The sequence below is a fragment of the Cuculus canorus genome, chromosome Z, assembly GCF_017976375.1.
Source record: "Cuculus canorus isolate bCucCan1 chromosome Z, bCucCan1.pri, whole genome shotgun sequence".
Taxonomy (NCBI): domain Eukaryota; kingdom Metazoa; phylum Chordata; class Aves; order Cuculiformes; family Cuculidae; genus Cuculus; species Cuculus canorus.
Window position 1 is genome coordinate 49,551,521 of NC_071441.1, and position 109,584 is coordinate 49,661,104.

The 109,584-nt window shown below is 37.9% G+C and overlaps 4 protein-coding genes across 6 annotated transcripts; 1 reads left to right on the top strand and 3 right to left on the bottom strand.

The window, feature by feature from the left end:
• Window positions 1–18,206: 18,206 nt before the first annotated feature.
• CAAP1 (caspase activity and apoptosis inhibitor 1) lies at window positions 18,207–38,215 on the bottom strand. Its single transcript, XM_054054079.1, has 6 exons — window positions 37,918–38,215; window positions 36,880–37,080; window positions 35,372–35,456; window positions 34,334–34,409; window positions 24,422–24,495; window positions 18,207–19,292 (listed from the first exon to the last, which is right to left on the bottom strand). Exons 1-6 carry the CDS (start codon window positions 38,047–38,049, stop codon window positions 18,949–18,951), a joined length of 912 nt encoding a protein of 303 aa, XP_053910054.1. The 5' UTR covers window positions 38,050–38,215; the 3' UTR covers window positions 18,207–18,948.
• Window positions 38,216–43,497: 5,282 nt separating this feature from the next.
• Window positions 43,498–61,023, bottom strand: PLAA (phospholipase A2 activating protein). Its single transcript, XM_054054464.1, has 14 exons — window positions 60,812–61,023; window positions 58,784–58,977; window positions 57,035–57,135; window positions 56,832–56,952; window positions 56,361–56,528; window positions 55,194–55,329; window positions 54,526–54,695; window positions 53,482–53,639; window positions 52,341–52,560; window positions 51,243–51,311; window positions 49,599–49,670; window positions 48,670–48,771; window positions 45,634–45,798; window positions 43,498–44,217 (listed from the first exon to the last, which is right to left on the bottom strand). Exons 1-14 carry the CDS (start codon window positions 60,958–60,960, stop codon window positions 43,652–43,654), a joined length of 2,391 nt encoding a protein of 796 aa, XP_053910439.1. The 5' UTR covers window positions 60,961–61,023; the 3' UTR covers window positions 43,498–43,651.
• A 136-nt stretch (window positions 61,024–61,159) lies between these two features.
• On the top strand, window positions 61,160–102,251 carry IFT74 (intraflagellar transport 74). Of its 2 annotated transcripts, XM_054054224.1 has the most exons (20): window positions 61,160–61,295; window positions 62,304–62,444; window positions 62,893–63,028; window positions 63,544–63,592; window positions 64,422–64,520; window positions 64,688–64,748; window positions 65,203–65,262; window positions 66,316–66,377; window positions 77,073–77,211; window positions 78,207–78,269; window positions 79,190–79,333; window positions 79,947–79,987; window positions 81,182–81,261; window positions 86,343–86,396; window positions 91,265–91,362; window positions 92,306–92,432; window positions 96,212–96,375; window positions 97,024–97,149; window positions 99,535–99,595; window positions 101,371–102,251. In XM_054054224.1, exons 2-20 carry the CDS (start codon window positions 62,328–62,330, stop codon window positions 101,484–101,486), a joined length of 1,797 nt encoding a protein of 598 aa, XP_053910199.1. In that variant the 5' UTR covers window positions 61,160–61,295; window positions 62,304–62,327; the 3' UTR covers window positions 101,487–102,251. The 2 variants fall into 2 exon arrangements, with proteins under 2 accessions (XP_053910199.1, XP_053910200.1); XM_054054225.1 differs by lacking the exon at window positions 86,343–86,396.
• LRRC19 (leucine rich repeat containing 19) lies at window positions 66,384–74,851 on the bottom strand. 2 transcript variants are annotated; one of them, XM_009561347.2, is made up of 5 exons: window positions 74,722–74,851; window positions 72,169–72,261; window positions 69,999–70,509; window positions 69,592–69,801; window positions 66,384–68,330 (listed from the first exon to the last, which is right to left on the bottom strand). In XM_009561347.2, exons 1-5 carry the CDS (start codon window positions 74,746–74,748, stop codon window positions 68,005–68,007), a joined length of 1,167 nt encoding a protein of 388 aa, XP_009559642.1. In that variant the 5' UTR covers window positions 74,749–74,851; the 3' UTR covers window positions 66,384–68,004. The 2 variants fall into 2 exon arrangements, with proteins under 2 accessions (XP_009559642.1, XP_053910202.1); XM_054054227.1 differs by lacking the exon at window positions 72,169–72,261 and having other exon boundaries at window positions 74,722–74,839.
• Window positions 102,252–109,584: the final 7,333 nt, after the last annotated feature.

Here is a 109,584-nt window from a genome sequence, read left to right on the forward strand (position 1 = left end):
GTTCAATTAAAAAAAAAGAAAAAAGAAAACTTGCATAATATTTAGTTCAAGTGCAAGCATGTAGCTCCCAATATACTCTGGAGACATCATATTTCAATTTGCAGTATGTAAAGTCCAATCACAAGCTCAGTAATCAGGAGCAAATTAACTCCCTGTGCCCAAAATGTGAGGCAAGGAATATGCTTTCTACGAGTAGCATCACCTGGGACACAAAATCAGAAAGAAGAAATTAGAGCAGCTCTTCACCATCAAAGCTTGTGTTAAATCAACCTGTACAAGAGAGAGCTTGCAGCTATATTTTTTGCACATAATCATCAGTTCTGACAGGATCACAAGTGTGTGCACAGATGAAAGGAGAATAAACCATAAAAAGGTCAGGGAGGAGGCAAGAGAAAAGGAAGGAGAAAGGAACATGTCCTTAACATTATTTTTGGGTGCTACTCCAGCATCTGCATTAGCAACTAAGACTTGCTATTGATAAAGATATGGAAATAACTAGAGGACAAGTAATGTCCCACCTCCATAGAGCACTATATTTACTGTAAAGTTGTTTAATTCTTATTATTCACATTACTGTAAATGCAGTATGCCCCAAAGGAGACTAGAGTCCTGCTGAGAGCAGTGGAATTCACAAATAAAGTATTCCACATGCCTCTCAACCAGCGGTTGTCAGAAATAAGAAAGCCCTTTCAGTTTCCACTAATTCTCCAGTAACCAGGACAGATCCCAAAGACCTGGCAGCAGCTGCAGAGACAGAGGACACAGACTGATGTCCAGCTGTACACACACTGCAAAAAAGCTGCTTGGCTCAGCTTACTGTAACCATTGAGGAGATCTGGGCTCCTTCCTCCACTATATACTTTGTTGTTGATTTTTTGCTCTGGGAGTAAAAGGCAAAAGGCTAGTATTTTTCCACTTAAGGATACACAGCACAGGAAGAGTTAAAATAAGAAAGCCTGAATGTTTAATCTGCCAGAAACATATGAGAAGAGCAATCAAATCTGGGATAAGTAGCTCTGAATGAGGTATGCCTGATTGCTTTAGGCCATGCTGTTTGTCAGTCTTTTAAAATTCAAGTCATTACCAGATGCTGATCTGCTATAATATTGTGATATTTTATCTGATTACACTTATCTGATTGTGCCATATCTGCTATTTGCCTTCCCATTTTTCCATGTATATTAAATGCAGGTGGTTTTATTATTCAGAGAGCTAGAAAGTGTTGACTGCTCTGAATATAAATGGGGATATTATATCATTACCTTGCTCTGAAAGCAGAGTCACTCAGTGTGTAAATCATATGCAAGGTGCCTAGTGGAGACACAATAAACCATAATGTCTTGAGAGAGAAAGCAATGAGGAAGGGATAAGGAGATAAAAATTTAAGGCATTGTTAAAGAAGGATAATCTTCATAATCCTATTTAGTTCTTTCAAACCACTATTTGTTGATAATATAACCTTTATATTCAAAACTTTTTTTAAGTTCATTAAGTATCTCTTGGTGAAGTTATTGCCACATGGAACATTATCAATAAGAGGACTGAATAAAAACCAAGATCACCAAACAACCAGGCATTTTAGCTGCTTTCAAAAGGATGCAGAAGGGACTCGGGCATTTCTGCAAAAGCTCTGTAGACCCTTCCTTTCCTCTCCTCAAGGCTTACATGGGTATAGGGCTTCAGGATTATCTGGATAAATATTCCAGAATCCCTTGCAGTACATCTGCAAGTACTGTAGATCAGGGTAGAAAGACAAAGGGACTTCATCTGAGATCAATAAGCAGATATATTCTGGGAAACTGGTTTTGCTTACAAGCAAAATTCTTTGATGATTTCATTGTGATAAATAGAAAGCATCATAAATACCACTGTGAAGATGCTTAGAAATTTTACTATATCACAGAAAGGCTGAGAGTGGAGACACCTCTGAAAATCACCTATCCCAGCTCCCTTGCTCATCTAGAGCAGATTGCTTGGGACAGTGTGCATCTACCTTTTGGATATCTCCAGGGATGGAGACCCCACAATCCCTCTGGGAACCTGTTCTTGTACACTAAAAGACATAGAGTTTAAAAAGTGTTTTCTTGTGTTTAAATGGACTTTCCTGTCTCCAGTTTGTGTTCATTGCCTTTCGTCCTCTCACTAGGCACTTCTGAGCAGAGTCTGGCTCCATCTTCTTTACATTCTTCATGAGGTATTTATACATATCAAAAAGGCCACCACTGTGCCCTCTCTTCTCCAGGCTAAATAGTCCCAGCTCTCTCAGGCTGTCCTCAGAGGAGGGTTGCTCCAGTCCTTTCCCTGTCTGTGGCTGCTCTCAGCCTCCCTCCAGTAGGTCTGTGCCTCTCCTTTACTAGGGAGCCCAGGACTGCACTCCAGATACGGTCACCTCTAGACGTTATTCCTGTCCTTTGGCTGTTTTAGTGTAACTTCTTGTGATCCTGCTCAACCTCCAAAGCCACTGATTTGACAGCAGCAGGTAAATGCTCAACAAACAACTAAAAGCATAAAGTAGCTAACGCCTCCCCATCTCTGCCCCCATCAATTCTGCTTGCAACAGCCAGAAGGACACCAGGCACATCCAGTCCCCTAGACAGGCTACAGCATACAGCAACCCTTCCACATCTATTTATATGAATTATTTCAGATAGCATGACTAGAAGTCCAGAGGGAGATTAATATGTCAAGTGGACAATAATTCTAAGTAAAGCAAGAAAACCTTATGTCACTGGTAGGAGGTGGAGGGGAGCATGGTGTGCAGAAGGCACCTGGGGGAAACTTCTATAATTAAAACAGAGCAGACACTAACTTCTCTAAAAAAGAAGAATGTTTAAATAAAAAAAAAAAGGAGAGGAAGAAGCAGTCAACACAAAACCAAAATGAACCTAGGACAAACAGCCACAACTATTGAAAGTTAGTTTAATCTTGCTGGGGGAAGCGTGAGGGCAATGAAACAAAAAAAAAGATTAGCGTGATGTGACAGAATTAAGAGTAGAGATGGGTTGAAATCAGAAGTGAGGAAAAGGTACATTATTTTCCTGGAACCGGAGCATACATAGTCAAATTCTCAAGCGTATCATCTGTACAAGTATACAAGTAGTCCAACTAATCCAGAGGTAAACGTGGCAGAAAGGCTTTCTGCCTGTAAAATGTGCCTTTAGATAGCAGAAATGAAAAAAACTGTAAGAAGGTAAAAAAAGACAGACTTAACCCTCAAGGAAGTGGTGAGAGCCAGATGGACAAACTGCTACCTTTAATGCCTCTCCTGAATTTTCACTTATTTTATCTGCCCAGATGATCTTCAGCACAGGGTAACAGCCTAATGACATCGATATACAAGTCTGGGCACTAAGGGAATTAACTGCCAAGCTTGCTGGATTATTTGTGATTTTATCATGAATCTCACAAAATGTGTTGTTCATAAAGCCTTTGTTCCCAGAGCCATGTAACTCAGGGAAATACTTGTGTCATGTTCATATTTCGAAAGCAAGTTTTCGTCTGCCCTTACGCTGAGAAGAGATTGAAGGTGTCAGCACAAGGTTAAAAGAGCAGAAAGCAAACAAAACGAACTTAATATTTAAAAGACATATTTTTTAACATTTTAAAGAATGTAATTTTTAATATTTTGAAAATCTTGATTCATTATGCTTGATGAGTTTCTCTTCTTTTTCAAACCTCCCAGAGAGAAAAGTTAACAAGCGCCATACTGCTTTTCCAGAATAAAACATCATCTTGCCAATCACTACCTCATATGTATAAATCCGATCAGAGTAGGAATGATGGAGAAAAAAAAAAAATATGCAGAAGTTTCCCTAACTTCGAGAATGGCTGGTTAAAAATCAAGGTCTCAGTTCACAATATAGAAGCTTCTGTGTGGAAAACACTTGGCAGTAGCACTGAACTAAGGTATATCTAGAACTTTTTATTTACCTGTATTAGCAGTTCTTCAGAGAAAGAATACTGGGTTTGTTCCGCTTTCAGAAGGACACTGGTTATTACACTGATAAAGCAGTTCAGTGTGTCCTTGGTTCTAGCACCAGAGAAAGGTTTTGAAGATCAACTGTGATAAAACTCAACTGTGTTTTCCTGCTATTCAGCTTCTAAGATTAGGGAATAAAGGAGACAGGAGGCTAGATGAACTCTATTTGGAGGCTGGTACAGCTTTCAGCATTTTTATGAAAACTTACCTCAAAACTGACTCTAATTTGTCTGAATGAAAGACAAACTTCTACAGAGACAAAAGAGGAAGATAGTGGTTTAAATTTACAAAGGCACATAAATATTCAGGGAAAAGGAACTGTGTCAGGCTTGGCTTTATTTAAAGTCTTGTTTGTATATTTTTTTAAAGGAATAAACATTACATTTGTGAAAGCTGCAAATTGTACTCAATGTAGAGGAGCTGCAAACACTAACTGAAGCAGAATAAAATCAAGTCTCTGAGATATTAGAAAGATAGATTCATTAAAATAATCAAATGAACTCATTTCTTCAGTGGAGAAATTCATCTTTTCAGAAAGGCTTCAGCACTGTTTTAATCTTTCAGTAGCTCTTAAAAAGTTAGGCATGAATTCCTGTGGCATAATACTACTTTATTACTAAGGAAATACATCCAGCTTTGCCCATGTCCTGCCTTTAAAGGCACATAAGCAAAATCCATTCCTCTTCTTACTTAGAATATTTCTACTTAAAAATGGAGAAATTAAAATGTCCTTCAAGTCCTTCATAATGCCTTGTCTATTCTTCCCTCTCTGCTACAGCTATACCAACACTTCATTAAGCAGTGAGGGAAGAAAAACAGAATTTGGCATGGAATCTAGAATGTCCATGAGCTCCCTGACCAAAATGCAGGAATTCAGAAGACGATCCTGTTTCCTAAAAAGCATTTAGTTCAGGCACATTTGCTAAATGAGGGCATTCAGCCATTGTGTACACTGGCAGTGTTTTTTCATGCAATGGAAACATGTAATTGAGGAAAATGTTGACAGCTACTGATTTCATCAATATTTGCCATGATTTATCTGTAAGTTTTCTTCCAAGATCTGTGCAGAGACCTCATCCATCCAGTCTCCCATATTTCTTTTTTATTCATTTCCCAAGTTTGGCCTTTGTCACCTTCATCTGCTGGTAGAAAAAGAAAGAAAGCGAGGTTTCTTATTTATGTACATATATACACATATACTGCACATATATGCACACAGAGTAGTACCAGAATGCTTTAACTTCTTTTTATTCACATGGAAACACCTGATCAGACATGGTAAAACTTTCATAGCCCAAGAGTTTTGCTGCTCAATTAAATTTTGCAGTATGACTAGCATACTAATTTAGGCAGACTAATAAACTATTTAAAGAAATGTGCCTCATTCTTTGCAGATGGCCTCTGCAAATCATATCCAGATATGACAGCAGTGCATTCATTAGCACAGTTAGCAAAATAAATATTTCAATAACAAAAATACATCAGATGAAAAGGAAATATTGAGTTAGAGCATCATATGGTATAAAAAGGCACAACATTGTTTGAGCAATTCTTTTATTTTAATTTATTTATCAATAAATACATGATACATGAACAGGAAGGAGAATGATAGGCTAGTTATTTGAAAATATTTGGTCTCACATAAGAGACTATGCTACAGTCGTGTGAGACAATAAAATACTCTAATATGGAGCATGCATATGTTCTTCAAAAGGAAGTGTGTTGAGCTGCTGAAAACACTCTCCTTCATTTTCCATTCTTTACTAGTAGTAACTTAGGCCCTTCAATGAGGAAGAGATTGATAGTGTTATTCATCACTTATGCACTTCATGATCAACTTTTCTGTTAGATTGGAACTTTGCACCATCTGGGTACTGAGACATTTTTTGTCAGGTATCTACTGGAGAAAAAAGTTATATTCTCAATTTTGAGAAAAGTTCTGTTGCCGTAAGAACTGATGAAAGTGTTTTTCCAAAGATAAATGCACATTGGATTTTGTCCATTTTGTTATAAGGACAACGTTACATTGAAAGATCAAGAAATCAGATTACCGAATTCATTGGACTTAATAACTAAACCAAACGAATTCTCTTTATAAAATAATATATCCTCCCTCTTTTGTTTCATAATATACATATAAAGCACCTGTTCAGTGCTTTTTTCTCCACAGACCAAAGAGTATGTTAACAATATCTAGTTGCTGTCAATAAAACACTTGTTGGCTGTGAACAGCACAAATCCTTTCTGTTCTCATTAGCTGAGGGAAAGATTTATCTCATTAAAACTAGGCTGTGCTTTACAAGCAAAGAAGGAAGAGAGAAAGTATATGAAAGGGACAGGGTCAGGAAAAGTGTCTGGCAGGTAAGGATGCTATTGGTAATTGTTTTCCTCCGTATAAGCCTCAGGATTACCCCAAGAACTCACTGTACTTTTAAGGAGAAAACAGAAAATTCTAGTTATCTGTGAAGGCATATAAGGTGGTCTAAGAGAGCAAAACACTGCAAAAACAGAGTCTTTCACAGAGAGACTGAGCCACAATCCAAAATCAGAGAGATAGCAGCAAGGGGGTATAATAAACCGGTGCAGTAAAAGTAAAAACCAGAAAAACTAATTTGAACAAGAGTGCAGAGACAACAACACTGAAGATGCATGAATTCTATCTTTATGAAAACCCCATCAGTACTTACTGCAGCTGCACAACAGCTCTATTCTTGGAGGTAAGCCTGCAAAACCAAAACTGATGCGCTGAACCAAGAAATTTTATAGATTATCAGTTTTCCATAAGAGAGCATCAGTTTTCTCCCATACCCATGAAAGAGGTATCACTACTAAATGCCAGACTCAGAGCAGGGCAGGAGATCTTGCAAGGAACAGTGAAGAGGGTGCCTGATGTCCATTTTGAGGGGAAAATAAAGAGTAAGATGGGAACCTTAAGCCTAACTCAGAGCAGCAGCTTGTCACTCTAATAGTCAGCATAACAATGCCTGAGTAGCTTTGGAGACTGAACTTCAAAGCTCTATACTTCAGTTGTTCATGTCAATAAAGAAGAACATAGGACTACCCTGCTCCACAAAGCGGTTAATTAAGATTCTCCTTTATTCTAACTAAAAGGGTGAAAATAGGAAGAGTGAGTTTTCTTTACCATGATCACCCAAAAGTAAGATCAAAGAGCTGATAAAATATGTCAGGAACCCCACATCCCGGACAGCTTACCTCAGAACATGGGACACTGCTGCAGGAAGAAGTGCCTGACTAGTAAAGCCAGGAAATTATCAAGGAGTGGAGAAAGGAGATCTGCTGTTTAGTTCGCATGAGTGCTAATGATAATAAAATAACCTTTCTAGTCCTGATAGTCCTTCCAGAAGAACCAAGATCAATGGGAGGAAGGGTCCACCTGGACCCCCATGCACTAGGAGCAGGAACACTGTGCATCTCTGTTTTGGGCATGCAAAGTCTCAGAAGTAATGCCATTGGGGCTAGGGACAGCTGTGGGGAGAGGGTTCTGGGTTGTGATGGGCAGTCAGCTGAGCAAGGCTAAAGAGGAGGGAGATTAAGGGAAGCATCTTACCCATGAGGACAGCCGGGCAACATGGCAGGGGCTCAGGGCTGAGCATGCTCTGGGCAAGAACTTAGAATGGAGACAACGCAAGGTCCCTGCTGGCCTGAATTATCTTAAGAAGATCCAATGTTCTCAGTTCAAGGAGGATGACAGGATTTCTAGAAGACCTGATTAAGGATGAATTAAGTAATTGGAAAAGGTGCAGTGCACTGGCAGAGTTTAAGGATCTCAATCTTTTTACCTCATTAGAAGCAGGTTAGTGGATACATTGATCATAGCCCTTAAGTACCACTTAGGAAGCACAAACCTGATAACAGAGGACTCTTCAGTCTGCGAGGAGAAGCTATAACAGGATCCAATGACTGAGACAAAGAAAGACTCAAAAAGAGAAAACATGGACATTTTTTAGAGTGAACATAGTCAAATATTTAATTTGTGGAAATCCTCTAGTCTCAGGAGAGTATAAGTAGGCTCAGTTATAGCTGGCATTTGAATCTTTTATTCTGATAACTTTGAGTGTTGAGTAACATTTCTTTTTCAAAAAGAATCAACACAGGACAGACCAGAAAAATGGAAGATGCATATCATCCATGAACTGAGAAGATGTGATAATAAACTGTAGGAGAGGGGCTGTGGAGGGAAAGAAACCTAACTCCAAAGGAAACAAAACAATGGAGTTGCATAGGTGACAACTCTAAGCTGGCATTATATGGAAGATTGAAGAGACGCTTGCACGAATTCAATTCTTCCTGGCTTTCTTGTGATAGCTCTGCAGGGTTAACAAAAACACAGATCATCAACAAATCAGGCCTTAGGTCTACAGCTGTGCAATGCATAGCAAAAAGGGAATTTATGTGGGGCAGGAACCATCTTTTCTGTGTAAGGCCACATTTTTTGTATGTTACTTTTATGCCACTTGTATTGTTACTGGCCAGTACCATTCGCAGAGTACAGTTTACTGTTGTTGTCACAGTACAACAGCAGCATACCTGACTCAGGATTCACACATTGAGTATTTCTTTATTTTTTCCCGAGCTGAAACCAATGCTGTGCAGGGCAGAACTGTGCTTTACAGCTCCATGACAACTAGATAGAAAGGTGAATCAGACAGACAGATAACGGCCTGTACATAGTTAACATTTATTTCTGAGTAGTACAAACACAGCAGAAGAGAGTAATAATCGTTCAATGTGATCAAGAATGTGCTTTATGGTCAAATCAAACTCTTTTAGGAGATATAGAAAATATTGCCAAATGTTTCTCTTTTTATTCTAGATTATGCTGGACATTGCTTTAGTTACATTAAGGGTTGTTAGTTTGCTAAGTGAGGGGAGAGACGAGCCCAGACAGGGGAAACTGTAGAGCTGATTCAAAAAAATTAATTCCTCATAGGTGTGGTTTCTGATGTGAAAAAGTTTGAGGATGCCTTCCAGACACTGAAACTGCCTTTCATAACACTTAAGCAGCCAAGTGGCAAGATCCATTATATCTAAAAAGCCTAGTATCATTCCCTCCTTTTCATTAATATTCCCTGTTCCCCAGGTGCTGCACGGATACCTAGTGGACCAGAGGTTGAGCTGTTGTGAATGCCATGAAGTAACACATCAGCCACATACTATGCCATGTAGAAGGTCAGGATAAGGCTCCTAAAAAAGAGCCATGCAACAATGAGCCTACAACATAAGCAACTCTTGGAACTGCAACAATCTCGTCTATACGCATATTCTCACAGCTGCCCTAATTATCTTTGATGGAAAATGGTCTTTAGCTAGACTCTTCAGACTGAAATTCCTGTAAAGTGCACTGAATCACTGCAAGATGCTTTCTTGATAACCAGTTCTGCAGGGGTTTTTTTAATAAGTCAATGAGCAGCCCAAGCTTTGTTTATTTGCTGAGTAATTTTTTTTTTTATTAATTTAATGCATTTTAAAGGCTGCAGTGGCTGGAATGGAAAGGAGATTGTTAGACTATCAAATATTTCTCCCATAGGCAGACAAAAAGAAGCTGTCTTTTACCTTGATAGCAGTGAAAGACAGCAAATGAATCATTGCTTGAGGAAACCAATTTATTTAGTCACTCTGTGTCACTGTTATTTATTACTTGTCAGCACATGCTGTTAGTCTAATTAAATACAAAAACCTTAAGTTATCTTCCAGCCTTCCCCCCACCCCAATTTTTAAAAATACACAACAACCAAGAAAAAATACATGCATCTGAAGTGCTAAAGCACAACCCTTTGGGTTTATTATGTTTTCTTGCTTTATTATGTTTTCTTGCTTTAATTAAGCTTTGTTTATTAAACTTCTGCAGCTAAGGTATGGGGATTATTAATCTTCTTCGGTAGCTAAGGATAAAAGTTAGCAGAGAGACAGGACATTATAAAAGTACAGATTAGAGTTCCCCACTGAGATACATGTAAAAAGAATGAAATTAAGTAGTGAGACAAAGTGTCAACTACAACATTTTATCAATAAAATACAGGGAGCTGCAAACAACAAGCATTTTCTCCCTTTTGCATGCAAAGCAATAAGGAATAAAAACTCCTACTTTTTATACATGGGCATGTATATCATTTGCAATGTTGGTAGTAAATACACATGCTTTCTCACAACATAATCACAAATATACAAAAAATATCACATGCATTTCAATACCACCTTTCTACCTGCAGCTCTGTCCTTTGTTTAAGACATGATGAGGGTAAATGACAGATTTTTTGTTCCTTATGAAAGGATTCATTGTTTTTTGCTTAGCTGTACAATAATATAGAAAGAATTCCTTAGAAATATAAATATAAAACACAGAATAAATTACATGAATGTATAATCTGCTGGTCCATGAAAAATTTGGCATTTGGAGATTTGCTTAATATGTGTGATTGCTAAAGTAACAATAAAATAAAACTACTCTGTCCAAGACCCTTTTCCAACATTAAAAGGATATTCCTGGTAACAATTCTAACAAGGTTTATGTGTTGGCCATGCCAGGTACTGCTCACTGATTCCTGACCTTGATTCCAATTTTAAACAATAGGTGTGTATTATACCCCAGCAGCTTCAGGGGCTGCCATTCTTCTGACCACAGCTTTCACTCCAGTTTAGTTCATTCCCTTTGGCCTATTGATATTTAATGAACAATACAGGAAACATGACCTTTTTCTGCAGCAAATGGAGGTATAATTAGGGTCCCAGTGGTTCTCCGGCATCCCCCCCCTGTTGTTTATGGCTTGGCTTCCCAGTACAAACTTCAGTGTTAGATTATGGCTGCAGCAGACAAGTAACGTATTTTGAAAAATCATTCCACCAAAAAACATTTTACTCATTCGCATCTCTGACATGTCATATTGTTCATGAGATAATTAAAATATTAGTAGACTCCATTTTTCAGTTCTCAGAAGGTTAATGTTTTTATTTAAACATCTCAACATAACAAAACCGATATGAACATGACTCACCAGACTGGAAGAACTGTAGACTGCAAATAGGCATAGATGCCTGCAGAGCCTCTTTGCTTGCTTCAGGACCAAGATTTACCAACTGGTGATTTAGTAAAATCATGATCTACCAATTCCTGTATCAGTTTACTTCACTAGATGAGCATTTTACTGATGATGAGAATCGTCATGCCAAGATGTGTATAGAGGCATACACTTCAAACAGTGAAAGCACAGAAATAGTAACAATGTGCTGTCTTGCAAAGCAGATACAACTATTGTTTTTTGAAAAGAACGTGCAGATTAGTTAGTGAAACAACTGGTGAAGTTCTAGGACTATGTGACCTGTCACAAATATTTATCAATTGGAAACATGTTTGAATGGCCTAAACTCAACCTAAATCCTAATACCTAGCTTCCTATTACTGGGTTCTAGCTCTTCAGGTGTGCATGCACAATATGAAAGAATAGGCTCAAGAATTCAAAGGGAACTTAGATTACTTAAAAAGGCCCCTAATACGGTGGATGCTACCTATTTTAACTTCCTGGGAACAATATCAATAGGTCTATGGCATTTCAGTGAAAAGATGAATTCCATAAGAAATTTATTGCTTTAAAATATCTTTGTACACAGTTAAATAAGAAGGCAACCCATTACTAGATCCGCTGAGTATATTAGAGCTTGCAAAAACTGGAGTTCAAAAAGGCATTACTTGCCTTTACAACACCAGGAAGCCCCTCCAGCTAATTTTACAATACTGCATCTATACCAACTTCAGTATGCCTCAATGTCAATGTCCTGATGAGGCCTAGAAATCAAGTTAGAGAAGATATTAAACAATTGTAATTTTGCTTGTGCTACAGAGCAGACAGCTTCCTAAAAAAGTAGTTTTAGAAGTGCCTGTATTTGTTATAAAGCAATCCTACAAGCTGTAGTGATACAGGAACTAGTGCAGTCAAAGAAATAGGACACTAAACAGAAGCACTGTGATATGCACTGCAGAAATTCCCCTTTGCAGAGGAGAAAATGATACGGCTGCTAAATCTTGATGAAGAACAACCTATCTGCCCCCAATTCCAGCAAAATGAGTTACGCATCCTCAGTCTGAAGCACCACATTAGGACTTAAATAACCAGGGTGCTGGTTACTGGCCTTTCTGCTGATCTCAAGACAATGATAGCATTGCTTCATCCTTAAGCTTCAACATTTCATCTAAGTGTACATACAACAAAATTTCCTTGCTCCCTACATAATATTTGTCTAAATTGCAAGTCATTCCTTTTTATTATTCTGCTCCTATCCTCTTTTTTATCTTGGGAAAATTAATGCTTACAACTTGTTTATAAAGTTTGGGTTCTGCTCCAAGTATATAGCTCTTCAAAAAGGACATTGGTAAAGCAACACAGCCCCCTAGTGTGGATGCAATTCAAAAGTTTAATTTCCATGCAGTGGTGAGACACTTACTTTAGCCAGACTACACATGGTAACAATTGCAATGACTTTCCTTAGGAAAAAAAAGAACAATGTACATAGACAGTCAAATTTAATAGAGAAATCACGTAAATTTGGAGCAGTTCAGCCTCCAATTTTCAGTGAAGATCTGTATCACTTCAATAAGATGGAATTAAATCATGGACCTTAATTCTGACAGCTCATCTCTCATGAACTGGAAGAACTTGGGGTATCACTTGGACAAGTTAGTCCAGCATCTTTTTCAGTAGTCAGATTTTCACTACTTATTCTGTTGTACCAACACAGCAAATTGGATCAGGATGCTCATCCAGATAGGGAGAAGGAAATTAACGGGATTCCTGCTCAAACGAGGTTTTTGAAGTGATTCTTTATATACCCACGCAAACATTAGACGTGTTGATTGGGTTTACACGGCAAGGTTTTGGTAGCAGGAAAGCTACAGGAATGGCTTCACTGAGAAGCTGCTAGAAGCTTCCCCCATGTCCAACAGAGCAAATGCTGGCTGGCTCCAGGATAGCTGAACCCATTAGTGGTGGTGAAATAACACATTTAATAAGGGAAGAAAAGTTGCTGCACAAAGCCAAAGGGAGGAGCGAGAATGTGTGAGAGAAACAGTTCTGCAGACTCCAAGGTCAGTGACAAAGGAGAGAGAGGAAATGCTCCTGGTACTGGAACAGAGATTCCTCTGCTCCCATGATGAAGATCATGGTTATGGTTATGCACACCGGTTATGCCCTGCAGCCCATGGAGGTCCACAGCGAAGCAGGTATCCACCTGCAGCCCATGGAGGACCCCACACCAGAGCAAAGGAGGCTGTGACCCAATGGGAAGCCGATGCTGGAGCAGGCTGCTGGCATAACCTGTGTACCAACAGAGAGAGGAGTAAGTCTGGGAAGAAGTAACCTAACCAAAATGTATTCATAGTTCCCCACCAGTATTCATGTTCAGCTTAAATGTTTTTTCCAGTATTCTATTTCTGCCTGTCTTTACAGGCAAGCTTCAACATGTTTAGACTAGTCAAGCATGTCTTACGTTCTCTGTTCCACTGGTTACCTCAGAAATATTTGTTTGCATTTCTTATACTCCCAATAGATACATCTTCCATACAGACATACAGAACTGCACACAAAATTCCAGGACAGTAAAGCCAGCATTTTATAAGTAAAGTAAGATTGATTGGAGTAAGAAAATGGAAGATGGGATGCAACATCATAGATTCGGCAATTCATGCTGTAAGATATTCATCTCAGCTTTGCAGAACCATTAGATACAAAAGATGAAAATTTAGTTTTGAGTCTGACAATAATCAAGACAGATTCCTGAAAAAATACATTTTCCCATATACTTATAAAGCTGTGGTGCACTGAATGAATATGCTTCCCTTTTTTTTTTTTAATAGAGATGGTTTCTTTTTCACTACAATTTAATAAACACGCGATATTTACATTCATGCTTTTGAGGTTGTTCCCTGTCTGAATACAGACTCAGTTTGATTAACTGGTATGTGGCTAAATCTTTTCACAAGCTGTAGGTTTTTCTTCACCTTTTATGAATTCTGCTTACATACTTTAATATTAATACCAAGAAAGGCCCACAAAACACAAGACTTGACCCCCTAAAAAAAACCAATCTAGTATTTTAACATTTAAATTTGATCATTAACAAGGTAAACAAACTTTTTTTTTTATTCTCTCAACATATTGCAGATTGACTTAGCAATAAACATGAAGGACTAAATTGTAGGACTTCATAATCAGTTTTTAATTTGGTATCTATGTTACTAAAGTTACGCTGTTGTTCTTCAGGTTTCTGCATAAATTAACCACCTCATCTCTCTTCCTCACTAAAGAACCTATTTCACAATTAATCTTCAATTATCTTCTGTGAAAAGGGCACGTTTATCAGCATCAGTGATCTCATAAAGCTAAATCAGCACTCGTAATTTTAAGACAGGCATGTAAAATGCCATGCAACTTACTATGTGTTCACAAGCGCAAAGCCCTTCTTCAGTTGCTGCTTTTTAGAAAGCCCTTAACATGCTTTATGAAAACAAAGTAATTTTAATTAAGACAAGCACATCTGTAGATAAGCATTTTAAAAATAATAGTAATAACCAAACAATCATTTACAATTTTTGAAGCTCTCTCTGTGTAAGGAATCAGCTGGTAAAGAGACATTTTGTCCCATGATTGGGTTTCCCCATGGTTTCTGCTGTTCGTGAAATCATGCTCTCTCAAATACAGACAGCGCCACAGGTGAGTGCCACCCAGCTGTCTTGCTTGGCGAGATTCACAATGCAATGCTGTACTGCTCATGTTCAATGTGACATTTCATCAGTATCCTGTTAGAACAGCAGCATCCTAAATTATCTACGTGCTACATTAGTGTTTACTTAGAAGCAACCTGAAGTCAGTAATCAAAATTTCTGTTCACTGTGATTAATAATGTCGTGGTTTAGCCCCACCTCAGCCAATTTTGGCAGCTAAAACCAAGCAGTTTTTCTCCCAGGTCCTGTCGCTCCCACCGCCACAGAATTGGGAAAGGGAAATGAGAGGAAGAAGACTTGTGGGTTGGAAACTAAAACTATATCTTTAATGAAATTATAGTAATAATAATAAAATAGTAAAATATATACAAATATATGAAATCGTGCCTCCACACCTCAAGGACTACACATCACCACAAATGCTACAGATGAGACACAACAGAAAGGATCTGAGAGTAGGAGGGAACTGGGCTCAGGAACTGGATTTGGGAACACACAGATCTGGGATAAGGGTAAAGAGACAGACAAGGTCCTCACTGGACGTCAGCCATCGAAGAGGAGAGTGAGACGCTCGTGATCTCTCAGCTTTATACCAAGTATGACATATATGGGATGGAACAGTCTGTTGGTCACTTTGGGGTCACCTGTCCTGTCCACTCCTCCCTGCAGGTGTGACCTTTTTCGCCTCTTTGACTTAACGGCACTCCACCAGCTCGAGGATGGCCTTGGTTTCTATAGGAATAAGTATAAGCATTGTCCTTTCTGCATGCCAATGCCCAGTGCTATCACTTCTAGAGAGTTACATTGTCTGAAAAATATGCAGTTAACTTTCAGAAAATGAAGTTACTTAGGCAAGATTTAGCTGAAGTCAGAAAACTGATTCAGCTTTAGGTCAAACCACAACAAATTACAATGATTTTAAACAGCAAAGAACATATTTTATAACATAGCTAAAAAAAAAAAGGTTATACAGGGTACTAAGTCCTGTAATGAAAAGTGTTACAAACAGAATTAATTCTTTTCTGAGGAAATGCCTGTGATTTCATCTCTCAAAAGTGGCATTTTGAAGTCTAATTATTATTCTCTATGAAACCACCATAAAAATAACATCAAAGCCTCTAAACAGGAACAATAGATACTTCAGGCTCTCTGGGGAGTCATGTCTTTTTGTTTACCTAATACAACCAACCCTCCTCCTCAAAAAAACTCTCTGCTTCATCTATAAGGACTCATTAGAAAATACTTCTGTTGCAGTCTAGAATATAATCAGGAACTTTTTCCTCAAGCTGACCAATACCCAGTATGTAATATTTTTTTCCCCAACAAAGTGGTTCATCATAAACTGGCAAAACTATTTTAAGGTGCCATAAATAATTCATGATGGATTTTACATACGAATTCCCTCTTCCTACAAGTTAAATATTAAAATTATTTTTCAAGGAAAAAAATCAGAGATATTTAAAAGTAACGAAAAGAACTGTTGTATAACATATTTTATACACACTGAATTTCTTTAACTGTGCAGGGATATAAACTCATATAACTTTGCTGACCTGTTTTTAACATAAGCAGCAATAGCATAGTATCCTAATAGTGAATTAGCACTTCTGTAAGCAATCACGTGAAATCTCTCTTCTGATATATGTATATTTTATTTTGTGTAAACAGCTTAATGTAATGTTTGTGGAACCCTCCTCTTTTCATTTCAAATTTAAATGGCTGTAATTACAAACCTTCTGCTATATGCATAGTAAACCTGTTTCTTCTTTGTCACAATACATATCAAATTTAGCATTTGCAACTTCTTCATATAGACCTCAAAATAATCCTTGAAACCCCAACACACTGCAAAATTGACTTCTAAAGGTGACCTGGAAAACCATCAAGAAAATGAAATTCAGGTCAGAAATCAATATCATATACCTCCAGTAAACAATCAGCAGAAGACAACCATGTTGTAGGTCATTATTACTTCTTAGCAGTGTTTCCTTGCAGCCAAACAATTGCAAATGTATTGTTATGTAGCATCACCGAATGGACTCTGCACCTGTGACTCTATCAGTCTCTCTGGTGACACAGAAAACATATTACTAATCTGATACACACTCTGCTTTCCTAAGTTATGCCTCATCAAGGCGTGGCTTCTGCATGAAGCGATCTGCTCTTCAGTGGCTGGCAGAAATGCATGGGAGCCATGCAGGAGTTTGCAGGTGATTAAACCACAGGTGTTGAGTGTATCAATAAAAAAAGGAAGGTATAAGTCTAGAAACATTTCTCTTATTAACCAGATATTACTGCATTGTACATTCTTCTCCAATATTAAGAACTAATTGGGATTTTTTTTCATACTGCTGGGGACCTCACAAGCCTCATCAGTAGTATGGCAGACTGTAACACTGTCAAATGAACCTTGACACAAAAGAAGAGGCGAACAGTAAGGAATAAGTAATCCTATAAGCTGAGATATGCAGGGTTGCACAGTAGGACTGGGAAGCAAATGTCCCTGCAGGTGAGCTGTCGCATTTCCAGCAGGCAAAGTGAGGTATTCAGTGCCTCAAGGATCTGCATACAGCAGCAGTAAAACTTAATTTTAGTCTTCCAGAGTTCCAATAGACTATGACTTTACAAAGAACAAGACAGCACGTAGAGATTTTTGCCAAGTCATTTTCTCATTACCTGCTTTTGTTTCTCTGTACTCAAATAAATCAGAAGTTCACCGAAGAGCCAAATGAAATTAACTGAAGATAACACACACATATTCTGAGGCAGTAATCTTTTGGATCAGATAAATATACATTCTAACTCACACCCTCAATTTGCTAAAAAATGACAGAAAAATGTTGTTGCCGCATTTAAGTTATTACAGTCAGGTGAAATTTACTCGGGTCACTGTCATCATTTAGTAAGCACACACTATTATTTTCTCAGCTGTACTTAGTGAAGGTTTTAGTTTATCATCAAATTTACCTGCACTACTTTGCTACCATTTTACTTACAGTATTGTTGATTGTAGAGGAAATCAATCAAACTTTTAGAAATGTGTAAGAAGCTTGCTACTAAAGACAGTGCACTCTGCTACCAATAAAGAAAGGGAAAAGGGTAGTAAAGAGGTTAAAAGGGGGGAAAAAAAGATTAAAATAGAAAGGGGAAAAGAATAAAGAGATAAAGGAAAAGGAAAATAAAAAGGATCAGACAAGACAATTATAAACCTTGCAAAAATAAAACAAGGTCTGCAGTGGCATTACAAAACAGCATCTGGAAATTATCTATGCTACTGCTGCAAAATATCTAATTTGGTTTCTAACCCTTTGTTTTTTAAAGGGAATGCATTCATAAACTTCATGCCTTAAAAAAAAATTGATGTGTGTGCATGTAAACAAACACAGATAAATATTTTTTAAATTATTTGGTGCATTGCTTTAAATATTATGCCAATATTTGGTGCATTGCTTTGAATATTTTGCCAAATAATTGGGAAAAAAAACTTCACAGTCATGAAAAAACTCTGTTTTCTTTATTTCAGTTATGACACAGAAGATAAAGCAGCAGAGTAACAAAATTAAATGACCAACAGTATAAAAACTCTGGTATTTGTCACTTTCAGGCACTTCCATAACTCTGAAAACATTTATTTGAAAGGAAAAAAAATCCCTCCCTTCAGGAATTCAACTTCCTAAAAAATAAGTATGTTTTTAAGTGAATCATCATTCATTTTAACTAGACTAGCTTCATTATGATGAGCTGGGCCCCAAGGAGAAAAAAGCAATCTCAAATCCCATCACAGAATGCTGAAGGCAGTCACATGACAAAAGACTTCTTCAAAATGGTATTTTTAATGAAGTAATATAAATCAAGTTCCTCAAGTAGTTTAACAGGTTGCTAGTAAATAAAGTAGCTGGTGATCTCCAACCATGGATTTATAAAGAAAGTGATTCTCCTAACCTTTCTGGAAGGCACCAAGTTCATGGCATAGCTCTGTACATTGTGTGACTCCTTAAGGAGATAACCCAGCACAAAGAGACCCGATCTCAATGAAGCAGCAGACCATGCTGTGCATGTCACAGAAGCAGCACACTAAAGACAATGAAACCAGCTACTAATGGTTTAAAACACAAGTTGGGATACACAATGGGATTTGAATGAGGAATGTCATACCCAACTCAAACACACTTCAGCACTGAAGAGAACAGACACTACAACCTTCAAAAGAAATTCTGAAAATTAAATCTAAACAATCTCAGAGCTGTTTTTTTACATCACCAGCTTTCATTAGAGCCTTAATAGCTCTGGCCCTCATCTCAAGTTCCAGAAGTTCCAGCTGCTGTGCTGATGGCTGAACATCTTCTGATGGAGGAACAGCTAAGGTTGCTGCTTTGGGCTCCTTCGGGCTGGACTCTGCCAGCCCCAGTATCTCATTCACACTTTTCTCAATGTCCTTCTGAAGGTCATCTATCTGACCAGCTCCACTTCTGACAGTGTTTTCTTGCACATCTGGGCCATCCTCTTCATTGCATGGGCCTTCTATGTCACTATCATAGGCATCTGCGTTTATGCTGAGGACATCACTATCTTCACCTTTGCCTGTAACGCAAATGTAACAATCATATAGTTGCCTAACAGAACTACTTCTCTTTCAACTTACAAAATTGCTTCTGCTTAAATTGTTCCTCTATAGATTAAGAGTGGCAAAAAGATCTATGAATTTAAGACAAGTAACTCCTCTTCTTTTTCTCCTCCAATTTCTAAGGCTGATCTAATTTAGAGAAGTGTTAAGGCATTTTTATGCCAATTTAGAAGAACATGCAGTATAGCCAAGTAGCAGTACAAGGAAAATTCATCCCATCCTATGGAGTTAATGATCTATTTTTCAAATTAAAATGTCATAAGTTTTTATATCACAGGGAAGCCTCTGCAGTGCGAAAGTGATTATCTTTAAAGTAAACATAGTTTTCAAAACGCAATTTAAAAATGACATTTTAAAACTATTTTATGTCTTTTAAAGGCAGTGGAACACTATAGTCGAACACAGTACTATAAATTAATAGAAATTCCACTTACAGTGCAACTATTCATAACCTATCACAATCATTTCAGACATATTTAAGTCAGTAAAAAAAAAACAGGGAAAGTTATAGCATTGGCTTTTAATACTGATTAGAAGTTTGACTTTATTAACTAAAAAAATAATTAGAAGAGGCAGTGCAAAAATTAAAGCAAAACTCTAACAGAGCCTGAGTAACTGCTCTCACAATTTGGCTACAGAAAGGCTACTGCTTTTGACATATTTGCCTCAGAAATTTTGGCAGTACCACTACCCAACAGTACGTCTATGTTCCCTGGTAATTAACAATGAATGTTTAGAGCTAAAGCTCTGTGGGTTTGAAATATATTTAATTTCTTATGAACACTCCATGAAAGTTTACATTCCTATGTAAGCTCCTTTAGCTTGTAATGATTCTATATATCAAAAAGATTCTTAATTTAATATACATCCAGATGGTACTGCAAACCTGTTCTACTTTTTTTTTTTTTAAATTGTCTTTAATTCTCCTGTAAAATGTGAGACAGTATGAAGACATGGGAGACAAATACTTTGCAGTACTGCACACTGCAAGGGATTAGGGACAACAGGCAAAAAATAAAACACATGAAATTCCATCTGAACACACATAAAAATTTTTTACTGTGACAGTGGTCAAACACTGCAGCAGGCTCCCAAGAAAAGCTGTGGAGTCTCCATCCTTGCACATATTCAAAACTTCACAGCATGCAGTCGTGAGCAACCTGATTGAGCTGACCTCCTTGAGTGGGTGAATTTGGTTCGATGATCTCAAAACAGCCTTTCTAATCTAAACAATTATGTGACTTTCTGGTTCTTAAAATTAGGATGTTGACATACAGCTTTAAAAGATTCTCTTTCACCAAACTGTTAATTTTTGGGGTGAACTGCTAGTTTGATCCACCCGTAACCCTGGTTCCTAAATCTGCAGACCTAAAAGTACGAATTTTCAAGGGCTGTTCATCAACAACAAAACAACAAACACACTGGAAACACAAGCAAGTATTTCCAAAGTAGTACAGAGCAGTACAAAGCAGTCAAACACAGCAGGGATCTATGATTTTAATACCTTTAACTAATTATCATCCCATCATTGGCTTTTTTTCTCAAGATGCTCACACTTAATGTCTTACTGTTGGAAAATTTCTGGAAATATTTTTTCAGTAATTATTCTCAATAAGACTGCTCCTTTGACATGTGTTTCAAATTCAATGCAAGCAATTCTCTACTCTTTCAAAAAAGAGCAAAGCATCATTCAAAGAACATTTTTAGAAGTCTTTGTTTTAGGCTATTAATGTTCCACTGTCTTTTATTACACAGGAAATGTTTAAAAATGCAACAAAAAGGATGTGAGACTTTTCTTGAAAACAAAAATGTGAAGTGTAAAATGCAGTGATTTGTATTTTCTTCTTGAGTTTCTGTGCAAACTCCTTACATTAAGTGGAAGTTCTGTAAAAGGATTAGCAGTAGCACACAGATAACTAAAATAAGACTGCTCTCTGTACAAAATCAGTTTAATTGACCAACACTTTTAATTTTTAAGGAAAAACAAATAAGGCTTTGGAAAAATATCACTCTCTTAAAATGTCTTAAAACACCTTTTAGTATGTGCATACATCTGTTTTTAATTCATGAGCCTTGCAGAAACAACTTAGGAAAGACCTGTTTTTCTGGAGGTTCACAACATGCCTGCTATCCCGAAGGTGTGAAAAAAAAAATCAATACTGACTACCAAGAAAGCTATAAATGTACTTTCTCTGCTTAAAAACAGCAATAAAACAAAGAAAGAAAGAGAATAATAATGTTTTTTCTGGTAAAAAAAAAATCTCAAATTGGTTTTATAAACAATAGTAACATTGTAAGACATAACTCCAAGGGTTTTATTGATTCAGGATTCGAGATATTTTTAGTACATGCATTTAAAAATATATTAAGATATTCACTCCTGATCACAAGCTAATTTCTCCCAGCATTTAAGTCCCAATTTAGGAATACTGCATTTTACCCTGACCAAAAATGCACAGCTGATTTAAGATACTACATAGTTGCCAGTTCAATACCTTGTAACACTGTTTTATCAGATTGCAATAACTGGACTTCATGCTAGCAAACAGAATATATAAGGAACATCCAGAGCTAAAGTAAGTGGCACCTCCAACATTCTAATCAAAGCTGACTGTGTATTGGGTCTGGCTGGAATCAAGTCATTTTTTTTCACAGCAGCCTGCAGGGCACTGTGTTTGGGATTTGTTTCATAAACAGCAATGATAACACACCAGTGTTTCTGCTAGTGCTGAACAGTGCTTGCGAAACCTCAGGGCTTTCTCTGTTTCTCACCCTGACCTCACAGCAAGTAGGCTGGATAGGGGCAAGAAGTTAGGAGGGGGACACAGTAAGAACCAAAGGAATATTCTGAACCACATGACATTGTGCTCAGCAATACAGATTCAAGGAAAGGAGGAGGAAAGAGGGATGTTCACAATTACGGCATTTGTCTTCCCAGGTAATTGTTATGCATGCTGAGGCTCTGCTTTTCAGGAAGTTAAAAGACTGGCTGCCAAGGGCAAGTAGTAATAAATCCCTTGTTTTGCTTCATTGCAGTGCACAGCTTTTGCTTCACTTACTACACTGTCTTTATCTTATCCCGTAAGTCTTTTCTCACTTTTGCTCTTCTGTTTGTCTCCCCTATTCCACCGAAAGAAGAGTAACTAAGCAGGTGGCCGGTGCCTGCTGCTGTCTGTTCAACCCACCATTTTGGTATTAGTTGTTCTTTTCTGTCCCAAAATGAGTATGGACAAGGAAACCGAGCAAAGCCACCTTGAGTTCCATTTAGATTTTGGGGCATCCAAAACTGTGTAATGGTGTTCATACAGGCTTATTGACCTACAGATGTCTAATTAGCTGATGGGCTTCAATTCCCTCTTTTACAACTGTAATTTCACCCAGTAATAAAGATCATGGTCGGCTTATCTCATTGTCTTTTCCTCTTCAAGAACTTCTACTTTTTACTTCAGCTACAGCTGTGAAATACATTTTAGCATACTTAATCCTGGTTTTTAATTTTATTTTATCCATTTTTGCTTATCATCTCTTTCTCTTTTTTCATTTTTTCCCCACAGGCTGTAGCTCAGTGGAATGATCAGTTATACTTTTAAATTTACGTTGATATTCTCGAAAGCTATTTAAAGCTAACATCTTGAGTGGAGCCACTGTTATAGCTAAAAGCCATCATGATATTCTGATTGATTAAGTCATAAAAAAACACCAATGAAGCAATCACCTGCAACAGTCACCAAATCCCCTTGATAATACAAAGTGGAAGACATCAGCTGGAAATCTGTCAGTTCTAAGGTCACTACATAGAGTACAACAAGCAGCATTTAAAGCACTCCTCACAAAACCACAGCAAACTGCTCCTAAAAGTTTTGATGCTTTCATTAATACCCTGCTTTTCCATTTAATTACTGTCACTAATTACTTCAGAACAAAACATGCTTCACAAAGTTATTCAAAGAGATATTTTTCAGACAACTTACTGAATTGTGAACTAGGAGCTGCAGGAAGCAAATAATGATTAACTTCACAGAAGAGAAATACAGCTTATAAGAATTTGTAATATTCTTCGATTGGAAAGGCTATTTCTGATGCTACTGCATACAGCTAGTCCAAATAAAAACAAATAGACTGAAACACCTACAATTCTAGCGCTTTATGTACAAAATAATATTGGCAGTTGTTATATGGTGCTGATTTAATGACTTGAGTAAAACAAATACTGCTGCAGATTAAGAAAACTGTTTCCTCCTGCAGCCAGTTCTCAAATGTGTACAACTAATTTACATGTTTCTCCATTATCTGTTCTGCCAATCACTGTAGTACCTGCATGTCACAACCATTATCTTTTTACTTTTAAAAATAAAAATGATACAAGGCAAAATGTTCGCCTTCAGAGATGCGAAGATCAGAATGTTTACTTTCACTGGCACTGTCTTCAAGTAACATATACCAGTTATCAGGACGGGTGAGTGTTAAGTACTATTCTGTCAGATCTCAGCTCTGCACAATCAATCAAAGCAAGGTAACATATATATATCTCAAGACTGAACAAAACTATTGAACTAGAAGCAGCCCTTTAGAAAACAATTATTATAATGTATTTCTATTAAAGTCAAAACAAAGTACTGTAGACTTTCATGACCATCTCAACAGAAAGTAAAACTGACACTCAAAGAATTCAGCAAATAGTAATAGCTGTATTAGCAATCACCTATACATCAAGAAATTGAAATGACTGGAGTTCCTTTTCAGTTGAAAAACTAGGTATAAAGAGTCAAATGAGACTTTCAAGATCTTCAGTCATGTTGTAGAGGCAAAACTAGCAAACTTTGAAGAGCTGCAATTTGCTTCTAGACACAAAAACCTATCCAGTCTCACTGAATTAAGACGACAAAGTTCCTACATCTTCTTCAGTGTTCCCCTCTTCCTATCTGGAATGGAGCCCAAGGCGGGGTTTGAACCCTACACCAGCTAATTTCTAAGAAGATGATTCTCTGCGATTGCAGCTGCTGTTCAAAAGAGAGCCAACAGCTAACTGGAACTAGTCTCTCTCCAATACTGAGAAAACAAAATTTCAGCTTTCTCCACCACATACCTTGTTTTGATTCCTGACCTTCCAGCTTGTTGTCTTCTCTCAGAGAAGATGTAGAGTCTATACTGTTATCCTGTCTGGAAACAAAGATGACAACATTTTAATCTATTTCTTTTACAATTTAAGAGAACTCTTCAAAGAAACATTTACTTTAACTAAAGAAATTCTGTGTGATAGGCCAACAGACCAGCTACCATATGAATAAACACAAAAGGAACAGAGTGCTAGTCTAAGTATTTGACAATGAGAGGTTTTTTCCTTTGCCTAGTGATACACAAGGATAAAGCAAATACTTCCATTACACTGTATCCTTTGAGAGTAACTCCTAGCCTTTCCCAAATATCAATTTTCCTTTAAAACGCAGAATAGTCACCCAGATAGATGATTTGAAAAAAGCTATAGTTGCAGTTGCATTCAAATACTATTTAGTGTTTTCTTTTGAAATTAAGAATCTATTTTCACGAAGTTACCATCACCCCACCCCCACTACATCACAATCTCACAAAGGGCCATCTGATTAAGTCATTTAAGAAGAGTGTAACAAAGGACCACTTTTAAAACGTAAAGCAACTCAACTGTTAAACTGTATTCAGTATCTGCATTTCTCTATTTCTTCTGGTTTAAGATTTCTACCTTTAATCTGTAAGGTTGCAACTGCTTTGCAGAAGGGATAAGGAAGAAACACTTCTGTGAAATGTTCATGTCCTTCAGGCACTTCATGTGTACTAGTTATATAACTTGTGAAAATGAAATAAACTGGAAGAAGGCAGAAGGACCCAGAAGCACAGGAAGATTCAACTGCCATGTTGAGTATTTTGACATTAGAACTGCTGATTTCCTACCCCAAGTGTTGGCCTGGCATTGGTTACACACATACTAATACGGAATCAATGCAACTATCCTGCCTGTGGGCTATAAAAAGGATAGCAGTATTCCAGTATCGATTGAAATATTATGACTCTAACAACTTGGTTTTCAGTAATGGCATGCAGGCTTTTCCTAAAATCGAATACATATCTATCTTCTCTTGATCTCAAAGATGTATTTATTTCAGGTGTCCAATGGCTATGTCAGGAGGAAGAACACTTTAATACTTCCAGTCAACTCAAGTTGAGAAACAGAATTATTTTGATAGCTTTTTCCTTTCCCGTAGTAGCAAAGGCTGCAAATCAAAAGACTCTTCTGTTTCTTCCACTTTTTGTTCCCATTACAATATAAATGTGTGTGGTAGTATGCAACAATTTATTAAAGAGAATGAGTAGCTATTTCCATATGCACATGGCACCTGAAAAAATATTTTTAAATGTTCTGCATCCAAAGTATGCAAACCCCAGAAGAAATATACTGCCCAAGACACTGTAATAAACTTGGAGTAAACTATTTACTCTGATACATTTTACTCAGAACTCAGTGGCATCTATCCTTTCAGTCTGCTTTCCTACTTGGTCAACTCAATAAGGATTCTACCAATTTTAATTTCTGTTGGACTTTACCATCCCAGGCACAACTGACAGAGAAAGAATGGATACAAACTAGATATTGAAATAGCTACGCTGAGCAGAAGTTCTGTATATATGGATAATCCCTTCAGAAAAATATTTAAATTCCAACTCTCCAAAGAGAGTTTGCTCCTTTGTTTTCTATTCCAGTCATCAGTCTTGTACTACAAAGGCCAGAGGTGTTGCAAGATGGATTAGAGCCATCACGTGGTATATGTAAAATAAGCCCAGGAATTAAACAAATAAAACTAGGGCTGCTCTATGTGATGGTTTAGACATGTTAACTAGAACTTCAGTCTTCCTGCTGTCATGGGGGAAAAGGAATACCACCAACACGACATTACCAACTTTAATTTAAGTGGATAATACAGAAGACAGGCTGTGAGAAAAAGTTGTGCACTCGTACACACACCTGTAAGGTAAGAGTTAACTAAGACCCATCCCAACTATCAACCAGTGAGTCTGCACAACTAAGGCCAGGAGAAACACTCTTTTAGAATTCTCAGTGCCAGGCTCCAGGCCACAGCTTTGGAGCAAAGCCTAACTGGTCCTCTGCTTTGAGACAGCATCAGACTCCCGGAGAGCAACATTTTTCCTACTCACTTCCATCACTGCACAGGGTAATGACAGATGCCAGCACAGACCACCGGATAAATCTGTCCTTGATGCTATCACAGCTCACCTTCACAGGAATTTAAGGTTCTCCTTCCATCACTTGCCAAGGCTATCATACTCAATCCTCTGTTGCCTGTCCATTAGCTTATGTATTTAAGGGTGTCACCATATGCACAAAAGCCTATGGAGGAACGGAAAAAAACCGGCAAGCAGAGGAACCCTAGCAGCTTCGTCAGTGCAGGGGATCACCCTGCTTGAGTTCCTCTTAGGGTTATGAAAGGAGAGCAACCAGTCTATATCCTGGACATGAAACCGAGTAAGAGCAGTCAGCTAGAGAAACCACCTTATAGGCTGAAGGGTGTTACTGTCACATGAGCACTGGGGTTTCTAAAGGATGCTGGGGAAAAGCATTTCAGGAGTGCACAAAACGTACTGGCGGATGTTTTTAAGGCCAGTGTAGGAAAGTGTAAGGCAATATCAGATGTTTAGAGGAAGAAGAAAAGGTGAGAAAAAAGAGAGACCAAGGCAGGCTGATAAAGAATAAGCATGGGAAAAAAGAGGAAAAAGCAGCTGAAAGGCCATTAGAGCATAAACAGGTTGCTGGTCAGTACACTTGCCTAGCAAAGCCCAGGACCTGATCACCACAGTCTGTCCTGCCTTCTTTTTGACTTTATTTCTATACTACCTATTTTTCCAAATGAGAGGATGCTATTCTCTGTATATATGTGTGTGTTCAAGTGTCAGCTGTTGAAAAGGGGACCACAGGTCATAGGGGCCTGCAGGACTGTGCTGCCAGAAACTAGACAGAATGAAAAATGTGCACACTTCCTCAGGGAATTTCAATGGCATTACAAGTAGATGCTTGTAATTCACAGGAAACCTCAAGGCAGTCCAGCCAACAAGTAGTATGAGAGGTCTGGCAGTCAGATACCAGACAGACTGTTAAGATCAGAGGACAAATTCCTGAAAGAAACCAAGGTCTGCAAGAAGGCAAATTGAGAGACCACAGCTTGGCTATGCATCCAAGAGATTAACAGTCTAATTGTCAGCTACTAGTGATGATCACAGAATTGCATCAGTACTCAGAGAGTCTGTGTGTGCAAGAAGGTCTGAGCAGCAACTGCAGCAGGGATGCAAACTTTGTGGGCTTGAATGTCCAAGTGTCAGCAACTAGAAAAAGCAGTGAATTTGGAACCAGTTGGTGGTGAACAGATCTGGAAGGATTTGCTTTTCTTTTTCTTTCACAAACAATTCCTAATGATTTGTTATACTTAGCCACTTAAATCTTGATTAAAATAAGGTTGTGATATACTCTCCTCATCACTAAGAGCAAAAGCTGCTTAGGCTGCCCCTACCCCATCTTCTCCCACACACAGGCTGCATTATTTCAGACTGAGTACTCATCTCTGCACTGGACAGCTATGTGTCACTTGGGAAAGACTGATCTTGCACAAATAGTATCCAGGCAAGAAACTTCACATCTCTGGTAACACCCTGACCTCCAGTACCAAATTTCACTGAGGAATTATAATCACTCCTTTCACGGAAAACTCAAGAGTGACTGCTATGGTTCAAACACTGGCTGTGAAATTACCTACACCTGTTGCAGCAGCTATGTCAAAGGCAATTAACAATTCATAAATCACACATTAAAACTAGTTGTTAAGTTTCCTTCTGTTGCCTTGACACTATCACTGGTTACAGCAAAAATGCGTTCCTTTAAAGACTACCTACTGTCAGCAAAAGAATTTTTAGAACATCAAAGTACTTTTACAGCACATTTTGCTCTTTCAGAATTCACCGGATTGAATGCCTGGTGGACCTCAATTAGTTCATTTAATAGGTGGTTATTCTGCGCCATCTTGTGGCCATCAAATGCATTTCATTTCACAGTTAAATTTTGCTCTCAAGGTCTTAACCTTCTTTTGACAGTAAGAAATACTTTTTCCCCCTTTATTATTACCTATACTGCACTATAGATTCAAGGGTGGCACAACATCATGTCTCCAAACAACAGGAGCAGAAGACACGCTAACCTAAAATTAAGTCACAGTATACAAATTTAATGCCCTCTTCTTTCATGCCATGCTAGCAAGTGACCACAGGAATTTAAAGCTCCCTCTTTTTAATCAGAATTTTAAGATTCTTCTCCCTCAGGATGACATTAAGTCCAAAATCACTGTTCTAAGTCATAAACTCAGCAATACATATTTTTAATAGAGCAACATTTGCACAATATGTTCTTTCCAGCATAAAGAGGCTAACTTTTGCAGTTTGTTGCTGACTGTTGTGGTTTAACCTAAAGCAGAATGAGTTTTATGCCTTCAGCTAAGTCTTGTCTAAGTAACTTAATTTTCTGAAAGTTAATATACTTATTCCTATTGTAAATAAGGCCATCCTCAAGCTGGTGGAGTGTCGTTAGTCAAAGAGGCAAAAAAGGTCATGCCTGCAGGGAGGAGTGGACAGGACAGGTGACCCTAAAGTGACCAACAGACTGTTCCATCCCACGTACGTCATACTCAGTATAAAACTGCGAGATCACAAGGGTGTCGCTTTCTTCTTCGATGGCTGACGTCCAGTGAGGACCTGCCCCTGATCCCAGATCCATTTACTCCTGAATCCAGTCTGTGAGCCCAGTCTCCCCCTTGCCTTAGACCCTTTCCCTCATGTCTCTTCTGTAGCACTTGTGGTGATGTACAGTCATTGAGGGGTGGCATGGGGGCATGATTTCACATATTTGTATACATTTTATTATTTTCTTGATTTTTCTTTACTGTTATAATGACATTAAAGCTGTAGTTTCAGTTTTCCAACCTGCAAGTCTTTCCCTCTCATTTCCCTTTACGTGGGGGTGGGAGCGACAGGAACTGAGAGCCCAACTGCTCAGTTTTAGCTGCCAAAATTGACCAGGCCAGGGCTAAACTATGACAGTGACAAACACTGTAAATTTAAATTTGCCCTATGCCAGCTTTTCACATTTGGCACACTCCATGCTAGTGCAATGCTCGTTTGGGCTCACACACACGGATTCTGTACAAAATCTATTACTTTCAAGAATCTGCATAACTGAAGAAATCTGAGTCTAAGGTTGACTCTGCATTGCAATTCTCATAGATTATGCACACTTATGTAAGACAGCAGCTCAGGTTAGGAAAACTGGTACTTGTCAGAGGAGCAGACAGCTAAGGACTAAGCTGATAACACTGCCATACTGGTGACTAGGATTCCAACTATCAGCACCAACTAGGGTTGGAGACCAGCAGGAAAAGTTTCGTGACAACAAAAAATACCTTAAACAGCTGAACTTAAAAGACAGACATCTGACAACATCAGATGCAACTGTACTGCTACTTTCCTTATATGGCTTTTAACTGTCATTAAGAAACAGTCACTTAAATATCTGGAGTGAAGTTTCGGTACCCCTGCTTCTGCAAAATAATATGCCTTCCTAAATTAAAATTTGCCACTGCAGTTCTAAGTCTAAAATATATTTGTAGAAGTCACAAGTCCTTGCAAGCTTCCTGCAAATTTTTGTTCCAAGGGCAGTTTTCTGTGACAAATGAGAACTAAAATATTTAACAAACAATGTTAAAAAAAATAAAGCAAAAAATCCTTCTGAAGTAGTGTTCCTCCACAAAGGTATCCCAGAGATTAACGACAGAGGTTAATCAAATAGTTCGATGTGCTATGAAATATCCATCAGTGCACTTACAGATGAAGTTTGAGAGCACTGTGAGAACAGAAGACTGTGAACAGATGTCAAGTTCTAATTTAACCATTCAGTGACTCATATAGCCTATTCTTTCATTGATTCCAAATGGTGAAGATAATCAAATTGTCCTAGAAGGGTAAATATCAGACAGCAATCGCAGGCCTGCAAGCAGCCCAGTACCCAGGAGCAAAACATGTTAAAACAAAGTGAGCTTCTGAAGTGCTAACCTTTCTAAAACAAAAGAAGCAAAACATGCACTCTTGACTACGAAGCAGTGAGTGACCTATAAATTCTTAAGAAAGCAGATATTAAACTGCAAATTTTCACGCAGTGAAAACAATAAGCACATTAGAATTTTCAAAGCAAAAGATCAGTGACTCACATTACACACGTGAACGTATGATCACTACAGTGACATCTGCATGCTTGTTCTTTCAATAAATTTTTTATTTCTATAGCAAAATCATTTACCTTATCTACCTGTTGGTAGATATTTGAAGGGCCAATTCAGGGAACAGAAAACAAATAGCTCAAAAACACACCAATACCTTGTGAATGAGATGGAAAGAATGACTTCTCCAGCTTGCAGGACATTAATTGGCTAACTCCTTTCAATTAAATATCTGTCATTTGGCTGGAAGCTTGGCATATAGCTATTCTTTTGGTTTAATGGTATTCCATTGTAGACAGTAACACAGAAACAACGATATTAGAACTGCATAGTTAAAAACTCCCCAAAGAGCTGACAAGTAATAATGAATATCTGTGGTAACAGCAATTTCCAGTTACTGGCAAACACAGGCCCTGCTTCTTCAGTTCTTCTGCATGCTTAGTCCAAGATTTCTAGCGTTTACCTCAGAAGAAGCTGGTGATAAAATAATAAAGGAAGTATTTTACATGCTAATCGAAGCATCTGAAGATTTTACAAAGCTGATATTTAGCCTCAGGACTTCCAGTTCTGGTGGCAGAATGAGGATATCGGCATCAGAAAAAGGAAGGTTCAATTTACAATTGGAGAAGTGATACTACCCAAAAGCTTCAGAAAAAAATCTGCTTTTTGTAATCTTCCCCAGATCTGGAGAAACTTCTCTAAATCCCTGTTACCTTTAGAACATAAAGACAGGAAGCACCTTTTTAGAGATAGGTAAGTATTTGCACATTATGGGGAAAAAGAAGCCACAATACAAACTATACCCTTCTAAGAAAGCCTGTATGTTTTGATACACTTTTAACCTCTTCCAACATAATTTAAGCTTTCTGGATTTCTACTGATATTATGGACATTGCTGAAGGTACAAGCTTGATGCCTTTTTTTTTTTTTTAAGGGACAAGGATGAAAGGAAAATTTATGTTATCAATCAGTTAACTAATAAATTTGACTAGAGTAAGACTTGCTATTTGCATTCTTCCTTACCACGTTTACATGTCCATGAAAACAATTACGACACATCAGGTATAAACCAAAAAAGCTTTAATGTTGTATCACTAATAGAATGAAGAAAAAGCAGTCATTTGCAAGCAAACAATGAGGAATGAAGACAAACTATGAAAAAGAACCAACAGTGAGAACATAAACACAGAAACTGTCTTTTTCACTCTGAGCAGTATTTCTTTTCTCAGCACAAATACGTCCACCCATTTAAACTCAGATGATAATTAAAAACATATTAATGATTATGAACAACCCAAGTTTAGCTCAGCAATGCAGTTTTCATTGTTGCTTCACTGTTGCATCTTTAGCCTTCCTGCCTACTGACTCACTTACTGCTGTTCTGGCTGAAACACAGTTTTCCGAAGTTTTGCAAACTTGCAGTTAAATTTATTTACACGCAGGCTGCAAAAAAGGTTAACTTAAAATGCCAAACATTAGACCTAGTTAGTAGAAAGGGCTTGAGACATTTTACAGTTGTAAAAGCAAAATATTGTTATACTTACTGAACACTGGGCTTAATTAACATAAAACCTCAGTTCTCCTTGCTTGACCTGTTTCTTCCTATCCTTGTATTTCTCAGTCATACAAACAGCTTTCCCTTTTCATTTTTTGTTAAAGCTAGCTTGCAGTTGAACTTATGAGTCAAGGTTCTAAGATAGCACCTTTGTGTGGAGTACACTATTTTTTAACCCACCTCATTAAAATGAGAAAAAAAGCCACAATTCTCACACCTTATGTGTGAAAGCAGACAAGGGGGGCTGGGAGCGTTTGTTAGAGCTTGGCGTTGTTCGCCTTGAAGACCTTGGAAGTTGATAACGAAGGAGCCAGCTAGCAGCAGTTTACTGGTAAGTAGGCATTGGAATGCAGAAAGCTGGCTGCATTTGGTTCAGGAGTTTCAAAACAGCCAGAGGAGACTGAGTCTGTGTAAAGTTCAAAAAGAAATATATTCATCCCGAGGAAGACTTCCTACTTCACCCTAAGACCCCAGCCAACGACCATCAGGAGACACTACGCAGCTGCAAGATTGGAGCGAACTTTCCAGATCTAATTATAATACAAAGCGGGGATAGGGTATGAATATGTAGTAGGTGCTCATACCTATGCATCTCTTTACACTATAAGTAGCTGCTTGTTAAGCTTTACCGTGTGCAAGCTAGGAGAAACCCCTTGCACCCCAGCGCTGGAAATAAAACATACCTGCTTTATAAATCATTTTGGGTTATAGGGTTTGATTCCGGAAAACAACACCAACGTTCTTGCCTGGACAGTTTGGAGGGGTCTGAAATACTAAATTATCAGGACAGAGATACAAAAAACAGCAGCACCTGAACCATCGTGTTGGTCAAAGGCAGCAATGTGATCCATAGCTTTGATCAACACCTCTTAGTTTCTTTTAATCACAATTTTCTCTTGATTTTGCTGTCAATTACTGCTCATATCTTTCTCATCAGCAACATGAAGTGACCTAGCTTTGTCAAGTTTTGCTAACTGCAGCAATAGTTAAAGAACTTGGTCAGTTTTAATTCTGCTGTATTTGAACTCAACTGTGGTTTAGTTACTGCTCATGCCTGGAATACTATTTGTACTGCGTAAAAACAGCAGACTACTAAACTGCAATAGAGATCCCACACGTTGTTTTCCTGAAACCTTCCTGTTTGCCATGGGCATATGGTTTAAGTATCTTCAGATACTTGCTAGTTAACAAATGGCAAATAGTGCCTGCTTGCCTTATTTTATTAATTGACAAGAACAATTTTCCCTTTTTAGGTTTTTTACCAGCTCAAATCATAACTATATTTGCGTATAACCAAGACTTTGCTCAATCTGCTGTAACTAAGAATCATAAATATATGTATTAACATAGCTTTGAAACACCTTGCAGCCATGGAACTACCTTCCTTAAATCTAGAGCTTGTGTATTAGGCCTTAAAAATTCATATGTTTTTTCCAGGCCCCCAGTTTCCTTATTCAACAAGTTTGTCTTCTCATTCCATTTAAAACTTCACTGGCAAAACACCAATCATGTAAAAGAGACTCCCTTATAAACGCCTGATACTTAGTGTATTTTCTAAGTTTTAAATTTTTTATTTTACTTTTTCAAACAGCCAGAGGACGATGTCCAAAGTAAGAAAATTAGTCCATTTACACAGGTTTACTGACACAATTCACAGATTATCTAGGCAGGAAAAAGGAGGAGATACAAATGCTGCTCAGCTCCAAATAAAATTGTAAAAGATATGGCAATACAGTTTTCATACCCTCTGACACATGAGAAGACCTGAAACATCCCTTAACACTCCATTTTTTAATATCAGTTGTATGAAGTATGATGAGATGACATGTGATTAAAGAAAATTACATCATTCAGTAAGTTCATAAGTTGCTTTGAATCAAAGACAGGATCAGAAACCACATCTCTGTTAAATTAAAAATTTTATTACTATCACTGCCTTTCTCACCCATTTGTTCCTACTTACAAAGTTTAGATGAATTAATCAAACCAGCAACTAAGAGGTACTTTAATCTGCCCAGATCCGGTGTACTGTCTTGTATTCTCTCAGACACTTGTTAATTAGGATTATTTCTCCTGGAAAAAAAATCTCTGTATTGCTCAATATTCTTAAATTAAGTTTTCAAGCGTTTTGTCTTTTACTCACTGACTGACTGATTCACCTCCAGTCTTGTCTCCTCCATCTGCCTCCTCATCAGTATCAGAATCAGCTCCGATCCTGCCTAGATATACACAGTTTCAAACATGAAAATTTAGGCAGGCAATATAATTAATGCTACATAGTTAGACTTAGCCTTAATGATTAAGTCTATTGCAATAAACAGCAGAAAAGGTTTTTTTCACAGTTAAAACAGATGTTCTAAAATTACACTCACTTGAAAAAAAACCCCAACTTTATTTCGATTACATTGTATTACCAAAAAAACATATAGCTATTGCTAATACCATTGTATAGGCATTAAAAGTAAAGCACAAGGCACAGAATCAACAGAAGGAACTCCATCAATGTTCAGAGAGTTCCACTGAACTGAGAAGCATGATGTCTAAAAATAAATTCTACAGCCTTAAATATCAAGCAAAAGTTCAAGAAGATATTGAAAAGACAGAATGTCACATCCTTATTTGAAGTACCTGAACTGGGTGTCTCAGTAGAACAGAGCAATTCACCAAGAACCCTTTAACTACAACAAATACTCCACTGCAATTCCTAATACAATTGAACCACTACTGTAGTATGGCAGATTTCCCCTGCAGAGAACAGCAGGCAACTTAGTAGTCAGTTTACCTAAAATAATGGATTTTAAAAAGTACTTCTACACTCCTCGCTTTGTTTGTTCCATGAAGCCAAATGCTTTGTTCTTAGTCTGGGCACATAACAAAAGAAGCTTATACTACTGTTTTCTGAATGTGTCCTTAATAGGTTCTAAATCAATGGATGACTTCATCCAAGCTTGAAAGATCAAACTAGCATATATACACACACACACATACACGCACACATATACACACACTATTAGCATGAGTATATATGCAATACTAATATATATACACAACTTAATAGCTTACTAGTGCATGTGTATATATGTGTGTATATATATATTAGTAGTTAAAAACAGAGTGATAATCCAGTTTAGAGGCAGGCTACTCTCTGGCACACAGTGATACTTAAAAATTTCATTCATACCTTCAAGTATCTTCAAGAGTTTTTTTTCAGACAACAGTTCCAACTGCTCCAGGCAAAGCCTTTTGATTTCATCCATGGAACAGTCCTATGAAGACAGATAAGACATATGATATGGTACTAAAAATTTCTGAGGACAGAGTAATTGTGAACAATAAGTAGTACCGCAACTATAATGAAGAACTAACTCAGATGGCAAGTCTCTTCTCTATTCTGACTTGCATTACTGCAGCTCCTGAAGAATGCCAGGCAGAAGATGTTTCTGTTTTGACAACTACCAGAAACAGTGTGTGTGGTTTTTTTCTGAAATAATAAGCAACACAGACTACCAGTTACTTGACCTATGGCTTGGATTTTTCACTGCACCTGCACCACTGAGCAGCAGAAATACCTGGCTGTGTGAAGCATGGAAGAACAAATAATTGTAGGCCTGATTACTCCTAATTCTACCTCCCTCAGAATCAGGTAGATTACATAACTAAGCCTGCAAAGACCAGAGCCCACTGTTGAATCCAAGCTCATGAACTAAAGCAAACACTGCTATTGACAACACATCAACAGGTATTTCAGTTACTTTGGCATCTTTCATACTACCTGGTGTCCTTTTGGTGAAATAAAGTGATAATTTCACACTTTCAAACAAACTATGATACCATGTCCAAATACTAAAACTAGAAAGTGCTTATCATATTGTAACATCCATGACTCTACCATTGGATTGGGTTTACACCACGAGGTGACTTCCTTTCAAACGCAGCAATGACTTTATCTCCAGCTACACCAGACCTCTTCTCCCAGAGATGAGAAATGGATGACACTGCATACAATTCACTATGTGCTTAAAATGAAATCCTGTCTCACTTATTAATACAAACTAAAGACAAAAATTTTAAAACTATTAACAAACATTGGCATTTCACCTGCAGTTTCTTCTTCTGTACAAGCTGCTAGCCTAACTTATTTTTTACCAAGTCCTACAGTTCAGAAGACACAAAAAACATGTGTTCTTACCAAGTCCTACAGTTCAGAAGACACAAAAAGCATGTGTTCTAAGCCAGTAAAACTCTAGCTATATTACCACTAGAGTCCACACAAGTTACAACCTCCTAAGTCATTTATCCAGAAGTGGTTTTACTGCCTTTTCTCAGACATTAATTTAATACCATACAGAGAAATTTAGCTGACACAAACAGAAATCAAACTTCTATTAACATATCAGCACATTTATTACTGAGCCACACTACTGAATTTACTTCATGCAATTATAAAACTTCTCTTGCATTCAAGTAACCATTACAGACAGACCATGTGAAAATAAGCAGCCTGCATTAAGTAATGGCTGAGTAGTGGAAAAAGGAGTAAGCAGAAATAACTATATCAGATGTCAAAAAAAGACACGGAGACATATACACAGATATGCAGGCTGCCATTAGACTTGAGAAATAAATGTGCTTAGTTACATAAGCATTCAAGCCTCTAAAAAGTATATAGAGGTAAGGGTATTTCAGTACCTTTAAAATATCAGGCAGCATTTTCTGTAGTTTCTTCTCCCCTATGACACAGAAACACTGTTGAAGCATTTCTTTTTTGTCCGCAATGTAGAAACTGACTGGTTTGAGTGACACACTGAGATCTAATCCTCCTTCTTCTATATCACTGGGTTGTTCAACTTCTTCCACTTTTTCTCCAGATGGCACACTGCACTTTTCTTCCTAAAATGAAGGACAGCAAGTAATATTTTCAGATTTTCTAGTGAACTAGAGAAGAAGAAAACACAGCTTCCTCTGTGCTTATAACTGTTTTCCTTTCATAAATGCAAGGTATATCTTAACATGAACTTCTAAACTCCCAAGTAATATTTTGGTTTGCAAGGTGACTGCATACAGAAGCTACATTTTTGGTTACCGAAACCATTCTTATGCTAGAGGAAAATCTCAAAAAGTTTCCTGTGTAAAAAACAACTTTCAAATATTAACTGGAAAATATATTATCCACAAGTACCTAGTTGCTGCTAGGCAGAAGAAATCCATTTGCTCTGCAATGAAATCACTCATCTCATAATTTATAGCTAACCTGCGAAGAACGAAATCAGTATACTATTCCCTGTGTGGCACAGTCCTCTGAGAACAAAATTAGGCTTTGTACCAGATAAAAAATAACTTTTGTACATCAGCAGAAGACCTCTAGAGCTGAAAAAAAAGCAGCCAGAAATATCCTTTGACAGCTCCCGGTTTATTCGGCCGCGTGTCACGCCAACCTGCGTACTCGCACACCTCCTAGAGTAGACTCACAACCCCGCGTGTACCCGGCTTCCTCGGCAAAGCCGAGGCCATCCGTGAGCCGATGGAACGCCGCCAGGTGAAAGAGGCCACAGACACCACCCCCCAGGGGGGTCGGCAGGGCAGCCGGCCCCACACTGACCCCAACAGGACGTTCCACCCCAAGCAAGAAGGGCAGCGGTCATCCCCGTCGCTCCCCGCCCCTCACCGGGCGGCTCCGAACGCGGCCCTGCCCGGCCGGGCCTCGACCCTTTCTCCTTCCCGCCCTACCTCCGGGGTGCCGCGGCTGGACTCGGTGCTCCGCCTCTTCCTTTCGTCGGCAGCCGCCCCCGAAGCTCCCTCCGGGCAGCAGGAGCGCGAGCGGCGCCTCTTCTTCTCCTTCGACGACCTGCGGCCTGGCATAGCCCCGCCGGGCCCGCCCCGCGCCCAGGGCGAGGCCGCTTCCGGCGCCGCCGCCGCTTCCGGGATGCGGGGGGCGGTGAGGGAGAAGCGCCCGGAAGGGGGAGCGAAGCGTGGTAGAGGCGCAGGCTCATAGGGTCGTGTAAAGAAGGAATCGTAGCGTGGTGGAATCAGAAATTCATTGAATCACAGAATCATAGAGCCACGGAGTCGTATAATCACAGAACCATAGACTTCTGGAATCACAGCATCTTGCAGTCTTTGCATTGTGAGAGACTGTAAAGATCATCTTAATACCAGCCACCCTGCCATGGGCAGTGCACACGTCCCACCAGACCGGGCTGCCTGAGGCCCCGTCCAACCTGGCCTTGAACACCTCCAGGGATGGGGCAGCTGCAGCTTCCCTGGACAACTTGTACCAGTATCTCACTGCCTCCAGTGTGAAGAATTTCTTCCTAATGTCTAGTCTAAATCTGTCCCTCTCCAATGTAAAGCCATTCCTCTAATCACTCCATGCTCAGTCCCTCCGCAAATTTGTTGTAGGCCCCCTTCAGGTACTATAAGCTCTCCCTGGAGCCATCTCCAGGCAGAACAATCCCAACTCTCAGCTTGTCCTCATAGCAGAGGGGCTCCAGCCTTCCAGTCACCTTTGTAGCCCTTCTCTGGACCGGTTCCAACAGTTCAGTATCCTTCTGATGCTGGGGATTCCAGAACTGGACACATTATTTCAGGTGGGGTCTCACGAGAGTGGAGTAAAGGGGCAGAATCACTTCCCTCACCCTGTTGGCCATGCTTGTTTTGATGCAGCCCCGGATACGGTGGGTTAATCGTCTTTCTTGTCATGGCCAGCTGTGGTACTTGTTTTGGATTAAGCTGTCATGCTCATGCAGGACAGCATTTTAAAGCACGACATTCACTCTACTGATGCCTGCAAATGGTTTTGCTTTTGGTTGTGGTTTAAGCGAAAGCAGATTCAATTTTCAAACTTCTTAGCTCAGGCTCATCTGAGTAACTTCATTTTCTACAAGTTAACTGTATGCTTTCCACACAGAGTTTCTCTCTAGAAGTGATAACACATGGCATCAGTATGCAGAAAGTCCGTTGCTTATATTTAATTCCTATGGAAACCAAAGCCATCCTTGAGCTGATGGAATGCTGTTAAGTGAAGGGGGCGAAAAATGATCATACCTGCAAGGGGGAGTGGACAGGACAGATGGCTTCAAACTGACCAACATGGTATTCTATTCCATTTCATCATACTTGGTGTAAAACTGAGGGTTCATGAGGGTCAAGCCTTCTTCTTTGATGACCAACATCCAGTAAGAACTCCCCCAGCTTCGGTTTGGGGATGTGTTCTGGTGCTTCACATCAGTCTGGCTATTTCATGGAATGCCACTGGTTGATATTGCTAGCAGTGGCCGGCAAATGGAATCATCCACTACAAATTCTGAATCCTGGCAAAACTATCACAGCAGAAAAGTATTGCCAGAAAATTGACCAAATGCACCAAGAAGTCCAACATTTATGTCTAACATTGATCAATCACAAAGGACCAATTCTTCTCCATGTCAACACTCGAGTGCATGTGGCACAAATTATTCTGCAGAAGCTGTATGAGTTAGGCTACAAAACTCTACCGCACCCAACCTTCTCACCAGGCCTCTCACACACAGATGACTACATTTTCAAGCATCTCAAGAACTTCCTGCAAGAGAAAGTTTCCCACAGCCAAGCAGTAGCTCAAAATTCCTTCTGAGAATTCGTAAGTTCCAGGACTCCAAAATTCTATGCCAGCAGAATAAATAGACTTGTTTCTTGTTGGCAAAAATGCCCAACAACCCCTATTTATCATTGGATGCAACCAAGTAGGACTCGCAGAGAGAAGCCCATGAAGAGAAGATGACCACTTTGTGCAGATCAGTGAGACACTGATCAGTCCTCAGCCACCAACACCAAGAGCTGTAGAGAAAGATGCCAATTAAAGAAGTTGTTTAGCCAAAAACTAAAGATAAGGTGAATTTAACACAGAATGCAGAAGCAACCAAAAAAGCCACAGATAAAATGAAAATTATAAATCGGTTTTCATTACCTCCCAATCTGGGACAACTCTGAGAAGGCACCTGGGCGGAGCAAATAGAAACACAGGCAATGAGAAGCTCAGTGTTTGCTAGGAAGTGTGAATACCTAACCTGCTGCTTTGCCTATATTTTATCAGGGAAAGACGAAGTAGTTTTATACTATGCTTTGATCTTTCTCACAGCAGGGCAGGAATCTCAGGCCTGTCTTTTAGGATGGCCCTAAGTTTATCACAGGCCTGTGGTACCTAAACACAAAAGGTTCTACTTGTTAAGCACATAAGACTAGGCAGTGACTAGCATAATTTATGTGGTTTTCTACATCCCGCTGCAAGATCACTTGAGCGTGTTTTACAATTCCTCATTGCAAATCTTGCATTATAGTTCCACACCAGGGTAGACAAATGTTCATCATTACAGTGGAAGAATTTGTACTAAGAACCTCCTTTTCTCTGCACAGACATGCTACACTTTTCTTTTTTTATTCACCACACCATTCATCTTTCATGTTTGTTTTTTTTTTCCCCAGATTTAAAACAATTGCTTTCCAGTTTGATATATTCCATCTTACTTAGGATCTTCAAATAGGACTGGTGGTACTACTCCATTTATGTAGAGGTCCACTGAGCACAAGCTGTACAAAGATAGTGGCGATCAGAAGTGTTGTTGCTGTATCATAACAAGGAATAAAGCAGTATAGGTAAATGCAGTGGTTGACGTGTTTCAGAATATAGTAATGGATCAAATTTCACTAAGACAGCTTAACTAAATATTTTTAAACAAAAAATGTCATACAATTGGAACCAGCAGTTTGTAACATTTCCTAATGCATTTACAGTCTGCAGACTGAAGTTAGTCTATTTCTGTCTGCTTGAGATTAGGCCTAGATGACAGCAAGGTTCGTCATAACGATAATCATCACAGCAATCTTGTGATTCCTGTTTCCCAGATTATGCGACTAGTCTCCTTTTATCTTGGCAAGGACAGCAACTGGTGCTGACCTGTCAGTTTTGATTCCTCATTCGGTTCCCCAGTAAGGCATTTTATATTGTAAATTGTATATTGCTGAGTTCTGGTCCAAGTACTTCCACTTCATAAACACCAAGCAGGCCTAACAACAGAAGTTTAATGTGAAGTGCTTCTTCATGCTGTTTGCTGTTTTTTAAGAGCTTCAATTAAAACTTAGAAAAGGATGTCAGCAGAATTATATCATCTACTGAGAAGCTTTGAATTCTTAAGACACAATTTCTGCTCAAGGGACTCTTGAAGTCACTCAACTTTTACTATTCCCTTGATGAATCAAGTCAGGAACACTGAGCACACAGATCAGCTTATTTTTTCTTTTTCCGCATTACTTCTTTTATATGTTACCTCCATTGCCTCTGCTGCCATACATTTCTCTGTGGAGATAGGCCCTCCAGGACAATTCATGTGGGGATAGAATTCTCTGTTCCCTCAGACAATGCTAAATCACGAATAGTCAGGTATCTCAGTCTCCGTAGCAGCAACTGGCATTCTATCCAAATAGTTCTGGTCCACTTTGTGTATCTTGTCTAACATGTAGTATGGCCGTTCTCAAATGAAGGATTCTTAGCCATGCCCCATGATTTCCCTGCAAATTTAAGTGGATTTTGTAATGCCTTTTAATATACCATTTCTTGGAGTTGCCAGAGTATGTTTATTAATATAAACATTAATTTTTGGTCTGGGAAATTTATGACAATTTTCACGTAAAGAGGTAATCCGTAACAGAAATCCCACAACAACAAAACCAGAACGTTAGAGTATAGATTTCTTAAAATAGCACATGTACAATCACACTTAGAAAGCACAACATTAAAAAGCTAAAATTTCAATAACAATTGTATAGTAGGCAACCAAAATTCAACAGACCAGCACAATACTTCACAGATATATTTACTCAAGTAAACTTCTTAGTTGTCTTCCCAGAAAAGGGTTGATCAATGTTAAACACTGTAAATCCTGAATAATCTCTTGGACTGCCTTATGCATCAAATGAGAAAACCTGTCACTAAGGTATGATCAAGACTGTGAGGGTATGTATCTGGAATATGTATCTGGATATGTATCTGGAAATCCATCAGACATATAATAGCGCAAGTGTGCAACTAAGGATCTAAAAAACAAGGTTTGCTGGAAGTGATGTAGTAATTCAGACAGATCAGTGAGATGGAGCAAAAAAAGTTAAGAGTTCTTGGTAGCAAAACCCATCACATATGGCACAGATAAGGCAGGCAGATACTGTGATGAAGAGTTCATGTGCTAGAAAAGCTTGCCTTTTTTTCATGTTCTATTAGTCTAATGAAAAATTTAACTTGAACTTTGGCCATCTTGACTTCACCTTAATTCTAAAATGAAGTGTAGTATTTGCAGGAGTAGTAGGAAATAACACTCTCCATTGGAGCTAAACACATTAGATTTGCTGGAACAGCTATAAATCAAATTTTCTCTTTTCATAGTTACCAGTTATGTTGAAGCTACCTCACAAGACTTGATTTTACATTTGTATAGTTTAGAATAGAGTATTTCAGGTGGAAGGGGCCTACAATGATCATCCAGTCAGTTGCCTAACCACCCCAGAGCTGACCTAAAGTTAAATCATGTTATTAAGGGCATTATCCAAATGCCTCTTAAACACTGACATGCATGGGGCATTGACAGCCTTGCTAGGAAGACCGTTTCTGCTGCTTAGTCTGTTCCATGCACCTAAACTTCTCTCCCACTCCTCAAGAGGACCTTTTTTTAAAATCATCTAGTATTTCACAACATACTTCAGACACTTGCTATCAACTGGTGGAATGTTCCTGTCATTAGAAGTCATGTAAAAGCTTTGTAGAAGTTCAAGCCATTTTACAAGCTACAAGATACTTAACTTTATCGGTGAAGCAAAACATCTATTTGGCAATTAAAGATTATGCCCCTCAAAAAGTCACCAAGGTTCAAAACAGTAAGAGTCATGAACCAGGCAGGTTTCTAAAAGGAAGTGCAAAAAAAGCTGATGGAAAATTAGATAAATGCAGTTTCCTTAGCAGCATATGAGACCAAAGTTAATATTAATCAATGTTAACTAATAAGCTTGTGAAAAGCCCCATTGAACTTAACAGTTCTCAGGGTCACTTCTCTGCTGACAAAAAGCAGAGTCAATAAACAGCCTCATTGTGCCAAAAAGCAGAAATGTGGTTGGGATGTGTGTTGGAGTTGACAGTCACTGAATCAACTATTTCCTACATTTCCATCTAGGTGACCTATAAGACGGTTGGACTTCTTGGTGGTGTATTTTGATCTAAGCTACATCAGAAAGACTTCTTGCAAAGACCCTTTGCATTGCAGATTTTAGAAAACCAGTCAAATGACAAACAGTGTAAAAAGTTTTATTTGCTCTATCTTAAAAGAAATCAAGTTTAATTCATCCCCAGTATTTTCTCAGTTATAGTATGTCACAAAATGTGAAATAAAAGCATGGGTTTTTTTCTGCATATGCTGTGTCGCCCAAGTCCTAGTAAAAAGAATTATAGCAGATCAAGAACAAACCTACAGCATTCCTTTACTTTAGCTGGTTCTGATACAGAGGCATACTTTTTTATTTGAGAGTCAATTCCAAGAGATTTAGCTAACTGCACAGCATTTGTATCATCACTGATTAGCGTCCCAAGAGCCACAAGCAATCTAAAAACAGCTTCCAGATCTTGAACAACTTCCATAACTGTGCTGATTACTGATAAGCATTGAGCTTTGCCCTCAATGTTGTTGACTTTATGTAAACATACAGCATAGTTCAACGTCAGTGTGGCAAGCGCTATGTGGATGTTTTTATTATTGCCCGATTTCATTTCTATTGCTTGTGTCATTATTTCACCTCTCTGCTCCATAACAAGCTTCTGGCCTGCTGGGTTGACAAAACAATTGCAAAGAGTTCGAAGTGCCAACAGCTGGTTTGCTTGCTTTCCTTCAGGGTTCAGAAATTTAAGGAGAAGGATGATAAACTGCACGTGATCCTTTTCACTGCAGAAATTCTCATTCACAGTAGGATGCCTGATAGACAATCTAAGAATGTCTAGAGCTGGAAAAACAATATCTAAGAAACAAAATAAAAGAATAGTTTAATGTTAATATGCCATTATGTGCAAATGTGGTGGTGAGTTTCTATCAGATACAGACATTCTTAAATCCCTCGCTTTGGGAATGGACAATTAAGTTTCATGCAGGAAGAGATCCAGTTAAAGCACAAGTTGTTTGAAATTCATAAAGACAAGTATTGGCAAAATCATTCTATTAACACTCCAATTAAAAAAAAAACAAAGCTCCTTAATTTAGTGCTTTGCAAAAAATCTTTCCCAAAAGCTCTGATAATGCTAGAGGCAAGCACAAAATATGATAACTAATCAAAAAATGTCTCAAAGCTTCCCAGTGACGCAAGCAGCATTTCCCTTTGCCTTTGTCCCATACACCTTAGTGGAGTATAGCTACAAAGCTGCTTACTCAAAGAAAAATGAGAAATTTAGACTACCTTCAACTCTTGGACATAATTTGCAAAGAATAAAAAAAGATGCTCTCAATCTATGAGCTAGAAATCATTGTAAGGAAAGTGAACTTAAGGATTTGTTCAGTAGTTCTCCCCATTTTACCAAATTTCAAATATTGCTGGCTCCTAGAGTCTCCTATCAGTATCCCATGCTTATAACCACATCAAAGCTGAACCTGCTTATCTATTTATTGAGCAGTTTTTGCTGCAGATAGGCAGAATCTTCAGAATTAAGGCTTTCTACACTACAATGAGTCTGAATAGTACGAAAACATTAGCCATGATCAGCACCCAGTTGTACAAAAACCAGTTTGATTGGAGGATATAATATAATGACATGAATTTTTAATATTATATTCCTCCCATTAATAAATATTTACATGCAATTTCATGAAAGTTCATTTTAATTGCATATTCAGATATCTGTATATGCAATGTATTCATTTTTTCCAGAATGTGTAGTAAAAACCAAAATACTCTTCATAATCCATCAACACTAATGAAGGTAAATTATTGAATGAAATCACATCGCCTCAACTTGCATTCATTAGCGAAGTCATTCCTCTAATGCAGTTCTGATCATAAAACCTCGCTTCAGTAACTTCTCATTAAACAGGAGCTACCTGGAGCTCACACTTCCTTCCTCTTTTCCATACAAGCCTCACACCTCTTTCTTGAGGATGTTCCTGCTAATGAAATAACCATGACTGATGCTTATATCAGGCTTCTCTTTTATGTCTACTGTTGTGCCAACACCAACACCTGACAATCAATTCCTAATTTTGCAATTCGTGGTACTGCCCAAGCTAGTAATCAGTGCTATTAACATCAGTTTATCATTTTCTGGTTTCTGTGTGGGTTATAAACTCTGTGGGACAGGCTCTATGCAAGAGCCAACATAATGCGACCATCTGTTCACAGTTAAGTCTTGATGAGGCAATGGTACAAAAAATAATTGCAAATGTCTACCTTCGGGCCAGTTAACAGCTCTCCATAAAGTCTGAATTTGGTTTGCTGTAGGTGTTTCTGCAGAGGTGTTGCAAGTTGCCAACAGTAACTTTTCTAGGATTATCAAATCATCTTCAGTAAGCTTATGTTCTTCAGTTGCATTGCCATTAAGTTCCTTTAATTTGCCTGTAGGACGAAGAGAAGAGGCACAGCTTTCCAACGCTGGAACTTCACAAATCTAGACCTTTAATGAAATGCTACGAAAGTACTTTACAAACAAGTTCTAACCTTCCCCAAACGATTACAACAGTTGTATTTTCAAAAATTACTTTTCCCAGTTTCATCATCTTTCTAATTTTAGGTTTTTAATCATCACAGTTATTGCTGCTATTAAGTCCTCTCCAATACTGCCACACAGATTCAGAATGTGCATCTTAGCCTACATGCAAGTGAAAATATAGCAGAGAATCACAAGACCACTAATTTTTCTGTTATTAGGTAGTAAAAACATAAATTGTATATTCTTAGTGTGACCACAGCTTTTGTGGTTTTATTATTTAGATGCCATAAGTAAACTTATGATATTCAAATTTCAATATAACTTAAAAATCATAGTATTGGAAGAATTATTTTAATGTACAGCATTTTGCTTAAAATACATCTACAGTTGAGCACCTACCAATCATGGCTCTTCCAGAGTTAAGGGCCACATTAATAAGCACACAGTGAGAGAGCATTACATTAGTACACCCTTATGGATTTTATGTTATACACAAAAATCAACTGTAGGCCTTATGAAGAAATCCATACAGATACCAAATCTGTCCCAGTCTAGCCAAAATATTTACAAGTGTACCTGACCATGAACTGTTACAAAACTGCAGGAAACTCAGTAAACCTAGTTTTCAGAATGTAAGCTTCAAAAAAACAAACCACCTTTTAAGCCTGTGGCTAGTACAGTTATTCTTCAAGAATACTGGGAAAAAAAATAAACTGATGCAGCGTGTTTCAAAGACTAAATAAAAGCCTCTGCTTTGCTATAACATAGCAGAATGAAAATCAGTCTTGCCATTCTCCCTCTTAGTACGTTCTGGACAAAATTTTACCATAAATTCTGTGCAAAACTAAAAGGAGGCTAAATCTATTTATTAGCAATCATCTCCAGAAGGAAAAACATAAATGTGAGTTTGTGAATCCCTTATCTTCTCACTGAAATACCGGAGCGCGAGAAAATTCAGGGAAACAGGATTGTAAAGCAATGAAGCTGACTAAGGATTGTGACTGATGTATCTAAACAGAAAATGACATCTGCATAATACGTAGAAGAGCAATATTGCAGAAGGAAGCCCCCAGAGAGTTCCAGAGAGACTTTTGAGAGGCTTGGGGAGTGGGTCCATGGAAAATTCATGACGTTCAAAAAGACCAAGTGCAATGTCCTGCAACAGTGTCAAGGCAATCCTCCATATCAGTACAGGCTAGGCAATGAATCACTGAGACCAGTGATCTCCTGCAGAGAAGGAGCTGGGGATACTGGTGGATTAAAAACTGGATGTGAGCCAGCAACATGCATTTGCAACCCAGAAAGCTGACTGTATCCTGGGCTGCATAAAAAGAAGTGTAACCAGCAGGCTGAGTGAGACGATTCTGGGATTCCACTCCCACAAGACCGTACCTAAATGTGCTGCATGCAGTTCTGGGGGCTTCAGATTAACAAAGACTAAGACCTGCTAGAGACAGTCCAGAGGAGGGCCACAAAAATGATCTGAGGGATAGAACACCTCCTCCTATAAGGAAAGGCTGAGAGAGTAGGGTTGTTCAGCCTGGAGAAGAGAAGGCTCCAGGGAGACCCTGTTGCAGCCTTTCAGTCCTCATAAGGGCCTCATAAAAAGATGGAGGGAGACTTTTTACCAGGGCCTGTAGTAATACGACAAGGAGTGATAGTTTTAAACTTAAAGAAACACTGGAAAAGGTTGCCCAGAAAAGCTGTTGACACTCCATCTCCAGAAGTGTTTGAGGTCAAACTGGATGGGGCTTTCAGCAAGCTGACGTAGTGGAAGGTATCCCTGCTCATGGCAGGGGGCTTGGACTAGATCTTCCAACACAAACCACTCTTGATTCCATGACTGTAAGGCCAGGAGCTTGTCCTCTTCAAGAAGCTGGATAAGGATGAAGGTACACTTTTTCTAAAAAACAGAATCACTTGTTTGAAGTTTCCTTGTCAGACCATCTACCCAACAACATTTTCAACCTCTTTATATAAAAGAGAGGGAAGGAAGCAAGAGAATTTTAATTTGGAGATCTTCAAGGCAGGCACATTGTAAATAGAAACTAGTTTTACAAAACCCATAGATTTACTACGGCATTTCACGGAAACACACTGAAATAAACTGGTGACGAATAGGGTAGAGATTCTGTTGAACATTTACAGAAAATATAGAAGCAATAGTAGAACAGCAATTAAATAGGGGAAAAGAGAGAGAAAATCAAGCCACTAATAATTTAGCAAAAATGGGGATAATTACTCAACATTGTACAGTTTTCTTCTTCTGTTATGCAGTGTTCTGCTTAAATACAAAAGTGGCGATTACAACCTGTGAAACTGCAGAATGCTTTACTTTGAAACTTCATAAAGCCCACTGAATAGCTAACTGGTGAACTGTAACTTACATGAATAAAATCAGAAAGGGGTGGGACTAGATGACCGTTAAGGTCCCTTACAAGCCAAACAATTCTATGATTCTATACCCAGCAGCTAGGTCAAAACAAGACCAGTATTCAAATGTACCAGCCTGATAAAAAAAGACACTGAACAGCAGATAAGCCGAGGGGAAAACAACTGGAAATGCTGTATTAGGTAAGAGTTCCTCTGAAACTTACTCATACTTCTAAGCCTTCAAATGCATGCACTGTTAAAGTGATGAATGCAATCTTAAAAGGTCAAAACCAAGAAACAGTAGGAAAGCTGCTGGAGATCACTTAGCATCTTGAAAAGATAAAAAAGTGACGTTACTTCAGACAGGTGAAAATTAAAACTATTCTTGAAATTAAAATACCAACCCAATATCTGTGTAGGATTGGCCTGGTCAAACGTGACAGCATCCTTCTTTGGAAAATAAAAATTTTCAACTTTTGTTGCAGCTGATTGGTAGGCACCCATTCCTACATAAAGGAAACACAAAAAGTTCACCAATGTACCAAAGTGTCTGATGTAGAACAATATCCTACCAATAGGTCTCTCCTTCTGGACATTATTCAGAAAATATATCTAAAAAAATGAATTAATTATGCAAATAGCCATCATTCCTTACATTATTTTTAAATTCAAGGGTTGAAGCTTAAAGCAATACTTTCACAGTTTTCCCCCCCGACATAAAAAAATTACTATACAAGTGTACATTATTAACATGATTTCTGAATTACATGAACTGAACACATTCTCATTCATAGGAATGTGTTGTTAAGACATAAGAATGGCAAGGGTAATTTTACAACAAAGATCTCCACTGCCCCTGAAAGCTTTTGATTATTTTCATAACAAACAGGTGAAGTTTTTGCATATTGGAAGATGTGCAGATATGACCAAGTTATGTCACATGCATCAGTAGCCAAAAATCTCTTTATAAAAAGAGAAATGAAAAGTTTTAATCTATGGCCTATAATGATTTCCTAGAATCACAGGTGAATTAGGGGTTGATACCATGTAATTGCTGTTAAGAACATGTATCTTTAATGAACAACATGACCAGCTGACAACCAAAAATCCTTTCAAACACAGATTAATATCATATTTTAAAGCTCCTGTGCAGGATTCCTATTTGCAAGGAATGCTTTGTTAGCCCTATTTTCTGAATAATTTCCGGAATATAAGAAGCTTCATTCAGGTCATTATTTTTAATTATAACATTTTATCAATATAGAATCCACGTAGGAGGAAAACAGAAATAACATATCGGGAACAGTTTTCATTGGCATGCATCACCTCCTACCTGTATATGGATCAACCCCACTCCCTGGAGTTAATGCATTTGTTACTGAACCAGGAACGTAGCGACCAGCACCTAAACAGAGACAGAGGCTTTCTAAACACCACCACTGGCAAAGACATCACACATATACCTGTATTTATTTACTAGTTTGAAAAAATCACTAAAAAAGGTGTTGTTTTGCACTACAGGAATTAAGAAGTAGTCCTGAACACCTCCTGAAATTTAAGGATTAAATCTGTGTACGTGTGAGAGTGTGGTGCTGATGGTGACCCATCAAGCTAAGTGACCCATAGCTGGGAGACATTCTGGCATGATCTCTGGCACCTACTGGTGCAAGGGCCCTCAGCGCAGCAGAAGCCTTGTCCAGAACAAGCTTAAGGAAGAGGGCAGAGCAGCACAGGCCTTGCCACTCTGTGTGCCTGAGGCCAGTAGTGGCCTCTCCTGTGGGACGTGGACTCCATTTATGGTACCGAGACCTCAGATGAAGCAACTGCAGGGTCTCTGCATCTGCAAAGACCACAGTCTGAGCCACAAAAAGCAAGGGAGGAGACACAGCTAGAAACCACAGTAGAATAGGAACAGAGAAAGACAGTCAAACAAGGGAAGCCTGAAGTCTGTGCCTTTTGGCAACAGTGGGAAAGCTGCTGTAGATGTGCAACAGCAGAACAGGGAGTGTCCCAAAACTGCTGAGGTGAAACACCCAACAGGGGGTACATCAAAGCCAGCTGAGATTGCACCTCACATCTGCTAAAGGGGAAAGGCAAGCAGCAGTGATGGGAGGCTTCCTCCTGCAGGGGTTGGAAGCATCCATCTACTGACCCGATACCTTGGGAGGTTTGTGCCTGCTGGGGACCAGGATGCTGCAGAGAGACAACCAAGGCTTGCCTAGCCTTCAGACTATATCCCTGCTACTCTTCCACATGGGCAAAAATGATACTGCCAAGAAGTCCTGCAGAGTATTAAGAATGATTAGAGACCTCTATGGGCAAGGATGAAGTGCCCAGGTAGTTATCTCTTCGCGGGTAGCAAAGCAAATTGTTTGAGTAGGAAAGAGCTCATCACATGATTTGTCAGCTCGCTGCATGACTGGTTCTGCAGGCAGGACTTTGGCACTGGTGACTACAGGACCCTCTGACAAGTAAGGGCTACTGGTCAGGTATGGAATAAGTCTGGCAAAGCAGGGTGGGAACGACTTTGCAAACAGTCTAAACAGTGAGGTCTTTAAACTAGTGATGCTAGGGAAGGTAAGAACCTAAAATTTAGGGTGGAAGGTACCAATAAAGGTCATGTGATAAGAAGAAGGGAATAATATTGTAGAAGAGAAAACTACTTCTATGAATATACCCATTCTTGTGATGGCCATATGTATGAGAATTCAACAAAACATAAGGTTTAAGACCTTACTCCTCTGCTGTAGAGGACTGTTACGTGAGGCAGATGAACAGCAGAGGGCTCTCCTCTACTAAACGAATCTGCACATGCTTTGACAGTGGTGGGAGCCCACCTCTTCAGTCTGTCCCTCACTACTGCCCTGAATGGAGATCTGCAAGGAACAGTGCTCTGGAGCCGAACACTGAATGCAGCTGAACATGCTAAAATGCACATCTTAAATGCTAGCAAGACAGACGATGAAGTTTACATCACCTGTAAATGGATCTGCTGCAGGTATTGTACTTGATCCAGACGAAGAGCCTGGAACATAACGTCCAGCACCTAGTGAAACAGTTAAGACAAGCAATGACTACTATGCACAGCTTGAGGTTATTGAAATGTCAATGCTTTTCAGTCAGCAGCAACTGAAAAATAATGCCAAATATCAACTACATCTTAATGTTTACTGTGGTGTTAGAAGAAATCTGATCATATCCACACAAAAGTCACCTGATGCTAAACAAATTATTCCTAACAACCTGAGGGTCAGAAATTTCTTTTCTGAGGCACAAACATTAAAAGTTTGGATGCAGTCAAATCAGAAGTATAAGTTCAGATGACTGCATCTCTGAGTTATATCTGAATTTGATTAGCCTGTACACTTACTTCTAGTTTGTTACAAGAAAAGATTTAATTATTTTAATGACACTTTATTTCTAACTTCATCTTTGTGAAACCTGAGAAGTGAAATGAGAGTGGTTTACTTTGATAAGGAGACTATAATTAACATGATTCAGCTTATGAGTAGTCAACTTCTTGTAGCACCATTTCCTGCCTGAAAAATGGTCATTTATGTATTTCACCCGGTTTCACTTCATTCTCCAGCTAAATTTTTCTTAAATAGGATGAAAACTCAAGTTTTCTTCCACTGGAAAAAGACCAGACTGAAAAATACAACTGGCTTAAAACTTTGTTGAAGATTTGTTCCAACAAACACATCCCAATTTTGTCAAGTCTTCATACTTCTGTGGTTAGATCGGTCTTTGCTTTTGCCCTCAATCATTTAAAGACTCAAGAGTCCTGTACAAGAAGTGCAGGAGCTACGACACTGAAATCTGCCTGAGCAGACGGTGAGGTGGATTGAAAACTGACTGATCAGCCAGGCCCAGAGGGTGGTGACAAGTGGCACAACATCTAGTTGGAGGCCAGTCACTGTTGGTATACCCCAAGAGTCAGTACTGGGTCCAGTCCTGTTCAACATCTTCATTAATGATCTGGAGGATGGGTCAGAATGCACCTGCAGTGAGGTTGCTGGTGACACAAATCTGGGAAGAATGACTGTTGTCATCATCTAAGTTTAATTTTTTTTACCTGTAAACGGATCTGAAAATTGAGTGCTCGTACTCAACAATGTTTGCCCCTTAGTGTTGTCTATAATAAACTTGGCCACCTGATCCAGAAACATAGGATTTAGATCATTCTTTTGCAGGAAGTTGTATGCAGTCAGCCATGGATCATCAGTGATGTTATATGGCAGTTTGTAGGAAGGCCCACTTTCGTTTACATCAATAGTGAAAACATAGTCATACTCCTTTAAGCAGAATAGAAATAAAAACAAATTAGAAGTTTATCAGCATCTTTTACATAAGGATGTATCAAATGCAGGCTACTGATGGTCGAGAGCTAAGCCTAAAAACTTTAGTAGTGCTACTTGCAGATTTTTGATTAGTACTGTCCTACACAGGCTGCAAGTAAAAAATACTTAAACTATACCCTGTGTTTTCCAGAATGCCATCCCTCAGCAAGAGCAGTCTAAAACATATCATGATAACGTGTGGGCAGATATATTGCAAAATAATACATGCACCTGATAAGTCTCATGGACAGCTCTGGCTACATGCAAAGCTATAATGCCTCAAAAAAACTTCAGTCTTAAAATTAAGCACACTTCTAGTACTATAAAACAACAAAATCCTAAGATATCTTTAAACTATGTGAGAGAGAAAACTAGTATCTCAAAGCATTCCTTCTGCGGTGGCACCAGCCCAAGACTTTCCTGCATATATTTCATAAAGGAAACATTTTGCAGCTTATCAGCCTTTAAATTCAAAAGTTACTATATAAAAGGGGTACAGAAAAATCTGGTACCTAATATTTGATGTACAACTCATATTATAAATTGTACCGTTTTCCTTAGGAAAGGAAGTTAAAAATAACTTTTCAAGGTATTAGCAATAAATACTAGAAATATTTCCCTACTAATAGTTTACCTTTCTCCAAAGCAATTTGTCTGCATTGGCTTGCTCATTTCGCAAAATGTTCTTCAAAAGTAATAAAGCAAGCACCACTCATTTATGCTTCTACTCTGAGTTTTAATAGATCAAAGAAAACAACCAATACAGTTTTCTAAACTCTATTTTATCTAAGTAAAGGCTGGAATGAACTTTTTACAGGAAATTAAGTATTTTACTTGAGAAAGAATAATTGAAGACCAGTTGAAGTCTGCGTATACCTTTCCTTCAAATAAAACCTTTCCAGATGTTTGTTGTGTGGCTCCAGAAGAACCAACGACATCTCCAATCTTTATCCACCTTCCTTCACCAACACTCCACTGATATGCTTCTACTTTGCCATTATCTTTAATAAGCCGCGTCTGTCCATCTCTTGTTCCTGTAGACAGTAATTAAAAAGTTGAACAAATTCAAGAATATGATTTACTTTAGGAGAGAAAATGTCTTCAAATAGTTTAAAGATAAAACGATAGCTCACCAACATTTAAAGTCAAGGCACAGTAGGTAACTAGATACTACATGTTGCCACAAGAATAGCAGAAATCTTAACAGCATTTTACAATTACAGTAACTGCCAACAGACTAAGTTGCAAAAGCAATCCATCAAGCACATATTTCAAGTTTCCCATTTTCCCAGGGAGATGATAATCAAGAAAGGTGACATTCTTCCATGGTCTAACAAGAAGAGAAGCTTCAGACAACTGTAAGAATTATGCCACTTGCTGATCAGAGTCAAGGGCTGAGGACACCGCATATTTTGCCCTGGGGAAAAAAAGTATTTGTCTATCTAAGAGTAATCTTAACTTCCACTGTATTCTCAGTAATCTCCCAAGTACCTGGACAGTGCAAACCTAAAGCTAAAGTGGAAAATTTGCATCTATTCCTCTTTTAGGAAAAAAATTCCCCATTCAGTAGTCCTTTGGCAAATTACTTAACTGTTTCATATACTATTGGCACAGCAAGCTTAACAGATCCAGACTGTCTCGAGCATGCTGCAGCATCCTGAATTCCACCTTCTTCTAAATTATCTCATAAGAGAAACATTTTTTCTCACTTTAGTCTACAAAAAAAAAATACATATTTAAAGTAGAGCCTTGCCTCCAAAAAAAAATCAATGAAAGGATAGTAGAGCAAAATTAAGCCATTTCCTTCAGCCACTCTACTGAAAGTGATCAAAGCCTTCATTCTGTAAACCATGAAAGTTGCAATATCTCAGAAACAAGATTTGGAGGCATCTCTAACATGTCAAAAGTACAATAACTTACCAGGGTCCTTAAGATGTTCTCTTCCAGGAAGGTCATCAACATTAATATCTCCTAGGTCACCAGTTTTAGGATCAATGGATGCTTGGGAGAGCTCATTTTCAAAAGCCTGAATCTCTTCAGCACTTGCTGTACGTTCCAAAGACTCTGTAAATACTCTTATAATTCCATCACTGAATGGAGGGAAAACATTCAAACAGAAATGTTATTTAAAATATCAAAATGAATACATGCATTCTAATGGTGACTTCTATGTCATGAGAAGTCACCACAACTTCTAACAAAATTCCCAATTATTTTCTCAAAGGAATTCATATTCATGCTAAAAACACCCAGAGACGGACTCAAGCAGTTAGCCTTATCTGTAGTATAAATTTAAAATCAAGGTAGGCTATGCAAATCAAAAGAGTTATTTATACAGTACCTGTAAGTCCATTCTTAGCCTATTCGTGCTTTATCACTTTCACAAAGAACTCGCTCTACCTATGCAATTCACATAACAGTAGAATGGCTTTTGGATAAAGTAATTTTGGATAAATGTAAACATAGCATATTTTGACAGTTGTATTTTTAAATATAAGTGAAACTGATCTAAAAAGTGATGCTTGCAATTTCATCAGGGGTTCACAGATTTATATCTAAAAATACACTGAAGAGTAAAGCCTGGATACCTTGCACCAACTACGATGTCACCATTGTCTAACAGACAGCAGCACCAAACAGACTGAGCTGGGAGTCTGATTGTTTGAGCACATTCCCCTTGTTTCCAGATTCGAAGAGATCTATCCTCTCCAGTGGTTACAAAATCTGAAAAGAAAAAACACACCAAAATTTTGAGGTATATTTTCAGTGTACTGTGATACTAAATGTCATTCTGTAACTGAGTATCTGAAAACAGTAACAGTAAAAGAACCTTTCTACAGTTTAGTACTTCTCTCAATTGCAAGAAGAGAGCTAAAAGAAAGCTGCCACATAGTTGTCTTACCAAGAAAAATAAAGTGCATAAATTGTACACTAAACAGCCAGACAGGGAATGAAATCATGATTAAGACAAACAAAAGATTCCTTTCTCCTTTCAGGAGTTCAAACAAAGAACTTTGAATGATTTATTAACTATTGCTCTTTTACCTTCCACTGTACTTGCATAGCTTCATATTTATTTTCAATTCAAATTTTCTGCATGGTTTAGCTTGCTTTTCCAGGAAGCAACATAAAGCATTCTCAAAAGTCTCTAAGTTCCTCAATGAGGGATTTTAAGGCATAAGAGATTTGCAGCATATGCACCCACTAGCATACATGCACTTTACCTCTTACATGTGAGTGTCCCATACACCACACAAAGGCCAATGACTTCGAATTTCTTCTGCAACCGTCTGTAACATTAGTTCTGAACCTCTAAACTTTTATCACTGAGAACATAGTTACACCCCACACACAGAATTCTTAATCTAATCTATTTATAATGTGCTTTGAAAACTTTCTGTGGAAGTATCTAAATTTATATTATCTAAACCGGTAAATTACCATTTTCATACTCTGTAACAGTGCTGGAATACAGGACGCAACCTAGGTGATAGTCTTGCCTGATGCTTTGTCAAAGTTTCACTGTTTCACTGAAGCCTTCCAATTAGGTCTTTCACCTCATCTATTGCCAGAACAATTCTCCTGGAGATATGATTTGGAGTCCAACACAATTTTTGTTTAATTATTTATGCTACAGAAAGAAGTCAATGAAATACAACCATAGTTCTTTGTGACACCTCTACAGTACTCTAAAATTCTACCTTGTAATTTCATTTTGGAAGCATGTTGGTCAACAGTCACAAAAATAATCTTACCTTTAGAGTGAGGGAAGACGGAGATGCTGTATATATAATTTGTGTGTCCATAATACACCTGCAGACACTCGCCAGAGATTTGCCATCTTCGAACACTAGCATCATTAGCACAGGAAAGGAATTCCATTTCACTGAGAATAGCTAAACCTCTCACACAATCTTCGTGTCCTTCATAAAAGAAAGGAAAACTTTCAATGCAGCTTTTCTTCCCATTAGCAGCAGTGAACCATTTTTATTTAGCTCTCATCTAAATCCTGGAAGACAAGCTTTATTATGGGAGCAGTCTGAAAAAGCAGATCATTGCTCATTATTCTCTGGGGAAAAAAATCTAATTCTTTTAAAAGTTATGTGACTTCTGGGCATACAACTTGAAAGACTTCAGACACCTTACCTATTTGTTCCATTTATCTACAGTTTTGTGGGTGTTCAATTTTTTCTATTTTTAAAAGAACACAAACTTGATGAAATTACCAGTAAATGTTCTTTCACATCTGCCTGCCTTCCACAGTTTGATAGTTTTATCAGCTGAACCAGTCAACATTAATCCCTGTTCAGGCAGTATTTTCACTGCCCATATTGCAGCTGTGTGACCCTGCAAAAAAAACAACACTGTTAGACTTGCCAGAATAAAGTTCAAAAGACCTATTTCATATTTATACAGAGAAACTTCATACCTGTAATGTCATCATACATCTATCATTCAACCAGACCTTGGCTGTTGTGTCCCATGATCCACTTAATAGTGTGCCAAATTTTCCAGATGAGAGGCTACAAACTGGAATGAACATACAATTCAGCAATTAGAAGTTTCCCGATTTGCCACCAATCTCATGCCAGCAATTTAAAGAGACATATTTAACTAGATTAACCTTGTATCAGTAGCATACTTAGTATTGAGGAGTTTGGGGAAGAATTAAATAGAACTGTTGTAGCACTGCAACCTAGAAATGAGCTGCTTAAAAATCTCACTTTCAACTACAAAATTTCATAACTTTTTTCCATTCACATTTTAAAGTTTCTCTTAGTACCATATCTCTTCTTAGACTACAATACGTTGACAAACAGGTTAAATAACTAATCAAGACACAGAACCTATGCAAAGATTTAGTTTTAAGACTACAGAGAAAGCCAAGATTTATCAACATGTATTAATTTATATTCTCAAGAAACAACACTAAATTAAAAAAAAAAAATTACTTCGCTCATCTTCCTGGAAGGCAAAATTCTGCTACAAAAAAATGGTGGTGACATTTAAAGATTTAGCAAAAAGATAATCTCCAAATGCTGCAGTAATACACAGGTATAAAACTGAACAAAAAAGCTGCTAATAAGTTTACAAAAAGAGCTAACTAATAAACAAAGCATACCTGTCCATATAATCATTCTAAAAGGTAAGTACAACCTTAGCTTTATTGCTTCTACAACTTCACAGTGTGAACTGGACAGTATCCTACCCCTGTCACTTGTCATGTCTTGCTTTTTTTTCACTTTAAAACACATTTTATCAGCAATGTAATTTTACATTTTTAAATGTTTTACATTACTGTAAAAATTGATACAAATACTTTTTTGTAGGGGAATCTACAACTTGCCTAGAACACATAAACCCTGTTTACACCTCTGGAGGGAGTATGTCACATGTTTTAATTACTAGTCAATCCCAAGGTTCTCCCAGGGTTCTAATAAAGTGCACAGGTTGTTCCATTCTTCCTTACACAGTGAGATTATTTTCCTTCTTTCTCAGAGAAAGCCAAAAGGCTTATAATAATAAAAGAAAAAAATGGTGTCACTTAGCAGTCCAGGGTATTTTCAAATGAGTTTCCACAACCATTCTTTAACAGTTTAACAGTTAAAGCCCTGAAACCTCCAAGACTTGACTGTTCAAAGGTCTATTAAATAGACCTAGATCAGCTCACGCAAAGAAACTTAGTATACTAATACGAAAATAGCTGAATATTTTATTGTATACCTCAAGAAAAACAATACAAAGCTGCTTTAATATGTCACATGTTGCAGTGATCTGACTAAAGAGAGGTAAAATTTCTGCAGGGACCCTTTAGTCTTCACTATGTATTTAAAGCATCAATTAATACTAGATCCCCATCTAGGTAACAAAATGGGCAGTGAAAGTTTATTTAGGGAGCTTGCTTTTTATACTTTTGTCAACTAAGACATAAAAATTAAGCTTAATACATGGAGAACTAAACAAAAAGCTCAAGAACTCTGTGTAAACTGGGAAGTCCTTGCAATGAAGACATTGCATGAACTGAGATTATTAAACCCTATTTGCAGAGCACAGAATTAAAAGTTTGCTATGTTAAATGCCCAAGAAATAAGAGTTTAATAATTTCTACCTAACTTCCTCTCGAATAAATCCCATTAACTTTTATGCAACAAACTCCAAAAAAGAAGGGACTACATACCTGTGTTCTTATGACCCTTAAGGACGTAAAGAGGAGCTGTGTTGTCAACTGTGAAAATGCAAATATTATGATCATTGCCACCAGTTGCAATCAGCCCACGAGGATAGAGGTCACTTGGAGGTATGATGCACACACAAGATACAAAATTTGAGTGGCCACTCATACAGTGCATTTCAGTAAAACCCCTGTTAAGACTAAACATACGTGATAATCAGTTTGAAGTCATGACAGAAACAATACTTATCTCAGGCACTGAATGACAACACGTTTTAGGCTCTAGTCTTGAATTAATAACCATGCTTCCATTGTGCTGAATAAATACTATGGATGATGCAGAAAGAATGAAAAATTTCAGAGAAAAATTATATCACAGCATTCCCAGTAAGCAATACTTAGAGGCTGCTGCTTATTTTTCAGTAATGATAGGCCTAGGAGAGCTTAGCTTTGGTTTCCTTACTCATTGGCAAACACTACACCCAATTTGATCAGAAGGAGTTGCAGTTTCCCTTTGAGAAAACTTTTGCTAGCTGAAAATTCAACTATGTACCCCAATACACCCTGCAGTAACAAAGCATGGAAGTTAAGCAAGTTTACTGCCTCCCAAATCTACTCATAGACTCTCAGTTAGTAGCACTGTATAGGTTTGACAGTTAAATAGATTATAATTGATTCAAGCAGCACGCTTTATTTCTTCATCACGATCCAGCCTCAACAGCTATAGCACAAACCGGAAAAAGCTACTTAATCCCGCACAATAAATGTGTGGGTTGTGGTGATGTGTGTCTGATTAGGTTTCTTCTCAATTTCTGAGTTTGTTTCCCCTCCAAAAAAACCCCATAACGTATCATATCATATTGTCATCCTTTAAACTGAACAGGTAGGGAAATCAAGACAGTCTTCTAATTTCTAAAACATCTTCTTTGCTGAAAGGTACAAAGCACAAATGAAGGCAACATATCTTCTGCAAAATTTAAATAACAAAAATAATGCAAAGCAGTTTGCTTACCCACAGAACCCTGCCTACTGTAATCCCAGGGTCTTCAAAACAGAGACAAAATGATTCTTACCAGAACTACGACTCTGCAGTAGTTACTCCTATCTTCCTTACACAGGTCTCCAAGCCTATGGGTTACAATAAGTTCCTTTCCTACAACAAATTTCTAAGCAATTTCACATGTTCCTCGCCTTCTGATAAGAGATCTAACAAGACACGCTTAATGAGATTAACCCTCCTGCCCCTCAACTGCAGAGCCAGAGAGATCAACTCAAACACACGTTAAACGTTCCCGCAAATTTGCCTATTATCGGTTTCACTGGAAGGCAGTGTAAAGAGCACCCATGCCAAGCAACTTCAGAGTAGCACCCTACATCTCCACTACCATTCACATCGCCTAGTGCTACCTCTTCTGATCACGATATGCTGAAATATTTGCTGAGTGAATTCAACAAGGAAAAAAACAATAAGAGACAACCCTGTAGAACATGAATAGCAGGAATAAAATGTTAGGTCGCCCCCCTCCCGCTTTGTTTTTCAGTCTTCCGTGTAGTTTTTGGTTTATATTCCATTCTATGTCTCCACCACAAGGGCGAGAAAATATTTTCTTTTTTTAAAAAAAGTCAAAACACACTTCCTTACTACCAAAACCGCAGCATTGTTACATAGCTGGATCGCTTTGGTACTGAGCAGCAAGAGGTAGAGACAACATGAACAACACCAGGGCAAACGATGCTCAGGTTTACAGGCAGCGTTAGCGTCTTCCGAGCACTCTGAAGACACCCAACACGCTGAGCGAACACCGGTTTCGCCAATGCGCGCCTCAGACATTGGGAACTCGCCCGAGCGCTTCTAGAGAGCGGATTCCCGCCGCCACGCACCAACTCGTCACCATCCCAGGTCCCGCGGGAAGAAAAGGACGCGGGCGATGGCCACGAGCAGGGTCCCGGCGGCGGCACCTCCGCGCCCACCCTTCCGCCCCGGCCCGCCCAATGAAGACGGCCCCGCCGATAGGGCCGCGGCCCAGCGCTCACCTATCAGGAGCCCAGAGACGCGCAGTCCGGTCCCGGGAGACGGAGATGAAACCGCCCTCGGGGAAGAGGCCTCGGGTCAGACCCCGCACATCCTGCCCGTGCCCCAGCAGCGAGCAGCGAAGCCGGTATGCGCCGCCCTCGCCCGCCATGGCGGGAGCACGCCTCCGCGCCCTGACACAGCAGCCGCCCCGCGCCGGAAACCGCCGCGGGCCACGCCGGAAGAGGCGTCACTGTGCGACCTGGCGTGGGGAGAAGGGGGAGCGGGATGAGATGACGGGACTACATCTCCCGGCAAGCATCGCGCCCGATGGCCCTGGCGGTGTCCTGCGCTTCCGTCGCGAGGCACTCTGGGAGGAGTAGTCTTCACTGGCCGCAGCCTTAGGCGGGAGCCGCAATGAGATTTCCGGGTGTCGCGATACCCTGGAGGTTGCTGCGATACACTGTGTGTTCTCTGGCAGGTCGTTCATGGCTGCGCGGGAGCGCGGTGAGCGGAGGGGACTGCCGCCACCCAGGGAGTGCGGCCCGCGGCCCCGTTCCGTTGTAGAGACCGGGAGCGCTGTGGCTTCCAACACGGCCCCAGCCTGTCCGGCGCAAGTTCCCCCGCCCCGGCGCAGCAGGGAGCCTGTTTGGGCCATGGCCGGTAGCACCATCGTCTCACGGGTCCCTCCGAGCTGTTGCCCCCCCGAAGGGGGCCTGCATGAAAGCTGGGGAGGGACTGTTTGCAAAGGCTTGTAGTGATAGGACGAGGGGCAACGGGTATGAACTGGAGAGGGACAGATTTAGACTGGACATAAGGAACAATTGCTTCACCATGAGGGTTGTGACAACTGGCACAGGTTGCCCAGGGAAGCTGTGGCTGCCCCATCCCTGGAGGTGTTCAAGGTCAGGTTGGATGGGGCCTTAGGCAGCCTGATCTAGTGGGAGGTGACCCTGCCCATGGCAGGGGGTGGGACTGGATGATCTTTACAGTCCCTTCCAACCCTAACTAGTCTATGATTCTATGATTCAGTGATGGGAAACCATTTTGTGGGTGCTGCAGCCGAGGCTGGTGGGGACTGTTGAGCTATATCTAGCTTTCCTGAGCAATGATGGTGCCTGAAGGACGGGGCCATCTCCAGGTAACCCAGATGGGTATTTACAACAGCTGCTTGCTTCCACGTTGTTTAATGAGAGGCTTGAATTCTGTGGGTGTATGCTGAAACAATAAAAGCTGCAAGAATTAGAAGGAGTTGTCTATTTAAACAACATAAACTGCAGACTGGCTGGGCGTTGAAGAGGGCCAGCGGTCCCACCTTACTGATGGACCTCCCCTTGTCCTTTCTGGGCTGCATCTGTCTCATGCTGTGCTCTCCAGTAAGGAACCGCTTTGGAGTTTTCTGGAGAAAACTGAACTGCTTTCAATAGGGCGAAGAATTAAGTTTTGAAAAGTTGATCTCTAGTAGTTTTAAAGAACTCGTGCAAATTAAAGGGCTATTTCTATCCTTCTTTACAGGGAGAACTTTAAAAGGGAACAAATATGGCCAGTAGTCACAGACCTCCAATAGCTCGTCCTTCTTCAAGGGCAGGGATAGGACTGTCCACAAGGCCTCCCTCTTCATCAAGGACTCCATCAACAACCAGAATAGGAACAGGGGTATGTTAACAAAATAGAACATTAACTTTGGTGTTTAGATTTGTATCCACTTTTTTGTACTTTTTTTTTTTTTTTTTTTTAGTACCATGACTGGAATGGTAATTTCTCAGGAAGAATTTTAAGATTTTAATTTTGTAGACAGTTGCGTTTCCTAATTTTGTCTGAAAGGGGTCAAGGAAGTCTTGCATCAAGGGTTCACCCAGGAGACCTTGATAGCATTAATTTTGCTGATAGAGGGAACAATGAACAGTTACTCAAAAGTAAACTTCTGTATTTCTGCAGCAGGCATTTGACTGAAAGTTTGTTTACCTGAAGAGATGTAAGTGCTAAAAGATTCTTATACAAACAGTATAAAGACTAACTTAAGGTTTTAATTGCTTTGGCAATTGAACAAGGATAATAAATTCATAACTCAAAGTTTTGTGTTTGGGTTGTTTGTTTTTTGTAGATGCCTCCTAGCACATCAAGACCGGGTTCTCGTGGTGGCTCTTCAGCTACTGGAGGAGTTTTATCATCTCAGATTAAAGTTACAGACCGTCCAGTGACTCAACAGGGATTAAGTGGAATGAAAACTGCAATGAAAGGTATTTTTCACTGAAAGTAGCCTTCAAGGTGCCTTCAAACATTTTTAAGAAATATTCAGGTTTCTAAAGGAAAACTTTTAAATGCATATCTATGTTTAACAGGAGTAGAAGAAAAGGAAGGAAGATTAGGAAGAGAAGGAAAGGAAGATTAAAGTGTCCCTTTTTTTTCTTTTATTCCTAGCAGTCGGAGAAGACAAAGGCTTTTCTCAGCCTGAAGCATATTTAAAAATCATTCAAAAGAATAGACAGGATAAATTGTGTCTTCTTCCATCACTGCAGAATAATTAAAATACTTTGTTTTATGGTGACTATTCCTACAGAAAAAAAATTAATGTTTATCTTCATAGCAGTATAAAATAAATTTCTGGCTTTGTTTCAATCAGGTAAAATATATTTAAGAACACCAAGAATATAGCAGTTCTGTGCCTGCAAATTCTGCAGGTCATTTTCATAATTCCCAGTTCATCAAAATTAGTTGTTTTCTAACAAAACACCGTCTTAATTTCTTTTGCCAGGCCCTCAGAGACAGATAATGGATAAAACATATTACCTTGGGCTGTTGAGGTACGTTTTAAGAACACATTTAAACTGCTTAAGGTTTGATTCTCTGTTCCCTTTCTGATATGAATTTTGTTGTACCTAACAATGGCATGGGATAAGTGGTGTTCACTTATAATGAAATCTGTGCTGCTATAAGAGTTAAGGAAATTTTGCATATAGTTTGTAGGAGGAAAGGACCTTTATGCTATGGCCAAGTATAGGCACATTTCTTTCACATATTGTTATTAGGCTTGCCTACATGGAATGCAGTCCCACAGTGTTAGTAAAATGAGGGCTTGTGTTTCCAGCTTCCGCTTGTAATGTTTGATATGTCTGTTAGCTCCTTACTATGCAAGAAGTAGCATCACAAACTAAGCACTTCTTGGTGGACATTTCAAGTGGTCTACTAGGATTATACATTGAGCTAATACTGGCAAAGGCAAGGCCTTGTGGAAGCTTTGAGCATATTGCTGTATTGAATAATCAGTCCTAAAAAAAGTTATTTTAAATATGGATGATATCCACATTCCATGAAACAATACTCTGAGGGGTTTTTTTCTCTTCTCCATTTGAGAATGATTAATATCTGTTTCACCAGCAGGGACAAAAAGCTAATTAAAACATTTTAATTCATATCCAGATTTTCTAGTAACTACTCATGCTTTTATCTGATAGAACCACTCTTCTTTTTCCCTCACTTATACAGCTCTTCTTTGAAATACTGATCTTAAACAGAGTGCAGTGTGAGAGAGAAATATTGATTGTATATCTCATAAAATATAATTTTAGTTTTATCTTTTCTTTACTTGTACATTCCAATGTTAATGATTCATTTTTGTTTCTTTTTTTGCAGAAGCAAAACAAATGAACTCACAACAGAAATTAACAAGCTGCAGGAAGAAGTAGAAATGTACAAGCAAGAGAAATCTGTCTATTTGTCATATGAAAAAAGGTGAGATGTATTGCAGCTACTGCAGTGCTAACTTTCTCAGTCACAAGACTGTTCCCATGTATTGTGGAGGCTTCAAGGAACCATTAAATAATTCCTTCTTTTCAATATTTTATTTTTGCATGTACAAGTCTTCCCATCTTACGTTTGGCTTTTTGTTTTGCGTTTAGGGCAGAGGCTTTAGCTGGTGAGATCAAGGAATTTCAAGGTCAGCTAGCAGACTACAACATGGTATGCCGTGGTCAGCTTTTGATGTTGAATGTTCTCACTTCTCTCATTTACTTCGTACTGCTTTTGCTTTACTTCAGCATATTTTTATTGACATTTTCGGAAAAAAAATGTACTGGTTAATACTACCTTTTATTCAGTTGTTGGAAGGGAAAAAGGTGGAAAGAGAGGAGACGGAAAGAAAAAATGTGTACTGTACATTAGCAGAACTAGCTGCATATGTATTTACCTCCGAAGTATTTGAGGGTTTTGTAGAGCTATATATAATGATGATTTTTTCTGAAAACTTCATGTAATCTGTTAGGATTCCCATATCATGTTTTTTCCATTGGCAGTAACAGAAAATTGATATGTTTTCATGAAAGCTTTTTAAGTTTCTACTTGTTTGTCTGATTTTTTGTGTGCAGTTAAAAAAAAAAGGAGAGCAATAACAGGTTGGAATTCTGTCGTCTTTCAGGTTGTGGATATACTTAACACCAATACAGACATATCAGAAGTTATTCGAGATTACAATATGGTAAGAGTTGGGATACTTGCTATGTCTGAACAATGAAATGGTGTGTGTTACATTCTTGGTGCTTTGAATGTATGACATAGTAAAAAACCAGCACTTTTAAAACTTACCCATTTTAACAGTTAAATTCACTCTAAAATTGGCAATATGTCTGTACTAAGACATTGTCTGAAGTATTGCATTAGCAGCCACATGATGGTTTTCTGTGTTTTAGATTTGAGAAGACTGTCATCGCAATCCAAATTATGAGTGTTAAAATATATTCTTTATTTGACTTGGAAGCATAGAACATTAGTCTTACAAAAGGCAAATTCACTAGACTGCACTGCCTTGTAAAGCTGCCTGATCTTCTGGAAGTTTAGTTCTCTTGTCTTCCGTCTTTCAAATTACTACAGTGTAGTAAATATTAAATAGCTCTCTGACATGATCAACCACAGAACTATTTAGCTTTGGCCTTCTTTTACTTTCTTCTGTTTTCTAACACAGTTGGAGTCTTCCCCTACGTATTAAGGCCTGAGTGGCATTAGCCACATTCTGTTTCTTACGACACTTTGCCCATAAGTAAAAGAAACTAGTTTTAGAAAAAGGTTATTTTGGCAGCATGGAAAACCATCAGAGAATTTCTTGGTCAAAGCAATAGGGTTTTTTCCCCTGCATTTAACTGAAAAATAAAATTGCAATGTCTGTGTCATAGAAGAATGCTTTACAAGTGTTACATTTTCATTTTGTTCGTGGACTTAAACAGTATTTTACTAAGTGATACAGGAGTAGATTCCATGGTAGTAGTAAGTGAATTGGTTTGTTACAAACTTGATTGTATTTCTTTTTCAAACATAGATACCTTCTTAATTCCTTTCGTTTCCAGTGGAAGAGTGCATTTTCAGAAGGTCTTTCTTCAGTATCAACTGCAAAAAACCTCTGGAGCAGGCAGTCTCTGCTGCTCCTTCTTCTACTGCATTCTGAGCAGCTTCTTCCTCATTTAAAGGAAAAACTTGATTTGTGTATAAAATCTGTATCTTTATTATTATATACATATGTTTTTCTTTTCTTTTTAAGTTAAAAGTTCAGAATGACCGAGACGCTCAGAGTGTGGATAAAATTTTCACAGAAAGACAAGCGTAAGTACATGAAATACATGTTTCTCCAAAGCTGTTAAAATCATAAATGAACTTAACCAAATCAGGATGTTACCTAGTTCAGAAATTCCTTAACAGTGCAGTGATGCCTGAGCAATTTCAAGCTGGGCCCTAGCTTTAAACTCTTCTGAGTAACTGCTGGGGATATACTTAACCATGTCATCCAGGAGGAGTTAGGTGGCGGTGGAGAAGCCTGTCTCTTGGCTAACTGCTGTCAAGGTCCTGAGTTTTGGAGGTTGTGTTGTGGAGTAGCAGAGTGGGAAGAGCAAGCAGGAATGGGAAATAGATCTGAGATTCCTATATGGTAATGTAGGGATGTGCAGACTGGCAGATGGGGATAGTGAGATGCTTGCGCTAAGAATTCATAAGCGACGAAAAGGGCTTGTGTAGTGATAGGTTGAGAGGATGGGTTTGAGATGTTTAATTGAATGACAGGAGATGTGCAGGAGTAAGAGCGATCCCAGTGATGAGACTTGATTTGTAAATAAGCACTTTTAAGAAAAAAAAATTACCATTTAATAATAAGTGGATTTTCAATAATACTGTGGTTTTCAACAAATGTGTCTATTCTACCTCTGCATTTTTAAGTATTAAGAAAATATGGAGAGAAAAAAACTGGTTCAGTAGCAACCTAAGGCATAAAGGCATTAGATATGCAGTAATAATAATTTATCGTAGTACTGTATGTAGACCCATGTAGCAGAATGGAGCAGTGGACCTTGTTCTGCCAATTCAAGTTAAAAAAAACCCAAACAGATGCTCTGTTGTCCCCTTGTGTTAATTTTGCCTGCTAGAATACTCAGCTGTGACACCATTGGTTTGGATTCAGTCCCCAGTCTGGCTGTGGTCTGCTTCAACATCTTGGACACATTAATTTTCCTTTCTGGACTTCTTCACAGTTAAAGCAATAGTGATTATGCCAGCTTCGCAAGTTGCTTTGTAAAGACTTGTTAGTGTTAAGGAATAGAGAATAAGCCCTCCCACCTGGCATGAATAACTAAGTAGACTTTTATAAAAGGTGAATTATGGGTATTTTTTGCATATTTGAAATACCTGTTGTGACACTAACGTGTGCAGCAATACCTTGTTAAGGGTTAGAGAAAATGAAAGGAGATGGACTGCTTAGTATCTTTTTGTATTGCACAATCTTGTTTAATATCGTTATCAATTATCTGAATAAGAGGATTGAGTGTTCCCTCAGAAAGTTGGCAAACGACACCAAACTGGGCAGGAATATTTATCTGCTTGAGGTTAGGGAGGCTCTGCAGAGGGACCCAGACAGATTGGATCGATAGGCCAAGGCCAGTTGTTGAGCTTCAACAAGGCCAAGTGCTGGGTCCTGCTTTTCGGTCACAACCCCATGTCGTGCTACAAGCTTGGGGAAGAGCAGCTGGAAAGCTGCCTGGCATAAAAATACCTGGGCATGCTGGTCAGCAGTAGGCTGAACAAGAAGCAGCAGTGTGCTCAGGTGACCAAGAGGGCCAATAGCATCCTAGCTTGATCTTGGAGGTCTTTTCCAACCTTAATGATTCTAAGATTCTCTAATGACACAGAAATACAAGTTTACTACAGCTTTGAAAAGTCAGTTCATCATGCATTGTTTAAGACATTAACTCTCCTCAGTTACATAAGAATGTATGTATTTATCCTCAATAAACCCATCTTCCACTGGCGGTAGTGCTTGGTTTTTCTCAAATATTACTATGGGTTCTTCATCGTTTGTATCCAATGCTGTAGGAAATGAACTCATGTCTGCTGAGAACTCTTGCTCAAACATCTCTGAGTCATTTTCTTCCAGACGACGGTGACTGTAGCTCGTCAAATAGCGACACCACATCGGGCATTTTATGGCAGTAATAATCAGGAGTGTAGTGCTTAGGACAAACCCTAGGACACCTGCTAGGAAGGTCCAACTTTTACCGATAACTGGGAGCTCTTTAAAACAAACAGGAAAAAAAAAGTCATCTTCATGAAAAGTATGAGCAAGAACTCGAGTAATATTTTTTTTTACAGTTAAATGCAGAACTTGTAAAATAAACAGTGGTAGGAGAATTACTGGGTGTCTCCAAACCTTTAATAGAATGTTATTGCTATTTTATTAGGGAGTCAGTAATACCACTCAGACCAAAAATGTGTGGGCATCTCATATTTCCTAGCAATATAAATCTGCCATCTACATGTATCAAAAACAATAGTTTCAAAGTCAGATACATTTCTGGGGACATACACAAAGTCAAATAATCTTTTTTTTTCAAAATTTAAATTCCAAGAGTGGGCTTTGGGGAAAAAAAGAAATCAGTAATGTAATTCAAATTCTATTTCCTAGACTTAAATTTCTGTATGGTGATGATGTCTGCACCCTAAAATATTACATCTTTTGTTTGGTATATTTCTTTTATAATAAAGATTTCAATAGGCTGTAGTTGCCAATATTCTTTGTTTAGAAGCTGATTTTGTGTGCTGGCCATTGTACTAAAATAGATCATAGCTGCTGCAGCAAAATAAGTGTATGGTAGTGGTGGCATACAATTTGTGTATGTATGTGGGTATTGATATTACTTCTGCTTTAGCCAGAAGCAAGAAGTAAAGCATTTCAGTATGGAAGAGTGGAGGAAGAACATTAGTTTGCATGTAAGAAAAAAAAATTGACTTTACCAAAAGAAAAGCTAGACTGTTGCAGAGTGATGGTGGATGGGATGTCAAAAGATGAAGAAAAGTCAGAAGACCATCACTGACATTTTCAAGGAATGTGGGATGGGCACATCCATGTACTTTACAATGAACACACTTCAGAGCAGGACTAAAATTAATGGGCTCACTCACGTTTTAAGAAGGCAGCTACATCTAGAAAGCAGTTTGGAAGACGTATTATTGAACTTTTTAAAGATGCTTCCCTAGTTCTGTTAGGCAGAGATCTGGACGATTGTCCAGATTTCAAGCCTTTGAAATTTCATCCTCAGTTTGTGGTATTATTTGAGAATTCAGGAGTAGTGTATCCATTTTGAACACTTACTCGGTAGAGCTTAACGTTTACCGTCACATGGGTACAGTCTACCAAAACCTGGAAATATGCTTGTTCTGTAGCCTTGGCTTTTATGGAAGACTTATAGTGTACTAGGAATACAAAACAGTATGAGATTATGTAACAGCAAATCAGACAGCCTGTAGGCAGTAAAGCAAAACATCAATGTATTACCTGCATGTGTTCCGTTGTTTCCAGTGGTATTGTTGGGAGTCAGAGCTGTTACTAGGGCACTACTTTTAAGTTTATTGACAGAAGTGGAAGTTACAGTGCTTTCTAGAGAAGCTTTTTGAATTTTGCAGTCAGCTGCTTGTATATCTGCTGTCTTGATGGAGAACTTTTTTGTGGAGTTTTGGAATGTACAGGTAGTATTGTCTTCATTTTCTGTGAATGTGAGCAGTGGAAAGCCTATGACATAATTAATTGGCACTCTAATCTAAAAAAAAAAATTCATGGATAAATAACATATTACTGCAAAATACCAGTAGGTTGACGATGGTTATTATCCAGATCAGGAAAAACAAAAAAGATAAGGCTGTTTGATGTAAACAAGTATGAAATGCTGCTCTTGCCAAACTTACCCATTGTCACATTGGAGGCAGTTAGCCATATCTGTAAGTCAAGGAGGTCACAGGAGCAGGTCCATGGGTTTCCAGCTAAAACGATTTTAACCAGTTTAAAAGGTGATTTTATATGAATAGATTTCAGAGAGTTATACTGTAGATTTAAAACTGCCAGACTTTTTAGAAAACTGAATACATCTGAATCTAGTTGAGTAATCATATTATAGGATAGATTCAACACTGACAGCTGATTTAATCCTGCGAATGCTGCTTTATGAACTGTGCTAACTTGATTGTTGCTGATATCGAGAATTACAAGTTTTGTCAGGTTGCAGAAGCTGTTGTTATACAGTACAGTAATCATGTTTTCACTCAGATAAAGTTCAGTTAGGTTAAAAAACCTTTTAAGAATCTCTTTGTCACTGTCTTTTAAAGTGATTTTATTATTATTGAGGCTTAATTTAGTAACATTTTGGAAAAGGTTAGTGGAGATATTAGAGAGGTTCTTTCCGGACTCCTCACAAGTGACCTGTTGAAAAAACCAAAATGACAACAATTAAAACTGGAAGTCTGGTGATGAAGGTGTCTCAGTGATGACTATTTAAGGTATGAAAAAGCTTTCTTGTTCTTTTTGATGCCAGCAATTTAAAAGAAAAGTCCGACTACTCTTCATGCAATTTCATTTGTATTTTTTTTAGTATACTTCTGGTCTGATGACAGAGGAATCAGTACTCCTAGTGCATAGAGACTTGGAAGTTCCAGATTAGTGGTCTTTAAACTTTGATTGAGATGCAAGGCCCTTTATGAGACAATCATCCAAAATGTGAATGGTTTGGCATGCTAATTTGTAAGTAGCAGGGCTGTCTGTTTTAGAATTATGTATGAAGGTTGACTGGGTAGAAAAAGTATTCCTTTCCCACAAAATCTGGAAAGAAGATGTCTTAAAGGAAGTACATTCAAGGCTGAAAATTGATTAAAATATGCATTTTCAGATGTATTGTTTTGTTTTAGAAACAGCTATGTTTACTCTTTAAAGCATCTTCCAGTACCTGACGAGGGCCTACAAGACAGCTGGGGAGGGACTGTTCAAAAAGGCTTGTAGTGATCGGACGAGGGGGAGCGGGTATAAACTGGAGAGGGGCAGATAAGGAAAAATTTCTTAACCATGAGGGTGGTGAGACACTGGAACAAATTGCCCAGGGAGCTTCTGGCTGCCCCATCCCTGGAGGTGTTCAAGGCCAGGTTGGATGGGGCCTCGGGCAGCCTGATCTAGTAAGGTGACCCTGCCCGTGGCAGGGAAGTTGGAACTAGATGATCTGTAAGGTCCCTTCCAACCTAAACTATTCTATGATTCTATCTTTGGAGCAGACCTTCAACAAAATTATGTATCTTTTTATTATAAATATAGTGCTTAAATTAATTTTGTGTTTCTGGGTTGAAGTTTAGCTTAGCTCTAGTGTTTTCAGGTTGAGGGTGTTTACACTCAATACCTTGAAACATTTTTATTTTCTGAAAAGGAAGTCTTTACATGTGTATGTATGCCTCATTGCAGACTACAGTTTAGTGTGAGGATACTTGAACTGGCTTTAAAGGAGATTCTGGAAAACAAAACAAATTGGTTGTGTTATCCCTCTTCCTAAATAAGTAACTTACATTCAGCTTGTTACTGTTGTGGCCAGATTTAGAGCAAATAGTGCGATACTGATTTTATCACTTGACTGTTAGTCAAGTCAAGTGACTGTTGAGTCAAGTCCTCTTCATTTCCCTCTATTCCCCAATAAATACAAAATCCATTAAATTAATCTCTGAAAAAACATAAAATTTCTTATATACATTTGGACCTGACTTGGGCAAGTGCTAACTCAGTAAATCTCACTAGCTTAGTAGTCGGTCTTGTCTAAATAACTGTCGCTTTTTAGGTCTGTTCCAAAAATATAAAGGAAACATTCCTGTTGACTGAAGAGAGTTTTGACTGAGCTATAAAACAATCTCATGTATGTTTTAGTGTTATTCATCCACTTAACAATGACTGCCAACAGCTAGTTGCCCATTTTGCAGAAAATGACATCTTCCTAGTTGTCTCTATGTGCTTCTTTCTTCAGGAATTTTGTTTACTGACTAGTTTTTAAAATGCCTTTAGGTTGTAGTTTTATCTTTCAAAATTAATTTACATACATATAAAACTTACAGTTTGAAGAGCAGTGTTGCACTCTGCAGTGACTGGATTCAAAAACAGTGGTACAGCCCAGATCACAAGCCAAGACAGTTTCATGTTTAAAGCCTAGCAAAAACCAACACTTTTGTATACATTGACCAGAATACCAGTGTCTTCTGTAATGGTAGCTTAACAGATTATTAGATACAGTTATTTCAATGATAATTTATTAAATTTTGTTCTACAAACATAACTACAAAATGTAAAATTAAGAAGAAAACCACAGATTATCAGAATTAATGCATTCTGCTTTTACTTAGTTGACCCAAACCTAAAATCCAGTGAGCAGATTGTATTAGCAAGCAGAATAGAGATTGACTGGGCAAGTTAATAGGCAGCAGTTTCATAAATGGATAAAGCAGTCAGGCAAGGTTGGACTCCTTAATACCACTGTTGAAGCAGTTATGGGTACTGAAAGACTGTGATAGGAGTAAACTGCAAAAAGTATTCAGATTTGCGTGCTCTAAATAATTTCTCTTGTTGCCTCTTGACAGAGGGAGGATACTGTACTAAATGGATCGTTGGTTTATCCAGTCAGATTTCTCTCACATTCTTAACTAAGTTATTAAGCGGTTTCTGTGATTTTTTTTTTATTTAGTAGATTTATCTTCTAATATCTTTATTACACTATAGCATATATCACATGACATAAACCTATATTATGGAGATGTAGTTGTTGCTTTGATCTTTGGAACTAAGTAAGCATGGTTTAATCTCTTGCGCTGGAGTTTTTGTATTGATTTTAACCTTATTTTATGAGAGTCAAGAAAGCTTTCCTAACAAATGGTATTCACTGCAAAATTAACTTATCTTACAGAAAGTGTCACTTACCTGTCTCCTTTGGATCAGGACTTATTTGCAAGATCTACTTTCAATGGGAATGTTAAACCATCCCTATCAAATCAGTCCCTGTTTACCCCAGACTTGAATTAAAATGTTGTGTAAAAGATACTGTTACACAAAGGTTGTCCCTTATTTTTTACACTTTTTCTTAAGCACCTGAGGAGAAAAGATAGTGGGCTAAATGAATCTCAGTATCTCCTTCACAGATTTCTTTACTCCAGATTCAAGAAGACCCAAAAGGTAGGGTGTAAGACACTTATTTAAAGTGCCTGTTGGATCTTGAGCTGTAGAGAGTATTCATTGAATTTAACATAGAAGAGTGGGAGAGATGAAGCTCAGCTGCACAAACAATACTAATTATAGGCAACTAGTCAAAACAACTTCCAATAATCCTTAAAAAGAGTGTCAAGAGGCCTTTGCTGATCAGTATGGAGTAGATGAGAGCAAAGTGGTCAAATCTGATTGATTGCTTCTATACATTTATTATGTCTGAGGACTGACCTCTGACTTCTTAGGAAGAAAAAGATGAATGGCACTTACAGAGCTCTGATCCCCTGTGCATTTCTACTGCTGTTGAAAATCTACATTAAATACACGAAGAGCTCATAAACCTTTTCTGTTAGACATTATCAGTGCCAGGGACAAGGGGTACTGGCAGCAGCAGTCACTCTGATATTTTGTTCTGTATTAGGTATCGTTCTTGTCAGTGATGGTACTGGTGCCCTGCATGCTTCTTGGAGCCAGTTTGTACATTGCTAGTGGAAAACATGATACACTTTAAGAATTCATGGTATAGACTGTTTACAGTTGGATTTGTGGCATACTTTGACTTTAAAGTTGTTCAGAAACAAGAGTAGGCCTTAGCCAGGCAATCTAGGAACACAGATTGGTAGTAGTATTGTAGTTAGCAGATTTCCAGAATACTAATAGAGTGGGAAAAATATAATAAAATGTTATTTTAAAAGTTAGTCTGTAAGCAAATCAATAATCAAGTTGAAATTGAAAGTTAATTTAAGTTTTTCAAAACTTCAGGCAAAAAGTTCATATGTCTGAATGAACTTGAAAAATTAATTCCTTTGTAAAAAATTACGTATGTCTAAGTCAAAAACCATAGTTCCTATTTTTCACTTTAGTTTCTTCTAAGAGGTTAGACTGTTTCTTACAAAGTTTTGGTGGGTAACCCATGTAATCAGTACGAGGACAGGAAAACATCTAATTTTAATTGCAGTTTAGCTTTTTACTCGAACCAGAATTTAAGAATTGCTTTGTAAAGCATGTGCTGTGGAAGGAAACTGAGCCTGGCAATGCATAGGTAATACCTTGACATTTCCTTATAACACTTGAAGAAGTGTTTTCTTAAAAAGTTTTTCTTGGAGAACATTTGAAGATTTCATTATTTAATATTAATTTAATTCCTATTGTTTTTCTTGTGTTTATAAAGACACATTTGGAGAGATAATGGAGTTTATATATATGAGCAGGTAGTCTGATTTTCAGAGGAGAAACAAACGGTTCCCTGGCTTTCTGCTGAAGTACAATTTACTTAACAACTTGGTGTGTCCAAGGTTCATAGTAATTCCTGAACTTTTAATGTATCTCAAGGTATCTTTGTTTCTCGTCTAGCAACAAAGTTATACTAATAAATCTTTGCCTAAATTTTGAAAAACGTGACAAGCAGCTTACCTTTCTGTTGTTTCTTAGAGGCAGCATACGTACATATGTGTAGACTTTTCAGTGCACTGACAAGAAATAATACGATGCAACAGTGCTTTGGTTTTGTTCAACCTTTGTACCTGATGAATAAGCAGGCTGTGTAAAAAAAAAAATAATAAACCTAGAAAATCCTTAGCAAAAGATTGACTAGGTTGAGCAACTTCTTATAATCATCTTGGATTTAATTGGATCTGCAGCCAACAGGCAAGTCTAATAGTAGTATGCTCGAGTGTCAAGTTCCAGATCACATAGGAAGAACTGACTTGAAATGGTGCCAGGAATTTACAAGCAAGTTGGCTTATAATCAATTACAGAAATGCTGGAGACGATAAGACTTGCATTTTTTATGTGATCAGTAATCAAACAAAAAAAAAAAATCAAGATATTTGCATGCTATAATAAAGCTCTCTAGTAGTTAGTAAAATCTGTGTTCAAATCTCGTGTTTTGGAAACACCAACATCAGAGGAGCTACAGGGTATGAAAGGTAAAGCTCATTTACAAAGAATTGAAAGCACTTAAGGACATCTGTTATATAGGCTATGTGTCATGATGAAATTCTGAAAAGAAATGATAATTGCTGTCATTTGCAGGCATGTCTGTGCCGGCTGAAAAAGGGATTATAATGATGCACGAACACTATGTACAATAAATTTTTTCTTGCACTGGTGCTCATTTTCTAAGCCTCATTCTGTCCAATGCACAGCACTAAGCTACAAAACTGTTCAGTGTCCTCTCATTCTCCATTTGTCACAAATATGTGGTTGTAGAAACCATTTTACTTTACTACCTTTCTTTCATGTTATTGCCACTTTGATTTTTTCCTTACTATGTGAGAATATTCTGCAACTTTTCCAAGCCTCATCCCTGATTCAACTTCATCAGTAACATCTAGCAAAAGCAGTTTTTAACCAAACTAATTAGCAATTTTTGGTGCATAATGGAGTCTCTTCTCAGTGGTGCATAAGGGCAGGACAAGAGACAATGGCCTCAAACTGGAGAATAGGAAATTCCATATAATGTAAGAAAAGACTCCTTTTACTGTAGGAGTGGCCAAACATCAAAACATCGCACAGGGAGATTATGAGATCTCCATCCTTCAAGATACTCAAAACATCCCTGAATGACACACTGACAACCTTCTGTAGGTGACCATGCTTTGAGTAGTGGGGCTGAACTGGATGGCATTCAAAAATTCACTCCAACTTCAGCTCTGCTATGCGGCTGTGAAATTTTCGTTATTCCCTTACCCTGAGATTATCTTTGTGCAGTTCCACTATTCTGCACTATCTTTTAAGTCTGGGGGCAGTCTTGGCTGCAGTCATTGACCTGATAGTGTCAGTTACACAATTTAAAATTTTTGGCATCCTGTAACTCAGTAAGAGTTAAGAAAAAACAGAAAAAAAATAAATCCTGAAGGAAGATATCCATCTGATTTTGTCATTCTTAATATAAGAAGTCTCTCTGGAAACAAGCAAACAGTTCAAACAATCTTTCATGAACTGTAAAGGAAAGGAAGGCGTGCTTTTCACGGTCTCAAGACTTTTTGTTAATTTCATTTATCTTTAGCTATGTCCTCAAATTGACTCTCTAGCTTTCAAGAATTTCATAGACATTGCTAGACACTGCATCAAACAGTGAAAACAACTTTTTGTGTCTTCCTTGAATCTGCTAATACGTTTGCTTATAGCGCACTATAGCTGCAGTGGTGGAGAAGTTTTTATCGTTGCAGCTCATTGATTTCCTAATGAAATTAAAGTCATGAACCAAATCTCGGGAATTTTTGGTTCTTCTGTGGTTAAGAAGCTCCTCACTGCCTAAGACTCTGAAGCCACTATCCATTCTTACGAGATCCAACAATTCCTTACTAAAGAAAGTAATCTCAATGTTGTTGTCTAGTACTGTCAAGTCCAGGTGTATGTATAATGTGTTTTCTATATGTGCAATAACAAATCACACCCCAACTTTTTTATTTCAGACCTCTTGTTCTTATTCTAGGAATTCACTGATTGCGAATGATTGAGGAGTAGCATGCTTTTGCTAGTATTGAAGACTATGCAGATAGACAGGATGGGTGTGTTGAAAAGTACTATGTGGGTACTGTAAGAGCAAATAATTCTTCATCTCCTGCATTCTATAGTGTGAATATTATACAGCTAATCCGACTCCAAGTTAGTTACAAGTAGGTAGCTCCTTTTTTTTAGAGTCTGGAGTTTTTGTTAAAGGAGCAGTTCTGTGAGGCTGAAGAAATACTGGAGTTTGAAATGAGTGCTTAGAATAAACATCAGCTAGTAGAAGTTACAAAAACATTCTATTTTTACAGCACAGAAAAGCTAATTCAAGGTGTGGAGGAAGATATCGAACATGAAAAGGTTGTAGCAGATGACATGATAAAAGATATGTCAGAGGCAGATCAAGCTAAATACATGGAGATGAAGGCTGCAAATGAAAAACTCTCCCAGGTTGGTTTGTTTCATTGTGCTTACCTAAAATGTTTATCGATGTGGCTCCATTGATTCTAGATACAATTTAAATATTAAAAAGCTAGCAAACAGAGTAATGTAGTAAAAAAAACTTAGTGGTGCCTTAATCAATTGTAGAAGTGCCTTAAAAATAAATAGAACGGTTAACTAAAAACAAGTACTTTGTCGTTTTGTATTTATTATTTTAAGAACAAATTATGTTTGTAATTCTCCTTTGAAATTTGTGCACTGATATGCAGATTTTAAAAACCACTGTGGTGCTTACGTGTTTCATCCTGTGTAAAAAGCAAGCAAAAAGCAAAAACAACCTCTGCAGGTTTTTTAGTTCACTTGAGTAGAAAGTTTTCTTGCTGTGTACAAAACTGAATATGACAGGGTTTTTTTGTTCGTTTATGTCTGAATGTATCAGAAAACCAAACTGGGCTTTTTGAAATTTTGTGACTTCACTAATCCTAATGTTAATGAAAGCAATAAGATTTCTAGGTTCTCTAGCCTAATCTAGCTTCAGGCATACAGTCTTAGAAAGTTTCTCTGTGTAGTCTGTACAGAAAGAGGGAAACACTTCAAGGCCAGTGCTTCCCAGCTGTCTTAGGATGAGCTGAATCAATAATCAGGGCCTACCTATCTCTTTGTGGACTATGAATTAACTATGTTGGCTAGTTTTTAAGTCTGGCTTTAAAATTCTGAAGTAGAAATGATAAATTCCACACTCTGTACTGATTTTAAGATCAATAGCGGAAAAGGGGCAAACAATTTTTTTATTATAGTCCAACTGCAGATAGCAGTGATAAGAGTTTATTGGAAAATCTGGATGCTGAATCTGAGTATTACATATGAGTTTCTTGGAGAAGCTAGACAGTCTTGTCTTTTAAATTTTTAAGAGCAGCAATGAGGTGTTTTTTCTAAGTTGCAGAACAAGAAAAGTAATTAAATAGTAGTTTTTATCTTAATTTTGCATTTTTTTTCCTCTTAAGGAACTGGTTGTTCAACAGCAGGAACTGGATGCATTAAATGCAAAGGAGGAGGCTCTAAGAGCTGTAAGTATGATAACAAGTAATCTCTGTATCAGTCTTTGCTGAACTTTAGTGTAAAAAATAATACAGTAGAAAAAATCCTATAGTATTTCTCATTAAATTTGCAGATACTGTAGAATCATGCCCTAGAATGGAAAGGCAAAGCTGCCTCTGTTATGCCCCAAAAGTTTGTAATTAATTTTGGTTAAAAATTGCTTTTCTAGATGCCAGGTACAAAATTTTGATAACAATAGTGAGGTTTCCTAGCTTTGTTACCCATGTGGTTTCAAATAGTTTGTGATGTTTGATTGATTTGGAAGTAGTCTCTGAGTATAAATGTGGAATTATCATTCACATCCTTCTTAAAGATATGTGAGACTTAGTTTTGCAATATATTTTCAACTTCCAGGATGTGAGAGGATGGTTTTCTTGTTAAACATTCTATTTCAAAAGCAGCTGGCGTTTGAAACACAAAGTGATACCTCCTATGATATTTTTATACCTCATACATACATAAATTCATACTCCTATTACACTGTCGTGTTGCTGGATTTATAACAATCTTCTCATATTGGGTCTTTCAGAGATAAAAAGGTTTAAGAGTGAAAGCATACAGTCGTATATTCAGAAACTGTAATTTTCAAATGCCTGCTAGAAGTTTTTCCAGTCTTTTTGAATACTGTATAATTTGTGATCCTGTAGAAATTATGAATTAGTACATCTACTTAGAAAATTGGCCTGAACTCATATAGTGAGAATTAGCTGACTAGGATACTCCATTCCAGAAAATGCAATATTTGAGAATATGTATTATAAATTTTATTGTTTATAATGTCTTTGTGCCTTTGTAATAAATAAGCTTCACTTTCAATGTATAGGTAAGTCTTGCTTAACTAAGACATAACTTCTGAAGATAGCTAGTAAGCGTTTGCTGTTCCCAACAGGAAATAGCACACTCCCAGGTGAAACAGGAGGCTGTGCAGCTGTATGAAAAGCTCCATAAGCTTGAGGAACATCGAGATCAGATGATTGCTGAGGATAAGAACATGGAATCTCCACAGGAGGAAAGAGAGAGATTACTAAAACAGGCAAGAACATAAAATGTTATGTAAAAGATTCTGAGTCAGTATTTTAAGGAATGACTCTACTTGGAAATACTTGAGTTTAAATTTTGCTTTTATTGGCTCTTTAAGCAGCAACATAATCTGAAATTTGGAACAGTTAATAAATTGGCTGGATGGGAAGTTTCAGTTTCAGCCAAAACAGATTTGACACAGTCAGCTTTTCAGCTGATTGGTTTGTTCTGACTTATCTGTCATGTTGGTATGGGAAAACCAACTGGTTTGAACAGTTCTGTAACATGACTCCAGGCAGGATCATTGTGGGGTGCTGAGCAGATGTACTAATCTAGGATCGATTTAGTTTTTGAGGTTCTATGGTGTGTTATGTATCTATCCATATATACTGTATATTGATTATAGGACTGAATGACACCAGTAAGTGTCTCGAATTTTAAAATGTGTATTGATAAAGCAGGAGAACATTCCAAGAGCCATTGTTGGACAATGTCACAGCAAGTTTGTGATTTCTTATGCTGAGTTTCCATTCCCCGTATACTGCATTAAGAAGCCTTTTTTTATTTTGCTTTTTTTCAATTTTTACATTTTATTTCACATGGTAAAGTGTTATACTTTTTTATAGGTTAAGGATGATAGTCAAGAAATAGCAAGCATGGAAAGACAGTGAGTAAACCCATTATACTGTTGCTACAAGTTACATTTAGACCTTTAAAGACAGCTGAATTCTATCACATATTTCTGTGGACTTCTAGAACATCACTACAGTTTCAAGACTCCACTAGTGTTAAAATTCCACAGAGAACAGAACACATCCTTGTGTTTCAGCTGAACAACTCTTATAGTCGTAGGACATTCAGATCTGCAAAATAACATGCTTCCTATCCTTATGAACATATCTTGAGAACATAAATTGGTAGTAGCATGGCCATAAACTTTAAAGCTGAAGATGACGTTCATTCCTAAGAGCTACTCGTCTAGGAGATCTGTGAAATTTGGCTTACATTACTCTGCGGTCACATTTTCAAAAGTTTATGTTAAGTGTTCTTAAACCTAGGAATTAACAAAATTGCTTAGAGGAAGTTCAATTCTAAAGAGTAACAGGGTGTGGCTTTTTGATTCTTGGGTACTTCTGAAGATTTGCCAGAAACTCTGGTAAATGTCATAATTAATAGTAATTGATTGAGGGGGAGAGTTAAAACAGTACAAAATTTTTGTGATTTTAAGCCTTTTGATTTCTCTCTCTTTGCAGAAGAATCTCTCAGAAGCAGTTTTAAACTTTTTTAAGCCATATTCCCAATTGTAATCATTGGTTAATTTTTAATGTATTGACACAGTTGATTGACAAGTTGATTAAAAGAATTTTTTCAAGAAACAGTAACAGAATTACATTTGAGAATTTACATAAAAATATTTCTAAGGTGATTTCCTTTCTCACTTCAGATGATTATATCATGCGGTGTTCTATGTGGCGGTTTGTTGTTGAGTTATAGTGAATACATAGATAAAAAAAAATTTAAGGAATAGTTTCTTGTTGCAGTATACCAGTTATGTTGTACCTCTGCAAAGCTACAGAGCAACCAGCAGAGGGACCAGTGGAGTAAGTTAAGAACTACTGATGATTCGACGAAAAATGTTTTTAATAAAAAAGAGCAGCAGTACTTATATTTAATAGATATAAGGACTGAAGTGACAAGTACTTACATATAAGTTTTATAGTAACAACAACTCTCCTGACACTCTTTTGGTTTTGATAAACTTAGTTTTCCTGTTTTTTACTTTTCTCTCCATTTTTGCCTAAAAAAAAATAATTATTTTACAACAGATTTTTAACCTTGGATTTCATTATCTACTTGTCAGGCTGACAGAAGTAAAAGAAAAAACAAACCATTTTAAAAAGATTATTCAACAACTTGACATGGATCTGGAGAATCATCAAGGTAATATGACTAGAGTTATAGCAGATTGTACAGAGCTGCATCTATACACAGTATAACACATGTTGTTATGGACATCTGTGGCTTGAAGCTTTTTGGCTTATGCAAATATCCACTATTCAGATGTGAGAAATGGGCAGTACCCACCCTTATTGGCATGTTCATCGGTTTCATATTGAGTAGTAAAACTGCCATATAAAATAATTGTACAGCTATCTGGTTTTGCATCCCAATTTTATTTTTAGAACTACTTGAGGAACAGAAGGTTCTCTTACTGGCAGCATTGCAGAACCAACTCAACTTTAGAAAAGCTGTTATTTATTTTACCTTTTACATGAGCTGATACCCTGTCAGGGAATGTGGAATTGCGAATGTTTAATAATAATAGTAATAGTAATAATGTGTAAAGTGAGTAGAATTCAGTACTGTTTTTACCTTTGAAACTTCTTGGGTTGATCTTTGTGGGAAGAGTTTGGGAGCTGCCTAGAAAAGGCATTAGCTTAGAAACTTACCTCCAGCAAACACCTGCTGTAGTATATTAAAGTAGGTTAGGTTGGGACTTGCCCTAGCATTTTCCACATTCTGGAAAATTCTGTAGCAAGTTATTTAAATTCTCAGTTATTCTCAGTTCTAGGTGAGGTGAGGAGGGGAGTTAGTAGAATGGCCACATTGAACTTCCAGAGGGTAGACTTAGGACTGTTCAGAAGGCTGGTTGATAAAAGTCCCACGGGAAACAGTCCTTAAGGGCAAAGTAGCCCATGAGGGCTGGATGCTCTTCAAGAAGGAAATCCTAGCAGCTCAGGAGCAAGCCATCCCCATGTGCAGAAAAGGAGCCAGCAGGGAAGAAAAACAGCTTGGTTGAGCAGGGACATGTGGGTGAACATCAAAAAGAAGAGGAATGTCTGTGAACTTTGGAAGAAGGAACAGGTGTCTTGGGTAGACTACAGGAAGGAACTGGGATTGTATGGAGGAAAAATCAAGAAGACTAAAACCCAACTAGAGCTCAGATTGGCCAAGTCGGTGAAAGATAACAAAAACATCTTTCTATAAATATAACAATAAAAGCAGGACCAGGGAGAATATTCAGTCTTAATTGGATGCAAAGGGAACAACTGGGGATGAGGATAAGGCTGAGGTACTTAATGCCTACTTTGCCTCAGTCTTTAGCAGTAAGGAAATTTGTTCCCTCTGTGTACATACCCAAGAGCTAGAGGAGCAGAACAAAGCTCCCATGTTCCAAGAGAAGGTGGTTAGAGACTTATTTGCGCAATTAGACACTCACAAGTCTATGGGGCCAGACAGGATCCACCCAAGAGTATTGAGGGAGCTGGCAGATGTGGTTGCCAAACCCCTTTCCAATGTCTTCTAGCAGACCTGGCTGATTGGGGAAGTTCCACTAGACTGGAGGCTGGTTGATGTTATACCCATCTTCAAGAAGGGTCGGAGGGAGGACCCAGGAAACTACAGGGCTGTCAGTCTCACCTCAGTGCCGGGGAAAGTCATGGAACAGGTGATCTTGAGTGCTATCATGAAGCACATGCAAGAGAACCGGGTGATCAGGCCCAGACAACACGGGTTCATGAAAGGCAGGTCTTGCCAAACTAACCTGATCGCCTTCTATGACAAAATGATCCGCCTACTGCATGAGGGAGAGGCTGGGGATGTAGTCTTCTTGGACTTCAGTAAAGCCTTTGACACAGTTTCTTACACCGTTCTGCTTCAGAAACTGTCTGCCTCTGGCCTGGACAGGCGCACACTCTCCTGGGTTGAAAACTGGTTGGATGGCCGGGCCCAGAGAGTGGTGGTAAATGGAGTTAACTCCAGCTGGAGGCCGGTCACAAGTGGTGTCCCCCAGGGCTCAGTGCTGGGTCCAGCCCTGTTCAATGTCTTTATCAATGACCTGGATGAAAGCATTGAGTGCACCCTTAGCAAATTTGCGGATTACACTGATCTGGGTGGAAGCGTGGATCTGCTGGAGGGTAGGGAGGCTCTGCAAAGGGATCTGAACAGGCTGGACCGCTGGGCTGAGACCAATGGCATAAGGTTTAACAAGGCCAAATGCCTGATCCTGCACTTGGGGCACAACAACCCTATGCAGTGCTACAGACTAGGGGAAAAGTGGCTAGAAAGCTGCCTGGCAGAGAAGGACCTGAGGGTCTTGGTTGACAGCTGACTGAACATGAGCCAGCAGTGTGCCCAGGTGACCAAGAAGGCCAATGGCATCTTGGCTTGTATCAGAAATGGCATGACCAGCAGGTCCAGGGAGGTTATTCTGCCCCTGGACTCGGCACTGGTGAGACCGCACCTTGGGTACTGTGTTCAGTTCTGGGCCCCTCACCACAAGACGGATGTTGAGGCTCTGGAGCATGTCCAGAGAAGACCAACGAAGCTGTTGAGGGGGCTGGAGAACCAGTCTTATGAGGAGCAGCTGAGGAAACTGGGGTTGTTTAGCCTTGAGAAGAGGAGGCTGAGGGGAGACCTAGCTGAAAGGAGGTTGTGGAGAGGAGGGATCTGGTCTCTTCTCCCAAGTGTCGGGGGACAGGACAAGAGGGAATGGCCTCAGGCTGCGCCAGGGGAGGTTCAGGCTGGACATCAAAAAAAAAAATTCACAGAAAGGGTCATTGGGCACTGGAACAGACTGCCCAGGGAGGTGATTGAGTCCCCATCCCTGGAGGTATTTAAAAGACGGGTGGATGAGATGCTCAGGGACATGGTTTAGTAGTTGATACGAATGGTTGGACTCGATGAGTCTGGAGGTCTTTTCCAACCTAGTGATTCTGTGATTCTGATGTTCTAAAGTACTGGTAAATTAATGTATCTGTATTCTTTTGTACTTTATACATTTTTACAGGCCATCGGTGTAGTATTTAGCTGTAAATTTCTTCAAGGTGAACAAACATTTCTAAAACTGATCCTAAAGAAGTGGTTGATACATCTGTTTCTCAGCTTTTTTATTATAAAGTACTTCATATTTCTTCAGATATTTCATTATTTCTGTGCAAATAATTTATTTAGACTGTTAAGCTTTCTTATTTCCAGGTAATATCATTGCCAACTTTACTATACTGCTTTAATTTTTCCTTTTGTTTGGCTTGCAACTGTTCTTTTGTATCTTTGGAGAAATGCAGAAGGTAAGAAGTCAGTTGCTTTTCACATTTTATACTTACGTTCACACACAATCATTCATTACTGGACTGTATATCTTTCATCATTTTAGAAAGAGACTTCTGTTGAAGAAAAGCATTTAAAGCATGTGTACGAGAAAGCACAGGCTCTCTGTCAACGTGGCAGGAAAAGACAGGATATTCAGAATAAAGTTTTCTTGTGGTATAATATGCGGGAATTATACCTGTTGGTACAACGCAGGGGGAATAGAGAAGGTATTCATAAGGAGTAGCTTTAAGACACAAAATTTTACTCTCTCAATGCCCTTTTCTCTAGTGAATGGAGAGAGAATCCCAGAGGGCCACTCATGCTTCTGCTCTAATTCAGCATCTTGGCATGTCCTTGAGGTTCCTGTGTCCCCTCCCTCCCAAGTCAGCTTATTTCTGGCTCAGTATTTAAACTGCTTATTACAAAGCATTCATGAAAATTCAGTTCCTGAAGTTTTTTAGTTATATTTAAGGTGAAATAGCCAGTTAGGGAAAAAAAGTACAACTCAGGATTTTTTTTGAAGATTCAGTTTAAGTATTTCAGTGCTGGGAACATTTTTAATCAGGAAAACCAAAATGAACAGATACAACTATTTTTAGTTTTCACTTAAGAAGATACAAGTAAGTTAAAAAACTCACCCACTTGTTTTACGTTCCATATACTAGCAGTTACCTTTAGGTGATTACTTAAAATAGACATTAGCTCATAATGGAATAGAATTAACAGTTCATAAATTGCATGAGAGGCTAAGATGATGTAATAATGCCAAATTTTGAAGAAAACTTCTTTGTAAGGGCATTGTAAAGGTTGTGGTCTTAATTTCAAATAATTTTTTATTAAACATGTAGCTCTTTGTTTCATGGCTTACTGTAGCTATATTTAAGAGTAGGACAGACTGAGTTATTTAGTATTGGAGACTTGCCTTGCAAAATGAAAGAGGGAGAGTAGCAAAGAACAAAACCACAGCTGCCAGGAAACAAGCAGTATCACAGTCCCTTAGGGGCCCATGGATGTTCTTACAGTTTTTATGTACTAGATAAAAGGAAAAGCATGAGGGTGTACAAGTTAAAAGACCTGGCAAACTTTGCTTACTCAGTTATATCTGTATCTACTAGGGTAAAAATTAATCAATTACCAATGCTCAAACAATTAAAATTTTAGATGTTTGAAACTTAAAATTATTCTTGGGAGCTGAATCGCTCATCTTGAAACTTGTGACAAATATAGCAGGTGTCCCACTCTCCTACTACATTTTAATTAAAAGCTATTTATTTTCAGCAGTTGGATTTAAAGATGGAGGGAATTATGTAGTGTGTGTTATTCATTACTCCTAGTAACACTGAAAGAGTGTGTAAGGACATGTTCTTTTAAAAGTAGCTGTAGAAAGCTTTCTGTGCATTTTATTTTCCTATACTATTGCTCCTACAGTTTTCCTGTTTATTTCCCTCAGATTGTCACACTGTTGCTTACAAGCTGCATATGCTTATAAAAGTCCTTTCTAATATGTGAAAGTACCATTGAAGTGGCCCATATGTTAAACTGAGCTGCAGAAAGTTTTATCCAACCAAGCTGCCCAAATAGACAAAAGCATTTGTTCTCTATTATTGAAATTCAGCTGACTTCAGAAAAATCCTGTGAACTTCCTTTGTTCAGTCCAAGTATCTGTCCTGCTCTTATTTATCAAAAAAAATCTAACCATTAAAATATTCTAAACATTGCATTGAGTCTGATTTGCTAAGCTACTCATCTTTTTTTAATATAAAAGTGTGAATGAAATAGTCAGTTGACATGACTACATGAAATTACATAGTATGAGTCCTGTAGTTTTTAGGCATGTAGACTTTTTATTTTTAAAACTGACATTTTGCCTACTTAAAGGAATACAGGACTGAGACAATATAAAGTTAAATCAAATGTTACATCTCTTGCAGGAGAGGAAAATTGGAAATACAAGGAGCTGAAGAAGAAGGAAGAAAGCATGGACAGTAAGTTGTCCAATATACTTGAATTAGGCCTAATTCCCTTAAAATACAGAGTTTCTGGTATTGTTAACATTCAATTAATTTAGAGAGGAAAACAACTGATCTTCTGATCTTGCGTAAAGTTCCTGTGATCTACCTCAGAACAATATAATTGGTATCTTAGGACTTACAGGACATTCACATATACATGGAGCATCTTTAAAGGCTTTTCATCAGACATTAAAAGTCTTAGGAACACAACTTTATTTTATGAAAGTAAGGCTGAAATTATTTTTAAAATTAATTTAAATAACAGATATATAAAACCACCTGTCAGTTCTGATTAAAGCAGAACTTCAAAATGCGTCAAGACAGACATCACATAATTCTTTAAAATTAAGGCTTCTTGTACCTATTTGTTCAAGATGAATTCTGCTAAAGCTTTCTCCCATATTGAAATGTTCTAATGTTGTGGAGAACTCAGCAGCAACTAACAGAGGACGAAGAGAAAATTGTTCTTAAGATATACCCTGTTGCTAGCATACTGTAGCAAGCTGCTTACAAAATAAGTTGGATGTTTACTCATCAGAAGGGCCAATATAATACCTTTTTGTAACAATGTTATCTAAAATGTTTAATATAAATTAGGGCTAGTGTGATACTGAAAGAAAGGTCTCAGTTAGCAGTAGGAAAGATGGATAAAAGCATACTTAAAAAGAGTTTCTGCATTTTCAAATTACTCAATTTCCTGAGCAGCAGAAGGCAAAAGCTTGCTTGATCTTGATTTTCAAGTATGCACACAGACTGTTGAAAGGAGGGCCTCATGATCCTTCCAAGTTTGGGGTTTTAGTTCTGCCTCTCCCCTTCATCAGAGGATATTGATGCAGTTCCAGAGCTATTTGAGATTAACTGAGAGATTTGAGGAAACATGCAGGAATCTTATAGATGGTACATGTCCTGAAGAAAAGGATCCAAGAAAGTTTAGACCAGTCAACTTACTATCAGTTCCCAGACAGACTGTGGAAAAAATAAGCAAACAATTAGTGATTGTTACAGAAATAGTAATATGAATAACACTAGTACTGATTTGTTGTGAACAAACATCTAATTTCCTTCTCTGACAGAAGAACATTTCAGAATAAGGTGGGAACAGCAGGTTATGAGTACTTTGACTTCAGTACATCATCTACACTTGTCTAATGGTGTTCTTAGGAGCAAGCTATGGAAATATTGACCATTATATCGAGCATTTTATTAAAAAATTATTAATTATGAAGGATTCGTGTCAAGATGGAAGGTTGAGTTTCTCAACTCAATATGGAGTAGGGTTTTGCAGTGTGTTGGATGTTCAGGTTAGTCAATATTTATTTTAATCAGCTGGATGGCAAGAGAGAGTAAATACATAGTTTCACAGAAAAGCAAAAATCATATTGGAGGACATGTTTAGAGTTTAAAATACTTATGGAAGATTAGAAATTAAGTACAAAAAGTTCAGAAGGGAATAAGTGTAAGTTTGTACAGTTGGGCAGAGTAATTGGCATCAAAAATACAGAATAGGGAGCAGTTTGTTAGGCACAGCTCTGTGGTATGGTATAGTGAAAGGCAAAGTGAACGTGTTTCAGCAATATCACACTAACATGGAAAAGAAAATTACTACAGCAGCATGTATACACAGCAGTGTGCTTGTCAGACACGTGAAGTAATCTTCTTTGTCAGTGCATTGAGAAAGGCTTCTGTCAGAGTATCATCTCTAGTTCTGCACATAGAGAAGCAGGTTGGCCATCCTGAAGAGAGACTGATGAGGGGTGCAGAAAGCATGACCCACAAGGAAATATTAAAGAATCTACGACAGTTGTTAAATATGTAAAAAACCTTTTGAAGCAATAAGTGAATAATATGTCTCTGCATGTATCTGGAAGATGGAAAAGGAGTAATATGCAAATAATTGCAGCAAGATTTCAGGTTGGATATTAGAAAAAAACTTTCTAACATTGAAACTCACCAAGAATTGGAATAGATTGTTCAGGAGGATTGTAGAATATCTGTCATGAGCTGTGTGTAAGAGGAGTATAGACAAGCATTTGAGTTACTGACATACAGCTTTTCTTGTGCTAGAGCAAATGAGTTAGATGACCCCTTGCTGTTTTTTCCATTCATTTTTTTATGAATCTATGAAACACATAGCACTCACAATGAACAAGGTCAACCTGAAAGGCGTGATGAAAAGGAGAGTTGCGTGCAAAAAGAGATGAGGTGTAAATATGGGCCTTACTTAGTGTTTCAAAATAAATTCAGAGAACGTTTAGTAAAATTCCCACCTAAAAAGGTCCAGAGTGCCAAAGGAGAAAAACATTGGTCAAATGAGATAGATACCATTCTCAGATTCTAATTCCACAGTTTTAAGCTCAGTTTTATAAAATTATATATTTGTGTATGTAAAGTGCTTTAGATTTGTTCTCATTTCATATTTTTGAATGTGTGAGAATGGTCTTCTTTCATGAAGGTGCTTTTTATTTCACTCCTCTGCCTTCTGTATGCGTATGCTTTGGAAGATTCAGTATCCTCATTGTCTGCAGCAAGTTCCATCTCAGGAGATAGCTCTTCTTGGAGCTGTCATTGCTCCTCTTGAAGTGTAATAATTGTACTATCTTTAAGGTAAAACAAGTTCATTCTGAAGGAAAAGAACATCACAGAAAAAAAAATCCCTTTTAAAGTATAGCTTAATTTTCAGCCTGGGTACTGGAGGAAGACAGACCTGGCAGTGGCCTTATTCAGCACCTGGGATGTGACTAGCTCTTTCCAATTGAAGGCTGTTAAAGCTTTGGTTTTAACTATGCTTCTGGTTACTGGTTCACAGCACTTTGGCAAAAGGTAAACCTTCTTCCATTCGTGCCAAGTACTGCTCTCTACAGTTACTAGTCAGTGTCAGGTGGACTGAAGCTATGTCAGCTTTTTGAGCCAACTGCATCTGCATCAGAACTAGTAAATTTTTTTAGCAATCATTTGTGCACATTTCAAATGTGTTGTCTAATGTCATTTGTTACCTCGAAGAATTCCAAATGTCTCTCATCCTGAAATATCTGCCCCAGAGATTTCTGCCTCTTTATAGTATCTTAGGATCTTGAGATATCTGCCTCTTTGTAGTACCTTAGAATTGTCCCCTGGCCCCATTAGTGAATACTTTCCCCTCTAAAAGTTTTAGAAGCTTTACTTTTGTGAAGCATCTCTGCTAACTCTTTCATGGACAGTTGCAGATGATGTCAGACATTACAATAGTTTTCTTATTCATAAATGTTTTATTAGTAAACAATTAAAAACTTAAGTATTTTAAATGCTGGATGCTCTGGGATCCAAAATTTTCTCATCAGTCCTCGTCCCTTCAGGATTTGTCAGTATTTCCAGTAGTTTCTCTGTCTCCTTTCACTGTTTCCAAATAATCCATCTTGAATTTACTATTACCTAATCCTTCTTGCTCAGACAAGCACTTCTCCTGTTTCTCATCCAGTGAGAAAGTTTGCAAACCCTTACATTTTCTGAGTGCTCCTGTGTATATAAGCGATGTTTCAGAAGACGATCAAGCAGGAGAGGATGAATCTTAACTTATAGACTTGGGTGGCATCTTGATGGACCTCTGACTTTGATGTGATGTGTCCCAGCATCTGTTTTACAGTATGTCTGTCACCAGGAATATGACGTAGTATGCCTAGGACACAAATACAGTGCATACCACCATTACAACTTTATTATCAGATTCACTTGGACATTTATTAGAATGAACATAAATTAGGTATGGAAATTAGGTAGGAAATTAGGTATGGAATTAGGTAGGAAAAGGACATCATACAGAAAGAGTTGATACCAGGTGAATATTGGCCTCAGGTCCTTAGCAGTGCTTAGCATTTACTCCTGGCCATTAGAGATAGTGAAGTCACCTGTTTCCTTTATTCAGTAGCCCATTTTGATAGCTTTCAGAAAAAATTGATGACCAACAGTTGCTGGGACAAGCATTCAGAAAGGTGTCAGAAATTACAGTGGTGGAACTCCTCTTTGTCGTGACACAGTTTGAACAGGCCAGGGGTCCTTGGGTTAAGACCCAGGGCTTCCCTGTAAAGTTTGTAAGTTCAGTGTCCTAAAAAGTAATGTATTTGTACAGGCAATCTTACAAATAAGATAGGCATTGTCTTGCTAAATCTGTAGTAGGAAAAGAAAGCGAAGGGAGAAAAGGGGGCAGAAAGCAAACTGCAAGGGCACTGCCAGAGCCGTGGTGCTGATCTTCTACCAGGATGGCAAGGTGTCCCCCAGCCCTATCAGACCAGTGGTATTTATAGATTGAGGTCCCAAGGGGGAGGAATTCTCGGTGGGGTTGTGGAACTGACTTTGGGGGGTGTCTAGGGAAGTCTCTGGCGAGTCCTCAAGTACCGTTCTGCCCTTGCTCCCCCCACTGGCAGGATTGCAGCTGAAGCTCCCAGGGCAGCAAACACAGCCGGCCTGCTTGTGAGACTGGGGTAAGGTGCCGGCACTGCTTCGCTGCAGTCTAAACAGACGCAAAACAAATGATTTAAAGCAGACTATGTGAGTAGAAAAAGATTAGTCTTTCACACAATTGGATGACAGCTCTCACCGAAACAGTATCCAAGAAGGTGGTGATCTCATGTCATTAATCAGTCAAATATGTGTCTCTGGAGAAATTGTCCTCTTTTTAATTACAATCCCTAATGTGACAAGTTTCAAGGAGACAACCACCTGTCTCTTAAATAAACTATTCATCTTAAAGTAACCTGTCTGAAATTATACAGCTTATATTTAGTACAAAGTTGTGACTGGCGATTACAAGGATTTGTGCTGCATCCATGCAAATAGCAGTCTTCTTTATCATGTTTGTTCATTTCTAGATTTTCTTGAGGCTTTTGAAGAGGTGAAGAATCAGGAATTGGAACGAAAGGCCCAAATAGAAGCAAACATTGTTGCACTCCTGGAGCACTCAAGCAGGGTAAGTGCCTTTCCCTCCCCATGTCAAGCTCAGAATTTAGCACGAAACAGAGGAACGAATGGATAAATGAGGATAGTGGGATTTATGTATTACCTAGTCGATGTCTGCTTAATAATCTCTTAAGAGTATTATTAATTAAACTATGTACAGCTGCAGTTAAAAAAAAAAGTTTTATTTCTTTTTATTTTTTTGGGAAAGAGTTTTGAATATTAGATGTTGCTTCTGACCAGAATAAAAGAAATGTTTGCATAATTGCTATAACTCGTCATCATTGCTGTCAAGAATGTTATTCCGTTCATAGTAAACATTTTAGAATACTGCAAATAAAATTACTGCAATATTTTGTTTGCCTAAAGTCTGCAAATCTAAGTTCATTGGCGTTCTGTCACTACTATTCAGTAACTGACAATTTTCTAGTCATCTCTGTGACCTACTGAAGTTATATGTGGAATACTGTGCTCTGCAATGTTTTATAAAAACATTTAAGAAATCATTCCCATTTGCAGTCTGCCAATTTTTGTACTTCTAAAACTTTTAGTTCCTGTGTGGTTTTTGCTTACAGAAATCTTTTAGCCGAGTAATATTTTGATTATGTCATCACTTTAATTGTCTTCTGAATCTTTTGGTATGGTATACTATAAAGTATATTTTAGGCAAAAACATTTACTTTAGAAGAGATCGATATGATGACACAGTTTATACTTGTGGCATTTTTGTTTCATCTTCACTAGCCTGTCCAGCACATCTTTTATCAAAAGTTGGCAGAATGAAAATTGTTCACATTTAAATCACTTCAGACTATTTCCAATATTTTCAGTCTTTGTAGTAGAAAAGCCAAATAATAGACAGTGTACTAGGACAGGAGATTTTTTTACTTGTCCAGTTACCATTTGTTGTTTCAGAGATACAGCATGTTCTCGTTATTGTTATTGTTAACACACAGAATGTGAATCGTATGAAACAAATTTCATCTGTTACCAATCAAGAGCTGAAGATTATGCAAGAGGACCTCACTTTCAAATCAAATGAAATGCAGAAATCACAGAGCACTGCGAAGAATCTGCTTACAGGTGAGATCAGCAGTAAATTTTCAAATTCCATCTTTAAAAAAATTAAAATTACCTAAGTTGTTGAACTAATAACAACTACAAGATCAGTGATCTCCAAATATTAAAATACAAATACAGTGGTAAGCTGACAAACAGACTCTTGTGAGTAACAAGTTATTTGTATTACATAGGATTATTTCACTTGCTATCATCAGCAAATGATCAGCTTTCTTGCACAGATTTATGTTGAAACAAGTGTATTTTAATAAAGATGTTCAAAGTTCTTCGAGCTAGGAGTACGAGTTTACTAATATTCACCTTGGAATTACCATTTTTTTGCAGTCTTAAAATTGTGTTTAATAAATGGAAGTACAAATTTTCATAGTTATCCAGACATTTATTATTTGTAAATATTGTTCTTCATATCACTTACTTGTGGTTTATGCTTTTCTAAAGGGGTAATGTGCCGTAGGACAATAAATGCCAACAACAGTGAATTGTTGTCACATAGCTCTCAAATTCTCCGGCTTTGGTTCTGCAAAGCGAATATTCATTTTGACTTCCTTTTGGAAATACTTAAATATTTAAAATTAAGTGTAAGAATCTGCAGGATCTGGCCTGTAATTTCAAAAAGCAGACAGTATTTTTCTGTCATTTCCATAACAAGTACCTACTTAGTTCTTTGTTTGCACTGTTTATAGTGGAATTGTTCTCATAATTCTAAGCGTTTGCCAATATCATTATTGGTTCAGCAAGCCTTTCCTTGTTTGCGTGGCTGAAAGGAAGGGGCAGGAATTGAGAATCATTAATCATTTTGTTAGAAGGCTATTATGTGCTGTACTTGGTAGTAATTTTCAAAATAGGAGCCTGTTGTTGTAACTTTAAAGTAGTTATGTGCAAGTAAGTCATTATGCACAGATTGCTACAGAAATTGATTATTTTGTTGTGTGTTTGAACGTTTAGTATTGTTGTCTGCAAATACTCACTTTGCAGTTCTAGCATAGTTTAAAAAGCCGTACCATACGTTATGTGTTCAAATACGAGTTTTTCTTCTTTCGTGTGAGCATAGTTCTTTTAACTTTAATATAAGGATGTTCTGGAAGCATATAGAACTATACAGACATTGAAATACATATTTCTTCCTTCATAAGAGGAGAGAAGGAAGTTACGGTACATAATTTTCAGCAGATCATTCAAATGATTCATAAGTAAACTTCTGAAAGCAACGAGTCACAGATACTGTAATAAACAGCTTAAGATTCTTTAAAAAAATATTGTGAATGTTCAGTTTGCACAGTTGAAGTTCTTCCTAACCCTTGAATTATAGCACAGTCGTCTTCGGGATTCTCTTGTTGTACTTATAAACTGTATTTCTGAATTTTCTTGCCGTTGACAAAGATGTAAAAATTCCACTAGCAGAAACCTAAAAAAAAAAAAAAGAAAAAGGAAACCATAAAGGGTAAACAAAAGTGCCGATGGCATAGTTTCCCAAAAACATTTCCCTGGGTCACTGTAGTTTGGTCTGAGAGTTTGCTTCTGTGTACACACTGCCTGCTAGATGCTGCAACCTCATGGTGTATCAGAAGGAACTGGGCTGCATCCTCTTCCTGTCTCTTCCCCTAGGGAAGACTTGAGCTTTTTGGTTTTGAGGGTTTTTTTTCAGTGAGGCTGTTGCTGGATAAAGGTAAAAGTCACCCCTTCTATTTTCTTCCCTTTTCTCCAGAAACTGTAAATTGATAGGAGTAGCCCATTGTTGTCTCACCATGGTTTTTATCTGTATATAGATGGAACAATCTAAGAATCCTCTCTGGCTTTTTAGCATTTATGTTGTTATTATTCGTTACATGTGAAATAAATCCCAGTTAGTAAACTATGTATTATTTTAAAATAACAAAATACAAATTATAGAACATATGTATAAAGAGAAAAAAATCTGTCATTAAGCCTAAATAAATCCTTTTGAAAATTTAAAGTTGTTCTCTGCTATTTCCAATTTTATTTTTTTTTATTTTATAATCCTGTTTTTTACTCTTTTTAATGTTAAAGCCCTGATTTATTGGGTTCATTAAGCATTTGTCTGCCTTTAGACCGTAGTGACATAGGAATAGGATAAGTAGAGCTATGATCTGTTCAGTTGTGTTCTAGGATCTGACACTGACCAATACCAGGAATTTCAAAGTGAAACTCTGGGCAGTTAGGAAATGTTCTGGACACAGAGAAAGTGTTCTCTTAAGTCCTTTAGGGTGGAAGGCAGCGTAAACAGTGAATCATAGACCTGCGATACAGTTCCAAACCTTTTGGTTTTAAATCCTTCTTTTTACCTGTATGGAAATTTTTCATGTTTGTGTAAGTGCTCTTTGCACATTCAGGACTCTTTCAATCTTAAGGAGGTGTGTTCCTCAGGATAATAATATATTGTACAAAAATATCTTGGCTTGTTTTTTTATTTTACATTTCCCAAAGAAATCGCCAAAGCACTCTGTAATAAGCCAGAAATGTTGATCAAAGCCAATATTTCATTCTAAATAATTAATACATGGTGTAAGTGCACAAGGGGAGACATGAGTACCAAAATCTTGCCATGACGGCCTTTGGATCAGGTAAAATTTTCCAAAATAATTCCACTAAGTAAACCATACCTACAGTTTTGGGAAAGGTGAACTCTCCTTCTGTTGCATATGAGCATCTGCTCCCTTCTGCCATAAAGATCTCTTCTGCCTTGGTTAAGCTGGGCAGAAAAATTCCTATTCTTTTTCCAGATGATCAGCACAAATCTGAGTTTTTTGAGCAAAGTGTGCTGTCTATGCTGAGAGGAGTTTCTTTGTGCTGTCTCATCTCTCCCTCTCCAGTAGCCAACTTTGCTTTCTGTTTTAGAATGTATAACCCCCCTGCATTATTTTTATCATTCTACTGACTTAGACACAGCCTTGCAACGTAAGATGATGTAGCCATGTGTTTAAATGTTCATGAACGTCAAGAAAATACGATTACAAGGCTGCAGGTCAGAAAACTATTCAAAATAAGACTAGCTTTATCTAGTCCTTCCATAGTCAGGGTGGATAACATATCTTCAAAACTGGATCAGAGTTTTGTGTATCTTTATTGTGTCTGTGTCAGGTCAAACAATTTCAGTATTTACATTTCTCTTCATAAAAGAATCCATCCATACTTCTAACTCCTTTAATTACCTGTATCCCTGATGTTTCTTTTTAATGGACTGTCAGATGTAAATGCTGTATTTTGTAGCACGTGCTCATTTTATAAGCTATGACAGTTCTTATTCTGTGGAGATATGGAAGCATTTTTCTGTACAGAGCGAATGTTCAAAGCAAATTAGGCTGTTTACTCTCATAAAACTAAGTCTTATCATATACAATCTACATAAATAAAACCAACATGATGCTGAAAATCTACTAAAAATAGTGATTTTAAATATGTACATTTTTGCAGTCAAATTCTTGTGATATATTGCCACTGCTTTAAGACTTGAAATTGACTAATTGTGCAAATAACTTAAACAATAGAAATACCACACTGTGATATAGAAAATCATTACTGTTTCACTACTATTCACTTATGTATAATACAGTAATTGTACTATAGTAGTTTGACTTGTGGGATAATTGTGAAGATCAAATTGTTTTCTTTCCTTCACATTAATATTCTCATGAATATCAAAATGACAAAGGTATGTAGGAGCTGTTTTATTACTTAAGAATAGCATAAACCTTTATGTGCTGGGCAATGTATTACAAAATAAAAAGTACCATTAATTTGAGATTTTGTATCTGATGACCCAGAGAGTCAAAAACTGCAGATGGACCTACAGAAGATGGATCTTTTGGAGGGCAAGATGGTTGACGAACTGGCTTCTCTTAAAGACAAAATTGAACAAACAAAAATGGAGTTGGAGGTCTATAATAATTTGCCGGCTCTGAAGGCATCAGGTGAAGAGAAGAAACAGGTAATGAAAGGAACAAAACCTTGGATTATACAGAATTTGTGTGGTCGTAACAACCTAGTGGTGGTGAATCCCGGTCTGTGGCTGAGAATCCTGATTGATAGTTGAAAACTGACCTTGTACATCATTGCAAATGAATCCAAATGTTTCTCTACTTATATGTGTGACTTACTAACTTGCTACATGTTAGCTGGATACCTTTTGATAACTTCCCCAAAGTTTCTCATTTATTATAGCAATTCATCTGAACTTTTCTGTAACTTATGACAGCCAGTAAATTTGAAATCAGCAATCCAGCTGCAGAACCCAATCAAAAATCATCTATCCTGCTTGTGTTTACTACAAGACAAACTCCATCTAGCAATTCCCATTTCACACGTGGTAAATTTCCTACAAATTCTTAAGATCAGTGTTCCCAGTTGTATTGATACAATGTGGTTTAAGCCCACAGCTTGGTAATAACCACTGAATTGTCTTTAGGATAAAGCATGCCTTGCTAGAGAAAAGCCTTGTGAGTTCTTTATGCATATGATCTTGTTCTGAGAGAAGAATAAGTAGCATGTTGAAAGATGAATTAAAATATTCTGTCTGTAGTCCACAGCACAAGAATGCATCCATTAATGAGTGTGTGTTGGTTTTTTTTTCAAATAGAGACTCCAGGATGACAAAGAAAAGCTAACAAAACGTAGCCATGCTTTCAAGAAAATAATGGAACACTTGAATGCAGAGTATGAGACACTAAAGAGGGAGCTGCAAGAGAATGAGACACATTCTCAGGTATAGCTCAAACTACATATTATCTCTTTAGTTGTGTCCATTGCAGTTTCAGTTTTCTCATACACATGAAGAATTGTATGGATGGAATCAGTTTATTCTTTCTCAGGGAGTTTTCAAAGTTACATGTTGTAAAGCATAGCCATATTCTCTATTTTCAAACAAAATTTAATATTGAGCCAATAAAATTTCTTGTAAGCTTTGGATGTCAAAGTTACTAGGCAGAAATCTTTCTGAGCTTAAGAAATGTTTGAATCTTTTGTTTAAATGTTTGTACTAATCTTTCTTGGAACTCTTCCTCTGCTCTTCCTTTGCTTGAGAAGTTTTGAGGACCAACTTAGAAAGAAACTACAGGGGGAAAAAAAAGTCAGTACTAGTTAGATAAGATCTCTTTTGCTTTTGAAGTTATAGTGGGAAGTTTTTTCTCAGAACCTGTACTATTAATTCCATTTCCCTTTTCCCAGTCCTTTGGCTCTTTACAGACCACTGAAGTTTTAGGGTTTGTACATACTTCGTTAAACCCAAGGAACTTCTGTGTATGATTATACTTACATTTACATTTCAAAAGTGAATCAAGATAGAACATGTTTATAAACTCTTGAACAGCTTTGATTCTTCCATTATTAACACCCATAAGTTGCTACCATTTTGGTAACAGAACTTTACTGGCGCATAGGTTTGAGTGCATAGAAGGAAAATTAATAACTTCAAAAGAAGCTGAAAAATAGAAATTAATTATTTTCTCTGCATTTCACTGATTTTTTTATTGTTTCAGGTTGTTGAAATATTTGTCCTTTGGAATAGTTACTTTTTTCTAATTCATTTAAAAGCTGAAGCTGGTATTTATACATGTTTAACTTTTTTTTCTGGAGTGAACTCTATGGAGCGCATGAGACGGCCTAGCTCTAAATGAGAAGATACATGTATATACTTATCATATATGATTATTGTGGGCAAACACAAGGCTGATGATGTAAATCCTCAAAGCTATGTGCCAAAGTCTCCAGGTCTTCAGATATCATATATTTTTTTATGCCAAGATCAGATGCTTATTGCCAGAGATTATATAAATCAGAAATTAATACCCAGGCGTGTTATGATGCTTGCATGTTGAAGCTAGAAAGTTTATGTAAAATAGTAGTTGCATATATTTCTTCAGTTTATTGAGCTGTGGCAATTTTATTTCAGTGTGTGCAAAAGGGATTGGTTTCTTTGTTTTTTATGTCATGAGTGTAAATGTCATGAGGGTGCATAAAGATGTATCTTAAAATAGCTGATTAGTTGACATGCAACAAGCATGTTGAAGTACAAACAGCATTTATGTATCTTGAGGTTTTGGGCAATTTTGCAAACAGAGTACTTTGTCGGTTGTGCATTTAAGGAGTTACTGTAGAAATGCGCTGAATAATTACCAGCTACATTGCATGTAGCAACACGGGAGTAGTAAAAATGGTAATAGGTCAGAAATATCCTATCTTGGAAATAAACAACTGCCGTGTTTGCCACTAGATAACTGATTCTTCAGTCTTAAGATTTGTTTTGAATAATATAGCAACTATTTTCATATCTTCTCGCTTAAGAAGAAGCTTTTAAGTGAAATGTTGCAGTATTTTCCTGATTTATTTCCTTAGTTTCCACTGAAAGTTTAGTCTCAGACTGATTTTCAGTTTTTGCATTTAAAAATAACATCTGCATATCTTGAAATGCAGAACCTTGAACAGTAGCATCAGAAAAACAAATATTATAAAATTGTATTGTAAGGAAGCGGCCGTTGATATAATGTCCACATTAGTTTCCTGTTGATGCTGAAAGTATTGAAGAAGTGCCAGCACTTAGCCCATACTTCTACAATCTTCTTGCTGCAGCTCTGTTCTTATCACAGCTTCTGGCATCAGACAGGAAACTTAACTATGGAAGTAAGGAAGTTTCTTCTGTACAGCACAAAGTCTGAGACAGTGTCAGGAAGTATTGTATCTTTGGTGGTCTTACTGATTTTAAGAAGAGATCATATAAATTAAATGAAGTATAATGAGAATAAGTGTCTCCCTGCCGTGTTCACCTTTTTACTCCTGATTTGCTTACACATTTTCATATATGACAAGTCTTGAATTCTCATCTGATTTTTTCTATCTACCACTGCAGTCATATGCAATGCTTTTATATAAATAGATGTATGAAGTGCTAATTTATATACAGGTTAAACATTGGCAGCTTTGAAAATATTTTTGCCATTGTTTCTCATTTCTGTGGTGTTTCTGTAAAATAACTTTGAACCTCTCAGGGGATAAGAGTGCAAGGTATTGATACAACATTTTTGGGAGGGTCTTTTATATAAAGTTTGTGTGTAATAATTATAATTTTCACTTTTGCCTCTTTTTGTCTTTTCAGCTTACGAATTTGGAGAGGAAGTGGCAGCACCATGAGCAAAATAACTTCATGATGAAGGAATGTATCCTTTTCTTTAAGAAATAGAGTAAAATTCAAGCACTGTATTAATTGAGGAAGAGGTCTGTTTCCTCCAGCAGAATAAGACAGGACGGAATGGGGTGCAGGAGGCAGGGGAAAAGAAGAGAGGCAATGCTTTGCAAATGTCTGGTTGGCTGATAGATACTGTACATACCAACGTTTGCATGTGTTGTCTGAAACAATTTTGTGGAGTCCTAAAGTGTAAGATTTGTCTTGAAATCTGGAGTTTTTCCTGTTGAGTCAGTTTTGCCATTAAGTCTCATGTGAAGATCATCTTCACATCTGTTCATCTGTTCAGTCTTATCTTAAATCATCAAGCAAGTGTAGCATTGTTTGAAAAATCTGTATATCATGATGCCTTTGCATGGTATTTTTCACTTTTAAAACACCATAAATATCAGGGATGAAAAAGTAAACGACAAATTGAAAGTATTTAATGTATTTCTTATCAAATAAAAGGGGACTTGCAGTTTAAAAAGTAGATATATGTGGTAAAATATGACAAAGAGATGCTTTAGCTGCAAAATGACCTAGGATGGGGCAACTGCATTGTCTCTTTCTTGTATGTGATGCTAATTAAAGAGTTACATTGGACTAATCATGTAAGTCCTTGCAAAACTTCAGCGAACTGTAACTTACTGCAAGTGACTTTCCTAAGGCAGTTTTTGAAATTAGAAAGAGAACTGAAGTTTTTCTAATTAGAATTGGTTGTTCTTGCCTTGTACTACTCTCCATAGTTCTTGATAAGATTTGTGTAGGTTATAGTTGCAATTCTATTTTATATTCTAGGGACTTTGAATTCACTGAATAAGTTATATTTTTTCAAATTATTTAGGAAACAAAAAATCTGAAATCTTAAAGATGTGTAGAATCACTTTTATACGATTACGATACAAATGAAGTTGAAAAAGGTAACAGCAAAACTAGACGTCATCATCCAGTGTTGTGTATGGGACAATGGACATTGCTACATGTCTCAGAAAATGGCACAAGAATATATTTCAGGGAATTCTGTAATAGCCTAACCATCAGGAGAAAAAAGAATAATAAAGAATCTGCCTATAGCATTATCTTTCTCATATACCAAATATCCCATTTATTGTATCTGGTAACTGCTCTAATGCTTGGAAGAAGTCTGAAAAAAAGTCTTGGGTAACTTAATGGAATTGCAGCACCTCCTCTAATAAGAAGGCTTTACAGGGATATTTTATTAAGGCAAGAATCTTAGATCCTCTTTTTTCTAGGAGAAAAAACTCTAAAAATAACTAAGAGAAAACGTTGATCAGAACATTAAAAGCACCTCCTAACTTGCTAAGATGTTTTATGATATCTATACAAGTGCAGAGCCTTGCAAAGAGTTTTCAGTATGCTTGGGGTAGTGGGAAGAAAGGTTCTGCTTTCTTGGACTGAGACTTTTCTAGCTGAAGTTCTGAAGTGCCAGACTGCTTGGCCGTAAAGAGCTGAGTGCCTTGAAGTGGTTTGTTTGCAATATAACAGTGGGCAGAGTCTTCCGCAAGGGACCTGTTGCCCATATATATGAAAACAAAACTAACTCAGGCATGTAATTTATATTTTTTCAACATACTTGGCATGAGATTGCAACTAGTAAATCTTTTAGAACCAATATGAGTTTTTTCTGTTATTTGCAGCTGCTGACAGTTTTCACAGAAGGAAACTTGCTGTATTGTGGTACCTTTATGATCTCTAATTATGCTAATATTTATCCTGGCAGTTTGTTTCCTTAATTCTTTTAATCAGTCATAGCAACAAAAAGTCAGGAGAGTGACTACCAGCCAATAATGAAGAACGTGAGAAAGCTGGTCACAGAATACAACAAAGCTCTCATAGAAGCTTTACAGAACACCAAGAACTAAACCCAGGCACTTCCTTCCTGTCCCAGTGGACCAACAATGAGAGATGTGCACCGGCAGCATGGAAAACTGGACCTCATTTGCGCGCCACTGTGCCCAGAGATATTCTTAAAAATATCTTTCCAGGTTTTTAGAAGCCGTGGCTTTTAATATTATCCCTGCTTTTGCAACATTTAAAAATTTTAGGAAAAAACTTTGGTATTTTAGAAACTTGTAGAAATAAAAAGGAAATGCTGCACAATGAGTGTAAAATCATAATGATATTTTACTGAGGCCCGTTGCTGGATTGCATCTAAAATGTGACATTTCAGGCTGCTTTACACAATGGATCTCTTAATTGTCTTGTAGTCCTATCCCTGTCAAACAGTATAGGCATTTTCCCTGCATAAGGGCTGCCCAATAGGCTCTCACAAGCATTATCTTAAGTGAAGCGTATAATAGGATAAATGGTAATAGCAGCATATGATCCCTATTTAAATAGTAATTTATAACAAGTAAGGAAAACATCTAAGGATAACAAGCATCCTTTTAAGTCATTGCTTCAAAGTATAAAGTTATACAATAAAAGCAAAATAATTTGGATCAGTCAACAGGTTGTCTTTTCCCATTGGAAAACCGATTAACTTCCTTATTTTATATTTTTAATGTAATTATAAGGAGAGAACTGTGATAAAAAACAGTGAAACATAGCTAATACTGGCCATGTGCGAGGCATTTTACTACTGTAATGTTCACCAATAAAGGAAATAAAAGGGAAAATTATTTGCATTTTCTGCGTTTTTGTTTTTTTTTCCACGTGTCAAGCTGCAGTGTCATTGTAACCTCTGTTTTGACAAAAATATGTAGAAAGAGATTGAACACAGAACAAACACAGGACTTCTTATACAGAAATAACAATGTGTTTATAATACAGAAATTCCAGAAAATGTTTATAAAAAATACAAAATTCCATGTATGTATTTCCCTTGCATTTTACATGTAAGTATGGACTACTTACTAACCATTTCCTCCACGTGTTAAGTTGTAAGCTAGTCATGATCAAAGAGAAAGAAGACAGTTGAGTCTAGATAGGAATCTTAGCGAGACAGTAATCTAGCCTTTTACAAAAAATAATACAAAACTGAGGTCTGGATTGTAGAAGAAAATTCTGAAAAAGAAGTAGACTACGTGCTTCATTTTATAGAACACAAGTAAACAGAATTAGATGTTTTGTGTCCTTTGAAATAGAGGTTCTGTATTTTTTTCTCTACATTTCTCTAAGATTGTAATTTTCAGTAGAAAGAGGTATATAAAACAAAAATATTGAAGATTCTTGCAGAGAGAACTGTGTTTCCAAATTCAGGACAGTAAATGCTGTTGCTCTATATATTTGTGTTAGTGTAATATTGAGAGATAATGGAACAGGATTTCTATAAACCAAGGACTGTTATCTAGGGGAAATTCCCACTAATGTCTCTTCCTTCCTGTTGCAGTTTCAGCTATTCCAGAGAGAGACCATTATTTGCTGAGATAAAGTTGAAATCTAATATTCTCACTAATCAAACCATCAGCCGGACAGATCGCCTCCTGAATGCCACTTGTACTACAATAACATATTTTAATGAACAATGGAAAAAAGCTGTAGACTGCATAAACAGGCTACTTTAAACTCACTTTCACTCAGGGCAGGGGTGGTCTTATTCCTTGGTAGTGATTCTGTAAGATAGCATAGGGAAGTTTACAGGCTTTTGTGGTGTTCCCCAGAAGTTGTGTGTCATAAAAGCCCAGCATGCTGCTCTTTCCCTACTACTACTGAGGGTTCTCCAGGTTACCTGTTTCTGTCTGAGAATTTTGTCAATCATTCCTACATTTAACAGCTCATCTTTTTGGTCCTGGATCATGGTCATATTTTCCACAGCTGAAAAGAACTGTATAGGTTTTAAATGGTGAGCTACACAGCAGGCATTTAATCTCCCATTAGGAGCTTAATAACTTATGCCCAGAAGTGAGCTGAGTAGATTCCATCTCTATCTCCTGAAGTCTCAGTGAAAGTAAGGGGGTTTTTTTAATGCTTTTCTTCTGGTTTGGGTTGTTTTTTTTAACATAAGTTAAAGTACCAGACACAGCATGTTTTCAACTGTGTCTATGTCAAGACATCAATTCAGTAATACAGGTCTCTCTACCTAAGCAATCTTTTATCCACTTTATGCTACAACTTAAAACAGAAAGGACGTTAATTAAGAGGCAGTATCTATGGGGTGAAGAGATAGAAAATGTTTTCTGCTTGTATGTCTCAGCAGGGCTGTGTAGAGGTAGGGATCACTTGCTTCAGCCTGCTGGCACTGCTCTTCCTAGCACACCTCAGCATACTGTTAGCCATTTTTGCCCATACATTGTTTCCTCATGATTATCTTGATGTTCACCAGGAAAGACCTCAAGGTCCTTCTCATGCAAGACACTTTGCAGCCACTCAGCCTCAGTGTGCATGCGTGCCCGGGTTGTTCCTCCCCAAGAGCAGGACTGCACACTTACCTTTGCGGAACTTAATGAGATTCCGGTCTGCCTGTTTCTTCAGCCTGCAGGTGTCCCTCTGAACAGTGGCACACCTGTATGGTGTGTCAGCCACTCCTCCCGGCTTCATATCATCTGCAGACTTCTTGAGGTTGCATGCTGACCCATCATGCATGTCGCTAGTGAAAAGGTTAAGCAGTATTGGCATGACTATACACGCCTGGGGTATACCACTACTGACTGGCCTCCAGCTGGATTTTAGGCCACTGACTGCCAAGCCAGTTTTCGGTCCACCTCACCATCTGTTTACCTAACCTGTACTTAGTCAGCATATGTATGAAAATTTCATGGGAAACTGTGTCAAACACCTTGCTAATGTTGAGGTAAACAACACCCGTGCCTCTCTCCTTACCCACTGAGTTAGTTACCTCGTTGTGGAAGGCAATCAAGACGCTTAAGCATAATTCCCACTTCATACTACCTACTTGTGATCATCTTCCCGTTCTTCATGGGTCTGGAAATGGCTTGAAAGCTCCATCACTTTCTCTGGGATTGAGGTGAGGCTGACTGGTCTTTAGTTCCCTGGCTTGGTCTTCTTGCTCTTCCTGAATATAGAAGTGACATTTGCTTTCTTTCAGTCTTCAGAAGCCTCTCCCTATCACCATGAAAGAAATAAAAGATAATTGAGAATGGCATTGCAATGCCATCAACCAACTACCTCTGCATATGTAGATGGATCCCAACAACTTAGGTATGTACAGCCTGTTTCTAAATTCCCTAACCTGATCCTCCTCCTAGAAGATTGCCACTGAGGCATTAGGATAGCCAGTCCGACAGTGTCTGTTATTCCAAATCCCACTTCACCGGCACATTGGGTGGAAACCAGCATTTCAGTTTCAAAGTCTTAATCAAAGGGTCTGTTATGTCTGTGCTTTGCGAGAGGATGAGCACAGGAATGACTGTCAATATTCCCAGCTCTTGATGGGATGACACGGCACCAACCTTGTTCTCATATTCACAGATATTTTCATAACTTCACACAGCTATATTTTTGCTGCAGGCAAGAAAACATCTTGTAGATCTTCCTGCTTCATCTTATCTTCACTGCTTTTCATTGGGATCAAAAAAGCTTATTTTTCTTTCAAAATCAATTGATTTTTTTCTTGCTTTAGTGAGCTTAGAATACAGCATTTCTGTGAGAAATTCCTGACAAACAGAACACTAAGATGCATTTTTAGTTCGTTCTGCCTGGTGATGTTCATTAATGTTAATGCTTTTTAGTGCTGGTACAGTGCTGGTACGCGCTATTTCTCAATCAGGGATACATTTACAAAGTGAAGTCATAACGTTTTTCAGTACACTTTGGGTTTTGTGCTGCAAGTGTAAAACTTGCATAAGGCATAATCCAGGCATTTTGATGAGGCCCTAGCCATAAAAATGTCTTAGTTTGCGGAGAAAGATATTAAAATACCTACTTTATAACTGTTCTGCAAAGTATCTGCTTTTAGTGAACTCCTTGGAAACATGTCTCAGTGATAAGACATCTGTGTGGGGTGGGTGTGGCAATTATCTGGACTTAAAAATCCTTCAGATTCTGAAAGAGATCATAAAATCGGAGTTCACTTGAACATATGCACCATGGTGAACACTGAGTCATATGTGAATTGCAGACAGAGAAAAGCTGCAAAATGCAGGTTAATCACAGGGAAAGAGGACTCACAGACAAAATAGTTATCTTTTTCTTCTTTGGTAAAAAGGAAGGAAGCCTTTAAGCATTTCACAATTTCAGAGATTATCTTAATTCAAATCCCAGCCTTCAATCATTCATTGGGATTGGCAGAAGTCTGGAGCAAAGGAAGAAATGTTCCTTGCCCTGACTTGTCATCTACACTTGTAGGTCCTTCTCTCAGGAAGGAGGAGTTACTGGACAATATGCCAAAACCATGAAATGGAGGAAGCTTCCCACATTTGAAAAAAAAAAAAAAAGAGCCAGAAATGTAAAATGATCTGTTCTTGTTTCCTCTTGTAAAGCTAATTCCTTGAAAGCTAACTCATTTAAAGAGGTTGAGCTTAATTCACTGGGTGCTGCTATCTTTGGATCAGGCCCAAGATTTCTGCTGTGCAGCAAAGGATAGTAAGGTGCAGGATCTCTGTCTCCAACAGATAACATGAGTTTGTCCACAAATACTATTTCAATGGGGTGAGGAGGACTGAAAATTAGAAGGCAAAATAATAATTAGAGCTCAAAGTATCAATAGTGTTAGTTACGCATGAGAGACAAAATTCCAGAGGAAGCCTTAAGATTTTTAGTATACTTCCTGTTCCTTCTTTTTCTTCCAAACTAAATGAAGAGAGTGTGCTTAATGTCTTGGATTTGTGTAGTTTACTGTATTTAATAATTAGCCAGGAAAATTCTTTACTTACATGTAAATCTACATTTTTATTTCTCACCTTATGCATATCTTTCATATTTCAAGAATTGCTGAAGTTATATTGTTCAAACTGTCAAAAAGATCACCCATTTAGAAGTCTTTCTGTCTCAGAGAGAGAAGACTGAAGTTAAAGCTGGACTGTTCAAGAGAAGGAACTGTCACACTGCAGGTCACTAACACTGTGTATGTGTGTTTCTTCTATATCTACAAAATTTTAGCCAGTCCCAGAGTGACATAAATTTGGAAGGTAGATCATAAATCTACTGGTAAGTTGCACTTCTTGAATGCTTGTTAAAATTGAATAGTTAAATGATGCAGTCATGAAATAAAAATTACCTTAGAATCACATTAACAGTGTGAAATTAACTAAGTAGAAGATAGTGGGTCAGATCTGCAAACTTCACGTGCATTAAGTAGCTTATGCAATTAGTGTTTACCTCTCCAAACTGCACAGATATGAAATCTACATTATTAATGCTGGTCTGCTATAGGTCATCATATATTTATTGCTCTGTATTATTTGGGGTGATTCAATGTTAATATCTTAAAGATATTTGGATATATACTTGTTACCATTAAACATAAATATACAGACTCATCCTTCAAAAGTATTATAGAAAAAATAAGTGGAAAATCAGTAACAAAACAGAGAGGAGAAAAAAAAATGTGAACTCTGTAGCTGCTGTACAAGCTCTGCTCACCTGCTGTTGGATGATGCCTCTTTGAGGTTGAAGAATCTCATTCATTCCAGACTTCATTTGACCTTGTGGCAGCAGGAGTACTAAAGCCACTTACACTTGTGCTCCCAGAACCTGATCCAGTCTTGGCAGAGGAAAAAAAAGCTTTATTTGGTGTTAATTTAGCAAGTGTTCAGAATCACTCACTTATCAAATCCTCTGAAAAACAGAGCAGACATACTTAAAGTAGCCTCCTCAGCATGGGCTGCCAAATCACAAGAATAAGCTGCCACAAAAAATAGAATCTGTTACCTCTTCTGCCCCTCCTAAAGTTTCTCACAACCACCTACTGCAATATCACTTCCACACTGTCCCTCCATGTATGATTTACTTTTAATTATGTGCTACAGAAACCTTTATATCTCTCCAGTTTCTACACTGCCACAGCATTGCATAGAAGTAGTTAGTCCTCATCCTGAGTGTTTAGAACAGCATAAGCACTTGTCCTCTGACTGGCCAGCTGGCTGCTACCTCTCACTTCCAGGTGTTGCAAAACAGTTGGCATAGGTGCTGTGGTTAACCTCAGTGGCAGAGGCTGTTCTGTAGAGGAGAACAAGATCTGTTTAAGAAAAGAAGCTTAAACTCCATCATTTATGAGCTTTATATTAGCTGATTGTGGTGAGCAATAATTCCTAAAGTTCCTTTACTGCCTCCTACTAACATTTATTAACATCATGTCAAGGCCAAAGTAATGGCTTGTTTCCAGAAAGCATAATGCAGCCAGACACTGCAAGAGGATATGTGCTTTTTGCTAACACATCTACCTGATTAAAGAAGGGCAGAGTGGCATTGTTCCTTTTTCCTCCTCACATATTTCCATGCTCTACAGCATGGATGAATGGTTTGTCCTTGAGACAAGCGTGCTGCTTATCTAAAGAGGAAAGGTGGGTGTCAGGAGTTCAGGCCACTTGACATACCATAAAATTAGCCTTTAGCAAACAGAGTTACAAAAAGCCATGTTTAGTGCTAGGATTATATTTACACGTTGAGAGACAATTTGTTTCCCTGCTGTAACTAATTTAAAAACTCATGCGTGCTATTGTGATGGGTGTTGAGTTAGATGTGAAGGTTGATATGTATTAATCAAGAGTTAACCACCAGAAAACTGATGTTCCTGAGGAGAACACTTTAGAAATCTCATGGGGTTGTACAGCCTTTCCAAGTCTTTCCACATACTTTTAGAAAAGACAAAGGGTGTAGTCTATGGGGCTCAAATACTGCCACATACCCACAGGAGGAAGTGCCATGGCATGCACATGGGCCAGCCCAGGGGTCAGTAGCTTCTATTAGCCCCACACACAAGGACTGGAGTTACTCAGTAAAATGTTTTCCTCTTCTTGCCATGCCCACTTTGAGCTCATTTCCTTTCACTGGCAACCTGTTTTTTACCAGAAGGCTATTTCCAATTCTTCTGCTTTTTAACTGTGGATGTAGGCTAAGATTTAGGAACCTTTTGTTTCATAAGATGAGGATTAGATAGCAAAAGATATCTCATATTCTGCCTCGTTTAAGGCTCAAAATGGAATTTTAGTAGTGTTGGGACCTCACACTGTGTTTTGGCACCCAAGAGTATTTTCTGTTTAAGTTCCTACTTGGTCTGGCCTTCAGTTTTATATTTTGAGGGGACAGATGGCATGCAAGGAGCAGCTCTGGATTAATCCACTAAAATCTGCTATAGGTGACACCTTTCTGTCCACACGGTAATAGAGCTTGAGTGTAAATTACTTCCTCTGAAATCTACACCAACTGAAGGCTAAAAGGACTTTCCAAGAAAATTCAATTAAAGGAGGAAGAACTCATACCCTATTTCCAAAATGATGCTGAACATCAGCATTACTATACTTCTGTAAAAGTCATTCTGGTGTCAGTGTCTTGGCAGAACTACAGGTCTTTCCAATGCTACATTGTTATAGGTTATATTTAGACAAGTGGTAAATAAGATTGCCCTTTATTTGCAGTTCTGTTTGTATAGATGAGTGCTGTCTTTCCATTTCTTTCTTTTCCTTTTTTTTTTTTTGGTTCTTTTTTTTGGGGGGGGGTTTGTTTTGGTTGGTTTTTTTGTTTGTTTGTTTTTTTGTGGATTCCTTTGTGTTTTTTCCATGTTTTCCATACATGTTGCCATCTATGTTTTTGTTTCAGCTTCTGAGTCTGGAGACCCCCTGAGTGATGTGAAATTTTGATCCACTGAAGTCATAACAACTCCTGGTGCGATACATTATTGCAAGAAGTTTTCAGTCTGTTTCCAATTGTTAAACATAGAGAAAAATTGTTTCCAGTAAAGGACATAAACTAAAGGAGTAGTTCCATGGATTGTGACTGGCTTGGGTCTATACTGGATTCAGCTGGTTGGTTTGGTACTATTTACTTCATATTTTTATTACTGTGTGCCTATATGCATTGCAGCCAGCAGCTTACACGTGGATTAAACAAAAAGGGAAAAGA

Excerpts from the sequence above, each read along its gene's own strand:
- LRRC19 (XM_009561347.2), bottom strand. The coding sequence starts at position 74,748 with ATGCTGCCTCTAAGAAACAACAGAAAG. Across the intron at positions 70,510-72,168 it reads GCAACACTGCTCTTCAAACT|GTCACTTGTGAGGAGTCCGG; the intron begins GTAAGTTTTATA and ends TTTTTTCAACAG. Across the intron at positions 68,331-69,591 it reads AAACAACGGAACACATGCAG|AGCTCCCAGTTATCGGTAAA; the intron begins GTAATACATTGA and ends TTTGTTTTAAAG.
- IFT74 (XM_054054224.1), top strand. The coding sequence starts at position 62,328 with ATGGCCAGTAGTCACAGACCTCCAATAGCTCGTCCTTCTTCAAGGGCA. Across the intron at positions 77,212-78,206 it reads CAAATGAAAAACTCTCCCAG|GAACTGGTTGTTCAACAGCA; the intron begins GTTGGTTTGTTT and ends TTTCCTCTTAAG. Across the intron at positions 99,596-101,370 it reads TAACTTCATGATGAAGGAAT|TCATAGCAACAAAAAGTCAG; the intron begins GTATCCTTTTCT and ends TCTTTTAATCAG.
- PLAA (XM_054054464.1), bottom strand. The coding sequence starts at position 60,960 with ATGGCGGGCGAGGGCGGCGCATACCGGCTTCGCTGCTCGCTGCTGGGG. Across the intron at positions 57,136-58,783 it reads TAAGGGTCATAAGAACACAG|TTTGTAGCCTCTCATCTGGA; the intron begins GTATGTAGTCCC and ends TGTTCATTCCAG. Across the intron at positions 56,529-56,831 it reads ATGTGAAAGAACATTTACTG|GACACGAAGATTGTGTGAGA; the intron begins GTAATTTCATCA and ends TCTTTTATGAAG.
- CAAP1 (XM_054054079.1), bottom strand. The coding sequence starts at position 38,049 with ATGCCAGGCCGCAGGTCGTCGAAGGAGAAGAAGAGGCGCCGCTCGCGC. Across the intron at positions 37,081-37,917 it reads CCAGCCGCGGCACCCCGGAG|GAAGAAAAGTGCAGTGTGCC; the intron begins GTAGGGCGGGAA and ends CCTTCATTTTAG. Across the intron at positions 19,293-24,421 it reads AGGTCAGGAATCAAAACAAG|GCAAAGGTGAAGATAGTGAT; the intron begins GTATGTGGTGGA and ends TTTGCGTTACAG.